This window comes from Dasypus novemcinctus, chromosome 2 (genome assembly GCF_030445035.2).
Source record: "Dasypus novemcinctus isolate mDasNov1 chromosome 2, mDasNov1.1.hap2, whole genome shotgun sequence".
In the NCBI taxonomy this organism is placed as follows: domain Eukaryota; kingdom Metazoa; phylum Chordata; class Mammalia; order Cingulata; family Dasypodidae; genus Dasypus; species Dasypus novemcinctus.
This window is the reverse complement of record NC_080674.1, coordinates 197773447-197917625: the sequence shown is the minus strand read 5'-3', so window position 1 is coordinate 197917625 and position 144179 is coordinate 197773447. Positions and strand designations below refer to the sequence as shown.

The 144179-nt window shown below is 44.4% G+C and overlaps 2 protein-coding genes across 6 annotated transcripts; one reads left to right on the top strand and one right to left on the bottom strand.

Annotated features, from left to right (window-relative positions):
- Nucleotides 1-31817: 31817 nt before the first annotated feature.
- SNAP47 (synaptosome associated protein 47) lies at nucleotides 31818-102424 on the bottom strand. 3 transcript variants are annotated; one of them, XM_071211524.1, is made up of 6 exons: nucleotides 101759-102212; nucleotides 89439-89553; nucleotides 84465-85008; nucleotides 57600-58090; nucleotides 50262-50386; nucleotides 31818-35632 (listed from the first exon to the last, which is right to left on the bottom strand). In XM_071211524.1, exons 3-6 carry the CDS (start codon nucleotides 84962-84964, stop codon nucleotides 35486-35488), a joined length of 1263 nt encoding a protein of 420 aa, XP_071067625.1. In that variant the 5' UTR covers nucleotides 84965-85008; nucleotides 89439-89553; nucleotides 101759-102212; the 3' UTR covers nucleotides 31818-35485. The 3 variants fall into 3 exon arrangements, with proteins under 3 accessions (XP_071067625.1, XP_004458155.1, XP_004458156.1); XM_004458098.5 differs by lacking the exon at nucleotides 89439-89553 and having other exon boundaries at nucleotides 101759-102424; XM_004458099.3 differs by lacking the exons at nucleotides 31818-35632; nucleotides 89439-89553 and adding an exon at nucleotides 50037-50157 and having other exon boundaries at nucleotides 101759-102047.
- JMJD4 (jumonji domain containing 4) lies at nucleotides 102251-118898 on the top strand. Of its 3 annotated transcripts, none has more exons than XR_011647276.1 (7): nucleotides 102251-102512; nucleotides 103026-103191; nucleotides 104737-104862; nucleotides 105417-105684; nucleotides 107080-107226; nucleotides 108151-110508; nucleotides 116897-118898. XR_011647276.1 is itself a non-coding variant. In XM_004458100.4 (6 exons), the coding sequence occupies exons 1-6, from the start codon at nucleotides 102251-102253 to the stop codon at nucleotides 108451-108453; spliced, it is 1272 nt and encodes a 423-aa protein (XP_004458157.2). In that variant the 3' UTR covers nucleotides 108454-112906. The 3 variants fall into 3 exon arrangements, 1 of the variants encoding a protein (XP_004458157.2); XR_011647275.1 differs by having other exon boundaries at nucleotides 108151-110564; nucleotides 116835-118898; XM_004458100.4 differs by lacking the exon at nucleotides 116897-118898 and having other exon boundaries at nucleotides 108151-112906.
- Nucleotides 118899-144179: the final 25281 nt, after the last annotated feature.

The window sequence follows — 144179 nt, the reverse complement described above, 5'->3', positions numbered from 1 at the left end:
TTAATAAAGCTTAAATCCATCCAAAGTGTACAATCAGTGGTATTCAGTGTAATGATATATTTGTGCATTCATCACTTTAATCATTCTTAGAGCACTTTCATTATTTGAATAATAATAAACAAAAACAAACAAAAACCAACCAAACAACAGAAACTCATCACCTCTCAATCTCTCTATGCTTCCCCTGCCACACACAGCTGCTATTATTTTTCCTTCTCTCTAGTATATTTGTATTTATATTTTGTAAAAACAGTCTTATATATGCAATACCATCCATACTCATGTTTTACCTGGGGTTTTACTCTCTTACAGAGTCCCATGTTACAGTTACTGTCATAACCATATAATAGTACTGCTAATTACAAACACCATGACATACTTTAACCATTTCTATTCATTTCCAAATATGTACAATCTTTTTACCAACTCTGTACAGATTAACCCTTCGTTTTCCATGCTATACCCTCCTATTTTCTGGTGACCTACATTCTAATTATTTACTCCATAAATTTACACAATATATTTAGGTCATAATAGTACAATTATATGCTATTTGTCCTTTTGTGTCTGGTTTGCTTATTCAATGTAATGTACACCAGGTTCGTCCATATTGTCATATGCTTCACAACTTCATTTCTTCTTACTACTGCATAATATTCCATCTTGTGATTATATCACAATTTGTTTATCTATTCATCCCTTGATGGACACCTGGGTTGTTTCCAACTTTTTACAATCAGGAATAATGCTGCTGTGAACATCACTGTACAGATTTCTGTTAGTGTCTCTGCACCCAGTACATTATTGCCAGGTCCCATGGCAAGTCTATATTCAACTTCTTTAGGAACTTCCCAACAGTCCTCCAAAGTAGCTATACCATTCTACATTCCCACCAACAGCGAATAAGTGTTCCTATCTCCCCACATCCTCTCCAGCATATACATTTTGAAATGTTTTAAAAGTGGCCATTCTAATAAGTGTGAAATGATATCTCATTGTAGTTTTGATTTGTATTTCCCTAATTGCTAGTGATGTTGGAAATATTTTCATGTTTCTTTGCCTTTTTTATTTCTTCTTTGGACAATTGTCTTTTCAAGTCTTTTGCCCATTTTTTAAACTGGTTAGTTCGTCTTTTTATTCTTGAATTGTATGATCTCTTTGTACATCATAGACATTAAACCCATATTGGATATCTGCTTGCCAAATATTTTCTCCCATTGAATTGTTTGCCTTTTCACCCTTTTGACAAAGTTCTTTGAGGTGTTAAAGTGTTTAATTTTGAGGAGATCCCATTTACCAACTTTTTCTTTTGTTGCTCATGCTTCAGGTATAAGGTTCAAGAAACTACTGCTTACCATAAGATCTTGAAGATGTTTTCCTACATTTTTTTTCTAGGATATTTATAGTTGTCACTTTTATATTTAGGTCCTTGATCCACTTTGAGTTAATTTTTGTATAAGGGGTAAGATATGGGTCTTCTTTCTTTTGGATATGGCTATTCAGTTTTCCCAGCAACATTTGTTGAACAGACTGTTCTGGCCCAGCTGGAAGGGCTTGACAGCCTTGTCCAAAATCACTTGACTGTAGATGTGAGGGTATACACATCTCAATTCCACTCCATTGGTCATTGTGTCTGTCTTTATGCCAGTACCGTGCTGTTTTTACCACTGTAGCTAAGGAATATGCTTTAAAGTGTGGAAGTGAGAGTCCTCCAACTTCTTTCTTCTTTTTAAATATCTTTTAGGTTGTTAGGGGTCCCTTACCCTTCCAAATAAATCTGATAATTGGCTTTTCCACTTTTGCAAGAAAGGCTGTTGGGATTTGGGGGGGGGGGGGGATTGCATTGAATCTGTAAATAAGTATGGGTAGAACTGACATCTTAACAATATTTACTCTTCCAATCCATGAACACAGAATGTTCTTCCATTTATTTGTTCTCTTTGGTTTCTCTTAGCAATGTCTTGTAGTTTTCTGAATACAGGTCCTTTATGTCCTGGTTAAGTTTATTCCTAAATATTTTATTGTTTTAGTTGCTATTACAAATGGAATTTTTTTTTCTGATTTCCTCCTCAGATTGCACAACAGTTGCATATAGAAACACTATTGATTTTTGCATATTAATCTTGTATCCCACCACTTGTTGAACTCTCCTATTAGTTCTAGTAGCATTGTTGTGGATTTTTCAGGAGTTTCTAGATATAGGATCATACCATCAGCAAATAGTGAATGTTTTCCTTCTTCCTTTCCCACTTGGGTGCCTTTTATTTCTTTATCTAGCTTAATTGCTCTAGCTAGAACCTCAAGCAAAAAATTGAATAACAATGGTGACAATGGGCATCCTTGTCTTGTTTCTGATGACAGCGCAGTGGGAAAGCTTTCAGTCTTCCACCATTGAGTACAATGTTAACTGGATATGCACTTTACCATATTGAGAAAGCTTCCTTCAATGCTTATTTTTGGAGTGTTTAAATCAAGAAAGGGTACTGTATTTTGTCAAAGGCCTTTTCTGCACCAATTGAGAGAATCACGTGATTTTCTTTTTCAATTTATCAATATAGTTTATTACACTAATTGATTTTCTTGTGTTGAACCACCCTTGCATACCTGGTATAAAACCCACCTGATCATGGTGTTTCATTCTTTTAGTGTGCTTTTGGATTCTGTTTGCAAGTATTTTGTTGAGAGTTTGGCATCTGTATTCATTAGGGATATTGGTCTGTAATTTTTTTTTGTAGCATCTTCATCTGGTTTTGGTATTATGGTGCTGTTGACTTCATAGAATGAGGTTGGGAAGCAGACCTGGCCCAGTGATTAGGGTGTCTGTCTACCACATGGGAGGTCCGCAGTTCAAACCCCGGGCCTCCTTGACCCATGTGGAGCTGGTCCATGCACAGTGCTGATGCGTGCAAGGAGTGCCCTGCCACACAGGGGTGTCTCCATGTAGGGGAGCCCCATGCAAAAGGAGTGCGTCCCGTAAGGAGAGCCCCCCCCCAGTGCGAAAGAAAGTTCAGCCTGACCAGGAATGGCGCCACACACACGGAGAGCTGATGCAGCAAGATGACGCAACAAAAAGAAACACAGATTCCCGTGCGGCTGACAACAACAGAAGTGGACAAGGAAGAACTCGCGGCAAATAGACACAGAGAGCAGACAACTGGGGGCGGGGGGGGGGGGGCGGAGGAAGGTGAGAGAAAAAAATTGAAAAAAAAAAGAATGAGGTTGGTAGCGCTCTTTCCTGTTTAATGTTTTGGAAGAGCTTAAGCAAGATTGGTATTAGTTCATCTTTGAATGATTGGTACAAATTATCTGTGAAGCCATCTGGCTTTTCATCTTTGAGAGGTTTTTGATGACTGTTCCAATCTCTTCACTTGCAATTGGTTGGTTGAGGTATTCTATTTCTTCCAGTTTCAGTGTAGGTGGTTTGTGTGTTCTAGGAATTTGTCCATCTCCTCTACATTTTTTGGCATACAGTTGTTTATAGTATCCTTTTGGGTTCTCTCTTATTTTTGTGGCATCAATGGTAATGTCCCCCCTCTCATTTTTTATTTTATTTGCATCTTCTCTCCTTTTTTCTTTGTCAGTCTAGCTAAGGGTTTGTCGATTTTGTTGATCTTCTTGAAGAACCAAATTCTGGTTTTGTTAATTCTTTCTATTGTTTTGTTGTTGTTCTCGATTTCATTTATTTCTGTTCTGATCTTTCCTATTTCTTTCAGCTTGGTTTGGGATTAGTTTGCTGTTCTTTTTCTAGTTCCTCCCAGTTTGCAGTTAGATCTTCAATTTTAGCTCTTTTCTTCTTTTTTAATGTAAGCATTGATGGCTATAAATTTCTCTTTCAGCACTGCCTTTGTAGTGTCCCAAAGGTTTTGATTCTGTGTTCTCATTTTCATTCATCTCAAGATATTTGCCAAATGCTCTTTTCTCCTTTGACCCACTGATTGTTTAAGAGTGTTTTGTTTAATCTCCATGTATTTATGAATTTTCCCTTTTCTGTCCATTATTATTTACAGCTTCCTTCCGTTATGATCAAAGAAAGTGTTTTGCATAATTTCAATCTTTTTAAATTTATTGAGACCTGTCTTGTGACCCATCATATGGTCTATCTTGGAGAAGGATCCATGGGCACTTGAAAAGAAAGTATATCCTACTGTTTTGGGGTGCAACACTCTATAGATGTTTGTTAGGTCAAGTTCATTTATCATATTATTCAACTCCTCTGTTTATTTATCCACTGTTCAGATTTTCTGGACAGTGGATAAATACTGAGAATGGTGTATTGAAGTCTCCAGCTCTTATTGACAATTATTTTTCCCTTCAGTTTTGCCAAGTGTGTGCCTCATGTATCTTGGGACACACAGGTTAGGTGCATAAATATTTAGAATAGTTATTTCTTCTTGGTGAATTGTTCCTTTTATTAACATGTAATGTATATGTCATATTTTTTTCTTTGTTTTCCTTTATTGCAACCTCCTTTTCTGTATAGTTGATGCTTAGTGATGTATCTGACTGATCCCTTTGTCATTTCTTTTTCTATACGTTTAAAAAATACTTTCTTTTATGGTTATCCTTGGGTTTATATTATATAATTTACATCTATAATCTACTAATTTGAGAAGACACCAACTTAGCTTCAAAGGCATACCATATTCTCCACTCCTATATCTGTTTCCCATCATAATGTTGTTTTTGTCCCACCTTCCACTTTGTATTTACACATCTGTTACCAGGAAATATGCCTTTTGCTTGTTCAGTTGTATTTTTTAAAAAAGATTTATTTTATTTATTTCTCTCCCCTTCCCCCCAATTGTCTGTCCTCTGCGTCCATTCACTGTGTGTTCTTTTTTAATTTGTATTTTTTATTTATTTCTCTCCCCGTCCCCCCTGCCCCCTCCCAGTTGTCTGCTCTTTGTGTCCATTCGCTGTGTATTCTTCTGTGACCGCTTGTATTCTTGTCAGCAGCACCAGGAATCTGTGTCTCTTTTTGTTGTGTCATCTTGCTGCATCAGCTCTCCATGTATGCAGCGCCACTCCTGGGCAGGCTGCACTTTTTTTTTCATGTTGGGTGGCTCTCCTTACAGGGCACACTTCTTGCATGTGGGGCTCCCCTATGTGGGGGCACCCCTGCTTGACAGGGCATTCCTTGTGTGTGTTAGCATTGTGTGTGGGCCACCTCATCACACAGGTCAGGAGGCCCTGGGTTTAAACCCTGACCTCCCATGTGGTAGGCAGATGCTCTATCCATTGAGCCAAATCTGCTTCCCTCACTGTGTTCTTCTGTGTCCACCTGCATTATCTGGTGGCACTGGGAAACTGCATCTCTTTTTTTGTTGCATCATCTTGCTGCATCAGCTCTCCGTGTGTGCGGCACCACTCCTGGGTAGGCTGCACTTTTTTTTTCATGCATGGTGGCTTTCCTTGCAGGCGCACTCTTTGCACATGGGGCACCCTTATGTGGGGGTGCCCCTGCATAGCACAGCACTCCTTGCATGCGGCAGCACTGCACAGGGGCCAGCTCACCACATGGGTCAGGAGGCCCTGGGGATATAACCCTGGACCCTCCATATGGTAGATGGAAATTCTGTCGTTGAGCCACGTCTGCTTCCCTTATTCAGTTATATTTTGATTCTTAGAGGAATTACAGAGTACATTTGTTTATTGAGGATACTGTACTATTGGGTTTTGTTGTTTACTCTTTCAGTTACCTTTATTGATGATCTTTATTTCTTCACACTACTCCAAGACACTCTCTGCAGTCTTTTCCTTTAACCTGCCAAACTGCCTTTAGTAATTCTTGTAGAGCAGGTCTTTTGTTTATGAACTCTCTGAGTATCTGTTTATCTCTGAATATTTAAATTCCTCCCTCATTTTTGAAAGACGGTGTTGCTGGATGAATTTTGCCAGGCAGCTTTTCTCTTTCAGCATCCTAAATATGTCATACACTGCTTTTCATTTCATAGTTTCTGATGAGAAGTTGGCATTTAGCCTTATTGACAGTCCCTTGTACGTGACAATTCACTCTTTGATTTCTCGTGCTGCTTTCAGAATTTTCCATCTTTAGCATTTAACATTCTGATTAGTATGTGTCTCAGAGTAGGTCTATTGGGATTTATTTTGTTTGGAGTATGTAGCATGTATTGCTCATGTATATTTATGTCTTGCATAAGCACTGGGAAATTTTTAGCCATTACTTCTTCATATATTCTTTCTGCCCTCCTTCTCTTCTCTTCTTCTTATGGAGCAAACATGATGCATATGTTTGTGGGTTTTGTGTTGTCACTCAAATCCCTGAAACACTACTCAATTTTTTCTATTCTCTATCTGTTCTTCTGACTATATTATTTTGATTGTCCTGTCTTCCTGTTCATTGATTAGTCTGCCTTTTAAAATCTGCTGTTGTATGCCTCTAGTGTATTTTTCACCTCTGCTATTCTGCCTTTCACTTCCATAATTTGTTATGTTTCTGTTTATACTTACAAATTCTCCTTTATGCTTACATCTTGTTTTCATAATATCCTTTAGTTCTTTATCCTTCATCTCCTTGAACTGATTTAAGAGATTTGTTTGAAATTCTTTGATTAGTTGTTCCAACTTCTGTGTCTCCTCTGAAGTTTTAATTTGTTCCCTTGACTGAGCCATATCCTCCTGTTCCTTAGTATGGCTTATAATTTTTTGCTGATGTCTAGGCATCTGATTATCTTGAGGAGTTAACTTTGAATGTCAGTTTCTCCATCTTTTCTTTGGTTTTATTGTTGATTGGTTTTGTGTTAAGGCTCTTTTCTGATGCTTGGTGCAACTTATCCTAGAACTTTAGAATAGCCTGTGTTTTAACTTTATAGATTTTCTCAGCTCTCCATCTGATTCTTGCCCTGGGGTATGCAGTAAAATTTTTAAGATCACAATTTTTGTGCAATTTTTTTCACCTCCAGGAAAAAGTTTCCTTTCCTCTATTTCTTCTCTGGAAATCTTGATCTTTTCTGTTTGCTTTTTTGCTGATTTTTTCTCCTCAGCTACTATGATTTTTTCAAATTCTCTCCCTCATTCAGTGTCCCCTTTTCCTTATACTTTTGAATTCTGGGACCCGTGGTGTTTTACAGCTGTTCTGTTTAATTCTCCTTTTTTTTCTGTGAAGGTTTTCTGCTTCTGGTTCCTTCCCCATTAAGGTATCCTGCCCCAGGGACCCAGATGAGGTCAATCCAGAAAGGTGAGTCACTCCAATAAAGTCCATTTTGTGTTTAGGTGGTCCAGCCAACAGAAACTGTATTGAGTGAGTGTACTTCTTGCCAATAGTTCTTCTGCAGTCTCTTTCTCTTTTTTCCCTCTGGGGTCCTTTGGTATGCGACACTTCTCAGTAGCTTGTGTTTTGCTCTAGGTCTCTGTGGACTTGGGTCCATCAGCCTGGATATGCACTGGGTTCCAACTCACTGTGTGAGTGACTCTATAGTCTACCTCCCTGGTGGGAGGGACCTGAACCTCTGGGTGACTCCCAAGCTTACAGGAACAAGTGAGGGGGAGGGGTATGGGCCAGCATGCCTGGGATAGAAATTTCCTACCCATTTTTCTTTTTCTTCAATTCAGCATTTGTGGAGTCCTTCTCCAGTCTTTACCCATACTCCAGAGTTCTAAATAAGTGGGATTTGTCCTTTTATTTGCTGATTCTTTGGGGAGACTTTTTCAGGGTATATTTTATGCCACCATGTTGATGGCATCACCTCAAGATTCTCTTTTTGTCTTTGTCTTCCAAAATTTTATTATAATTAATCTTGGTGTGGTTCACTTTGAGTTTATCCTACTTGGTGTTTGTTGAGCATGTTTAATGTTTATATTAATATCATTAATGATATTTGGAAAGTTTTTGTTATTATTCTCCAGGTATTATTTCTGCCTCATTCTCTCTCTTCTCTTTCTCAGAGAATGCATATATTGTTATACTCGATGGTATCTATTCCCATTTCTTCTTACTCTTTGTTCCTTGGGTTGGATTCTTACTGCTGCCTGATCAGATCTGCTATTGAAACCCTCCAGTGAATTTTTCACTTTAATTATTGTACTTGTCAGTTCCAGAATTTCTGTTTGGTTCCTGTTAATAATTTCTATCTCCTTATGGATATTCTCTATTTGTAAAGACATTGTTTTCCTGGTTTCCACTTGTTCTTCGTCCACTGTTTTCTTTATCCCTTTTAGCAGATTTAATATAGTTGACTTAAAGTCTTTTTTACTAAACAAGCCCAATGTGAAGGGTTCCTCAGGGACAGTTTCTATCAATTTCTTTCTTTTACCTATGACTGAGTCACATGTCTCTGCTTCTTTGTATGCTTTGTAATTTTTTTGTTGAAAACTGGACCTTTTAAATATTATAATGTAGTAATTCTGAAAATCACTTTCTCCTCCTTCCCCTTGTTGAGCACTTTAGCCATCCCTTTTTTTAGTGACTTTCCCAAATTATTTCTGAAGAGACTGCATTCCTTGTCATGTGTGTCACTGAGAAGATCTGCTCAGGTCAAGAACTCCTTCAAAACTTAGCCAAATCACCTATAACTCTGCTTTGGTTTTCAACTCCTGCTTCTGTTAAGGTCAGTGATCAGCTACAGGTACATATTTAGGGTATTCTCTGATCTTTTCTGAGTATGTGTCAGGCTCTGGGCATATGTGCTGTACTCTGTTTTCCCTGGTATATGCAGGAACCCTTATTTCCCCAAGGATTCTCCTCTTCAGCCTCTTTTTTTAAAAACAGACATTTGAGTCCATCTGCTGCTTGTCCCTGCATGTCTGTCTCTTGCCCTGAGTGCCCTAGTGTATCTTTAAATGCCTCCAACAGATGCCACCTGGGAATTTAATTGAACTGAAGAAGGCAAAACAAAGTGAAGCTTCTATACTGGTTCCTCAGGGAACTTCCAGATAGGCAAAACACACAAGTACATTTTTTTTTTTCAGAGTAATGTTCATACTGTGTCCCTCATGATTCAAACTGAGTTACAGCACTGCCATTTCTTAAGAGTAATTACTGCTACTCCCATTGTCCCATTTCTCATCCAGGAAGGCCAAGGCAGCAGGTTCCCAGTGGCCACTCTCATTTCCCTGCTCCAGTACCATCGTTCCCCTGCCTGCTCTCCAGGTAAGTAGAGGCACATGACCTCACAGGTCTCATCCCACTCCCTCAGACCAGCATTCCTGGCTCCAGTAAGACCAGATTAGATGAAGCAATACTTTGCTGCAATCATGCAAATGAATCCTCCAATGCTGTGGGAAGGAGACTGTGAAAATAGCAAAGTGCACAAAGAAAGGGTGATAACTCTGAATCCCTAGGGAAAGGCAAAGGAAGATGTTTTAGTTTCCTGGACTGCCAAAATGCAGTATGGCAGAAATGGGTTGGCTTATACAATAGGGATTTATGAGGCTGTAAGTTTAAGTTTTGAGGCTGAGAAAAATGTCCAAGTCAAGGCATCACCAGGCAATGTTTTCTCCCCAAAGACTGGCTGCTGGCAATCCTGAACTCCTCTCTCACAAGGCAAGGCATATGGTGGCATCTTTTAGTTCTCCACCTTCTTTTCCAGGATTCAAAGCTTTCAGCTTCTGGCTTCCTCTGGCTTTCTCTCTGCTCCTGTGGTTTTCTCTCTCTCTTTTTTGATGTGTTTGTCTCTCTGAATTCATCCCATTTATAAAAGACTCCAGTAAGAGGATTAAGATCCACCCTGGGTCATGCCCTACTGAAGTAATATAATCAAATGTTCTCATCTAAAACAGGTTCACACCCACAGGAATGGATTAGCTCTAAGGAAATGATTTTTCTGGAGGTCTATAAAAAGCCTCAAACTAACACAGAAGGCTTTCCAGAAATCTAATTTTCTGTCTCTCTTTCCTGGAGACTAAAAACTACCTTATGCTGCAGCAACCCCTCCCTACCATTCCCAAACACAACTTATACTTCCATACCCCTGTGTTTTTGCTGATGCCATCCCCTCAACCTGGAATCCCAATCCTCATCCCCTCACTCTACAAGTTCACCCAACCTTTGAGGTCTGTACTCAGCCCTTCTGGCCTCCCCTGGCAGGTTGAGCTTCTTGGTAGCCCAATAGCATTGAGTAGGGGACCCTAGAGTGCCCTCACCCTTGCTCTGACTTGAGGCAACTCCCTGCAAGCACCCTGAGCTCCTGGAGAACAGAAATCACATTTCTTATTTCTCTATAGTTTTTGCTATACTTGCCTAAAGTAGGTTTGCCATATGTTTGTTGATTTCTCAATACTACAAATTTTAGAATTATGCTGCTCTGGAAAGAGTGAGCAGAGTCTCTTTACTCACAGGTCTTGGAGCAGAAATTACCAGTTACCAGGACTGCCCAATGTTGGAAACAAGAATGTGGCAGATGGATTGAATTCATGGCCCCAGTTTTTCACACCTCCTCCCTGTGTCCACACCCTTGGGTGGTGACTTGCTTTGGCCAATGAGGACAGTAGGAAACTTGATGAAAACAGAAGCTTGGGAAAGTACTTGAGTGTTTCCACTTTCTCTTCCCAATCCTTACCACTGCCATGAGAATGTGTCCAGGCTAGGCATCTGAGGATGGCCATATAAGTCCGGCAGAGATCAGTCAGCCCCCTGGCTGGTGGCAGTTGCATGAGTGAACTGCCCCAGCTGAGATCAGCCAAGGCAAGCCCAGATCAGCAGAGGCTGCTAGCTGTGGAAGGGCAGCCCAGAAACCCATGTGCTAACTAGAGGCAGCCAGAAAACCTGTGGGGAGTGATAATCATTTGTACAATGGCACACAATTCGCAAAGCAATTCCACATTCATTCTGATTTGAATGAAAGGGGCAGAGTAGATGAGCTCACCTGCATTTTACAGAAGAGAGTACTTAGGGGCAGGTAGTGAAAATAAGCCTTGCTCATGATCATGCATCTTGAGTGGCTGTTTACTAACTCATTCCTGCCTGATTATTCCTTATAAATGTTTTTATCATGCCTACATTCTGGTAATAAAAGATAAGTGAACATGGTTTAATGCAAAGAGGAGCCAGACAGGGATCATACACTTGGAGACCAAGGCTTGTCCCATAATTGACTAAGAGCATGATGCCCTTGAATGAATTATTGTCTTGTCTAGACCTCATACCCTCCCCTGTGACATCAGGAAGCTCTTCACTGCAGACGACAGAACCTGTTTCTTCCACGGTCACGGTGTGCCAGGCATCCTGCTATAACGTCACTTACATTTTCTCATGCACATGGATGAGAAGGAGCCACCATGTGGAGATGGAGAAAGATCCACTTGACTTTCCCTTGAGCTTGTAAAAGCAAGTCGTATGGTTGATGAGACTGGGAAAGAATCGGGGAAGCATTACTGAGCACCACGGTGGACTGTTTAAACAAACTCGGCTGTCCTCCGAAGGTGTCGCCCTGGGGAAGTGTAACGGTGACCTGGTCCAACAGCGTGTTGTGCTAAGAAAAGTGATGAAGACGCCTTTAGGGCCAGTGGGTCCCAAGAGAGCCAGGCACAGGCGTTCGGCCCTCCTCCTCCTCTCCTGGGCCTGGGCTTCATCACCATAGGAATGAAGGGGGTCATGCACTCCCCCAAAGCCCTTCTTGCTAGGACTCCCTGAGAGTTTGTATTTGATGGTCTTACGTTATATTGCCCACCAAAGCTATCACTCCCTTCCCCTTACCACACAGTGACATTTGGTTCTTTCCAAAGCGCAAATCTGCCTTCAGGCATGGGGGACTTCATACTCTTAAGGAGATTAAAGTGTACTTCAATGCTCTAGGAGCACCTGCAGTGCACCCTGTCCTCTGAGGCACCCAGGTGCTGCCCTGGTGCACATGCCATACTCAGGACACGGCTCAGCTATGGCCCGACTCTCTGGGATCCTGCAAGTGAGCCCACACCTCTGTCCCCTGAGGCCGGCTGACACCACACCCCAGGGGGGAGGAGGTGGCAGTGCCTGGGCACGGTTGAGTTAGGATTAGGGCTTGGATTGGGCCATGTTGTTGGACGCAAAGTCTGGGCCGTTTGGGGGACCTTTCCAAATGCAGTCTGTGCTCTGGGTGGTGGGGACAAGGTATCCCCATTATTTTCTGGGTGAAGAGAGGCTGTGCTCCTTATGTGTGCTGGGAGAAGAAACAAATGGTGAAAACGGCACTCCTAGCTTTTTTTAGTCAACCAAAGGGGTGCTGATGCAAATACCAGAAATTGGTTGGTTTTTATAACGGGTATTTATTTGGGGTAGGAGCTTACAGATACCAGGCCATAAGCATAAATTACTTCCCTCACCAAAGTCTATTTCCACGTGTTGGAGCAAGATGGCTGCTGACATCTGTCAGGGTTCAGGCTTCCTGGGTTCCTCCCTTCCAAGGTCTTGCTTCTCTTTCTTCTGTGAGCTTCTTCCCTGGGGCTCCAGCTTAAGACAATCAGCAGCAAACTCCAACCTCAAAACTCCAACATTGAAACCCCTCAGCTCTGTCCTTGGCCATGCCGTGTATCTGTGAGATACCACCCGCCAAGGGGTGGGGACTCAATGCCCTAATGATGTGGCCCCATCAAAGCCCTAATCCTAACTCAATCACACCCAGGTACAGACCAGATTCCAAACATAATCCAATATCTATTTTTGGAATTCATAACCATCTCAAACTGCCACCTTACTTCTGGAACATTCTCCATCCTTTAAAGAATTTGAAGGAAAAGGTTCCAGTCTGAGGGGCCCTGATCCGGACTCTTGAAGTAGCAAGCTCTCCTCCCCACGGAGGAGCACGGGGAAGTTGCATCCGTGTAGGAATGTTTCCTGCAAGGCCCTTTCTCAGAGCCTGGGGGCAGGGCTGGGCTTGGGGCCGACTTGCCGAGTTGAGGCTGCAGGCTTCTGGCCTGGGAGAGGGGCACTCACCACACGTCAGGGCCCGTGAGGGCACATGTGAGGCGGGAGGGGCGGAGACTGGAAAGGCGGAGCAGGGCCTGGCAGGAGCAGACCTGCAGAGCTGAATTCGGATCCCACCCCAGAGGTACTGCCCCGCGGCTGCTTCCATGCGGAAGGGAAAACTGCCATGAAGCCCTGAAGTGCTCCACACGGGGTGTTCAAGTCGTTCATCAAATGCATTTGGGGAAGTGGACCTGGCCCAGTGGTTAGGGCGTCCGTCTACCACATGGGAGGTCCGCAGTTCAAACCCCGGGCCTCCTTGACCCGTGTGGAGCTGGCCCATGTGCAGTGCTGATGCGCGCAAGGAGTGCCCTGCCACACAGGGGTGTCCCCCGCATAGGGGAGCCCCACGCGCAAGGAGTGCGCCCCATAAGGAGAGCCGCCCAGCACTAAAGAAAGTGCAACCTGCCCAAGAATGGACGGAGAGCTGACACAACAAGATGACACAACAAAAAGAAACACAGATTCCCGTGTTGCTGACAACAGTACTGCTGACAACAGAAGCGGACAAAGAACACGCAGCAAATAGACACAGAGAACAGACAACTGGGGCGGGGTGGGGGAGAAGGAAGGGGAGGAAAAGGGAGAGAAATAAATATAAGAAATCTTTTTTAAAAAAATGCATTTGGGTGAAGTCCCAAGAACTCGTGGGTATTGCATTCTAGGAGCTGGGGTAGGGGGCAGATGTGATGGAAACCAGTAAACGTCCCTCTGGCGGGATGACTGGACACTCTCCCCGGCTGTTCCCTAGTTGTCCTTGTCACCTGCAGGGTCACCCAGGCTCGAGACTCCCTCCTGCTCCAGCTTTGAGGGCCAGCCCCGTGGCAGCATGTGCTGGGGAGGGCGTCTTGGCCTGCTGGGTTCAAGGCCGTGGCCGTGGCCTCCCCGTGCCTTTGCGTGTGAGCCCACGGTGCTGGGCTGGAAAGGGCCCTGCAAGTTGGTCCTAAGCAGCCCTTTGCAGATGGGAGCCGAGGCCTTGAGAGGGAGAGAAATGCCAGGGGCCCCGGCTACCCAGGCAGGACAGGCCCCTTGGCTCCCAACGCCTGCCCTGTCCCCCACGGACAGGCAGGGCAGCACAGGGCTGTCCCCAGACCAGGCAGGTGCGCCTCCGGGACTCTGCTGGAAGCAGGCTGTCGCCGGGTGGGCCACGCAGGAACACTGCCAGAGGTCTGACTTGTTCTACACGGCCTCGGCTGCGTGCCAGCACTGGTCCTGAATGGAACTCAGAGGGGCTGACGCAGATGCGGCGCGGGTGCGTCCTCCCTCCTCACCTCGCCGCACTCTCCCCCGTCGGGGTGAGGATTAAGCACATCCCCCCACCCAGGTGCTGAAGGAGCTCTCGCTGTCGCCACGCCGTGTTTTGTCAGCTTCTTCCCTCGCTCCATCCAGTGCTGCTGTTCCCACTCCAATTTCCTCTTTTCAGAGATGTTGGATGCATCCTTCAGAACCTACTCTAGATACTTCTGAAACAAGGTGCACTATATGCTGTGTGTCAGTTTGCATGTTTCTTGTCTGCCTCTCTGTACTGCCTGTGCGCCGCTGCTTCTGTGTGTGTGTCCCCCTGCGCTGCCTGTCTGTGTGTGTCTGTCTGTGTGTGCATCTGCCTGTGTGTCTGGGTCTGCGTGCCCTGCAGATCTGTGTCTCCATGTGTGTTGTGGTGTGTATGTGTGCATGTCGACCTGTACACACACACGAATCAAAGACTGCTCTGCTAGGTAGTTGAGGGTATGGCATCTGAGTTGGTGGGGGACGGAGAAGTCCCAGCTGACTTTCCCCCAATGCTTACTGGGTTTAATGGGTCCAGATTCTGGGAAAGGAGTTTATGTGGCAAAAACATGGACTACACAATAAACATTGAGCCACATAACAAATACAGGCTGCACTTAGGCCAAGATGTGAAACGGGCTAATGGTCCCCAGGGGATGCTGTTTACCACTGCCCACGTGCTGGAGAGGTAGCCGGGCACATGGACCCCTGGCACGGTCAGTGTTCTATTCACCACTGCCCACGTGCTGGAGAGGTAGCCGGGCACGTGGCCCCCTGGCACGTTCAGCGTGGACACGGCAGTTCTCCTGCGGTTTTGACACTCAAGCAGTCCCCATATCTGCAAGTCAGGTGTTTGCCTGAAACTGGCCTTGTTTTCCTCGCTGGCATTTCGAGCATGAATTTACCCCTTCCTCCCTCTCTCTAATGCGACTTTGGACGTGTCACTCCAAGGAGCAACGAAAAACACAGGTATCGGCTAGGGAGGAAAGTAAAGAGGCTTCCACCCTCTGGGATCAAGGGTTTCTGCACGATTATTACTGAAAAGGACTGTAAGGGCCAATTACTACTTACAGAAGTCGGTGTTTAACTTGTCAGCCCCGTCATTAAGATAAAAATACAATTGAAGAAACAATCCCAAAAAGAAAAGGTGGATTTCTTTTTTTTTTTTTTATTTTTTAGGAGTATCAGGGATTGGATCTGGGACCTCATACGTGGGAAGCAGAAGCTCAACCACTGAGTTACACCCACTCCCCAGAATGGGGATTTCCAACAGACTTTTAGCAACAGAACAAACGAAACCAGTGTTTTCTAAGGATGCACTTATCACTATGTGTTTCCATTTATACCATTGATAGAGACCATCAAGGAGAACAACGAGACCGTTCGAAAGGCACAAAATGTGAAAACTGAGAAATGACCATTTCATTTATTTCATTAGTTGCAAGGTAGAGAGAAAAGTCAACATTGTGTTTTTTAAGCTCACCTTGCAATATCAAAGCACATGTTAATTATACTGATCCAGAAGCTCCAGAAAAGGAAAACTTTTGTTGCAAAGCTCAGTCACAACTGCTTGCATTTCTGATTGCGGATAATAAACCATCTCTCATGCAGAAAGGCTCTTAATCCAAACACTGGTGGGAGGCGAAGCCCTTTCAAGGACCCCATTCCCAGGAGCGCCTGGGTCAGGTGAGACTGAGGACACTGGGGGGGCAGGGAAGAGGGGGTGTCTCCAGGCCCTCAGACGGCTACCAAGCCAAGAATTTCTCTTCCATGGATTGTTGACACCTGTGCCTTGTAGCACAGAGTGCCCAAAAAAGCTAGTTTTCCCCATTACCTTTTTTTTTTTTAAAGGCGGTAGCAAGGATTGGACTTGGGACATTGTACATGGGAAGCAGGCACTCAACCAGTGAGCTCCACCCACTCCCCACTCTCCCATTTCCTTTTAAGCTTGTCCATATTCCTACAGTGAGAAGCATATAATACAAATGTATATTTGTGTACCTTTTCACTTTGGTCCCCAGGAAACTCAGAGCCAAGAGCCATGCTCAACGTTTGGGTGTTCCTACCCAATTTGTGGTCTGCCTCTGCTTTTGCCAGGTGCTTAGAGTTCTCCAAGTTATATTTCAGTTTTAACTGTTCCATTTAGAGGTTTTCGTTTTAAGCCAGCATGTCCCCTCTTTGAGAGAACGTCACCATAAGCTGTTATCAGTTGGCTGGTTCACTGGTGAGCTTGACTCCTGTCAGTTAGGAGGCACACCTGGAAGCAGGTGGGTTCTGGCGACCCCAGGCAGAGGGCGGAGGCAGCGCCGCGCCCGCCCACTCTCCGAGTGGAGGTTTTCCGCCAGCGCCCTTCCCAGACCCTGGCCAGGCCGCCCTCAGAGCCACCCACGTCTAGGGCTCTGGGCCCTGGCAGAGCTCCCCCGGGTGGGGTGTGTGCGTGTGTGCGTGTGTGTGTGTGGAGGGGGTCCGGGCCAGCAGCCCTACGCTGCCTGCTGTGCAGGGGAAGGGGCAGGACGGGATGGGGGCTCCCGCAAGCCCGGGGCCGCGTTGAAGAACAAAGCCCCGCGGCCGCCCACCCGGAGGCGCGCCTGACCCTGGGGGCGGGGGCGGGCCCCGCGGTTGACCGCAGAGCGCCTCCCGCTTGAATGGGGCGCTGTTCTCCACGGGCCACCCAGGGAAACCCAGGGGTGACCCTGGACGGGAAGGGTGGGCATGCCCGGGCAGACAGGGCCCCAGACCCGCTCCCTGCGCCCTGGACGGCTGCCGGCCGCCGTCTCTCCCAGCGCCACACGCCCTGGAGGACCCCCTGCCGGGCTGGACGCCCCAGCACCACCCCCACACACCCACTTCCCCCGGCCGCCTGGGTCGTGCTTTCCCTGGACCCCCCACCCCCGGCTGCCCTGCTTCTCCACAGGAGGCAGGAAAGCCGCGGCACGGCCCCTTTCCTGCCCCTGCCGAGGCTGGGCCCTCTCCTTCGAGCCCTGGGGCCCTCTGAGGGCCGCCGGGGGTGGATCCGACAGGTCCCCTGCCCCGGGCTCCCACCCCGGGCGCGCGGGCTGGCACGGCCTGCCCTGCGGAGGAGGGCAACGTCCGGTTCCACTACGCACGGCGGGGCAGGCTCCGGAGGCACACAGGGCCTTCTGTCACTGCCCCGGGGAGGCCTGACAGCCACGCCACGGCCTGGCAACGCGCCTCCCGTCACCGCCCGGCCTCCCGTGCAGGTGCCCACGCCGCGGCCTCCTCCTGCCCGGGGGCGCACCCCGCGCTCCTTGCCGGGTGGCCGGAGGTGGCCCCTGCGGGGGGCACCGCAGCCAGAGGCCGAGCGGGAGGAGCTGGCGATGTGAAAGCTGGGAGCTGAGTCCTGCGGGGGAGGGCCGCCTGCGAAGGCGGGGAAGGTGGGCTGCGGGGGTACCCGCAGGTCCCCCTCTGTTGGTGGAGCTGCGAGGTGCTTCCTCGGAGGCCGGACCCCTGCGGCTCGTCTCGCGCAGGAACAGGCAGCGGCAGCCCTCTGCGTAAACACGGCCCTGCGCGGCGGCCTTGCTCCAGGGCGGGCCGTCTCTCTCCCCAGCTGCGATTCTCCTTTTCCACACCTTCTGTTGAAAGAAGCCAGAAAAGGGTTGGAAATGTTTAAGGACACCGAGGTGACAGAGGAGAAAAGGAAGGTCTTAGCAAACAGGTATAAAGCACAGAACAGCCCTTCGGCTCTTTTCCACTTTGGGAAAAAGCGAATCTTCCAAGAATGGTATTTTTAAGTCCAACCCACACTCCTTTTTTTCCCTTCTTCTTTATTTTCCTTTAAATGTTACATTAAAAAAATATGAGGTTCCCCCACCCCCCTCACCCCACTCCTTCCACGTCAACAACCTCTTCCGTCATCGTGGCACATTCACTGCACCTGGTGAATACATTTTGGAGCCCCGCTGCACCACATGGACAGTGGTCTATATTGTAGTCTACACTCTCCCCCAGTCCACCCAGGGGCCATGGCAGGACATTCAAGAACTCGTGGGGACCCGGCAGACCCCAGAAGAGGTGTGCGCCCCGCCTGGCCTCGGGTCTCCCCTGTGCACCTGCAGTGCCGCCCACAGGCCCCGCCCAGGAGGAAGGAGTAGGGGGCTGGGGGGCTGAGGCTGGGCCCTCATTCTGTTCTTTGCGGAGCAGGCCATTCATCACATCTCCTCCAGGACAAGTGGGGAGGGGATGGCTGTGGCACAGAGAACAGATCAGTGTGGACCCTGCCTCCCGGGCTCCCAGGTGCACCCAGGTCCCAGACCCCGCAGGCGCCCAGGCAGGCTGGCGTTGGCACAGGAGCCAGAGCATAAGAGGAAGACCACTTCTAGGTGGAGATGGAAGACTGACAGCGCCCTGGTGGACTGCGGGACAGGGGAGGTGAGGCTGGGGGAGGGGGGGAGGAGGCTCCCAGACAGGGCAGGTGTAGAGAGACGTAGCCCATCAGCTGGTGACTGTGAGAGAAGGAGATTCTAATAAGAACTGTCATGAGAAATTGGATTCCCTTGTTTGAGAAACCAAAGTAAAAGGTCTGAGCTAGTTTGATGGCTTTTGGTCAAAGGACTGTGTTTTAGCTGCTGCACCTCTCAGGCTGGACCCAGGAGATCCTGGAGTTACTAGGGTTCCTCACACGTATGGTTTTAAGAAATGTAGTTCTGGTTAGTCTGAGACCATTCTGGTTTTTTCACCCATATTAGTCAGGTTCTCTAGGGAAACAGAACCAGCATGAGATATTGGTAAATAGTGTGAGATTTTATAACATTGTCTCACGCAACCATGGGGCTGCACAAGTCCAAATTCTGCAGGGAAGGCTGCAAGCCAGAAGCTCTGATGCAGGTCCTTAATGCGATCCCAGGAGATGCTGGCTGTCTGAGGTAGAGATGGGAATTCTCTCTCTGAATGCTGAAATCACTTCCCTGTTTAAGGCTTTCATCCGATTGGATGAGATGTCATTCGTTGCTGAATGCAATCTCCTCAGTTGATCGTAGATGTAACCAGCCATCTATTCAATCAACTCACTGATGATTAAAGTCCATGAAATGCTCTTGTATTACAATTAGCCCAGTGCTTGCTTGACCGGACAACTAGGCACCATTACCTGGCTGAGTTGACATATTAGCCTAACCATTACATCATACAAAGTCCCATGTCAGGGGAACCCCACCCTGGGAAGGGAAAAGTCCAGGGGTTCGCAGATGGATATGGAAGGTTGGGAGAAAAGTAAAAAAAAAAAAAAAAATTCTCTATCATGATCCCTCAAATAGGGGTTTTCATGTCCAATGGAAGGCAGCAGCGACATCCGCTGCCTGTAACTCACTGCTGCTGCTCTGTGCCTGATCACTGCTGTGGCAACCTCGATTTGTGGTTCACCACAATGGGCCATCCATTGTTGCATCACTCTGAAACAGAAGGTTGAACGACTGTGCTAATTTTCATAATTTCCCTCTCTTTATTGACATTCTCTTTGTGTTCATCTAGTTCTCCTGATTTCCTTTAGTTTTTTGAGCATATTTAGGAACTTTTTTTTAAACAGGTCTCTGGTATGTCCCAGGTCTGATCCTCTTCATTGATGGTTTCTAATCTTTTCCTTTGCCTGGGCCCTCATATTTCTTTGAATATTTTATAATCTTTTGTTGAAACTTGTACATATTGATATTTTAAGGTATCATTGCTGGAATTTAGGCTCTGAGGCCTCTGAGCCTTAAACTTATACCCAGCTAGGGTTATGACAGAACTTTCCTTGAATGCCAGAGCTTTAAAAAAGGTGTGTGTGGGGTAAAGAAAACACCCTTCCTAGTTTTTGCAGATTGACCTTGTGTGACCCATGTGCGTGATTGCTCATCTTTAGAGCTTATCCATGCGTTGAGTTTATAGAGAACAGCTCCAGGCCAAAGCGGAGGGGCCACTCTGATCCTTTCTGCCCCTGGCCTGTCTTCCACCATGTGGATGTGGCCACAGATACCCACATCCCGTCTGCCCTAGGAGACAGTTTGCTCCTGGCCCCCCACAGTATGGTCAGGCAGGCCTTGCCCCAGGCAGCCTGATGATTTGGCTGCTCTCCCTTAGTTTCTGTAGGAGAGTTCTGTGAGCTGCCTTCTGTGTAGGGAAAGTTCTGGGACAGCAGGCCTGTGACTAGTATCCTGACTCCGTCCTTCAGGATGCTACCAGACAGACTGGGCCAGACGCCCACGCTCCCAGGACGTGCTCAAGGGTTCCTCTGTTTCCTCCAGACCAGGACCAGGACCCAACCCCAGGAGCACAGGCTGCTCTGTGCAAGTGAGTACGGGACCCGGGAGGGGCCAGCGAGGACACCAGGAGATCCTCCAGCTTTCAAGAGGCCGTTTTCTTGACTTGGCACTTGCCTTCTTACTACAGTCCTTTTACTGATTCCTGGAGCTTTGAGAAAGACATTGCTGCCCATTGTTGCTGGCTGTTCAAAGCTGCTGGAGGGGGATGGCACCGACGCTACTCGTCCTGCCATCTTGGTCGGGGTGAGCTTTGGCGTTATCCTCTTCCCAGCAGAAATTGAAACCTCTTACGTGACATTGCTGATACGGGGTGAGATTTACTTACCTGTGATATTGAGGCTTAGGTAATGAACATTTCTGGTCACTGTGTAGTTTCTTCAAAACACGTAGAAGCACTTACTGAGATATTTTGTTTTATAGAAAACAAGCCTAAGAAAAGATGTTTGAATGGTCTGCCATAAATCATATTTTCAAAGTGCAGGACAAGAAGAGCATGTTTCTTTTTAATTTGGAAATACACTAAGGAAGAGAATAGAGGAAAGGGTTATAGTAAAAGAGAACTTTACATGCTGTTTGATAGTCTTTGAAGAGGCCATAAGGAACTCAGAAAATGGTGACCTGACCACTTGAGCTGCTCTGTGTTGTTTGTAGGTTGTTACAAAAACTCATATAATGAAAAAAAAGTGTTAATTTTGGGGGAAATAAGACTGGTTCAGACTAAAAAAGAAAAAATAATAATAATAAAAAAAGACACCAAGAAATGGCAGCCAACTTAAATAGTCTTTTCTCAATTTATCTACTAAAATTGTAACTTCTTTTGGAGTCCAACTTCAACGTCACACGTTCAAACTATCTTTGTGCTCTAAGGCCATTTTCTTGAGAAAGAGAGGTTTAATGTGTGCTGGCCTCCCATGAGCTTGAATGTTTGTAAGTCACGGATATTTTAGATTTCTAGATAGCGATAGCCTACACAGTATATTTAAAGATGCAAAGGACCTGGCTGACCAACAACAGGTCTACAAAACAAGCCTGTAGACAAAAAGTGGATGGACGCTTTTGGAGAGCTGGCAACTAATCCCTAGAGGTCTAAAATTCTTAGTATTCCATGCTCAAACACTTTGGCTGAGAGGTTATTTAGCTTCATGTCATCACCTTGCACTGACACCAGAAGTCAGAGGAACGTGAGCTTGATAAGAGAAGAGCCCCAGGTCAAGGTGAATGTTAGGTCTGCGGCCACATAAAAGAAAAGAAGGCTATTGAAGGTGCCAGTATTCAAAGGTGTTTTACTGGAAAAGGAAACAGAATGAGCAAAAATATCCTACTGTATCATGGGTCAGAAAAAAACATTGTTGCTATATTTAGTGAAATATAGATACCTTTTTAATGAGTCCTATTGCATTTACTTTCTTTTAAAAAGTTGTGTATCTGTGTACCATAAGAATATACAAAATAGCCTACAAAACTGAACTATGCAATAAGGTATTAGAAAAGGATTAAAATAAATTTCTGTTTCAGAAGACAAAAAGAAACCTAAAAATATTGTACTTTTCCCATGCACATTGTTTAATTACTCCAACTATTCATTACTACACATTGCCACTGTCAACTAGTCCCGTTGTTTTGTTTAAAAAATAGCACGGACATCACAGGAAGGAAAATAATATAGAATAACATATAATTTCAATAAATAGCTATTTTGAATGTTTTGATGCTATAGTAATAACTCCCATGTGTCTATAACTATTTATTATAGTGTGATGTTTCCATCAGTGATACTGTATCCTGGGTTGGCTCTCCAAAAAATTGGTCACCCTACTTAAATATCTAAGCAAGGAGATCAGGCACGCTGAGCCATTGCTTCCGAGCCGGGCCAGGGCATGGGAAAGGCGGTTTGAAGAAGTACTTGTCTGCGGGTGTTGGTGGGGGGGGCCGGGAGGCAGGGGCAGACCCCAGCCTGGGGGCGAGAGCGTCCCTGGAGAGGGCACTGCGCCTGACGACAGAGGGCAGACCTGGAGATGGCAAGCCACGGCCCAGGTGCCCCCACCCATCCCGTCCCCACAAGCCCACCCCCCACAGACGCTAGCCCTTCACAAAACCCCCACCTTCAGGCACCCAAGCCCCCACATGCTATCGCTCAGGCCCCCAAACTGCCCCCTGTCCCACATCCCTCTGTATCGTCACCCGGGCCCTTTCACACTCCCCTCCTGTACCCCCACTCACACCCACTCCCGTCCATTCCCCAGGGGTGCTCGGCCCGCTGCCCCTCTGCCCGCATGCCCGCGGGGGGCCATGGGGGACCTGCCCCGCTCTCGAGTTCAGCTGCTCTCCCTCCACGTGCAGGGGTGCCCCCCCCCACCTCCCGCCATTGGCTGGGCCCCTGCACTGCTCCTGCCCAGGAGCCCCCCTGTCCTCCTGAGCGGCCCAGGCAGCCGGGGCGGGGCCCACACAGTGTGGGCTGGGTCGTGTTGTGTCGGGTCGCTGCTTCCAGAACACTCTGTCAAGGCTCCACCCTGTCTCCCTTCGCAAGGCCTGGCGTCCAGAGGGCGTGGGTCCTCCCCCACCCTGACACTTACCAAAGACTTCCCTCCTCAAGCCGAGATAACCTCAGCTCCCTTTTCCTTTCTCCCTCCCTCCTAAACACACTGGACTCCAGCAACGGAGCGCCCTGGGCAGGCCCCATGGTCCCCCCACCCGGCCTCCCTCTGCTCCGTCTCCACCCCCCCATCCCTTGGGCCTGGATCCCCCTCCCAGCCCAGGCCTCCGGGCCGCGCCTCTCCTGGCAGTCCCCACCCGGCCCCAGTGCCCAGGCTCGCTGTCCTTCCCAGCAGAGCGGGGCCCGGTGGGGCCCCCGTGGCCCTCGGACCCACACGCCGGGCGCGGGGTGGGCTCGGGGAAGGGCGGCCCTTCCGCCCGCAGAGCCGGCCTCCCGGTTCTGTCCTGCCCCGTCCAGATGGCGGAGCCGTGCTGAGCTGGCTCCCAATCTGCAGTGCGTTTTTATCAGACTCTGAGCACAAGCAACATAAGGTAGGAATTAAGCTTTGAAGGAGGTATCGTTTCCAAAACTAAGCAAAGATTTTGGTTTTGGAATCTTCTCCTCGGAAAGTCGTGGAAAGCCGACTCAGACGGGCGGGCTTTCTGCCGACCCTGCCGGTGACTTATTTATTTGTGTGGCCTGCGCGCTCCCCGCGATGGCATCTGGAAATCAACATCTGCCTTTGGCGGGCGTGTGCGGTCGGGTCGTGCCCGGCACGCAGTGACTTCAGCCGTACGAACGCAACGTGCCTGGCCCTCTTCCTAAAACGGCTGGGGCGGGACGAACGAGCAGTCCGTCCCTGTGGACGTGCGATTTAAAGCTGAGGCCGAGACGCTGCCCTCGCGGGGCGAGGGCCCCGAGCAGGTGCTGGACCGTCTCCTGCGGGCCGGCCTGCCTTTGTCCTCCCGCCCTCCCCACCATGCTTCTGCCGCTCCCCCAGGGCCCACGGCCTCCCTCTTCCTCGGTAGCCTCGGCCCCGCAGGTGCCCCCTCCCTCTCCCCTCCAAGATGCCCCTGAGCCGGGCTTCAGTTTAAGGGCCGTGAAAAGTAAGCTCTTCCTGCAGCAGCGCCTCTGGGAGCCCTCACCTGTGGTATCTGCGGGACAGAGCCCATGGATGCCCGAGACCCAGGTGGGGGCTGACCGCCGCCATGGCCCTGTGCTGTCCTTTGCCGGGCGCTTAGGCCTCCCCTCTGTCCCCAGCCTGGAAGCTGGCTCTGTCTCTGGGGGCTCACCCCTGGGGCTGCCGCGGGCCTGCGGAGAGCAGAGAGAGCACAGGCCCGGGCCTCTTCTCCGCCCCGAGCCCCGTGGGGGTGGCTCTGCTCCCTGCGCTCAGGTTCCTTCCCAGGAGCCGCGTCCCCCAGGCCCTGTCTGTACTTGGCTGCAGAGAGGACCAAGAAGCAGACCAGAGCGGCGGGGAGGTGCAGTACAGACACAGCCGTGGGGGCCGTTTCAGCCGCCTCGAGTCCATCTCGTTCTCCGTGTTCCCCCAGACACGGGGGCCGGGGCCCGGCTTGCCGGAAAGGCACGTGCTCAGGCGCCGCTGCCGTGCCCTGCGTCGCCAGGGTCTGTGCACAGCGCTGAACCACCTGACCGGCTGCAGGAGTCAGGCCCGCGGGATGGGGCTTTCTGTTTTTCCTTCTAGTCTTTGCTGCGTGTCATGGTGAGCGGTGTCGTCACATCGCCCAGCCGAAGCACGCCCTGCACCTGCCTCCCACCTCTGGAGCGCGCTGCCTTGGCCCCCCCCCCCCCACCAGACCCCCCTGCCCCATTCGTCCCAATGCCTCCCCTGCAGACCGAGCCCACAGACACTGGTGCTCTCTCCCCCCACCGTGCCCCGCGGTGACCCTGGGACTCCAGCCCAAGCAGGAGCTCTCTGAGGGCAGGGTCCTCTGTCATCGCTGACACCCTGCCTAAGCACTGGCCAAGAGGGAGGTTGGGCCCACAGGGTCACAGAGGTCATGAGCAGGTATCCCCAGAGACCGTCTCTACCACAGGCATCTTGTGGGCATCCGCCTGACCCCTGGGATGCCCCAGTGACGGGGAGCTCACCACTTCTGTTGGGCGACGCTCACTACGCTCAGGTTATGGGGAGCGGAAATGCTGGTGGAGCCCACTTGCCCACTGACGGGTTTACAGCTGGAGCAGAGTCTCCAGGTGCCCCTGCTCCAGGCAGGCTCAGCCCCTCACCTGAAGGAGCGGCCTGCGTGCCCTGCCCCTCCGGCCTCCACCCAGCAGTGGCTCAGGGAGGTGCCCCGCGGGCCCCGCGGATATGCAGCCCCGCGCAGCGGGCAGGGGGCTGGGGCGGGAAAGGGGCGCGGGGCCCGGGCCCAGGGGTGGAGCCTTGCCCGAGGGAGCGGCCCCCAAGCCCCCACGCCTGGCCTGAACGTCGGCGTGACCGACCCCGTGGGAGCAGTCTCGCCCCTCTGAGGAAAGAGTGCCCACTCCCCGCGCAGTCGTGCGTGCGGAGGAGGGGGCTGGGGGCAGCCCGGCCTGCGCCCCCGCGGGTGAGCCGGGCGGAGCCGGGCTGGATTCTTGGGCGCGCAGTGACCCCCTCGTCTCCACCCGTGACATCACTGCTGTAAACACCACTCGCCGCGGTACGAGCCAGCAAATTAAAAACATGCCCAACATGTGGAACAGATCACAGCGCTTCCGCGGACGGGCTGTTTGTTCTTCCCGGCTGCGTCTGACCATGCGTCAACGCAGCAAGGGGCGCCCGCCCGGCCTCCGGGGCGGCCCGCGCTGCTCCGACGTGGCGGCTCCCGCCGCTGGGAGCTCCCTGCCTCCGGCCTGCCCGGGGGCTCGGGCGCTGATTTCCTTTCGATATGGCAAGGGCCCAGCTGCTGGGTCAGCCTAGGGTGAAGAGCAGCAGAGAGAAGGGCTGGCCCCGTGGCCACCGCCCTTCACAGACAGCCTGGCTGCCGTGCTCCCATCTCCCTGAGTAGGGCCAGGGGATGGGCCCCCACGGCATCTCCACCCACCGGCCCCCGAGTCCCTGAACAAGAATGGGGAAGGCAAGTGTGCGTGACATTTATGCTCGCGTACCAGGTGGGGACACTGAGCAGGGAGGAGAGGGAGGGGGACACCCACTCCTCAGGGCCCACACGTGCCAGGCCTTTGATGGCTGGGGACACCAGACCTTCAGGAGACCCATATGTGGGAAACCCTGACGTGCCCACATTACAGATGCACAGCTGGGTGCTCAGAGCCCCACGTGGCCTTCCCAAGGTCCCCAGGCACAGCAGGCGGCCAGCACTGAGTGACAGTGTACCAGGTGGGTGAGGTGAGGGCAGGGCCAGGCTTCCCACAGAGTCCAAGTCACCCCCGTGGTTCCCAGCCCTGGTGCCCACACACTTCTCCAGCTCTCCAGTTGAACCCTCACCCAGTGCTGCACACATAATTAAGGTTCCAGGCCAGATAGGAAGGTCGACTGAATCACATGAACCCTTCAAAAGCAGAGTCTTCTGCGCCTCAAGGAGGACATCAGAGCTCTGGCGCATGTTTGCGATTCCTCGGTGTTGTTGGTTTGAAGGTGGAGGGGGCCATGTGGTGAGGAATGTGGGTGACCAGTAGGAGCGGAAAGGCTCCTGGTCAACCGCCAGCAGGGAAACGGGGGCTGGGGAACTGGATTCTGCCATCCATGAGAAGGCACTTAGAAGAGCCTCAGATGATGCCCTGATGTCCGCCTGGTGAGACCCTGAGCTCAGGGCCCAACTAAAACGTGCCTGACTCCTGATCCACAGAACCCGCGTGGTTCCAAGCTGCTGAGTCTCAGGTAATGTGCCAAGGATCAAAAGAAGACTGATGTAGGCTCTCACAAGTCCAAGCCAGTGCTGGTGGTTGGCCCCAGGAATAAATCCAGAAGACGGGTAAACGGGAGCCGGCAGGCCTGCGCTCCTGTGCGGGTGGCGAGTTTCGTTTCCTCCAGTGCTGAGGTCTTCAGGGGGTTCTGGGGTTACCTCCCCCAGAGGGGGAGGGCAGGGCCCGTGGCCTGGATGCTGGCCCCCCAAGGCCAGCACCCACGCTCTGATCCCAGCGATGTCGAGGTTCCAAATGCAGGCTCCTGAGGGAACTCCTGCCTCTCCTCCTTGTCAGTCGCCCGGGTTTAGGGCTAAGCTTCTCAGAGGGGTGGACTCTCTGGCTCACTTGCATGTTGTATAAATGCCACCATCCACGGGAATGTTGGAGGGATGGCCTCTCCAGCGCCAGCGTGACCAAGGCACCGGGCTCTTGCTTTGTCCTTGAGTTGGCCCCTGGGGGGAGGGCAGCTGTGAGGGTGGGGGGTCTGTGTAGTAGCCAAGGACAAAGCAGGGCTAAGGGACACCTGAGAAGAGAAATTAAGCTGAAGGCAAATCGAGCTTGGCTCTCAGAACCCAGAACCACTTACAATACCTCCTCGTTCCCTAGACAGGGAGCAAGGGCAGTTATCTGCTTCCCTGGAGCAAAGGGGAGAAAACCGCATGACAACTGCCAGGAACCAACCAGCTGCCCAGATTTGAGAGGTCCCATAGGCTCTGTGACCTCTTTTGTGAGAAGGGGACCCCACCGCCTTCTGTCGTGGGCTGGTGGCCCCCGAAGACATGTCCATACCCTGTTCCCAGGAGCATGGGAATGTTACGTCATTTGGAAAAAGGGTCTTTGCACACATAACGGAGGACCCTGAGATGAGATCACCCGGGATTACCCAGGTGGGCACTTAAGTGCAGTGACAAGTGTTCTCATGAGAGACAGGAAAGAAGGCAGTGTGAAGACAGAGGCAGAGCCTGGAGTGCCAAGGCCTCAAGCCAAGGGATGCCGGCAACCACCAGAAGCCGGAGGAGGCGGAGACCAGATTCACCCCAGACCCCTTGCAGGGAGCATGGCCTTGCCGACCCCTCGATGTTGGACTTCTGGCCCCAAAACTGTGAAAGGGTAAGTTTCTGTTGTTTTAAGCCACCCGGTTTGTAGTGATTTGTTATGGCAGCTGCATGAAAATAATACAGACTTTGAATCCAGGAAGTGGGGTGCTATGGTAACAAACATCTGAAAATGGGGAAGTGGCTTTGGAACTGGGTAACGGGTAAAGGCTCAAAGGATTTTGAGGCACATGATAGAATTAAGCCCCGAATGAACAGACGGGCGGTAGACTGATGTTAAAACTGGCAATAAGGGCAAAAGAAATGAGGCATGTGTTACTTGAAAACTGGAGGGAAGGAGATCCTAGTGGTGGCAGGAAACTTGGCTCAATTTTGTCCCACAGTCGCAAGGAAAGCAGAACTTGTAAGCAATGGATTTGATATCTAGCTGAGGAGATTTCCAAGCAAAGTGTTGAAGATATGACCTGGTTTCTCCTGGCTGCCTACTGTTAAATGCAAGAGGAAAGAGAGAAGCTGAGGAAAGAACTACTAAGCACAAAACAAAACAAAAAAATCCAGCACGATTCAGGAAATTCTCGGTGAATCTAGATTTGAAACCATGCAAAAATTAGGAGATTCACTGTCTGGAAACTGTGCTCTGGAGAGAAGGCCAAGGTGGGGCTGGGAGACCTTTTATTGAAAAGATGAGGTATGTAGCTTATGGGTCCATCTGCCATCTCTACGGGTGGGGTTATCCGGGAAAGGTCTGCCCCTTCGCACTGTTCACCAGGAGAGAGCTCTTTCTTTTGCAGGATCCAGATTTCAGAGTTTGGGCTTGGACATGATGCACAGGTGTGTTTTTTGTTTTGTTTCTCAGCTAGATTTGCACAAGAGCAGGGAAGGGAATAAAGCTGTATACTCTGGCGATCGCCCATCTCATCAGGAAGGCAATCTTCTTGATTCTGTTTCATTTTGTTTTTACCTCTGCAAGCCAGGCTGGTGTGCTCAGAAAACTGCCATGTAATGCAGAATTGCAGGTGCATGGCAGTCCTGAAATGCTTCCCTGTCTTTGCTGGAACTCCCAGATGATGTCCCTGTCCGTGGGTGGTCCTGGCCCTAAACCCTCCGGGCTGGGGAGCCCACTGCCCGGAGGTAGCCCCTAGCAGCTCGGGCCAGCTGCACAGTGTCCTGCAAAAGACCAGCCAACTAAGGGGAAAGGGGGCTTTGAGTGTTTCACAGGTGGCTAGTGCCTCAACAAGGAAACAATTTTAAATGAGATGAGGGGGGCAATAGTGGTAAGTTTGGATTTGGAGTCAATACCTCGGAGCTTCTGAGTTTCGTGATTGGTGCCAACCTTGACCTGGTCAGCAGCCTGACCCTCCTCCTGGGCAGCCAATCTTGTGGAGCAAGGATGGGCAACATGGGAGACTCTGGGCATGGCCCTGCCCCTCGGCAGTGTTCATCCCTCATCTGTAAAATGGGTGCAGTAGGACCCACCTCAGGCTGTCAGAACACAGCCTGACACAGGAGCACGGTGTAAGCATCTCGTTCATAAGCATGAAGCACTTCATCAGACAGGGGATGGCCAGAGTGGTGAGGGGCACAGGGCCCGAAGTTCTCCCCCGGCATGTGGGACCCACCCTCTCCTGTGGCCCCATCCAGCATTTTCCTGTGCTGCCCCAACCCTCCACCTGTGTGGCCCCGGTGCCTGCAGCACAGGCTCAGCTCCTTGAGGGAGCCTTCCCCCAGGCTCTGGGCTCGTCCTCCGACCTGCCTCAGGTATCTTCTTAATCTTCTTCCTAATTCCCAAGGGCACACCTTTGCAACGCCAAAGCCTCGTGGCTGTTACGTGACATTTGTGGCTCCCTCAGTATTCATGGTGTCACTATGTGAAAATGCACCCCAGGCCCAGTTGACGGTGTCCTGGGGGGCCTAGAATGCGCTGCCCTCCCCCCAGCAGAGGCGCTAAGGGGCCCTCTCCTCCCAAGCTGGAGGAGACAGGCCACTCACTGCACTTCCCCACCCTACAGCCAGGGTCTGCCCTACTGAAGGGTGACTTCCTCCTCTCCAGCGCCAGTTTCAGGGGCAGCTGGGACAGAGGGGCCCATTGGCTAAGTGTGAGTGACCATATGAACAGACGCTGCTGCAGGTTGAGTGGTGGGTGATTCTGTCCTGGGATGACGAGAGGCTCCTGAGCCCAGCAGTCCAGCTGTCGCCATGTGAGGGACAGAGACGTGCTCCCTGTGCTCAGCCTACTTTTCTATGCTTTTTATTCATTCCATGGAATGCCGCTCTCCATTACCCTACCCTTCCCACAGCTGGCCCGTGGGGTCACTCCACCCAGAGCAGCACGGTGGTCCTGGTGGGCCCCGAGCCCCGAGTGTGTGAGTCACATGCGTGGGCGGGCTTCTCAGGGGAAGGCTCCTGCTGGGGCAGACCTGGAAAACGGAAGGAAGAGGTGGGTGCAGTAAGGCCCCGCTCAGCTCATCAGATGCCTCCACCGACCCAGAGCGGGCAGGGAGATGGGAAGATCCAGAAGTGCCAGGGAGGCAGGCCTCCTCTGTGCCAGCCTGGGGAAGTGAAGTACAGGCCAGAGGGGCAGGACAGACCCTGCCCGCATGCGGAGGTCAGTGCACCTGTGCCTGGGGGGCTCCTGGTGGGCGAGGCAGGTCTGGCGGGCACGGGCTGGGGCCAGCTGCTCTCCAGGCGCAGAGCTGCGCATCCTCCAGGTTAGTCTGCAGCAATCCGCCCTGCCCCACGGCGCCTGCACTGCCCTCTGCTTGTCCACCTCAGCGTCCTGCTGAGGACACTGGCAAGGACAGAGGACCCTTTGGGGACCACGCAGAGTCCCCCTCACCTTCAGAAGAGCCAGAGGACCCCGCTGGCTCTGTACCCCTGGACCAACCAGGAACAATGACCTCTTCAGCAAACCCACTGCTTTTCCAGGTTTCCAAATGAGAGCCAAAGCTTGCAATATTATGTACAGCTGCAAATGTGAAAAAGGACTATAATTTGGGTTTCTTTCAGGTTTCGCCCAGATCCATAACCAGCAATTAAACTGGCAGCAGCGATGACAGAGGCAGCCCTCCTCAGATAAGGCCAGCAGTGTGGCCTCCCAAAACACCCCCACACGGCTGAAGGTGCCTGGCGGTGGCGAGTGCCAAGGCGGCAGCGAGTGCCAAGGCCACGTGGCTTACGGAATCTTATCAACCCCCAGACCAGACCAAAAGCCCCCATTCCGTCAGGTTCCTTGTGGTGTCTAAGAATGCCTCACACAACTGACGGACTTTTTTTCCTCTTTAAGAAACTTTTTGCATGTTGACTTTAGGACCCAAGATAAACATCCCTGACTGAAAGCAAAGCAGCCTCTCCCCACTTCTCTCTCCCTTCCCTTCCCTTCCCTCCCGCCTCTGCCCCATCCCATTTTCAAAAGGAAAAGAACTGCTTGTCGTTGCAGCCAGGACATCGGCCAGGAAGCAGGATGTGTGGTTTCCCCACCAAGTATCCCACCCTGGATTCAGGGAGCTGCAGCAACCGCGGGGGCAACAGGAGGATCTCAGCGGGGGGGAAGGGGGAGGTGTGACTGCCAGGTGGGGGGCCTCCAGGGCCCATGTGTCCCAGCAGTGTGCTCTGGGACAGCCATAAGCTTCAGGCCTGAGCACCACGCTGGGCAACAGTGGTGGCTTAACATGTGCAAATGCATCCCACCCCAGGCCCCAACCCAGGCCCCATCTGTTCCTGCACAGCCTTCCGTACGCCACGATGTATTTTTAGGGTTTTAAACGGTTGGGAAAATTTAAAAAGAAGAATGACATTTTGAGACACAATTATTTGAACTTCAAATTTCACAGATAATGCTGTACTGGAACAAAGCTGGACTCGTGTTACGTGTGCATGGTGGCTTTCACGCTGCAGAGATGAGTACAACGACACCAAGACTCTCGAAGACTAAGATGCCTGCCACCTGGACCTTTACAGAGAGTCTGTCACCTCTGCCCCGAACAAATGGAGGAATCTGCAGTCTTCAGTGAACTGTCAAGGCAGTTTTATTTCAATTCCGTGCTGTTTTACAGTTGCATTAGACAGGGAATTTGCATTTTGCCTGTTTTTATACACAGTGCAAACTTGGCTCTAAGCAAGCGTGCTGTGGAAACATAAAGTGCAGATACCTTCGTGGTGACAACAAAAACGAAGACAGTTCATTTCCACCAAGGACAGGTTTAGATGGCAAATTGTTTTGGGTACAAAACAAGGCATAGCAATCTGATCAGTCCCATAAACACCGTTCAGACATGAATAGCAAAAGACATGCCTTCCATCCAGAAAAAAGGCCCAAACAGCAGAGCTGACAAGCCATTTGGGACAGTCCTCCTGGGTGCACTCTTCTCACTTATCTAATCTGTGCGTCCTCTGGAATGTCCCAGCAGTCACCGCAGCCCCCCAAGCACAATCTGAGGAAGGGGCCAAGCTTGACCCCCACAACAGGGTGAGCAGCCCCCTAGCCCCTCGGTCCTTCTCACCAGGGCTCCTCTGGCAAACACCCAGCTGTGTTTGCCGGGCCACACTGGCCACCCACCACTGCAAACACACTTTCTTACAACTCCCCACCAAGACCCCTGCGCCAGAGTCTGTCCCACAGGCCGGTGCAGGCTTTGCGGTCTCATCCAATTCCTTTTCCTGCTCATCCCCTGTGCTAGCCCACCCCTTCCTCCCTTTGCAGCAAAACCAGGTGCTGCCAGGGGTCCCATGCACAGGCCTCTGCTCACTGTGGCTCTCCTTGCCTCACAGTGCCCACCCTGAAGGCCAGCTCACAGCCACCCCTAGAGGACCTGCTTGCAAATGTACCCCACAAGGCATAAGGGCTAATGCTGGGAACACGGTCCCCCTGCCTCTCTCAGGGATCCCGTCCCTCCCCTGAAGACGTGGCACATTCTCATTCTCTGCTGCCTCCTTGGCACTGCAGAGGGGCCAACACACAGCTCTGCTAACATGCACTCCACAGGTGAATGGCCCCATCTCCATTTGGGAGATTTAGGAAGTGACAGAGTTTGTTCAAAGTCAGTCCAAAAGGGATTAGGGCCAGGATTCATATCCAGTTATGACTGGGCAGCTGCTTCACTCTCTGGGGCAGTCCCAGACCAGGGCTCTGTCCACAGCAGGGAGCATCTATTCAGTGGACATGTAAGACACTGCTACCCTGGTCACCAGTCCCAGAGCTCGTGGCCGCCACACCCAGCCATCCTTGGGAGCACTGAGCAGATGCGCCATGGCTGACCCATTGGACAGTCCGCTGTACCTGAGGCAGGGGCAGCGATGGGGCTGGGGGCTGCGGTGCTTTACGGAGGTCAGCCAGGGGGTGGGTGCTGTGGGCTGGGAGACTGATCTGCCCCAGCTGCTAGTACCCCAGGTCCTTCTGGGGTCCAAGGGAAACACCAGATCTCAAAAGAGACTTGATGGCTTTTTCTAAACGCTCCCTCTAATGTCCAAGGAAAGAGACCACCAGTTTCTATCAGTTTAGTTATCTGTGGCAGAGAAAAAGGCCTTTAAGATCCCCTCCATGGATAATGCCTCTGGTGTCCAGTGTCAGAGACTGGCCATTGCCAGGTGATGGAGAGAACTGAAGCCGGGAGAGCCCCCAGGGCCAATTAAGACCGGGGGGTGGCCAGACCCCTCCCCTTTTTCAAGTGGTCTCTAGGCAGCCAGAGCCTGAGAGGCCCAGTTCTCCTGCACGCAGCAAGCTGGACACCTGGTGGCTCACTGCAAACATCCCTGAGCCCGGCTTACCTGGCCCAGGCTGGGGCCTGGGGTCAATCTCCAGGTATAAGTCCCTTTGGTAATTCTGATGTGCAGCCCTGGCTGGGTGCCTCGCTCCATCTTTTGGAACCTTGGCTGTTGCCCATGGAGCCGCTGAGAGGATCTAAACTGCTCTGGGGGCAGACCAGCTGCCTGTCCGCCTCCTCCCAGCACTAGAGCAGGAGCCCTCTTCTGCTCCACGAGGACAGGGGTCCAGACTCCTCTTCCAGACCCTGGCCGCAAGGGAGCTCCTTAAACAACACATGCTGACACCACCAGAGGACAGCGATCCGCAGCGCTGGTGCCCCTCCCCAGCATGGGAGCGTGTGAGAAGGGGCCGGGCGGGGGCTTGGCCTCAGCGACCCTCGCAGTGGCTGGGTAGCTAGCAGCTCCTGGACACTGGCGGCTCAGCACGCCACAGCAGCCCAGAGCCAACTGCTCATGCGCTTCCTTGGAATAAGGAACCTTGCAAGGACGGGCCCAACTCCTCCTTTTGGAGGAGGTTAAGAACAAACCAAATATGACAGGCAAAGACCAGGAATAAAACTGACAAACTGAAGAGAGTTTTAAAGAACCTCTCATTTACATGTGTCACTTTTGTGTCCTCTGGAGATGGCCGGCATGCCCCACGACCCGCCTGGCCCCCGCAGTAACTTTCAGAAACCATCAAGAGAACTTGGTGTGAGTGGAGTGCACAGTCACCAGTGAGGCTACGGCATGACCTCAGCCAGACCTGAGGAAAGGAGCGCCAGAATCACACCTCTGCAAGAGGGTCTCAAGGCTCTGCTGCAGACAGCTCTTCAAGAGGCTATTTTAGAGCCGTCTGAAAGTGTCCACTGAAGCAGCATGCTGAGATAAGGCCTGGGGTGGGGTCACTTTCCCACCTCTCCAACGAGCTGGGCTGTGTGCATCCTCACATCCTCGAAGCAACTCCTCAGGAAGGGAGCCGATGCTACCCTTCACCACCAGCTATAAGTAAATGAAACCAAGAGAAGAGCCAAGAGATGCTGTTAAAAAGAAATCCATCTCCAGATAGAAATGGGCAGTAGAAACAAAAACTAATACTTTTTTTAAGGTGCTTTTGGCTAAAAACTGGGCAGTAAACAACTACTTCAGGTGTTCACAAGATGTCCTACAGGTGTACTAGGTGTCTAGCTCTGCTTCAGCTAGACAATGACAATACACCTACAAAGAAAGAAGGAGACACAACGGAGCAGGCCGACGGGATCTGTGCTCCAGGCCTGTGGAGAAGAGGCGGGGGCAGGGGCAGCTCTGGCCTGGAGCGCAGGCCTGACTATGGCCCTAAAGAAGGACACGCCTGGGGCATGTGGGGGAGGGAAGAGCCAGAGATAGGCAGTCCTGTTTCTTTCAGAGAGACTTATATCTTCCTTGCAAGCTTAGCAAGAGGCAGAACAATCAAACTGCAACTTGTTTTCCAAGGACGGCCTGTCAGGCCACGGGCCAAACAGCCCTAACCGCCTCACATGAGCTCAGGACTTGCCCTGGACTTCCCCCAGTGGCCCCTGAGAGTGGCCCTGGGAGAAGGGACCTCTGTCCGGTGGCTCCATCCCCAGCTCCAGAGCGTTCCTGCCTACAGGCCAGCGTGTTCTTGGGCAAGGTTGCCCAGCCCCTTCTCCACCACAGTGTGCAGAGGCAGAGTTCTTGGAAACATTCCCCTGGGAGCTGTTCTGACTGCCAGCTATGCTACCCTACAATTCCTCATGGCACAAGTCCAGCCAGAAAGCTCTTCCTGAGGAAGGCTGTGCTGCTCCTGCAAGGCTTTGAAAAGCCTCTCCAGTCTCTCCAAATCTTCAGAGGGTCCTCTGGAGGATGGGGGGTGTGGGGGATGAGGACGACAAAGCAGAGGAGTGACTCTGCAAGCAGTCCTGTGGGTGTGTCTCCTCTAGGTCAGCTTTCTTATTCGCCGATTGTGCTTGTCGATAGTCGAGGCTGCCCGGTCAACGGAAGAGGTGATGCCATCCAGGGCTTCATCCTGCCTCTCCAGCTCTGTCTCTGTGTCCAAGGCAAGGCTCTTTAGCTTCCACAGGATCTGGGGGAGATCAAAATCGACAGGACAGGTTGCTTTCTGTTAACTGTCAAAAACGCTTAGCATCATTTTTGTAAGAAGTTTTATTTGATAATTTGAGCTTTTGCTTTTCCTGCAAATAACGAGGGGGAGGTGGGAAGCAACTGGGGAAGACATTGCCCTCCACTGGACAGGGTCAGCCGAGCCTGGGCTGAAGCAAACACCTGAGCTTGGAGCCCGGCTGCCTGACCTCGAGCAAGGTCCTCATTTCTGGTCCAGTTCTGGCCACCCCCATTTTGGGGAAACAATCATAGGCAGGAGGCTTAATCCTGCAGCCCCAAGACACGTGCCCCACCCCTACCCCCATCCAATCCTCCACTGGGAGAATGGGCTGGCAGTCCCCTGGTGGTGCTGGTGCTTCCAGCCAAGGGTTTGCTCTGTGAAGGTGGTGCCAGCACTGCTGCTGGGAACTGTCAACGTGGGGAGGGGGTCGTATACAGTGCCCTGATGTGGCACAGCCAGGAGGTAGGACGGGGGATCTGGAGCCTCACTAGTTGGGTCTGAGTTCCAGCTCTCATCAACCAACTTTTCCATGACCTGTCTGCCACCTAGCCTGAAGCTGGGAAAAACCAGGTTCAAAAAGAAAAGCAAAACCCTTGTCCATATGCTTTAAATATTTTACACACAAATACAAAAAACAAAACAAAAGCACAGGTAAGCCAAAGATTTGGAGTTGTTCACACAACCTCCCAGGCTGCACCATCCCATGGTCTCCCGAGAAAGGCTGGAGACTGGCCCCAGAAGAGCTGACCCTGGGGCTCCAGGCCGTGCCACGTCATGCCCAGGAGTCAGTCCCTGGAAAACAGGGTGGGAGGTGGGGAAAGCACCGAGGTGTCCAAGGGCTGGTGGGTTTGTGGTCGCATGACAAGGGCAAGTGTGATGCTGGCTGAGCATGCACAGGCCATAAAACCCGAGATGCAGCTGCTTGTGGACGCCTCACCGGGAGGCCACAGGGGAGGATGGCGCCCTAAGGGGGCGGAGGGGCCACTCCAGCAAGGCCCCACTGAGGAAACCAACTCATCTCAACCACAGCTCCTCACCCACGTTCCCCCACTTCCATGACTCATGCCATACTTCATTCATTTTCATTTTTTATGGTTCTGTTGAGACTGATCACATTGTTAAATGTTACTTTCACTAGGTACTTAATGAGCCTAGGTTTTAAAATTTAATATACTCAAGCTGGTAACTAAAAGGGTACATTTTAAAAGAAATCTTAATAACCAACTACTTGCAATAAATGTTAACACTCTCTTTAGGAACATTAGAGCTCATCAGTTCAGGCAAGGCACAGGCACTGTGGACTGTGAATCCCTGAGAGGAGCCCCCAATGCCACATTTACTACTCCCAGTGGATCGGAATACCCAGGCCCATGCACGTACCACGCTACGGGGGTTACAACACTGGCTGCAGGCAGACTGCGGTTATTTCAAGGGGCCCCGCATTTACCCTAGTTGTAACGCACTACAGTCTACACTGCAGAACCACCCCCACTTGGCTCTACAGTGTGATGTGACAGGATGACTGACACGTGAGAAGGCGGTGTCTCCTGGGGGCATCAGACTAAAGTTCCTGTGACAATCTTGAACAGTGCTACTGCCTGGGAAGAAGGGAGCCCCTGGAGCAAGAGCCCACTATGTTCCACCAGTTCCTTGGAAGGCATGACAGTGACTGTGCATTAGAAGACAAGTCTGACCCTCAAGTGAGAAGGACTGCCTTGCACAGGCCCAGATCCACCACCTAGTGCTGGGGGGCCTCTGGCAAGGCACCCATTATGCGTGGGCTTCTTTGCCTGGTTAGTAAGAAACAAAATAAAAGCTGGGAGGTGGCCAGGGTGGAGGGTAGGAGGATAAGACCCACTTCTTCCCAAGTGATGGTGAGGCTTAAATGAGATCATAAATGTGAACAAGCTGTGAAAACTATAAAGGGCTCTGTAAGGGTCACAGTGGCCAGCCAAGGCTCTGTGCGTTCAAGCTGAAGGAGCCTCGATCCTCGATCCTCTGGCCCTTGCCCCACCCCGTTTTGCAGGCTGGGAGAGTAAGGTCTTCAAAGATCAGAGAGCAGGTCGATGACAAGGCCAGGCTCACCCCACGTCTATGTGCAGCACTGTTCCTATTATCTCTGTTATTAGACATAAGAATAAATTATTGATTTGAGTTAACAGGCTCAGACAACAACCGTTTTTGCACCCTCTGGGAACTGGTGGAAACTCCATCAGTTGAGTCACTTAAAAAACTGGACAGAGCCCTGGAAAATATACGGTGGGGATCAGTGCGGCTCTGGAAGGGGGACGGACTGGATGACCTAATACAGTAGGTCTTTTCCATCTCTCACTTCTATGATCTCATATGGCCGATGCCCAAACAGCATAATAAAAAAGATGAGGAAGAAAAAACACCACAGTTCACCACCATGCTAAGCAGGTTCTCCCAGACCATTCCCTTCTCCTGTACTCTTCTTTTAGTGGGATTACAGGCTGGTCCACCTGGGATTTGCAAACAATGTCTCCTAGAAGAGATGCTCTGATACACACTTGGCACTTCACTGGAGCCACCTGTGCTCAGTGACCAGGCCACAGAGACCACATTACAGTCCTCCTCTGGGGTCTGCTTCCTCGTCAACCACTTTAAAACGTTACTCAAGATTACCCAAACAGAATCATCTTTCAGGACCACAAAGCTCTAAACTAAATGCTCAGTGCCTGGACTCAGGACCGGGGAGAGGGGCTTTGAGCAAGGATACCCATGGCGGGAAATGGAAGCCCCATGGTGAAGGCATGCAGGGCAGGGCAAGGCAAGGAGGTGCCCTTCTGAAAAGATCAGCAGTTTGGTGTGTTTCTGTTCTGACAATAACAGTGCATGTAGAAAACTAATAAAAGGGGGCGGATGTGGCTTAAGTGGTTGAGCTCCCACCTTTCACACGGAAGGACCCAAGTTCAGTTCCCAGTGCCTCCTGAAAAACCAGAAACGAACAACAAGCAAAACAAACTAAAAGACCAACTAAGGGAAGCCAATATGGCTTAGTGGTTGAATGCTGGCTTCCCACTTACAAGATCCTGATTTCAATCCCCAGTCCCTGGTACCTAAAAAAATAATAATAAAAAAATAATAACGGTAATAAGAGAGATGGTAAAAAAAATCCACAAGCCCAGAAATAAGCACTATTAGTAGTATCATGATCTATTTTCATCTGGCTTTTTTTTCCCATCCCTATATCAAAATACTTTCATAAAAAAAAGGCAAATTTGGGCATTGAAGTATATATAGTTTTGTTTTTGCATTTTTCAAGCCCTAGTTATCCTAAATAAAGCTACAAGTTAGGGGACCTGGATAACATGTCATAACACTGTACTAAGAATTTTGCGCATTTCTTCTCAGCCAACCCTCAGATTATGTTTTACCAATGAGGCCAAGAAAGGCTAGGCAACTTGACCATGCTCCTGAGCCCAGGGGTCCAGCTTGATCCAGCCTGGGTGGGCTCACAGCAGGGGCAGTGTTCTCAGGTTCCTCTCACTTATGGCAGAGGCCAGGACGCAGTGGCCCAGAGGGCAGGCCTCTGGGCCACTCGCAGCAACCGCACTGGGACCCTCTCCACAGACAGGCAGAGGCCCACACCTCCAAAAAAGGCTGGGTGTCAGGACCGTGCTGGCTCCCAGAGCCCTAAGTATCTCCAGCAAGATGCAGAGGTCACTTTAAATTCTCTCATGGCCACATTTTAAAAAGGAAGAAACGGCAGGTGACATTAACTTATATTTTATAAATAAAATATTAAGATATTTTATTTAACCCATATCCCCAGGATCATTTCAGTATGGACTGACCAGTACACTGCTATCTTTATTTCACCCTGCGTTTTGGAACTGGTTGGTGTGTATGGTCCACCACAGAGAGCTCGCTCGGACCTTCCAGCTCTCAGGGCCCGGCACCACATGGTGGCACACCCCACCAAGGCCACCTGAGTGATGAATCCTGCCTGCTTCTGTGTGCCAATTAACCATCCTTCTCAGAAGAGGAAGCAATGATTCTTTCAGTTCACAAGTACAAAACTACATGCCCAGGTCTCTGCTTAACAAGCACAATAGTAAGCACTATGCATACAACATATTTTATGAGCAAGACATAGCTGACGAGCCTATGAACATTCAAGTGTTTTGCTGGTACACATCCAAACAAAGGCCGGTTGGTTCCCATCAGACTTTTTGATCTGGAAAAAGTCCCATCAAGATGAAGGCATTAAAAATAGTACCCATTCCAAAAAGTCTGAGACCCCTGGTCTGTATACAAAAATCACACTTGAAATTAATACTGCAAAAATACAAGATACCCCTAGAGCTACCAGGACTACAGACAAAGAAAATTACCAAGGAGACCTTCAAACCACCAATACCTCTGCGATCTTGGTCCAGATTCTTTTTCCTTTAAGGAAGGGATTGAAGTAATTAAGTGGCATCGTGTGAATTCCATATAACATGGGATGGAAAGAATGGAGACGATGACGTCTGGCCAAACCTTAAAAAGCAGTTGTTTCTTTTGTGGCCGAGGATGACAAGCTGTCTAGTCACCATGAATACGTGCTGCCAACCTCTGGAGTATCAAGTAGCCTCTCAGCTCCAAATCAAAGATCAGGCTTTAAAGGAGCTCTTCCCCAAGTCCCTGCTACACGAATAAATAAATCCAGCAACTCACTAACAACCCCCCCCAGCCATGTTTTTACCTACGTAAGAAACTACCCTAGTTAAAGAGTTTTCTGTGTGAGGAGTCACTAACTTTTCTGAACGCTGGAGAAATGCAGGCCATTACCAGCAGGCTGTGAAAGCACACAAGCGAGGGCAGCATCTTGAGAGAAACTGTGGCAGCTTTTAGAGCTCTTGGGTTCCGAGCAGACTTGCAGCACTCCACTACAGCCAAAGTGGCCAGTTCTGCTGGGTGGCCAGGCCCAAGGGGGCAGTCCTGGATGACTCAGAGAGAAAGTGGGGAGGTACAACGCAGACAAAGGCGTTCCACAGGTAAGGCAGAGACAAAAGGGAACACTAAGTCACAGGCCCAGAGGATAAAGCAGAAGTGGTTTTCCTCAAACGAGAGGACATGAGGAGAACACGAGGAAGACATTCTGGGGTCGGCCAGCCACCTTTGTGTCGAGTCACAGCCTGGGGCAGGGAAGGACTTTCTGCTTCAACCACCACACCTAGCAGCAAGTGCCCCCCACACACAGCTGGGTTAGCAGTAGGGTGAGGTGAGAGGCATCAGAAGGGCAAAACATGAAGTATTCCAGTCGAACCATTTCTGAATTTTTATAAAAACAAAAACTAATGAAGGAAAGACGGCTTAACGGAGTAGGTCTACTCACCACACTAGCCTAGTTCTGATGGGTGCGCTGACGAAGGTCATTGAGACATGAGGTGGGACCTCGACCCGGGGTCCGCTCTTAAGCCATGCCCCCATGCCTGGCCCTGCAAAGCTGTCTGCTGCACTCACTGAAGTTGCAGCATGGGAGGAACGGGGCACACAAGTACTGAAATGGCCCGTAGCAAGAGTTGTCGCCTCAACATACACACTTAGAGAAGCAATTATTTTGCTCCACCTCCTGATAAACCTCCTGGACTTAGAGTATGCCTCTATTCATATTAAGCTGCTGAAGTGTGTTTAGTATTAGCTGGACTGTCTGCCCTGATCTTGTTATTAAGCTGACTCACTGAAAAATTGTGAATTTTCTTGCAGTGAGAAATTAGCAACCATTTAAGAACAGAGCTTGGATAAATCAAGCTGTCTACAACTCAAAATAGTTCTACCAGTTGGGGCCATTAACATGCTATAGAGAACGAAAGAGGGGAAAAACTTGGCTTTCACAGCAGTCAAAGCTCTCGAGACTACACAGAACATTCTATGCTACAATCAGTCACATTCAGCACTTGGAGACCACCCCCAAAGCTGAATTCCTTTCAGCCTCCGACGGCGACTTAAGGTTGAAGGCAAGAATGCATGGGGGGTAGGCACAGGGCTGGCCGTCCAGGGTACATCCCCGCATCACAGCAGAGACGGCGCAGCAGTGACCTGCTGAGCAGAATCCTCCCATCTGTCCACGGAATGGGCTCTGGGAGCTGTCTCAGCCATCCGAGCTGGTCAGCCCTCACGCTCAAAGTGCTGACCCACCACCACTCTATGTGGACCTGGGAGGCCTGCGACACCTGTGTGGCAGGTCAACAGAAAAGCCTGGGCACAGCAGTTACATGTAGCAACTCCCAGGGCCGTGAAGAGGGAGGCCTGGACAAGCCACTCCCCAGTCCTGGCAGGCAGACCTAACAGGAGTTTCCCACCAAGGAAACCAACATCTTAAGACAGCAATGACTCCCTGCCAAGTGACACAACCCATTTATATTCAGCACCCCAGAAGGTTCACCTCACAAGTGGGGGCGGGGGGTGTCCTCAAAACAGAGAACTGGAAATGCATTCAATTTGCAGTCTTCAAAGTGAAAGGCATAGAAAGTCAGAGCTAGAGGAGACGCGCAGGCATTAGCTGGTGCGAGGATGCTGAGCCTGCCCGAGCCAGGCACAGAGCTTCCCCCACGCAGGCCTCACCCTCACCCTGTTCTATGATGTGGAACAATAACAGAGCCTGATGCTCGAAGCACCACATGCAGCTGAGCAGAGACAGGGCTTTCAGCGACCCTTCCCCAACTGGGCTGTATGGCCTCCTCATGACACTCTTTTGTTTAATACAATTCAACAGTTTTAGTACTTGGATAAGTTCGTAAAGAGATATTTTACATGGCTATCCTATGTATTACCATCTACAAAAGACTTGAACTTGATTTAAATGACCAAGAAAAAGGAGCAACATTTAGAGGAAAGAAACAACCCTGCTCTAACTTAAGAGTTTCACACAAGCATCTGTTTTCCTCCCACTCATGTTCCAACAATCTGCAGAGCCAAGTAGCTACTCAGTGACAGATCCTCACTTAGATGTGGATGCTGTTCTGGAATTCTGTCCTCAGCATGAGATTTTGGAATTCTTTCTCTGACAGGGCTCTCTCTGTTCAAAATTTTTGGGGGGCAGCCTCAAGAGCACCAGGTGAAGGCCTGGAACACAGACACAGGATGGACCTGCATGGGCAACTGCGGTCAAGGGGGACAAGTGCCACCTCCCAGCCCCCACATAGCCCACTTCTGTCCTATGCCCTGCACACAAGGACAGACGTCCCCTCCATGCTGCCTGGTCTGCCCTAGGCCTGCACACGAAGACACACGTCCCCTCCATGCATAAAGGTCTGCCCTACTCACTACCTGTGCATGAGAACAGACGCCCCTGCATGAAGCTTAGGTCTGTTCCAAATTCTGTGCATGAGGACAGAAATGCCCCAGCCTTCCAGTGATGTGCTATGGCAGAGCGAGAGGCATCAAACTCCCTGCCGAGGTGAGACGACAATCTACAATGCCTCCAGGTACCACAATGTGTGAAGTGCTACAGTGAGCACCTGGTGGTAGGTTAAGCAGAGCACTGGGGGCACTGCCCATGGGTGCTCACTGCTGGCCCAAGTGGCCCAGTGGCACTGTTGATGCTTCACGCTGAATAATTACACAACTCAAGGCACAGTGGAAGCAGCCTTCCGGGTCTCTCTCTTCCCCTCGCCAAGCCAGAAGACACCTCCTCCCTCCCCTGCCAAAAGGCAGCACCCCTGCTGTCTGCCCACCCCACCGATCCCCCAGAGGACATGCCCAATGAGAAACCTCTACCACAAGGACTCTCAGAGGATGCAGACACCAGCTGGCACATGGTGTGTAACACAGAAAGGAAACTGAGGCAGCTCGAGGTGCCTAGTGCAACGTAGGCTGGGAGTTAGGGTAGGCTCCCACCAAGGCCAGCCACTCTTGGAGTGCCGCCCATGTAGCCCTGTCCCCATCATGCTTGATTCTAGAATAGTGCAGGCATTGGAGAGTGCTCTAACAGTACTGTTTCTGCTAAAGTAGTCAACCTGAGAAGAAATGAAGCAGAACTTCAGCAACATGAGTCTGGTATCAGAACTGCTATCCCATTTCCCAAGTGATCTACCATTTACTTACCTGAAGGCCTTAAGAGATAAAGAGCAACTCAGAGTTAGCACTTCTACCTTATAGGTATTTTGGCTGGTGAACTTATTTTTACAGAATTAAAGTAGAGGACCATTCTTCGAGGCTCCTGCTAGCATAATAATTAATCTTAAGAAAGTGAGGCCAGAGTATAAGAGTTTTTTACATTCCAATGTATTTCCAAACATCATCTAGTTCTAACTATGCTAAGAATCTAGATGTCTGCATCAGTGAATAATGTGCATTACGTATGAACACAATAAATGCTCAGGGACACCCATCCCCAGCAACAGGGGCCACAGTGAGTAGGGGCTCCAGACAACAGGCACACTCCCCAAGAGCCTGTGGGCTCCCCTCAACACCAGCGTGCTCCCTTGGTGCGCATGAGAAATCGCCAACATGCAGCACCCACGAGGCCCCGCTCCCTGCAGACAGATGGCCTTCCACCCTAGTGTGTAGCGCTGTTTGGTGCTTCCCCGCTGCACCCCCTCCCGCCCAGCACTGCGCCCACAGCTACTGCAGTCACACTGTCACCAGAGAAGGAGGAAAAGGACTTTGTAGGCTGATAAACATCTCGGTCAGCATGTTCTGACTTTTAGAGACAAATACAGGAAGCATACACACTAAGGTTGTTCAAGTTACAGAAAGTAAAAGCTGCCGCGTCACTGGAACGTTTGGTCTGTGTCACAGCCACATGGCGAGGGTCAGGTGGGGGTGACGGCTATCTTGGTAGGGAGATGGCCGTGTAATTGTCTTCTTTATACTTTTCTGTACTTTTCTAACATTTCCCTGTGGAGGGGGGGCGGGGAGGGCACATGTAAATTCACAAGCAGAAGAGACTCGTTTCCTAAACCACTGGCAAAAAATCACAAGTTCCCTTAACACCATAAAGAGCCTCTAACAATTCCAAACCACTGTTGCTTTTGTGTCCTCCCATGTGTCCCATCCCCCCAACCGAAACAGGGACCTACCTCAGGCCCACCTCTTGCCCTGTCCACACCCACACATTCTCCAGGTGCTAATAAAAGCCCCAACCCTCCTTTACAGGTGGAGCTCAGTTTGACTTGGGGGACAGACCTGGACTGGAAGGCAAGACCAGTGGTTGCCAGACCTCGTGCTGTCACTCACCAGCCAGGTGGCCTTATCTGGACTCCTGCCCAGGCAATGAGAGAGCTCAGAGGCACCCGTGTTCCAGCCAGGGGCCCTCGAGTACCCGAGGAGCCCATGTGAGCCAGCTCCTCCTGCAAAGCAGTCTGGGGTGCTGGCTCTTCCACCAATGTGTATTTCAACCCTACCTCCCAAAACACTTAGTTTATGTACTCCTAAAGAACAAGATCCTAGCTTTCTATTTATTTTGCTACATCTGCAATAGCTACAAAAAACAAGCTGCTCACCAACAAAGGAAAAAAAGCACAGGAAAGCAAAACAGGTTAACAAAAGCCTTCTACACTTTCTTGATCTTCTCCAAATCCCTGATGCCACCAAGGAGAGGGAGAATCATGTCTAAAGAGAGGTCCAAGGAGCTGCATGGGCACAAGGTGTAAGGCTGGGGTCAGGGAACACTCGTGTTAACCCACAGGGACAGAAAATCCCTAAATGAATATCCAAAATAAGGTGTGATGTTCTTCTGGAATTCAGCTTCTGTGTCACTGCAATGGTGGCTGTGTCACAGTTGGCGTCGGAATGCCCTGGAAGTCAAAGCCATTGCTTTTCAGAGCTGGAGACTGGGGCCTGAAGAGAAAGAGAAGAAAGGAAAAGAGAGAAACAAAGAAAGAAGCATGGCCATTTGGGGGCAGGGCCAGAACGAGGGCGGAGATCTCCAGTTCCCAGCCCAGGGCACGTGGTAGGGTAGACATTCATTTAAATGTCAATTCTGGAAGGACACCAGAAGTTATTAGGGCAACTTCTCGTTTTGAAGCTGCTTTTTATGGTTCAACATTTAGGAAAGACATAGGGCATGATGTCAGAAACATTTATTAATCCACTAATCTGAAGAGATACCCAAATATATGGCCTAGCTCAGTTCTAATATATGGACCAGTATATCAAAGCCATTAATAAAAAGAGCACTATAAAAATCATCACCTACCCCCCAACAAAGCAACCTTCAAGTGTGCTCTATAATTAGCAAATGAAATGAAAAGCTGAAAAAGGTTCAGAGGAAAGCACAGGGTGATAACAAAATATGAGGAGAAAAGGTTAAAATTGTTCAATTATCCCATCACTCCTCCCCAGGCCAGCTGCTCGTATGAGTTTGTACTGATTGTTATCCAAGAAACACAGATCTGCTGTCTCTCCAAATGGATAATAACTCATTGCAACTAGGGATAAATAATTTGCTGAGTCAGGCATTTACTGAACCCCTATATTTCATGCTGAAGGACATTTGTTAAATATAATTCTCTAGCATAGATTATGCATGTAAGAAATGACTGATTTTTTCTTTCCCAACTAGAAGAGGAGACAGATGAATTTAAATTAGCTTAAATTAGAGGTACCAGGGAATAGGGTTACTGAAGGGAGGTAGGTTACTGAAAAAGATGAAATGCATTCTTTATTTTCTAAAAAAAGAGAAGAAAAAGGAAATAAAAAACAGGTCAATAATTTCTTAAGATAGTTTCACATCAAACTGAACCTCATCAAAGTGGGAAATCCCAGTTAACTGCCACAGCACAGCAGGTACAGGCAGAACTCTGCTAAGCAAGGAGAGAGGGCTTAGACACAGAGACTAGTACGAGGGAAAATCTGAGTGCTCCACTTCTGAGTCGCAGAAACTGCCTGGTTGCACCCTCTCCTAGGCGAGAGGCTCCCCAACACCATCCCTAGGAGTGACATTTTTCCAATAAATTCCTTTTCTTCACAACACCCATCAACTAGCTTTCTAATTTTTCCAGTGAACTCACTGGTTTTTATTTTTGATTGAACTGAAAAAATTAATTTGGTTTTTCTTTTTAAGTTTTGGGTTGTGTGTAAGGTAGGCTAAATGCCCAATATAATCAAACAGAAAATTAAAAAGAATACCCCTGTGACCTAAAAATCTCCTGTGAATCCATACATACTGCAGTAAGCTATATGTATCCTAGTACAAACTGTATGAAAAATCTAGCAAGTGTACAGAGAAGCAAAAATTATTTCTCAGTACTATTGTTAAAAGTTCTTCAAGACTTATGCAAGCCCCAGCTTGCACTCTGGGCTTCCTGTGTGTTCTCTGGCCCGCATGTCCATGTCTGATAAGCCACTACATCTGACACGGGCTGTTTTTTTTCATCCAGTTCTTTCTCGGTTAAAAGGGGAGGCAGGATGAAGAAACACCAAACACAGGATAAGACAGGGAAATGGCCAAGACTAAGTTCTGGAGAAACTTTGTATAAAACTGAAAGGCCTGAGGGAAAAGCTGACTGCTACTTTTTTCTTTTTCATTTCCAAACCCTGTATCAAATACAAAGATTTAGTAAACAAAAGAGCAGCAGTTCTCAGGCAGGAAAAGTCTAACACATCAGACATTAGAAATTATTTGAGGGACTCTGCCAAACCCACCAGGGCGAATCAGATCCCCCAGCCCCCCTCACTGCCTGCCCTCCCACATCCAGGGACAGTCGATGGCCACAGCTACGCAGCAGACAAGCCTCACCGCAGACCACGGGAGCTCTGTGCCTGCAGCCCCAGGCCACAGCAGACTCAGCCTGGACGTGGATGGCCCCATGAAATCAGGGTGGGTCTTCCACCGACACTCCCAATTGCAACTTAAAATCACGAAGACACCTCGTTTCAGTGTAATGACTTTAATAGCATTGGCAACAAAAACCACTGCCAAATGGAGGAGAATTTTCTTGCATTTTTGTTTTCCCTAGAAATTTAACTCATTCCTCCTTATGCCTGGGATTCAGTTGCACAGCTAGAAATTTTTCTCTAAATGTGAACCGTGAGTTCTACCTCAAAAAGACAAGCTCTTGTGAAGCTAGTTTCTTCCTGCCAGGAAGGAAGACTGAGTAGTTGACTAGTATACTGCCCTGGCCATCTCCACCCCAGGCAGCCCTGCTTCTGGGAGCTCAGGGGTCACCACTTCCTTCCTGTGCGTGCTGCCTGACGCAGCTGTTCACTGCCTGGGGCAGGACACTGGCCCACTCCCTCCACCATTCCACCTTGATGCCAGGGTCCTGACTCATGGTGTCTTTTCTTCCCAGAACCCACAGGGCTCACCAAACATTCAGAGATGATAACCGTTAGGACCAACCGCACTCTTCCATGCACACTGGGATGATGGTGTCCCAAATGGCCCCCAAGGAGGCTGATTCTACTCCAGAGTATCTGTGGCCTCACCTGACCTTCCCCTCACCCTGGCTGGCCCTGGCTTTGAGGTGAAGGGCATATCATTCTTGGGAGCGAGACTAGATGTAGGCTAAAAGCAGAATTACTAAGTAAAATACTTATCTTTTCCATCAAAAAGTCTTGTTCCTATTTCAACCTAAATGCAACTGTAGGGCCCAGCAGAATCGCTCTCAACTGCAAATATCTTCATATGAAATGGGAGTGAAAGTTCTCAATTCTCATCAGCTAGAAGTCTATGGGCTTTTATAAGCTCTCAGGAGAACAGAGAAAGGAAATCTCGGCTAATTCTACCTTTATGGTACTGGGGTTCCTCAAAAACCCGAAAGCAAACAAGATCTGTACCAAGCGTGTTTTGGAATCAATGAGCCGATCAAAAGATAATCAATAACCTGTAATATTTTCGAGTTGCATCTAAAAGAAGCATTTTTATGTTCCATTATTACTAAAAGTGACTAAGAAAGACCAGGGGGAAAAAGTGATAGATGTAAATTGAAAATATTTCAACACAAAGCCAAAACATTTTCTCCCAAAAAGGAAAGGCCTGGCAAAAGTAGAATTAGCCATTAGGGAAATGCAAATCAAAACAATAATGAGATACCACTTCACACCCACAAAGATAGCTATTATTTTAAAAATGGAAAATAATAAGTGCTAGAGAAGATGTAGAGAAATCAGAACTGTAGTGCATTGTTGGTGGAACTGCAAAATGGTGCAGCCACTATAGAAAGCAAGTTGGCTGTTTTTAAAAAGTTAAATACAGAATTACCATATGGCCTAGCAATCTGTATTCTAAGAATATACCCAAAGAAAATGAACACAGGGTCTCAAACAAGTATTTGTACATCATGGTTTATAGCAGTATTATTCACAATAGCTAAGCGATAGAAACAACCCACATGTCCATCAATAAAAAACAGATAAATGGTATGTATGAACAATGGAATACTATTCAGCCATAATAAAGAATGACGTGATAAGACAAGCTGCAGCATGGAAGAGCCGTGAAAACATTATGCTCAGTGAAACAAAGCACGTTAAGGACAAACACCATGTGGCATCACTTTTAAGAGAAGACTAGAAATAGCAAATCCGCAGAGAAAGAAAGTAGCTTAGAAGTTACCAGGGGATGAGGGAGGGATGGGGAGGGGGTGTGTGCTTGTAAATATAAAAATAAAGAAGGAAAGCAAAGGCTTACGTTCAAAGCAGTTTGTGTCTAAGCAGAGAGAAGTAGTAAGATTCTAACAGCAGGTTTATAAGACCTGCAGACTTCACAGGCCTCTTGGAAGTGGGGATGCCACCAGGAAACTGAGTCTGAATCTGACCAAGCCTCTAGGTCTACCCCCAACTTCTAGGGTGCAGGATACAGAGGAACAGCTTGAACGCCACCCCAGGGCTGCAACCAGGAAAACCCGAACGGCGAGGGTTTGGCAGAAACAAAGCATACTGCAAGGGAAAAGGAAGAGGAGATGGAGGGGAACACCTCTAAATTGAAAGACACTTGAACCAACTGCAATAATGTATGGGCCTTATTAGGATCCTGACTTGAACAAATGGCTTTTTCTTAGAGCAAATGACTGGAACAATCTGAGCACTGACTTGATATTTTATGGTGCTAAGGAATTTAAAAATAATTTTTTTAAAGGCGAGGATGGTATTGGGGTTATTGGTTTTTCACAGTTCTTTTCTTTTCACAGATACATATTAAAACGTTTACACATTAAATATGATATATAGGAATTTGCTTCAAAAAATATAAAAAAAGGAAGTGAACAAAACCACTGACTGTCCAGCAGTAAATATAGGTTAACTTTCAAATTCCTGGGCAAAGACTTGTGATCCTCCTTGAAGGCCCAGTACTGCGCAGTGGAGAGGTGAGAAGACAAGCCAGTGTGCCGACTGTATGTGCAGAGAGGGCAGGGGCGGCCTTGCCAGGTGTGCTCTGTACAGGTATGCACATGTGTGCATATGCGTGTGTGCCGTGGAGCACAGACGTGGGGTGTGGTGTTGCCCTTTCCCTCCTTCAACTAGCTCATGGACTTAGGGAGCCAGCACACCAGGTGGGCATCTCAGCAGCTCCTTCCAACCGAGAGGCAAGCCTAAATAAAGGGAGAGTTTGTTCTCAGGTAGCAGAGAAGGAGCTGTCGGCAGGGTGGAGGAAGCTCTCCTGCCTGCGCTGGCTAAGCACAGTAGATGACATTACCTGTGTGAGCTCCTGGGCATCTTCCTCTGAGACCAGAGGCTCACTCTTCTGCACCTGAGCCTGTCTGCCTTCATCACTTCCTGAGGAGGCCTCTAGGTGCAAAACACGGTCCATCAGCCCAGATGCTGGAAAGGAAAGTCAAACAGTCACACACTGACATCTTCTGGAAGGCAAGAGAAATGCACCGGTGTAGGAGCATTTCACACTTTATAGAGTTAACAGGTTAATACCATCCTGGTTCTCTTTGGCCTGGTCTGTAGTCCCCTCAGCCTGCTGGGAGGTGGCTGGGGCAGGCACTGAGCCTCCGCAAAATCCCTAGCTAGTGGGAGTGGGGTCTGCCATCTGAGTTCCTTTCCAACCCTACACTGATCGGCCCAAGACTCTCAGATTGTGTAGCCCTGCAGACTCAGGGTCCAAGTCCACCACCATCTCTTGGGAGAAAGGCCCTTTTTCAAAGGGGGGGCATTTTCCTTTCTGGGAAAAGATGGAAGATGTGGGAGTCACACACTCCAACGAAAGAGATGTAAACCACATTACCAGGAAAGTGCTGGAACAGCTGCACTAGGCTACAGAAGGCTGTGGTTCCAAAGCACAGGAAACGGCACACGAGTCACAGCCAAGCAAAGTCAAATCATGAGTTGTGCTGCACTGGGGTGAGCAGGGGTAGTCAGGCATTTGCCCTGCAAGATGGGTGTTTTCCTGGCTGCCAGGCTGCCCATTAACCACGGGGCTCAGAGAACACCTGTGAACAGGGAAATCTTGCCAGGGGATGAAAGGGCAGCCTGTGATAAGGAGAGCACACAGTGCTAATCGGCACGGCTGCAGCCGCCTCACCGCACTGGGCCACCTGCCGTTTATTTAAAGAGTGGCCCTGGGCACCTTTTGGCCTAGATAAGGGCATCAATTAAAGTCTATCGTTTGCTTTTCTCCATAAAATGTCCACCTCAGATACCTGGAATTAGCCAGATTTATTTACTCGGATGTTAGAAAACAGAAAGGGCAAGAGCGCAGAGTGTGTCCTGGGCAGAGACCCAGCAGGCCGGAGTCCTCTGGTGTCAGGAGGATGAGGACCTCAGGGCAGGCAGCCTCAATGTCCTTCCTGGCTCCTGAAGGCCCTGAGACCAAAAGGTCCCACTGCCAGTTGAAATAGAGCAGCCCAGAAGCAGCTGCTAAATGCACCACCAGAGGAGAAAGGAAAGGGAAAGTCATCATGGGCAGAAGCCCTCACCAGGCCTGAAGGGTAGGAGCCAACCTGGTCTTCTCCAGGGAAAAGAATCCAGCCATCTGCACATGTGCCTGTGAATATGCTGCCATATCCTAAAATGATACCTAAGAATGAGCCCTCCCTGAGAGTGCCTGCCTGAGCCAGGGAAGGGCTGGCCCCGTCTGGGATAAAGGCAGGCAGAGGGAGAAGCAGAAGAGGTGTCTCAGTAAACTCTAAGGAGGAAAGTGATCTGGGCTCAACGGCCTGACACAGGATCCAGAACGAGTGGAGCAAGACGCAGTGGGAAGCAGACCCCTTGTCATGGCCTCTCTCCGCAGACTGTGGCCAGGCGTGCCCTCCCCATGGGCAGCTGTGTGAGAGAGCAGCCTTCATGCTCTATGGTAAATGCATGTTACACAAATCCACTGCACCCCAGGTACATCGAGGTGGTCTGAAGTAAGTGTCACAAAGCGATACTCTTAGCACGTATCATGCTAAGTTTAAGTTGTCTCAGATGTCTTCTTTTCATATTGTGTTCTTTTTACAAACATCTGGTTGCAAACAACCAAACTGATTTCATGACCTGTGTTAGCAAAATACCAATTTCTGGATAATCTTCGAAGTCCCATCCTACTCCAATATCCTAAGAGATTATCAATTAGCACAGAAACTTTCTATAAGCCCCTAAGCCAGTTTCACTTCATCTTAAATGATCTAAAAGGCCATAAATTAAAATGGGTACATGACAAACTGTCAGTAATAAGACACTGTCAGAGGGCAGGCTGGAATAGGTCACAGAACAAACAGGAAATGTTCGACTGGTTATCATCAGCTGAAGGGAGAGGCTAACTCAAGGGCATGACATTAAAACGTTATCAGTATTAAAGCGCAGGAGTGTTGCACATTAACAGGGGTTCCCCACGGCCTGCACGGAGCCAGCACTCGAGACCTCTTCTGGCCAGTCCAAATCTTGCTTTCTCACTTTGCTTCCTAGTTCTCAAAAGAACCGCATTCCCAGACACGCTGGCATCCCGTCCCCACATACAGGTCCCTCCCCCGGCACCCTAGCGCATGGGCATGTCTGGACCCCTTGCCCTCGCGCACATGCGCACCTGAATGGCCTGCTCTGTTGAGACTTTCCCAGGGCTCCAGTCAGCACCTCCTCTACCTGTGCCCTTCCAGAAGCAATAAGCTTCTCTGAGTCTGGCTTGGCAATTCATTATCTCCTTCTTACAATACCTCCTCTACTGCTGCCTGGAATCTTTTCAATTTCCACACCTTCTAATATTAACCTGCCTGGTACTGGATGGTTACTTTCCAGCCTCCTCTCAAGCTGGGGACTCTCCCACTGGTAAAGGAGCTTCCTGAGAGCAAAGTGCACATCTGATTCATATGGCACCCAGCACTGCACTTTGCAGTTGTTTTGGTTAATTTTTTTTAAGATTTATTTTTTATTTATTTCTCTCCCCTTCCCTACCCTCCCTGCCCCCAGTTGTCTGCTCTCTGTGTCCATTCGTTGGGTGTTCTTCTGAGTTCACGTATATTCTTGTCAGCGGCACTGGGAATCTGTATCTCTTTTTGTTGTGTCATCTTATGTCAGCTCTCCGTGTGTGCGGCGCCACTCCTGGGCAGGCTGCACTTTTTTTTGCGCTGGGTGGCTCTCTTTATGGGTGCACTTCATGCACGTGGGGCTCCCCTACGCAGGGGACACAGAACTCCTTGTGTGCATCGCCACTGCACATGGGCCAGCTCATCACACGGGTCAGGATGCCCTGGGTTTGAACCCTGGACTTCCCATGTGGTCGGTGGATGCTCTGTCCATTGAGCCAAATCTGCTTCCTCTCATTTTGGTTTTGACTTCAATATCTAAAGCTATATTATACAGAGTTTTTAATTTTTAATAAATGTGATTTTACCTAAAAAACCAGAAAGCCCACACTGAGCATTTTTTTCTTCCTAGATTTTAGTTTTAGAAAAACAAGCAAATATAGTATCAGGGGTTTTTTTTCCAAAACAAGCCACAGAATCACCCAGGATTCCACCTAATCCACAATGCTCCCTCCATCTTCAGTGCTCAGTTGACAGCTGTATTGGTAGGCTCAGTTACTTCAATGTTTCGGAGTACTACCGTCTGTAGCAGTTTGATACGGTTATGAATTCCAAATATAGATACTGGATTATGCTTGTAATCTGGTCTGTACCTGGGCATGCTTGAGTGATGATTAGGGTGTTGAATCACCACTCAGCAATAAAAGGCATGGCAAAGAACAGAGGTGAGGGTTTCTGATGTTAGAGTTTTGATGCTGGAGTTTGATGCTGAAGATTTAAGCTGGAGTCCCAGGAAGTAAGCCATAGAGGAAAGAGAAGCCAGCCCCAGGAAAAGAGGAACCTTGAATCCAGAGAGAAGCAAGACCCTAGAAGGGAGTAATCCAGAAAGCCTGAACCCTCACAACCGTCAGCAGTCATCTTGCTTCCACAAGTGAAAATAGACTTTGGTGAGGGAAGTAACTTGTGCTTTATGGCCTGGTATCAGTAAGCTCCTACCCCAAAGAAATAACCTTTATAAAAGCCAACCAGTTTCTGGTATTGTGCATCAGCACCACTTTGGCTAACTAATACACCATCTAATAAAAATTTCATTTGATTTAGGATAGGATGGTTCTTTTCTCTTAAAGCATCTCACCCCGTTACACACAATAAGGATTGACTGTTCAAGCTGAGAGGGAGCTTACAGATGATTTCATGTTCTAGGAATCAGGAGGTAGTAGAGATGGCATCCTGAACTGGGCACAAGCTACTCAAAAGGCAGCTTTGGGGTGAAGCCCCTTTGCACCACGCCCTGCTGCAGAAAGTCCTCAAACGTAACCTCCCAGAGAAAAGATCAGTACTGCTGCATGACAGTTTGCCTTGTGTAGGACAAGAACTCCCAACTTCCCTGCAAGCACCACCTGACCTGGAACACACAGAACTTGGGTCGAAGCCTGGCTCACATATCCTTGTCATGGGCAAGGCAAACTCTTTCTGTTCCCTGAGCCTCTGATTCCTCAACTACCAAACAGGTAATACCCACTCTACCCAGGTTTTAGGGAGCTTAAAGTGAATGCAGCTGGGGGGAGGAGGGAAGCACTTTAAGAAAAAAGAAAAATTTAAGAACATAAATACAAAAATGAAATGTCCACGCCACTTAACATAGGGGGAAGTAGGATGCAGGGGGACTTGAAATGGAAAGAGACATAGGTCTGAAAGGGCTGCAATTACAATACCTTACTTGCACACAGCTGGGATCATTGGAAGGTGGGCCAAGCAGCTTGCCCTCACCAGTACCAGGGCCACATGTACCCATTCCACAAATCTGTGTATGCTTTCTCGATACCTAGCTCTGTCCTGATGCTAGAGACAGAGCAAGAACAAGACCAGCGAAAGTCTGGCTTTTGAGATGCACACACCCCAATATGAGAGGCAGGACAACAAACACAAAGAGTATCAGAGCAAAGTGTGTGGGCCAAGAATTGCCCTAAGGGTAAGTTAGAGGGGAACAGGGCTATTAAAAGCAGGGGTCTGGGAAAGCCTCCCTGAGAGGGTGACAACAAGCAGACAATGAAGATAAAACTGTGAAAAATGCTATGCACATACTGTGACGTGGTCTTCAGCAAAACCCACGACTCCCAAGTAATCATGAGAAAAACATCAGGCAAATCCCAACGGAGGGAGAGTCTACAAATGCCTGCCCAGGACCCCTCAAAACTGTGCAGGTCATTGAAACAAGGGGTCACAGTGGAGAACTTAAGGAGACCTGATGACTAAATGTAATGTACCCCTGAATGGAATGGAAAAAAGACATCAATACAGGTTCATTAGCTGTGACAACTCTTCCATAGTGACGTAATGTGTTGACGATAGGGGAGGCAGAGTGTCAGGTACATGGCTTCACATCTTTTTCCATAAATCTAAAAGTATCCTAAAATTTTTAAAAAGTTATTTTAAAAATGTAATGTGGAAAAACAGCAGTCTGCCTTTTTTCCACCCCACTTCACCAGTAAACAAGGGCTCGCAGGTAGGAACTGGGGGCGAGGCAGCACAGGATAGCCCAGGCCCCAAGGGAGGTAATATAAACTCAGGCACGAAGGTGCTCGTATTTGAGATAATCTACTATACTCTCAAACTATTTTTTAATATGTTCGGTATAAGGCTGCAATTTTAAATCAAATAAAACTGCTCTAATTTCAGTCCAGTTTGCTCTATCTCTACTTCTTAAGAGTCAGACTTGGTGTTCAGGGAGATTTTAATTTTGAATAGTGCCATTTTAAATGATAAATCTGCATATTTATAATACTGTGAAATGTTTATTACAGAAGATGGTGGCACTGGCTATTTTTACCCTAACCAAGGCAACAAGAATAAGTTAGACTCCATACAAAGCAAAATGTTTGTTAAAAGGCAGTTAAAAGTCAGGAAGATTTCCGTTTTAAAATATCTTTGGATATATTCAAAATATGGGACATGGCACTGAGTGTTGGGATGAAAACTGAAGTTAGGGGTCTAGTGTTTTAACAGAAAATCAGAGCAGCTTACAGACAGGAAAAAAGCCCTAGAGACTTTGAGGGCAAACACTCACTTCACAGATAAGGAAGCTGAGATTCATGGGGTGAGGCTGCCTCGAGTCAACTCATCTGACTGGCCCACGGCTGGGCTGCAACTAGAAATCACCTGGGCTCTTTCCACCCGCCATCCAGTTCCCTGAATCCCTGGTCTGCATTTCCTGTGTGACAGGGAGGATGTGCACACCTTCGCCGTGGCCTCTTCTGCAACAGGGGCTGGGGCTGTGCCAGGGAGGATGTCTACATCTTTTATGTGGCCTCTGCTGTAAGGGATGGCTGGGGTGTGACAGGGAGGGCATCCATACTTTCCCCGTGGCCTCTTCTGTAATGGGGGGTGGGGCTGGGGATGGGACAGGGAGGATACCCACACTTTCCTCAGTGGCTCTTCTGTAACGGGCTGGGGATGCAACAGGAGGATGTCACACCTTTCATGTGGCCTCTTTTGTAATGGAGGGGCTGGGGGTGTGACAGGGAGGATGTCACACCTTCCCTGTGGCCTCTTCTGTAATAGGGGGCTGAGGTATGTGGGCTCTAAGCTCCTCTTCTCCATCCAGCAAGCTGAGCAGCAGCACAAGCCAGCTGAACTGCACCATCCACAAGCACTCAGTGTCTTCTGAGGTCTCCAGAACTTTATCCATCTGTATTATATGTAATACAGTAGGTCTCTGGGAAGACTTAGCTTTAAAGTGCGTTCCAATACGAATTTCTGCAAACACTCATCAAATGTTACTAGACTGCCATCTTGTGGCCATGCAATGGACAAAAATACTGAATCAAGGGGAGTATAAATTTCTGAGATGTCAAAAAAGTCATGGTTTCCACCTCTACTGTTTTGGTAGTTTCCAACTTGTAACAGAAGGAGAAGTACTGACAAAGAGGCACTGTCCTCAAATACAACAGCAAGAGTGGTGTTGAAAAATGCACTCTGAGAGCAGAGCTTGTACATGAACAATCACAATGTTTATGTTTCAAGCAAATTAGATACCATCTTGTCCATAAAATCCAGCATGTTGGCGTCTCACAAAAGCTCAAAGTGTACAGTGACATGTGCCTCTCCCAAAATAAACTGCCATACAAAGTCCATTTCAACCCTAGACTTTTCACTCAAATTTAAAATTATTCTATGGTTTTGACAGATATCCAGTAAGAAACCTGAGTGCCATCTCGTCCCAGGAGGCATTCTGCCACCCCAACCCCACTGCGGGGTTCATGCACATTGAATGTACACCCTCATATGGACACATGTAAGAGGACAGCCACTGTCACATTGCCTGTGGGAGCAAGGGCTTGGTTTCATAGCACAATTCTGCAAGGACATTAAGAATTACACAGAAAACTATGCTGTGTAGTTTCCCAAGATCCAGACACTTCAATACACTCCTGAAAGGTGGGCTGGAAACACCTATATTAAATCTAGTGGAAATGGGGTTGAGGCTTGTTAGGGTGAAGGGGGCTGGAGATCCATCTGAGCAGGCAGAGAGGGGAGACCAGCTGGCTTTCCACAGGAGAACAAGGCTTTTTTTGTCAGCCACTCACCTGCATGCCATGGTGAACAGCCCTTCTCTGCTGGAGAAGAGGTTCGAGTGCTTCTGAGCACCAAGGCATCTTCTAGCAACTCGATCTTCTTGCTGAACTGCACCTCTAAAATTCTAATAACGTCTGGCATTTTTGCAGATATCAAACGATAAGCTATGTCTGGCTTCCCAATAAATCGCTGGCGTATGCTAATTTCATAAGGTGTGTGAACCTTAATGTCATCAACATCTTCTCTTTCAAATCTGTGCAAGAGCAAAGAATTTGAGTCATGGATTTCTAATCCAGAAACAAGGACAGTGAGCTTTCCTGGTTTAACGTGAGACTCTGTTCTTTGGGAAATAACAGCAGGAATTTTAATTACCACCCCTTCTTTTCCACAAGCCTCAGAACTAGACACTGAGGCACCTTCCCTGGGCTTTGTTTCTGATGGAGTCTTCCAGGGCTTGAAACTAAAAGGCCACCAAGAAGGAGATTCCAGTTCTGTCAGCAATCTAAAAGGACAAACAAAACAGAAACGTGGGGTCAATAATTTTTTTAAATGTTTTTTAGAAAACTAATTTAACCTTTCTAAAGCACTTTACCATGTTTCTTATGTCTTTTCTACAAGCACTCCACCAAGTGGAAAGACTAAGATTATCCTGTTTTATAGAAACTGAGGTTCAGTGAAGTCAGGAAATTTGCTTAGACACATGTAACTAATCAGTAGTAAAGGCACAAAAAAAACACACATCTTCTGGCACTTCTTTCCACACTATGTTGCCTTGTAATATTAATTCAAAATAAATCAAGACCTTAATCCTTAGAGTAGCCATCTGAGAGAACTTGCTTTGCTTTGATGCAAGAAAATATGTTCTATATCTGGAACTGTTCAATATAGTCTTAGGCACAAGTGGTTACTGAGCACCTGATATGAAGCTAATGCAACTACGGAACTGAATTTTAATTTTAATATGACTAGTAGTTATTGAATTGGGCAGCACACCTCTGAACATTACTAACACAAAGAGATAGAGCTAAAAAGAACAGAAAAAGATAAAACGGAATAATAGCAAACATATGACTGGTCCAAAGGCTGCAGGAAGGGAAAAGAAGGGAACAAAAGATCAGATAGGGGAAGCAGATGTGGCTCAACCACAAGGGAGGTCCTGGGTTCAGTTTCAGGTGCCTCATGGAGAAGATGAGCAAGACAACGAGCTGGTGGGACAGTGAACTGACGAAACATGATGATGAAACAAGGAGACACAAAGAGGAAACACAATGAGACACAACAAAGCAGGGACCTGAGGTGGTGTGCTTGTCACCTTACTACCTCCCACATGGTCTCAGGTTCCGTTCCCAGTGCCTCCTAAGGAGAAGATGAGTAACCCGTGAATGGACAAAGAGCAGACAGCAAGCACAAACAACAAGGAGGGGGATAAGTAATCAAATGAAAAATAAAATCTTAAAAAAAAAAAAAAGATCAGATAGAGTAGAAAACAAATAGTAAGAAGGCTGAATTGACCCCAAAAAAAGGGAGAGACAGTCACAATTGTATGCTTTAGCATACCTCTTCCAATTACTAATAGAGGAAGAAAACAAAAATACAATACAGAAATCTTGAACAACACTATTTAACCAAATGAACTTGACTGATACTTATAGAAACATCACCCAACAACTGATGTGTACACACTCTTTGCAAATATATTCACAACTGTCACAAGAAGGATAATGACCAGTCTCAACACATTTCAAAGGTCTTTCAGAACTGTAAATATGCCATTCTTCTGCAACAAAGAAAAGAAACTGGAAATTTATAACAAAAAGATAACCAGAAAATCCTCAAATATTTGGAAATGTAAACAAACTTATTAATATTGCATTGATTAAAAAAGAAAAATCATAGGGAAAATTAGAAATTATTTTAATTGAATGCAAATGAAAACATAAGGTTTCAAAAGTGGAGGGAAATTTATAGCTCACAATGCATATATCTGAAAACCAGAAGGCTTAAAAGCAGTGCTCTGAACTTGAGAATAATTCTTGAGAAACTATTAAAAAGGAGAGGAAATTAAACGCAGAGTTTAAGAGTTTAAGGAAAAGCAGGTATCAATAAAATTGAAAAGAGGAAAAACCCAAAAGATTAACAAACCCAAAAGCCGATTCTTCAAAGCACTTTAATAAATTAATAAATCCCGAGCAGGAAATGATCAAGAAAAACAGAAAGAAAATGGAAATAACCAAGATTGGAAATGGAAAAGGGAACATCACCACAAATCCTACGACACTGAAGGGCCTATAGGGGAATATTATAATCAACATTACACCAATAAATTTAACAATGTATATGAAATGGACAAACCCTATCCTTCTGAAATTTAGGCAAGAAACATTTTTAAAGTGCAGAGTCCGATAAGGAAATTGAATCCATAATTTAAAACCTTGTCATAAAGATGTGATACATGACATAAAAGCACACAAGTAGGGTGGGAAAATGACTCAAATCCACAGAGAGAAATGAAGGGTCCTGAGGTTAAGATAAAATATTCCATAAATAATTTTTCTCCTTTCTTTTCTTAAATTCCTTAAAATACATAAGCTTACATGAAGCAATTATTCTAGTTCTATATTATTGGGTATTAGGGAAAGGGTTACTTTAATTTTCACATAATGGTGAAGCTGGAGCTGGCACTGCAGTTGGAGGAGGGAGGGAAAGGTGTTCTAGGTGCTTAGGCGCCAAGAATTTGAAAAGTGGTGCCCAAGCGAGGACAGGCAAAGCTGGGAGGGCCAATGGTGAGAAGCGAGGGCAGGGCCAACAGTGAAAACGGTGCCGAATTTGAAAAAGCTGCACCAGGAGTCACAGCAGCGCAGAGCCGACCCAGGCCACCAGAATGTAGGGAACCGGGAGCAGCGACTCAGAACTGAACGCGTGAGTTAGTTAGGCCTCTCAGAGAGGCTATAACCCCTGAAGTACCCAATCAATGGGGAAGAGGGGAGGGACCTGCGTGTTACATTTAGGGTATAAATATCATTGTTTTTTGCTGTTTGGCGTGCTGGCCATTTTATCTACGTCATGCACCCATTCTTGCAAGATTGTTAATAAAATTCTTTTCTCCTCCACAATCAGGTGAGCCTTTGTTCTCTTACAGGTGCAGCTTTCTTTTTAACATTCAGTTTATAACATATAGATATATACATGACAATAATAGCACAAAGGCAGACAGAAGGAATTAGGGTATTAATATATTAAATTAGTATTAATCTGAAGTGGATCACTAAAAGTAATGTACATATTACAATCCCTAGAGTAAAAGCTAAGAAAACTAAAGAAATAGTTAAAATATTAATAAAGGAATTTAAATTGTACACTAGAAAAAACATGTATTTAACACACACACAAAAGGTGGCAAGGGATGAAACAAAAAAGATGTGAGATGTAAACACACAAAACACTAATCAAAAAGCAGAAATTCTAAGTCTGGATAAGAAAATAAGATCGAGCTGTTTGTTTACAAGAGTCACACTTTTGATTTGATGAAACAAACAAAGGAGAGAAAAAGATAGGCCATGCAAACATTTGACCATAAGAGAACTTGAGTGGCTATACTGCTATCAAGACAAAATAGGCTTTAAGAACAAAAAAGTTACTAAAGACAAAGAGAGTAATTTAATACTGATAAAAAGTCAATGATAATGAAGGAAACCATTATCAACACATACATACCTGACAAAAGAGCTCCAAAGTACACGAAGGAAAAACTGACAGAACTGAAGGAAAAACAGACAACTCAACAGTAAAAGCTAGAGACTTCAATACCCCACTTTCAATAATGGACAGGAAAAAAAAAACAGAAAATAAGCAAAGATCCAGAACACCTAACCATATTAACCAACTCCACCCAACTGACTCCTAAAGAGCACTCCACCTAACAATGTCAGGATACAATCATCTCAAGAACAAATGGAACATTCTCCATCAGAGAATATATGTAGACTACGGGGCAGCAAACCTTTTTCTGTAAAGGAACAAGCATTGTTCCTTTGGTATAAGCATTAAGGGCCAATTGTCTCTGTTACAAATACTCAACTATGACACTGTGGTATGAAGGCGGCCATAAACAACAGGAAAAAGCAGCCAAATTTGATGGACATGGCTGTGTTCCAATAAAACTTCATTTATAAAAGCATGAGGTAGAAGGGATTTGGCATATGATAGTTTGCTGACTCCTTGGCTTGGCCCATAAAACTAGTCTCAATAAATTTTTTAAAAATTAAAAACAAAAAATAAAAAACAAGTATGGTATATTCTCTGGCCATGATGGAATAAAAATAAAATTAACTACTGTAGGAGATTTCCAAAGACTACGAATATTTGGGAATTAAACAACATATCCTAAATAACCAAAGAAGGAATCACAAGAACAATCAGAAAATGGTTTGAGTTGCAAATATCAAAATTTACAGGATACAGCTAAAGCAATATTAAGAAGGAAATATATAGCTATAGACATTTGTATTAGAAAAGAAAGATCTCAAATCAATAACAAAAGCTTCCACATTAAAAAAAAAAAAAAAGAACAAACTAAAGAAGGAAAGCAAGCAGAAAAAAGGAAATAAATGAAATGGGAAGCAGAAGCACAACAGAGGAAAATCAATGAAACTAAGAGTTAGTTTATGTGAAAAGTACAACAAAATTGACAAACCTTTAGCTAGACTGAACAAGAAAAATAACACGCAAATTACTAAAATCAATAACGAAAGCAAGACATCATTGAGCTTACAGAAATTAAAAGAATTATACGGGAAAACAGTGAAAAACTTCATGACAAAAACTTAGTCAATTAGATAAAATGGAGAGATTTCTAGAAAAACTCCCAATGCAAGAAAAGGAATACACCCATGCAGGTAAATAAACTAAATTGGTAATTAAAACTCTTCCCCACTCAAAGAATAGGCCCAGCTGTTTTTACTGAAAAATTCAGTTAAACTTTTTTTTTAAGATTTTATTTATTTGTTTGTTTGTTTGTTTGTTTATTTATTTATCTTCCCTTTCCCCCTCCCCGGTTGTCTCTTCTCTGTGTCTATTTCCTGCATCTTCTTTGTCCGCTTCTGTTGTTGTCAGCGGCACGGGAATCTGTGTTTCTTTTTGTTGCGTCATCTTGTTGTGTCAGCTCTCCATGTGTGCGGTGCCATTCCTGGGCAGGCTGCACTTTCTTTACTGCTGGGCGGCTGCCTTGTGGGGCGTACTCCTTGCGCGTTGGGCTCCCCTATGAGGGGGACACCCCTGCGTAGGGCAGCACTCCTTGCGCACATCAGCACTGCGCATGGGCCAGCTCCACACGGGTCAAGGAGGCCTGGGGTTTGAACCGCGGACCTCCCATGTGGTAGATGGATGCCCTAACCACTGGGCCAAGTCCGCTTCCCCAGTTAAACATTTAAAGAAATAATGCCAATACAAATTTTTCCAGAAAACAAAGAGGGGTCAATATTACCCTAATAGCAAAGTCAAAGACATTAAAAGAAAGAAAACTACATTCCAATATGTATCTTAAAAGAGACTCAAAAATCCTCAACAAAATTAGTACACCTAATTCAGCAACATTAAAAAAAAAAAAAGGATTTTATTTTATACTGTGACCAAGCAGGATTTATTCCAAGAATGAAAGGATGGTTTCTAATGTGAAAATACAGTAACGTACAACACCATAGTAATAAAATAAAGAAAACCACATGATCATCTCAATAAACTAAGTATTTGACAAAAGCCAATATTCATTCATGATAAAACACTAAACACAGAAGAAATAGAAGAGAACTTCCTCTACCTGAGACTAAAATCAAACTTAGTAGTGGAAGAGTGAACACTTATCCTCCCTAAGGCTGGGAACGAAGCAGGGGTGTCTGCTCTCACCACTTCTATTCAACATTGTACAGAAAGTTCTAGTCAGATCAAGCAGGCAAGAAGAGTAAATAGATGGCAACAATATTAAAAGCAAAAAAGTGAAACAGTCTTAGTTATAGAAGACATGATCCTGTAAGTAGAAAAGCATACAACTACACACACACACACACACACACACAAACTACTAGGGAAAAAAACAAACCACAAACCAAAAAACCAAGTTCAGCAATGAAGCAGGACATAAGACCAATATATAAAATCAACTGTAGGACTGACTTGCAATTCCAACAGAAGATGGAATAGATGCTCTTCTTCCTAATAACCCCATTAAGTACAGCTAAAAACCCTGGAAATTATATATGAAACAAATATATGAACAGAAAAGGGCAGGCTGGGTAGGAACCATGGGATATAAGAACTTTGGACCTAAGAAATGAGACAGTGCTAGGTTCTCTGGGTTTTCTTTCTATCAAATATATACTACTCTGAGTGGTGGTGAATGCAGAAACCTGGAAATGCCAATGAAGGCAGACAAAACCAAAATAAGAAAAGCCTGCTCTCTCTAGCCGAAAGACCTAAAGAGGAGCAGCCTATGAAGACAAAGTGTTTAAGTAATAACTGCTCTATTCCAGCCAATCCCGACTGCAGCCTTATTCCCACCCCCAGCAGCAAAAGGGGATGTCACTATCTTCACCTGCCTCTAAGGAGGGATCCTTGCCTTCAACCTGGGCAGTGTCACAGAAGGCCAACTGAGAAGCCTGACCAACATTACAGCGTGAGTGGAGGCCACGTGGCAGCAGTTAAAAGGCAGCCCTCAACCCTGCGCACTAGGGTGGTGCCAGCAGAGGCCTTGTAGGGAGCCTTTGATTCCTCTCCTTTCCAGCAGCACCCACCTAAAGCATAAAGGGGGGCCAACTGGGAAACCTGTACTTGCAGCCCCACACGGCGGTAATAAGAAAGTAGCTCCCTTCCTGCAGTGGTGCAGTGTCAGAGGAGGTCTGCTAAAACAGAAGATTTAGATAATATCCAGAGTCTCATAACAAAATATCCAAAATGGCCAGATTACAATGCAAAATCACTTGCCATACCAAGAGCCAGGAAAATATCAACTTGAATGAGAAAAGGCAATCAACAGATGCTAATACCAAGATGAAACTGATTACTTCCCAAGGATTTTAAAGTAATTCTGATTGAAACAAATGAAAGCAGTTAAAGAGAAACAGTAATTTACCTATAGGTGAGAAACAATTCACAGAATAATAGATTTTTCACCCGAAACCACAGAAGTGAGAAGGAAGTGACATACTTTTCAAATGCTAAAAGAAAAAGACTTGTCAACTCAAACCTTCTATATCCAACCAACCTAACCTCAAGAATAAGGGGGAAATCAAGATGTTCTCAAATGAAGGAAATCTGAGATAAGATGTTACCAGCAAGGCTACCCTAAAAGAATGGCTAACAGAAGTTCCTGAAAGAGAATGAAACATATAAAGCAGGAATTTGGGAATATCAGGAAGGAAGATGGAAAAATAAGAAAAGTGCTAAAGGAAAATATAAAAGACTTGCCTTCTTGAGGTTTCTAAATCATGTATGATGGCTGAAGCAAAAATAATATTAATGTGATTATCAAAGTATGTAGAAGAAATATGTAATTATCACTACACTACCTTGATTTATATGTAACTTATATAAATCAAGGAGGATAAAAAAACTTAAAGGTAAGGTTTCTACACTTCACTCAAACTGGTAAAATGTCAACACCCACAGAATGTGGTAAGTTATATAATTTAATATCTAGAGCAACCACTGAAGGATCTGTACAAAGAGATACATTCAGAAACCTTATATAAATGGAATTCTTACAATTCAAGTAAACCTTAGGAAGCTCCCCCCTCACCCAAAGAAAAAGAATCAGAGAAATGGAGAGAGAGAACAAACAAAACAAAACAAAACAAAACGAAAATAAAATGGCAGACTTAAGCTGTAACATATCAATAATTACATGGCTAAGATGGGCAAAACTCCCCCAAAATAATCTATAGACTCAATGCAATTCCTATCAAAATCCCAGCCAGCTTTTTACAGAAATTGGCCAGCTAATCCTAACATTCATATGGAAATTCAAGAGACCCAGAATAGCCAAAAGAACAAAGTTGGCAGAGTCACACTACCTAATTTCAGAATGTAGGAAACAAGACTGTGTGGTATTGGCATAAGAATAGGCATATAAATCAATGAAACAGCATTGAGAATTCAGAAAAAACACCACCTTACATTTATGGTCAATTGATTTTCAACAAGGGTACCAAGACAATTCATTGGGGGAAGAATAGGCTTTTCCAACAAATTGTGTTGAGAATACTGGATATCCACATGCATAAAAAGGAGGTTGGACCCTGACACCACACCACACACAAAAATTAATTCAAAACGGACAATAGGGGAGCAGATGTAGCTCACATGGTTGAGTATCTGCTTCCCATGTACTAGGTCCTGGGTTCAATCTCTGGTACCTCCTTAAAAAAAAAAAAAGGACCATATATCTAAATACTAAATTTAAGAGCTAAAACTATAAAGCTCTTAGAAGAAATATCTCCATGGCCTTGGCTTAGGCAGTGGTTTCTTACAATGACACCAAAATCAAGTGACAAAAGAAAAACAAAAACTGGATTTCATCAAATTTTAAATCTTTTGTGCTTTAAAGAACACCACCAACAAAGTAAACATACAACCCATGGAATGGGAGAAAATATTTGCAAATCATATCTTTGATAAGGGACTTGTATCTAGAATATATAAAGAACACATAGCTCCATGAAAAAGACAAATAATGATATAAAAATGCCAAAGAATTTGAAAAGAAGTTATACACATAGCAAATAGATACATGAAAAGATACCAGCATTAGAAATCTGGAAAATGCAAATCAAAACCACAGTGAAAAAAAGACTTCGGAGAAGATGGACTAGAAAGAAATGGACTCTCTTCTCTCCCTGAAAAATAGCTAGGGGACAGGCAGAAATGGCCTAAAATTTTTTTTCTAGGGTTTAGGAAACCAGGGGACGGCTAGACACTACCCAGAGAAAAGAGGGGCAAAGGAAAAGAACTGCAACTGCAAAACTGTGAGTTAAAAGTCCCAGCTGCAGTGAAGCAGATGTGGCTCAATCAGTTGGGCACTCCCCTACTATTATACATGGGAGGTCCATGTATAAAAAGGTTCACTTCCCAGTGCCTCCTAAAGAAAACGAGCAAGACATTGCACTGATGCCACAGGCTGACACGGCAAGCTGATGCAACAAGATGATGCAACAAAGAGACACATGAGGAAACACAATGAGAGATACAACAAGCAGAGAGTGGAGGTGGCGAGTGATTAGATGCCTCCCTCTCACATGGGATGGTCCCGGGTTCGGTTCCCAGTGCCTAAAAAGAAAACAAGGGCACAATGGACAGCCAGCCAGCAAGAATAATGAGGGGGGGTGGGGGGCAGAAATAAATAAAAAAAGCCATGCCCCTCACCCCAAATAGACACTTTTGAATTCTTGGGTCTCGGGGTTGGCGGTTACAGACAAAGGGGGTCCCAGGGATCCACTTTCCCAGGAAAGGGGAGACAAAGAAACAGAGCCTATGGCTGACTCAGCTTTACACACAAATTTGATCAGCCCATGAGCCCTTCCCGGTCAGGCAGGGTTATGCCACTGTTTACCTTGGAAGCTGGCAAGGGAATAACAAAATCCGACCCTCTCAATCTCTCTCTACTCACCTGGACTGGCTGTTGAGGATGCAAAGGGGAGTGGGATTATTTCTTACCTGGGAAAAGGGAGGTGGCTGCCAGCAAAGGTTAAGGAGAAATGCCTCTGAGAAAGTTTGAAGCACGAGGCTCTTAGCCTCAAGCAGGAACCCGTATCACATTGATCTGGTCCATACTGCAGCAAACACACCCTGACCAAGCACTGAACTGAGAGGGCTGCCAAAGAGTGCCATCTGCTGACAGACAAAAGAACTGTACATGAGGAAATTTAAAAAGTAAAAAGAATGATGATGGATAACGCCCATGCCAAGAATTAGAGAATATCAGCAACTGCAAGCAAGACAGTTCCAGCCATCTGTCCCATGGGATTTAAGCCCCTTGTCAATCAGACGCAGAGTGGGCATTACCATCCCCAAATCCTCAAGATAGAGGGACGAACAAACGTAAGGAGGGAGTGCAACTATGGACTAAAGCAGAATTATTATTCTAGCGATGTAAGAACTTGTAACATTGATATAAAGGCAGTGGTCCCAGAGGTACTGAAGGGAGGGAGATGGAAGAATAGGTATAACATGAGGCATTTCTGGGGCACTGGAATTGTTTTGAATGACACTGCAATGACAGATACAAGCCGTTATACATTTTGTCAAAACCTATAAAAATGTGCAGTGAAAGTGTAAACTATAATGTAAACTACTGACCATAGTTGGTAGCAATGCTTTCATATGTGTACATCAATTATAGCAAATGTGCCACACAAAAAAAAAAGTAAGAAAGAGAGGCTTCTTCCAGCCTTTACAGCCTCCCTTCTCCAAGGCCCTGGGAAGCTGGTCTGCTACCCATTACTGGTTCCAGGGCCCAGATTTGAGCAACTAACAGAGACAATTCTAAAGACCCAGAACAGGTTGGACCAAGAATCAAAGAACAGCAGTAACACACAGCCTCCCACACTAAAACCTTATGAAAGACAGAGAAATTGAGCACCTGAGTAAACTCACAACCCTAATTCAGGTGTCTGGACATCAAAAAATTATAAGCTATACAAAGAAAATGGAAGAAATGGCCCAAGAAAAGGAATATATTAAGATCCCAGAAGAAACACAGGATTTGAGACAACTAATCAACAAGGTACACACAAATTTCCAAAATAAATTAATGAGTTGCAAGACAATATGTCTAAAGAGATAAAGGATATCAAGAAGACATTGAACAAGCACAAACAAGAATTTGAAAACCTGAATAAAAGAGTAACAGAGCTCACGGTAATGAAAGTCATGACAAGTAAGCTCAAAAACACATTAGAGGGAAGCAGATTTGGCCCAATGGACAGGGCGTCTGCCTACCACATGGGAGGTCCAAGGTTCAAACCCAGGGCCTCCTGACCCATGTGATAAGCTGGCCCATGCACAGTGCTGATGCACAGAAGGAGTGCCAGGCCATGCAGGGGTGTCCCCCGTGTAGGGGAGCCCCACGCGCAAGGAGTGGACCCAGTAACGAGAGCCGCCCAGTGCAAAAAAAAGTGCAGCCTGCCCCGGAGTGGCGCCACACACATGGAGAGCTGATGCAGCAAGATAATGTAACAAAAAACAAGACACAGATTCTGGGTGCTGCTGACAAGAATACAAGCAGACACAGAAGAACACACAGCGAATGGACAGAGAGAGCAGACAACTGAGGGCAAGGCAGGGGGGGAAGAGAGGGAAAAAAAAAACATTAGAGGCATAAAACAGCAGACTTGAAATGACAGTAGAAAGAACAAGAGATACAGAAGATAGATAGCAGAGCTGAAATTGAAGAGAGAAAAGAACAGAGAGAGAAAAGAATAGAAAAAATAGAAGAGGAGCTCAGGAAGTTGAATGATAACATGAAATGCAACAACATATGTATCATGAGAGTTCCAGAAGGAGTGAAGAAGGCAAAAGGGGTGGAAAGAGTATTTGAGGAAATAACAGCAGAAAATTTCCCAACTCTCACAAAACAAATGAATTTACATGTCCAAGAAGCACAGCATACCCTAATCAGAATAAATGCCTACTCCAAGGTATATACTACTCAGAATGTCAAATGTCAAAGATAAAGAGAAAATTCTGAGTACAGCAAGGGAGAAGCAAACTATCACATACAAAGAATGCCCACATAGGGTAAATGAAGGTGGAATGTCCTTTCCATGACCCCAAGGCACTGAAAGGAGGACAGGTTGGTCTGGTCAACTGCTTGACCCTCATAAACAGGGAATTGGATGCAAGCATCAAAGGAACACTTGCAATAATAATGAGGAGGTTGGGGTGGAGCACAGCACAAATCACAAGGTGGCACCTCCTGGTCAGCTGCCACCAGGTTGTTTCATGAGTAATAAAGGCATGACCGATGCTGGATTCCTGTGTGATTTCTCTGGAATAGCAAATAATTTGGTCAACCTTCCTGGGCTTGACCTTCTGTGTTAAAACTGGCGTAGTCAGCAGGATATTCCAGGGCCACCTAATGGTGTAAGAGCCACAGACAGCATGGCAGTCACAGGAAATTCTGCAGGGGAAATCCTGCCCTTTATTGGGAACTCTGCAGGGAGAATCTCACCATTTATTGGGGACTCTATGGGGGAAATCCCAGGGTGGCCATATTCTTCTATGTGGATATGTTTAACCTTGTTAGTCTGCTTATGTCTAGGAAATCAGATTTGATTTGACTGGGGGGCTCCCCCATATATGCCTGCAGGGTTAGTACAGTTAGAGAAGAATTTTAAAAAGAACTTAGTACAGTTAGAGAAGATTGTAGACAATGTCTTCATCAAAAAAGAAAGAGCATCGGGCCAAGGATGCAGCCACCACTGGGCCCTTGTTAGCAGCCTTCAGAGTTTGCTCCAATGAATAACTGGCTGCTGAATTCTGTGTGTGCCAGGTAAAAGAGGAGCTCAAAATAAAGCTTAGACTAGTCTGTACCAATCAAAGAGAAAAGTACTGGTTGCTGATTTCTATTAAAAGTGTTTCCAAAAATGAGCTTGCATATTACAGGGAACACTGATTCTTGAGGAAATCTCGAAAGCAGTGAAAATCAGAGATGTGAACTGATGGAATTATACAATTGTGTAAAAGAGCCAAAGTAAGATACAGTCCCTTAGAAAAACAACTCTGTGCAACATACCACACTCCGTTGCAAGTAAAGGGCTTAACCCAACAGTGCCCGGTCACTCTGAGGACTGCCATTCCTATCCAGGGGTGTGTGAAACCCTAGAAGCAGCAGAGTGGCTCCACAGGAAAAGTGGCATCATGGCTACCAGACCTCGTGGTGCCTAGCCCAGCAGTTCCAGCTGCACTGTGCTAACTCTGAAGACTGTGCACTGGATGGAACAGTACTTCATGTGGTCCTGGGCTATGGACAAGGATATTGTTCGGACTTTTTATGAATGAAAAGCCTTTTAAGGAACAAGTAAAGGGTGATAAGGAATCACCATCAGTTGCAGGCCCCTGCTCCAGTTGAAATGTTAATAGAATACCAATGGAGGCACTGTTAAAGGGCCAGCCACACTACAGTGGGGCAGAGCCTGATGGGTTGGAGAACCCACAGGAGGATACCTAAGAAGGCTTCCCAGAAGAGGTGATTGGCTGTTGCCTAGAATATAAGTCCCAGAGAACCAGCTGGGCTTGGGAGCCTTTCAAGCAGAGGGAATGGTGTGTGCACAGACCTGAGTGGACCAGACCTGAAGGGTAATAATAATAATGTGTTGTTGCCTATGCCTCAAACTATACAAATAGGGGAAAATGAGGTTATTTGGCTGTGGTATTGACTTATGCAGCTTTGCTGGTTGAAAATCTTAAGCCCATTTAATGTTACTAAAGGAAACTCAAGAGACCTCAGAAGGTATGGTTACCCACTTAATTGTGCAATTTCACTGTTAAGCATTACTGTTCACAGATAGATGGGGAGGTAATGCAAAATGGATGTAGGATTTCTGTTTGGGAGAGATGAGAAAGTTGTATTAATGGCAGGTGGTGAGTACTGCGACCATGTATGTAGATGTGATTAATTCCACTGAATGGAAAGCTTGCAAGTGGCTGAGATGAAGAAAGACTTGTGATGCTTTACACTGTTACCATGGACTTGGGGTACACTGTATTTACGCTTTGACCACTCAGCTCCGCGAAGACTTAACGGGCAGACTGTAATGCGGAAAGAGCACTGGGGTGGAGTGTAGGGTAAATGAAGGCAGAATGTCCTTTTGTGAACCCAAGGCCCTGAAAGAAGGATGGAATGGTTTGGCCAACCACCTGACACTCATAAACAGGGACTTGGATGTAAGCATTGAAGGAACACCTGTAATGGTAATCAGACCCGGTTCGATAATTGTTAACTAGTAACCCTTGTGTCCTGCTGCTTTGTAACCTTATAAAACCCAACCCTGTATGTTAGACGTGGTGGAACACAGCACGAATCATAAGGCGGCACTTTCTGGCTGGCTGCCACAGGGTTCTGTAAGTAGGTGGAGCTTCTCCCCATCTGCTGCCACAGGGTTATGTTATGTGAATAATAAAAACATGACTGATGCTAGGTTCCCATATGGTTTCTCTGGAATATCAAATAATTTGGTCATCCTTCCCAGACTTGATCTCCTGCATTACAGCCCAGTAAGACTTAGTGCATATTTCTCATCGGAAACCATGGAGGTGAGAAGAAAGTGGTATAATACAATTAGGATACTGAAAGAAAAACTGCCAGCCAAGAATTCTTTATCCAGCAAAACTGTCCTTCATATATGAAGGTGAGTTTAAAACATTCACACACAAACAGAAACTAAGAAAGTTCATAAAAAAGAATCCACCTTTGCAGGAAATATAAAGGAAGCATTATAGCCTGAAAGAAAAAGACAGGAGAGAAAGGCTTGGAGGAGAGCATAGAACAAAGAATAGCAGAAAGGGTAAGCAAAAAGTAAAAAGACGAAAATAAGATATGACATATGAAAACCAAAGAATAAAATGCTGGAAGTAAAAAAAAAACACATTTACAGTAATATCATTGAATGTGAATGGGTTAAACTCCCCAAACAAAAGATATAGGCTGACAGAAAGAATAAAAAACATGACCCATCCATATGCTGCCTACAGGAGACTCACCTTAGACCCAGGAATACAAATCAGCTGAATGTGAAAGGTGGGAAAAGGATACTCCATGCAAACAGTAAACAAAAAAGAGCAAGGGAAGCAAGTGTAGCACAGTGGTTGAGCTCCTGCTAACCATACACAAGGTCCTGGGTTCAATCCCTGGTACCTCAAAAAAAAAAAAAAAAAAAAAAAGGCAGGTATAGCTATATGAATAACGTACAAAACAGATTTTATGCAAAAAAGTTATGAGAGATAGAGAATGTCATAACATATTAATAACAGCGACAATCCACCAGGAAGAATTAACAGTCATAAATATCTATGCACCTAGCCAGGGTACCCCAAAATATATGAGGGAAACTCTGGCAAAACTGAAGGGAGAAATAGATAATAATAATTGGTGATTTCAACATACCAATCACATAATTAAACAAAATAACTAGACAGAAGATCAACAAGGAAATAGAGAACTTGAACAAAATGAAAAATGAGCTAGACCTAACAGACAAATATAGAACACTGCACCCAAACTCAGCAGATTAGACATTCTTCTCAAGTGCCCATTAATGGAATGAAACTGGAAGTCAATAATAGACAGGAAAGAGGTAAATTTGCAAATGTGTGGAGGCCAAACAATACATTCTTAAATAATCAGTGGGTCAAAGAAGAAAATGCAAGTGAAATCAGTAAAAATATTAAGATGAATGAAAATGAGAACACAACTTAAGAAAATTTATGGGATAAAGCAAAGGGAGTCTTCAGAGGGAAATTTATAGCCCTCAACACCCTATTAAAAAGGAAGAAAGAACTAAAATCAAAGATATAACTGTGCAACTGGTCAAATGAGAAAAAGAACAGCAAACCATTCCCAAAGTAAGCAGGAGAAAAGAAATTAATAAAGATTAGAGCATAAATAAATGAAATTGAGAACCAAAAAAAACCATAAAAAACAATAGAGAAAATCAACAAAACCAAAAGCTGGATCTTTGAGATCAATAAAATGGACAAGTCCCTAGCTAGACTAACAAAGAAAAAAAGAGAGAAGATGCAAATAGTCAGAAATGAAAGGGGGGAAGTTATGACTGAACCCACAGAAATAAAAAGGATCATAAGAGGATCTTATGAGAAACCATATGCCAAAAACTAGATAACCTAGATAAAATGGAAAAATTCTTAGAAATGCACAAACAACCTACAATGGCGTTACAAGAAATACAAGAACTTAACAAATCAATCACATTTAAAGAGATTGAATTGGACATCAAAAATCTCCCAACACGGTCACAGTTGAATTCTACCAAGCATTTCAAAAAGAATTAACATCAATCCTGTTCAAACTCTTCCAAAAAACTATAGAGGAGGGAAAATTACCCAACACATTTTATGGAGCCAACATCACCCTAACACCAAAGCCAGATAAAGACACTACAAGAAAAGAAAATTACAGACCAAGCTCTCTAATGAACACAGATGCAGAAATTCTCAACAAAATACTTACAAATTGTATCCAACAGCATATTAAAAGATTCATACATTAAGACCAAGTGGGATTTATTCCTGGTATGCAAGGTATATTGCATTCCTGGTATGCTGAAGCAAGATGTTGAAGCCAATATCTGTGAGGGTTTAGTCTTTCTCTTTCCTCTTAAGGCTCCATGGGAGCTTCTTCCAATCTCAGCTGCATGCTAGAGGGCGCATTTCTTTCTGGGCTCAGCTACTCCGTTCTCTTCACAAGGTCAGCAATAAGCTATAAGCTCTCTTCCTAGGGCTGCAGAATCAAAGCTTACAAGTTCTCTCCTTTCATGTCTATGGAGCTCTCTCTATTCCTGGGTTCTTCTCCCATATATCTACTTCATTGTAAGAGCCTGTTTTATGGGCTCACCAAGGGGGCAAGACTCAACCTGCCCTAATCTTGATTTAACCAAGTAAACAACCAAGTAAAGCCTTTGAATTTAAATCAATCCAAGGGTATCATATGCAGAGAAACAGACCAGTTTACAAACATAATCAATGTCTCTTTTTGGAATTCATAAATAATGTCAAACTGCGTCAGTGGGCCAAAACAGTCTCTTCAATAAATGATGCTGGAAAAATTGGATAAACATAACAGAAAGAATGAAAAAGGACCCTTTATCTCACTCTCTATACAAGAATCAACTCAAAATGCATCAAAACCCAAGTATAAAAGCCCAAACCATGAAACTACTAGAAGAAAAAGTAGAGAAACATCTTCATCACCCTGTCATAGGTGGTGGTTTCTTGAGCCTTACACCCAAAGCATACACAAAAAAAGGAAAATTAGATAAGAGAGAAGTCCTCAAAATTAAACACTTTTGCACCTCACAGGACTTTGTCAAAAGGTGAAAAGGCAGCCGACTCAATGCAAGAAAATAATGGGAAATCCCATGTCTGATAAGGGGTTAATAACCATGATAAAGAAATGCTAAAACTCAGCAATAAAAAAGAAAAACGACCCAATTAAAAATGGGCGAAAGACTTGAACAGACCTTTGTTCAAAGAAGAAAGATAAATGGGAAAAAGACACATGAAAAAATGTTCAACATCACTAGTGATTAGGGAAATGCATATCAATACTACAATGAGATATCAATTTACACCTATCAGAATGGTGACTATTAAAAAGATAGAAAACTACAAGTGTTGGAGAGGATGTGGAGAGGCAGGAACACTTATTCACTGTTGGTGGGAATGTAGAATGGTACAGCCACTGTGGAGACTGTTTGGCAGTTCTTTTACTTAAAGAAGTTGAATACAGATTTGTCACTTAATCCAGCCATACCACTACTGGTATATACCCAGAAGAACTGAGAGCAGTGACACACAGACATCTGCACACTGATGTTCAAACCAGCATTATCCATGACTGCTAAAAGCTGGAAACAACCCAGGAGTCCATCAACCAATGAATGGATAAACAAACTGTGGTACATTCACTTGATGGAATATTATGCAGCTGTAGGAAGAAATGAAGTCATAAAGCATATGACCACATGGATGAACCCGGGGGATATTATGCTGAGTGAAGCAAGCCAGACACAGAAGGACAAATACTGTATGACTGCACTACTGGGAACTAAAATATACTGTGTAATCTCATGGAGTTACTAACTTGAATATGGGTCACCAGAAAATAAAATCAGATTAGAGAACAGAAAGCTGAGGTTTAACTTGTAAAAAGGATGTGTTAAACTTTGGAATAGAATGGAGAAGGTGGAAGCTTAACACAATGTTTGTAACTAGCAGTACTATTATGTGGGTATGAATGTGATTTAAAGGGAAAGTTTAAAGTTATGTATACTACTAAAAGGAAATCTAAAGGAAAATATAACATGAAACTGTACAGCATAGTAAAACCACATGTGGAATATGAATATAGGTAAAATTGTACATATTAGACCGTTTTTCTTTGAAGCTGAACACATGTATGTTAATACTATAAAATGTTAATAGCAGACAAAAAAATCCATTACATTAAGTGAAAGAACGCAGACACAAAGTACTACAAATTGTATGATTCCATTTACATAAAATGTAAATAAAAATCAATTTGTAAAGATGAAATTAGATTAGTGGTTTTGTAGAGCTGCCAAAGGAATGCTAAGGAGTGTGGAGTTTTTCATTTTGGAGTAATGAAATGGTTCTAAGTTTTTTTTAGATAAATGCACAGTATTGTGATTATACTAAAAACAAAATTGATTCTACACTTTGGATAGATCACAGTATGTGACTATATCTCAATAAAACTGCTTAATAAATAAATGTGTAAGAACAGCCAGAAATAGAACTATGTACAGGCAAGGGAAACATAGATTGAGAGGTTAAGAATTTTCTTGTCTGTTTATTATTATTGAAATAATGAAAATGTTTTAATAATGACTGAAGTAATGAATGCACAATTACGTGATTAAACCAGATACCATTGATTGTACGCTTTAGATGAACTGTAAGGTTTATTAATATGTACAATAAAATTGACTTGTTTAAAAAAACCCACAATGCGATATCATTTCACACTCACTAGAATGGTTATAATAAAAAAGATAGGCAATAACAATTGCTGATGAGGATATGGAAAAATGGAACCCTCAAGATGCTAGCAGGAATGTAAAATGGAAGACAACTGGCAGTTTCTCAAAATGTTAATAAACAGACTCAGCAATTCCCTTCCAGTATCTACCCAAGAGCAATGAAAACACGTCCACACAGACTTGTAGGTGGGTGTCTACAGCAGAAGTGTTCATAACAGCCACAAAGTAGAAATAATCCAAAAGTTCATCAACTGGTGAGTGGATAAACAACATGGAGCAGATCCATGGAAGTGTTCCAAAATAAAAAGTAATAAGGGGCGGCGGACTTGGCCCAGTGGTTACCAGTGGTTAGGGCGTCCGTCTACCACATGGGAGGTCAGCGGTTCAAACCCCGGGCCTCCTTGACCCGTGTGGAGCTGGCCCATGCATAGCGCTGATGCGCGCAAGGAGTGCTGTGCCACGCAGGGGTGTCCCCCGCTTAGGGGAGTCCCACACGCAAGGAGTGCGCCCCACAAGGCAGCCGCCAGCACTAAAGAAAGTGCAGCCTGCCCAGGAATGGTGCCGCACACACGGAGAGCTGACACACAAGATGACGCAACAAAACAGAAGCGGACAAAGAAGATGGAGCAAATAGACACAGAGAACAAACAACAGGGGTGGGGGGGCGGGAAGGGGAGAGAAATACATACATAAATAAATCTTAAAAAAAAAAAAGGAATAAGGTACTAATACATGTTATAACAGGGATGAACTTCAAAATCATTAGGCTAAATGAAAAAAGACAGATACATATTTAATCTCCAGAAAGACATATCTACAGAAACAAAAAGCAGATTAGTGGTGACCTGGGACTAGGACTGGGAACAGTATGACTGCAAAAGGACATTAGGGATGATACGGGAGTGATGGAAATGTAAAACTGTATTTTGGTGATGGTTAAAAAACTCTGAAAATTTCCTAAAAATCACTGAATTGTTCATTTAAATGAATGGAAAGTTTTGTGGTATGTAAAATAGAAAGCTGGTTAAAAAAAAGCTTCCGCAGACAGTAAAATTTCAGAACATCTAAGATAAAGAGAAAAACCCATTAGTCTCAAAGGAGCAGGCGCATCTCTTTAGTAACAATATATGCAAGAAGACAATGAAAAAATATTTTCAAAATGCTGAGCTAATAAATTTGGTTCAGTTGTGAAGAGCCAAATTATCACTCATGAATGCCAGTCAGATAAAGTCATTTCCTAACATAAATGTGCAATTACTACTCACAGATCCCTCAGAAAACAAAACCAGAACATTTACTAATCAAGACTGACATTCCTAAACATTCAGGCACATACAAGCAACTCAAAACCACCCACCTACACACATACAACCAAACTTCATTCTGAGACCAAAACAGGGTAAGCAACTTTTTCATTTTATTAAAAACGAAATGTAAATGAAAAAAGCAGAAAGATATACCCATATTTTTATAAATTTTCTTGTAATTAAAACTTACCATTTTAATCATTTTAAAGTATACAACAAATAGAATTACAATTACAATATTGTAGTATCATAACCACCACCCATTACCAAAATTTTTCCTTACCCCAAACAGAAACCCATTAAGCAGTAACACCTCATCTCCCTTCTATTCCCAACCCTTGGTAACTACTAATCTACTTTCTGTCTCTACAAATTCACTTTTTCTAAATATTTAATATAAGCAAAGTCATGCATTATTTGTCTTTTGTGTCTGGCTTAATTCACTGAGCATAACATTTTCGCAGTTTATCCATGTTGGAGCATATATAATGTTCCATGCCTTTTTATCTGTGAATAATATTCCACTACATGAAGATAGCATGTTTTATCCATTTATCTGCTGGACATTTGGGTTTCCATCTTTTGGCTATTGTGAATAATACTGGTGTACACAAATCTGTTTCCGTTTTCAATTCTTTTGGGTAAACGCATTGGAATGGAATTGCCAGGTCATAGGGTAGTTCTATGTTTAATGTTTTGAGGACCCATCAAAATATTCTGCACTGCAGCTGCACTATTTTCATTCCCACCAGCAAAGCACAAAGGCTCCAATTTTTCCCCACCCTCACCAACATTTATTACTTTCCAGTTTTTAAATAACAGCCATCCTAATGGGAAGGAAGTGGTATCTCATTGTGGTTTTGATTTGCTTTTCCCTAATGACTGATGATGATGAACACCTTTTCATATGCAAATCAGCGACATACATAAATTCTTTGGAAAAATGTTCATTCAAGTCCTTTGCCCATTTCATTTTTAAGTGGGTTGTCCACTTGTTGTTAAGCTATAGCAGTTCTTGATATATTCGGGGTACTAAACCTTTATCAGATATATCAGATTTACATCTATTTTTGCTCATTCTATATGTTATCTTTTCATTTTTTTGATAAAGTCCTTCGGGGCAAAACTTTGTGTATGAGGCCCAGTTTATCTATTGTTTCTTTTGTTGCTTGTGCTTTTGGGGCCATATTTAGCTCCCTTATTCATTTTGAGCTAACTTTTGTATATGGTGTGAGGTAGGGTTCCAACTCTTTCTTTTGTATGCGGATATCCAGTCTTCCCAGCACCATTTGTGGAAGAGAATATTCATTCCCTACTTGGCACCATTGTCAATGAACAATTGTGGAGATTTATTTCTGGCTTCTCAAGTCAATCCACACTGTTTTGATTACTATAGCTCTGTAGCAAGTTTTTATATCAGAAAGTATAAGTCCTCCAACATTGTTCTTTTTCAAGATTGTTTTGGCTATTTGTGACCCCTTGCAATTTCATATGAATTTAAGGATTGGCTTTTCCATTGCTGCAAAAAGGGATGCTGGAATATTGGTAGGGATTGTGCTGAAACTATAGATAGCTTTGAGTAGTACTGATACCTTACAATATTAACTCTTCCAATCCATGAACATGTGATGTCTTTCCACTTATTTAGGTTTTTAATTTTTTGTTGTTGTTTTTTAGTATTTTTTATATCAATGTTACAAAGTTACTCCATTAACACAAGATAATAACTACAGTAACAGTGAATCTGCTTTGGCCCCTTATTTTTGTTCATTCCTCAGTCTTGGGGGATTTGGGATCATGTCTACTTTGGACTCTGCTTCAGGCTGAGAAGGGACATGGATATTATGGGGCAGAAGAAAGGAACTGTTTTGCCTACAGCTGAAAGATACCCCATGTTTTTGGGATGGGACTGGTTCATCATCATCATGTTAGATGTCCAGGGCAAGCCTGAAGAACTGGAAAGCAGGAGTTGGCTGCAACTCTGCTGGGTTTCAGAGTTCAACTGGCATATGAACAATCTGAAGATCTAAGTCTCTGAGAAATACACTTAACAGGTACAGTGAAAATTATAGGTTCGAATAGAAAGAGAAAAATCATGATTATACTGGGGAAATAGATTTTCATATATTCCCAGATAGGGCCTGCTGAGAGGGTGTTAATCTCATGAGGCCATGTGGCTGTCTATGGCGTCCAAAAGTTCTTTAATTTTTTAAACAATATTTTGTAGTTTTTAGTGTACAAGTTTTTTACCTCATTGGTTAAATTTACTTCTAGATATTCTATTTTTGATACTATCATAAATGGAACTATTTTTATTTCTTCTTCAGGTTGTTCTTGCTGGTGTATAGAAACAAAACTGATATTTATCTGTTGATCTTATATCTTGTCCTCTTATTGAATTCATTTATTAGAATTAGCTTTTTTGTGTAGTTGTTAGGATTTTCTACATATGGGATCATGCCATCTGCAAAAGGAAAAAGTTTTACTTCTTCCTTTCCAATTTAGATGACTTTCTTTCTTTCTTTCTAATTGCCCTGGCTTGGACTTCCAGTGCAATGCTGAAGCGCTACAGTTAAAGCGGACATCCTAGTCTTGTTCCTGAGCTTAGGGGAAAACTCTCAGTCTTTCACCATCGAATATGATGTCAGCTATGGATTTTTTGTAAATGCCTTTTATCATGTTGAGAAAGTTCCCTTCTATTCCTAGTTTGCTGTGTATTAATTTCAACTAAAGGGTATTGGGTTTTGTCAAATGCCTTTTCTGCAACAATTGAGATGATCATGTGATTTCCTCTTTTGTTTTATTAATGTGATGTACATTGACTGATTTCTTTATGTTGAAGAATTTTTGCATCCTGGGATAGATCAGACTTGGTCACAGTGCCTATTCTTTTAATACACTTTTGGATTCAGTTTGCTAATATTCTGTTGAGGATTTTTGCATCTATATGCATAAGGTATGTCGATATATCATTTTCTTTTCTTATGATGTCTTTATCTGGCTTTGATATCAAGTTAAGGCTGACACTGCATTATAAATTAGGATGTAATAATAACTGCATAATTATTAGGAAGAGTATAAGAAATCCTGATGTTAATTCTTCTCTGAATGGTAGAATTCAACAGTGAAGCCTTCTGGTCCTGAACTTTCCTTTGTTGGGGTGTTTCGGTTTATTGATTCAATCTTGTATTATTGGTCTTAACAGATTTACCATTTCCTTTTGAGTTAGTTTCATTAATTTGCGTGTTTCTAGGATTTTGTCCATTTCATCTAGATTATCTAATTTGTTGGCAGACAACCATTCACACACAGTATTCTCTTCTAATTCTTTTATTTCTGTAAGGTCAGAAGTTATATCCCCACTTTAACTTCTAATTTTAGTTATTATATCTTCTCTCTTTTTTTGTCAGTCAAGTCAAAACTCTGTCAATTTTACTGTTCTTTTCAAAAAGCCAACTTTTGGTTTCATTCATATTCTATATATTTTTTAGCTATTTCTGGAATGGGACTGGACTATGAATCAGTATCAGGGAACCACCACTCCATGTCCTTACAATTTCACCCCCTCAAGTGATAAGACTTTACCTGTCACCCTGGCCCTTGGTGCTATTTCTCCTCTATTTATACTATGGATTTCACTTGGAATTTATCTGCAGAACTTTCCCCTAACACAGCTCTTTTTATATAAAATCACAGGAGTTTTCCAAGGCACATTTATTATATAATACCAGGTTTACAATCCAAGTCATTTTTACTTACTAAATTATAGGAATAAAAATGTCGTAACACAGCCAAAGATGAGACGGTTTGAGCTTCAACAAGGATGTTAATTACAACTGATTGAAAGCCATCAAATCTGTTAAAATCCCTGAATTCATAAGGACACTAAAAATAGTAAATGAACACTTTTTAAGGATGACAGCAAACAAATTCATTATCTTTGAACCCGTTAAACCCAGGAAAATAATCAAGCATTATGAAATTTACCACTGAAAAGACAAATAGTAGATGAGGGGAGGCATCTCAATAATCTTGTTAATAAATGAAAAGGAAATGAAAGAATGAGAATGTCACCATTGTTCAACTGCTACTGAATTAAAGAATCTGGGTGTTAAGCTTTAACAGCTGATAACATCACATAAAGAAAGACAAGCATATATTATGGCTCCTGATGGGAGAGTACAACACCCTACATACTTGCCATAAAGACTGAAATCACATTTGATCAAGGCTCCAGGCAAATTCCAATTTGCTAAAAATAGAGAACTCACCATAAGTACATAACCAGTTAAATCCAACCTGTGGGAGACTCAAAGGATCTTATTCTTCAACAGACAACTTGTAAGGAAAAGAAAAGGATGAAGGAGAAACTTTTATTTTTTATTTTATTTTTTTTAAAGTTACGTACCCCATATGAAGGGTACTCAGCATATATTTCAATTGCTATTATTTCAACACGGTCTCAAGGGGGTGAACCAATGAACGATTTTTTTTTTAAAGATTTTATTTATTTATATTTCCCCCCCTCCCCTGGTTGTCTGTTCTTGGTGTCTATTTGCTGCGTCTTGTTTCTTTGTCCGCTTCTGTTGTCATCAGCGGCACGGGAAGTGTGGGCGGTGCCATTCCTGGGCAGGCTGCTCTTTCTTTTCACGCTGGGCGGCTTTCCTCACGGGCGCACTCCTTGCGCGTGGGGCTCCCCCACGCGGGGGACACCCTTGCGTGGCACGGCACTCCTTGCGCGCATCAGCGCTGCGCATGGCCAGCTCCACACGGGTCAAGGAGGCCCGGGGTTTGAACCGCGGACCTCCCATATGGTAGACGGACGCCCTAACCACTGGGCCAAAGTCCGTTTTTCCAAGGAGAAACTTTTAGATTAAAGGATACTGAAGACAAATATTTAAAAAGGGAACAAGACTACATACAGTGTGTAGGGATATACATACAGATGATAAAACTGTAATGAAAGATAAGGATGTAAAAACTGTGAAAGAGATCACAGAGGTTATCTGAGGGTACAGGAGGTAGCTGGGATGGGGATGGGGTGAAGGGAGGGCTTCTGGGAGAGTTGACAAAGTACTATTTCTTGACCTGGGTGACAGTTACAAGAGTGTTCTAGGTAAAATAACTATTTATTTATTTATTTAGGGTTTATGTCTGTGTGTTTCTGTATTTGCATTTTATTTTACAATAAAAAAGGTTAAAAAAACACTAACGATAACTCCTCAGTCCAGGACTCATATCCCAGGAAGTCTCTCCTACCCCCCTGCTTCCATACCCCAAAAAGACAGACCTGCTTCCCCCCTCCTACCTTTGTGGCTCTGAAGACACTGTGGTACATCTGTTTGCTTACTTGCCTGACTGTCTCATTGTGTACGTCAACAATTAGAAGTTAAAGACAATACTTTATTCTCCACATGTTAGGCAACTCAATGTTTGGGAAAGTAATCAGTGACACTGTGAGCAACTACTGCCATTTGACTTTTACTACATTTTCAACTCACAACCTTCCTATAGACTAGACCATCCTCACCTCCCCCACCACGCGCGCGCGCGCGCGCACACACACACACCCTTCTAGGGAGGAAGCCTTAACTTGCACTTTCCCCAAATCAAGGAAGAGAGCCAGATTCTCCCTGTATTTCATGCTTTCACCACCATAATGATTTTCACTGTCCTCTCAAACCGAACGATCATCTGCAGTTAGCATTCCTGATTATGACATGCCACCTTCCTAGACCTGACCCTTGGCCAAGTCAAGTCACCTTCCTAGACACAGGTTTCCTCTTTTGTAAACTGAAGGTCGAGGCCAAGATCCTCTTCAAGGTCCTTCCCAACACTGAGAGTCCACGATCCTAAGCCAGTGGTCCTTCCTGGGCTCCATCAACCCTGCAGGAGCCCACCAACAGAATCCAATGAGTCCTTAAAATTGGATGGGGGAAAAACACCTTGCTATTTTCACTAACTGCTAACTGAAATGCTAAACATTTCTTGATGGAGGAAACAATTACCTTTCACTTTAAAAATATGCTATTTATGTTACCATGTCATGGATTATTATTCTTTTCAGATGAATTAACATTTTTAAATATCTCAGTTTTTTATTTCTAACATGGTGAATATTGGTAGATATAACTCACATAAACAAAAGCCTTTGTGGGTCCTCAATTTAGTGCATGGGTTCTTAACCAGGGGGTCTGTGAACTTGAATTGAAAATTCAAAAAAACATGATTCTTGTGGGGAAGTGTTGGTGTAGGTGTGATATATTTATTAAATAACATACAATACAGTGCGGACTTAGTAAAGTGTCCATGGTTTTCACCTGACTGGCAAAGGGGTCCGTGGTACAAACAAAGTTATGAAACCCTGATTTAGAGTGCAAAAGGGTCCTGAGACCAAAAGGTTTTAGAGTCACTGATACAGTGGGAAAGAAGGCAGGTTCTAGAGTCAAACTGCTTTAGCACAAACCTGCTGCCATTTCTGAGTGCATGCAACTTTGAGCAAATTACTTGACCTCTGTGCCTCAGTTTCCTCATAGGTAAAATGAAGTTAACAACACATTCTTCTTGACTTGTATGGTGATTAAATGAGGTAATCCAGTGCCTGGCACACAGTGAGTATGCAATAAATGCTATTATTATCTGTATCCTCATAGCACCTAGCTCAGACTAACTGTACATAACCAATGTTTTCAGAATGTTGAACGTGTATTAAATTTAGGATAATGGAAAAGATACTAGATTAGTAATCCCATGCTAGATATAGAATAAAGGCTATCTGCCATACCTGTCAGCCACATCCAGATCAGATTCAATCTTGTCCAGCCCTTTCATGATGTTATCAAACTGTTCGCCTTGATGATGGAGGACTTTGGCTGTATCTTCTAAACGCCTCTGGGAACATGCCATCAAGCCAGTCAGTTCCTTCCCCTTGGTCATGGGAGAGGACGATGCATGAACAGCAGCCTCTGGCTGAGAAAACAACAACTCTCTCCAAAAATGCTCGATGATGTTGAAGACGACATTCCGATTAGGCTGAAAGGAACTAAACCAGTGCTTAATATGGTTCTTTTCCAGGATAGTGATAGAACTGAAGAAAAAATGGGAAGCCTCTTTTCTGATTTCAATTATGCTAGAAAAGTGAAAGTTGACAAGAATTTCTTCTGTTTTATCAGCCATAAATTTTAGAGAAAGAGAAGTTAATGAAAGTTTTCCAGGGACCCATCGCTTCTCAAGTTCTAAATAGTAGGAGCACGGCCAGCTATGAATGCAGATTTCTCTACTCATCTGTTTCCTAGATTGGGTTGCCACCAAGGTCACAACTTCTGCCTCTAAAGGAGAGAGGACAAAATAATGGGTAGTCAAAGCTAAAAATATAATCATCAAACCTAGAACTAGAGACACTAGGAAATTAGCAAATGAGAAAATACCCTCTAACACTGCTCTGAACTCTGAGCATGCAAAAGACTCTAGAACTTGGCCTGTCCTCTTTGTGTACAGTAGTTTTCTACCTACCAAAGGCTCTCACACCACCTCTGCAACAGGCAGAGTAATGCCATCATCCCTATGGAGCAGATAAAGAGAGTAAAGGCTAAAGATAAAGAGAGGTAAAGGGTGGGATCAGAACCCAAGTTTCCTAAGTCCCAGGCTCATGCTCCTCCCCTCTAGCCAGGGTTTTCAAACAGTTAGCCCCAAATCTCCAGGTTCTTGAGGGGTTCTGCATGAGATGCCCTGCTCTGCACCAACTACAGCAACCACACACAGATTTGTGTTTTCAGCTCGACACATTTTGAAGGAAGAGTTCTGTAGCTATAGGAAATCCCTACAAACCACTGCCCCAAGCTCTAGTGCTTCTTTTCTAAGTTTTGATGGCTAACTTGTTTTCAGATCCTTCACAAACACAGTTTTGACTATGATTTTCCCTATCAATACATACCCACTACAAGTTTTTAAACTAACATTCCCCTTTTGAAAATTTTATGAATTTATTTAACTGCATAGAGAAAATAACCCTAAAGTGAAAAAACAAAATTTTCCTTTCTTCTAATCCCAATTTTATATAGCTTTATATATCTATATGGCTAAATGTGAGTACAGGTACACAAGCGTATGTGTACAATGTTTTATACATACATACACACTTAGATAGTTTATACAGTATAAGTAACGAAGATGTACTATACATATTTTAATATTTACATTTATCAACAGTTTGAAAAGTCATGAATTACAGATTTTAAATAGCCATATAGACCCTATATCTAACCCTCTGACTGTATAGATAAAGAATACAAGGTCAAAAAAGGATGAAGACCTTGTATAAGATGAAACCACAAATTTATGACATTAATAGGGCCAGACCCAGGCCAATGCTGTTGTAAGTAACGGTCAAACTGTAATATGGCATTTCTCCCACTCTTCACACACACACACACACACACACACAAACACAAAATTTAATTATGGTGATACTACAATTATAAAAATAGGAGAACAAGTAGCTAATATTATCCCTTAAAACAATGAAGAATGTGGGCTTTCCAAAGAACAGTCAGAGGCCTGAGATTCTCTGCATTCAGTCATTCTGTCAACAAGTTTGCATTCCAGATGCCATGCTAGGATACAAGTCTACAGGGAACAAGACTGACATAGTCTCTAGCTCATAAAACTTGAGTCATGTGGAATTCTATTAATTTTTTCATTGAGTTATACTATCAAGAACCTGTATTACTGTACTAGATATCAAACTAAGCACAAGGTTAGACAAGATATACAAAAAAGTGGCATCTGCACTTAAAAAGCTTGCATCAAAGTGAGATTCCTAATTATAAAAAGAACAAGTAATTTGAGAATAAGAAATGTATCACCAAATACAAAATAAGGTAATGCAAATAAAACCACAAAGCTTATAGAGGCCATTAGCTATGGTAAGAGAATGTAAAAGGGCCTCCTTTTCAAGTCTTACTTAAATTACATCAGGACCTACTTGGTCTCCTGGCCTCTGGTATTATGGTACTCTGAATCATCCACCCACTGCTACCACAATCTTCTTTCTAAAATGGGAAGAGCTCCATCTACCACTCAGCCCTCTACCTCCCTCTTGCTACAGACCTTATTATACATACTTACTGCACTCATCACACAAAAGCATAACCATTTGTTTGTTGACCGGAAACTCTCAGAGGGCAAGGGACATACTTTATTAATCATTCTAACTCAACGAATACTTTGTGGGTGAATGAATGGGATGGATACTTGTTCATGGTACTTGTTCATCTGGTACCCTGAAAGGCAAAGCTGAGGTCAATATTGCAGACTGGCATCAACCTGCTGCTTGGAGTCCTAGTGATTATAGTCTTAATTAAACACTGTATGAAAGAAACTGAAGAGATTTGGTCTCAGACAAATTAATCTCAGTGACTAGTGGAATGACATACTTAAGGGAAATTTACCAAAAACCAAGATGGTATAGAAAATAGGGCTGGGTGTTGTTTGCAGGCTATTCTCCAGGGTGTTTCTACATATTTTGTGATAACTTTAGTCCTAGACTATCTTTCCAAGAATGCACTGCAAAAATCTTTGGAGCTAGAGATGGTATCTCTTTCAATCACTGGCTGCATGGAGAAAATGGGGGAAATGATTAGACAGTAATGTAGAGAGAACTTAGGAGGTTGTTACAATGAGAGATGAGGGTAGCCTGAGATAGGAGTAGCAACCGGAATAGAAAAAAAGGTGGTGGATTTCAAAGCTTTTTAGAATTAGTATAGACAGGATCTGTTGATTGAATAGATGTGAAGGATAAGGGGGAAAGATGACTCAGAGTAACAAGTGGGGTTACTGATCAGGTTAGAGTACAATGGAGAGAGGGTTATAGGGCAAATGTGTTTCCTGACCAGGATAATAACGATATTATCTACTGTGGGAGTAAAGATTAGACAGGCTTGCTAGCACCTCCCTTAGGGATTCCCTAAATTTGGGGTTCCTCAGATGTGACACAGACCCTTCTGTGTACGTGGCATCCACCTCTAGATTACTCCCATGGAACTTAGAGGCCAAGGAGAACTGATGCAAACATGAAGCCTGCTACGCCATGAGTAATAAAATCCTTTGTCTCTGGTCCAGGAGTTTTGTGTCTTCTGCAGCATCTATGAAACTGCAGAAGGCTAGTAAAATCTAAAACCCTTCATAGTTCCTGACAATGATGTATACTACAGTCATTCTGCTTTAAGGTGCAGATTCTTCGCACTAGAATTTTTCTCTCTAATGAGTCTAAATGTTTAAGAAACAAAATCCACATACCTATATCAATTCACAATACTCTAGGATGTTTCCATTTGATGCAAGAGGATATCAAATCTTTCCCTTTATTTTCTTAACCAAGTTTTAATTCACTTTAAAAATAAACATGTGAAAAGTTCAAAGATAGAAGTCAGAATGGTGGTAATATTTGGGGAGAAGGGCAGGAACCAAAAGAGGACCTCTGTAGCACCAGTAATGTTCTATTTCTTGCCCTGTGTATGGTTACACAGGTGTATTCATTTTGTGATAACACAAAATCTGTGCATTTTCTGTAGGTATGATTTGCTTATTTTCCTGTATGTAAGAGTTCAATTAAAGGTTTATTCTTTTAAACTAGATTAAAAAGTAAAATTAAATGCACATATAAGAGGTGTACTAAAACTAAATTTCAATTGGATTATTACAATTTCAAAAAACATTTGAAACCACTCACCGCCTTGGGCAAAACGTGACTAGAAGACTACCACCACCACACAGATCTCACACAGACAACATCAGATATTTCCAGTCAGAGCCAACATATACTTGCATTAAGCTAAATGTCTTTAGCAATAGCCCATGCAACTCTGATTAGGAAAACACACACACACTCAAACAACTCCAGACTCACAAGCTGAGTCTTGACTCAACAAATACTTAAGAAGTAGGGTGTTGTGCTGCCAGATATAAAATTGAGACAGCTTCCACCTTCAAGAGACCCAGGAACAGAGGAGAAAAACATTCTAAATGCAAAACTATAAGGGTAAGACATACTGTATATTCTTAGAGTACAGAACTAGCATAGTACTTTAGCTAAACCTTCTTCCTTTACATAATAATTGTTTGCATAACTGGATCATCTACTACTGGACTCCAAGCTTTCTGATGTCCACTCTCATATTCTGATTCATCTTTGAAACCCCAAAATCACTAAGTATAGTACTTTGGAATAAGAAGTGCTCCACAGATCTTTGTTGACCAAAAAAATCACAGAATAGACCAGAAGCCAAGGCCTAGAGCACAGTTCTTTGCAAATGAGAAAAATGAAATTCAGAGATTTAAGAACTTACCCAGAGTTAATAAATCTCTCCTCTAATAGTAGCACACTGTGTACAATTTTATTTAACTGTTTTGAAAGTTTTCTTCAACCAATTATGTAAGTTTCTGAACTGTAAGGGCAGACACACTGAGTATTATATAAATTTGCAAAGGATGAACCATGTAAATTATCTAAAGAAAGAAAAATGCAACCAAGCCTAGAATTTGAGTTAAATATTCGATAAGGTTAGATCTTTACGTACTTCTTAGCACCACTCATGCTCCCCCACCCCACAAAAAAAGGAGCACTTAGAAATGCTGATAAACACTAGTTTTAATTCTAAAGAAGAACCTCTGTATTTCGACAATTTCATCATCAGATAGCACCACATCCTCAAAGGGGACAAAGCACTACAGAATCATAGAGAAATCTAATCTAACTCACCATTTTGTTGATGAAAGAGCACAGCACAATCATGTGAGAAACTTGCTAGAAGCCCCCGTCACCTAGGCTAATATCCTCTCTCCTACATGCATCACCCAAATATTTTGCACAGCACCTATGTTAAGAAAGTAATAGTTTTAAGAGCTGGATATTCAATATATATAATGCACAGTTTAGGCACCAGAGGAGAAAAATGTGAGGAGACAGACACATTTATAGATAAGCAACAGACTACATTTAAGTGTCCACAGTTACTGTCTCACCTTAGAATGTGACCTTATTTGGTAAAAGGGTCATTTCAGATGGAATTAGTTAAATTAACATGGAACCATACTAGAGCAGGGTGGGCCCAGAGCCATGACTGGTAACCTTATAAGAAAGGGGAGGAGATAGACACAGAGGTGAACACCACTTGATGAGGCAAAGACTGAAGTGCGAGCCGAGGAACGCCAAGGACTGCGGGCCACCCCCGAAGCCAGGAAAGAGGCCAGGAACAAATTCTTCCCTCCCGACTTCAGAGGCAGCATGGCCCTTCTGACACCTTGACTTCACACTTCTTGCCTCTAAAACTGAGAGACAATAAATAACTGTTGTTTTAACTTAGTATATTCTTATGCAGCCCTAAGAAACCAAGATAGCATTATTACACCCAGGTTACGGACAAGAACAGTGAGGCTTAAGGTGGCTAGAAACTTGCCGAAAAAGACAGGAATCCAAGCAAGGTCCAATAAGAGTATCTCCTTAGCCAGAACAAATGAATGCCAGACCAAGGTGGGGTCTCAAAGTTAAAAACAAACCAGTCAGAAGGTGCCATGAGCAATATGGCAGAGTACGAAGCTCTAAATATTGATCCTCCCCACAGAAATATTGAAAAATGAGCAGAAACTGTCAGAAACTACTTTCACAGACCTCTGGAAAACAAAGGTTTATACAACGAGGCAAACACAGAATCAAGAAAAAGGCAAGTAAAATAAGAAGGCTGTGTGGCATTTCCACTTGCCCTGGCCCTACCCTACCCCTAATCCAGCTTAGCAGCACTGTACGGGAGAGCCAGCAGCCAGTGTTCCTGTGTGTCTAGAGGGAGAAGAGAGCGGCTGATTCACAAAGTGTGTATCTATGTCTGTTCAATCTGTCTGGTGTCTCCCCGAACCCAAGGCACTCCACTGACGCAAGACACTGTTTCACCTAGTCTGGGACTAAGCCAGAGATGTAGCAGACATTCCTGAAAGAACACTGTGAGGAAGGGGTCAAACTGCAGTCTCCTAATGCAAAAGATTATTTCTGACACCTACAAGTGAGCACCTGGGCCCCAGGAAGAAAAGCTGTAGAAAGAATTTCTTAGGGAAATTCAGACATGCAGGAGACTTTGTGTAGGAATTCTTGAAAACCTAGCACATGCCCAGGACAAGATGCATACTTAGAAAGCCTTGAAAAGACCCTAAGTGTTCAATTTGGGCTGATCAGTGCAAGCAGGGCTAAGCATTGAAGGAAAACCTTTGCATGGAAGCAATGTGCAAAGATGAGGAAATAGGTTGTTTGAACTCCTGGCATTCACATCACATCTGATAAGAAAACAGTATTTGCAAAGAAAAATAGTTTGGAAAACCACTAAGCAAATAGAATACCGTGGCTAAAAAAAAAAAAAAACACCAAAAACACAACAATTAACAGCAACAATAAAAACAGCAAGCATAGGAAAGGGAGAGAATCTGGTTTCCAGAGTTAACACATTATAATACTGAAAGAGTCCAGATTTCAACAAAAAATCACAAAGCATACAAAGAAACAGGAACGGATGGCCTGCTCAAAGAAGCAAAATAAAGTGACAGAAACAATCCCTGAGGAAGCACATGCATTGGAATTATCAAAGATACTAAGTCAATTCTCCTCAACAGGCATAATGAACTAAGAAAAAACATGGACAAAGAACTAAAGGAAATTTTAAAAGGATACACTAACAAAAGGAGTATTTCAATAAGGAGACAGAGAATTTTCAAAGGAACCCAGCAGAAATTCTGGAGCTTAAAAGTATAATAACCAAAATAAAAATATCACTAGAGGAATTCAACAGCAGATCTGAACAGGCAGAAGAAAGAATCAGCAAACTTGTGGACAGGATATTGAAATTATCAATATGAGGAATAGGGAAACGGACTTTGGCCCAGTGGTTAGGGCGTCTGTCTACCACATGGGAGGCCCGCGGTTCAAGCCCCGGGCCTCCTTGACCCGTGTGGAGCTGGCCCATGCGCAGTGCTGATGCGCGCAAGGAGTGCCGTGCCACACAGGGGTGTCCCCCGCGTAGGGGAGCCCCACGCGCAAGGAGTGCACCCATAAGGAGAGCCGCCCAGCGCGAAGGAGGGAGCAGCCTGCCGAGGAATGGCGCCGCCCACACTTCCCGTGCCGCTGATGACAACAGAAGCGGACAAAGAAACAAGACGCAGCAAAAAGACACAGAAAACAGACAACCGGGGGAGGGGAGGGGAATTAAATAAATAAAAATAAATCTTTAAAAAAAAAAAAAATATGAGGAATAGGAAAAAAAGAAAAATGAGCAGAACCTAAGGGACCTATGAGACACTATGAAGTGTACCAAATATACACTATGGGAGTCCCAGAAGAGAAAGAGAAATAGGCAGAGAAGAATATATAGAACAACAAATAATGACCATTAACTTCCTAAATTTGACAAAAGACATGAATATATACATACAAAAGGCTCAAGGAACTCCAAATAGGATAACCTCAAAGAGATCCAGTATGAAGCACCATCACAGACAAGCTATCAAATACCAAACACAAAGAATGGATGCTAAAAGAGCAAAATTTTTAAAAGCAACTGCTAACATATAATGGATCATCAGTAAGATTAACAATCAATTTTTCACCAGAAACCATGAAGGCCAGAAAACAGAAGGATGACATATTTTAAATGCTCAAAGACAAAACAAAAACTGGAAAAAACCTGTCAAACAAGCAATTTCATATCTGGCAAAAAGTCACTTTAAATATGTGGGAGAAATAAAACATTCAAGACCAACAAAAGCTAAGGGTGTTCATTACCACTAGACTTGTCCTACAAGAAATGGTAAATAGGACTAAAGGAAATAATACTAGACTAACCCAAAGCCTTTGAAGAAGTAAAGATCCACAATAAAGGTTACTACATGGGTAAATATTTATGCCAATACTATTGTATTTTTGGTTTTAACTCAACTTTTTATTTCTTAGGTAATACAAAATACAAATGCATAAAAGTGACCATAAGTCTATGTTACTTGACACAAAGTGCGCAGAGGTAATTTGTGACAACATAAAGAAGGGTATAAAAGTATAGAATGAGAGATTATATATGCTGTTGAAGTTATAACGGTATCAATTCAAACAAGACTGCTATAGATGTAGAATATTAACTGTAATTCCCATGACAACCACAAAGAAAGTATCTAAAAAATATAGAAAAGGAAAATGAGAATGGAATCAACATGGATTACTACAAACGATCAACTAAACACAAAAGAAGGTAGAAATGAGAGAAATGAAAGACTAAAAGTGTATAACATGTACAAAAAAACAAACAGGAAATGGGAGAAGTCCTGCCTTAACAGTAATCACTTTAAATGTAAATGCATTAAAGTCTTCAATCAAAAGGCAGAAAATAGACAGAATAGATAAAAAAGAATGATGCAATAATATGTTGTTTACAAGAGGCTCATCTTAGGTCCAAAGACACAAACAGGTTGAAAATGAAAGGATAGAAAAACATATTCCATGCAAGAAATAACCAAAAAAGAGCTGGGGTAGCAATACTGATATCAGACAAAATAGACATTCAGTCAAAAACTGTTGCAAAAGATAAAGAAAAAGAGTCAATTCATCAAGAAGATAGAACAATGTAAACATTATTGACCTAAACAAAGCACCAAAACACAGGAGGAAAACATTGTCATAATTGAAGGGTGAAATACAGTTCTACAACAATAGTTGGAGATTTCAATACCCCACCTTCAATAATGCATAGAATATCTAGAAAGAAGATTCATAAGGAAAGAAACACTATAAACCAGCTAGACCCAACAGACATATAGAAAGAACACTCCACCAAAAAGGGTAGAATACACATTCTTTCCAACTGCACATGGATCATCCTCAGGACATACCAAATATGTTAGGTCATAAAGCAAGTCTCAGTAAATTTTAAGAAAATTAAATTATATAAAGAGTCTTCTCTGACCACAATGAATGAAGCTGGAAATCAAGAGCAGAAGGAAAACTGGAAAATTCACAAATACATGGAAAACAACACACTCTTAAACAACCAGAGGATGAAAGAAAAACCACAAGGGGAATTAGAAAACATAGAGAGATGAATGTAATGAAAACATGACAGATCAAAATCTATGGGATGTAGTGAAGGCAGTGCTCAGAAGGAAATTTATAGCACTAACCCTCAACATCAGAAAAGGAGAATGATCTCAAAACCATCATCTAATTTCATATCTTAAGGAAGTAGAAAAGAAGAGTAAGCTGAATCTCAAAGTCAACAGAAGGAAATAATCAAGATTAGAGTAGATAAATGAAACAGAGAATAGAAAAACAACTGGAAAAAAAATCAATGCAACTAAAAGTTGGTTCTTTAAAAAAATGGATAAAATTCACAAACCATGAGTTAGACTGACAAAGAAGAAAAAGACGTAAGACATAAATAAATCAGATATGAAAGGAGAGATATTATTAGTGATCTTACAGAAATAAAAATCATTTAAGAGAATACCATGGACAATTGTACACAAATAACATAAACCATCTAGATGAAATGACCACATTGCTAGAAAGCCACAAATTACCTAATCTGACTAAAGAAGAAACAGAAAATCTCAACAGACATATAACAAGCAAAGAAAGTGAATGATTCATCAGAAACCTCCTAGTAAAGGCAAGTTTGCTAAGGACCAGGTGGCTTCACTGGTGAATTCTTTCAAACATTCAGAGAAGAATTAACACCAATTCTTCTCAAATTCTGTCAGAAAAAATCTAAGATGAGATAACATTTCCCAACTTATGAGGTCATCCTTACCCTGATACCAAAACCATATAAAGACATCACAAGGAAAGAAAATTACAGATCAGTTTCACTTACAAGTATAGATGCAAAAATCCTCAACAAAATACTAGCAAACTGAATCCAACATCATATTAAAATAATTACACTCAACCAAGTGGGATTTATCCAAAATATGCAAGAGTGATTCAACACAAGAAAATCAACTAATGTAATACACCACAATAATAAAATTAAAAGTTAAAAACTGCATGATCATCTCAACTGAGAAAAGCATATGACAAAATCCAACACCCTTTCATGATAAAAACTATCAGGAAACTAGGAATAGAAAGCACTTTTTCAACATGATAAAGGGCATTTAAGAAAAAAAACACTGCCAAAATTATTACTCAATGGTGAAAGACTGAACACTTTTCCCAAAGATCAGGAACAAGACAATGTTGTCTGCTTTCACCACAGTAATAGTAAAAGTTCTAGCAAGAGCAATTAGGCACGAAAAAAAAAACAAGGTATCCACATTGGAAAGGAAGAAGTAAAAAGTGTGTGGACAACATCATCTTATATATAGAAGATGCAAAAGGAAGTCACAAGAAACTATTAGAGCTAATAAATGAATTCAGCAAAGGCACAGGATACAATATCAACACACAAAGATCAGTTGAGTTTCTACACACCAGCAATGAACAATCTGAATTTGGAAATTAAGAAAAATAATTTTATTTACAATAGCATCAAAAAGAACAAATATTCTGGGAATAAATTTAGCCAAGGGAGGCGACTGACTTATATACTGAAAATTACAAATCACTGCTAAAAGAAGTGGAAAAAAGACCTAAATAAATGGCAAGATATCCCATCTACATGGATTGGGAGACTTAACATTGTTAAGATGTCAATCTATTCAAAACAATCTACAGATTCAAGCCAATCTCTATCAAAATTCCAGCAGCTTTTTGCAGAAATGGAAAAGCCAATCCTTAAATTCACATGGAATGGCAAGGAACCTCTAAAAGTCAAAAAAAAATGTTGAAAAAGAAGAATATATATGTAGGTCCCACACTTCCCAATTTCAAAACTTCCTACAAAGCTAGAGGCATCAAAACAGTATGGTTCTGGCATAAGAATAGAGACCAATGGAATAGAACTGAAAGTTCAGAAATAAGCCCATATATCCATAGCTAATTAGTTTTTAAGTGGGTGACAAGACAATTTAATGAAGGAAGAATAATCCTTTAAACAAATGGTGCTGGGAGAACTGGATTTCCACATGAAAAAGAATGAAGATGGTTTCCTACCTCTCATCTTATACAAAAATTAACTCAATATGGATCAATGACCTAAATATAAGATGTAAAACCACAAAACTCAGAAGAAAACAAGAAAATCCTTACGACATTGCATTTGGCAATGAATTCTTAGATAACGTGACACCAAAAGCAAGAGCAACTAAAGAAAAAAGTAGGTAAACTGGACTTCATCAAAATTAAGAACATTTTTACATTAAAAAACATTACAAAGAAAGTGAAATGGCAGCCTACAGAAGGGAAGGAAAATTATAAGTCATGTATCTAAGAGAGGTAAATACCCAGAAAAGGACTCCTACAACTCAAAAACAACAAAAAGACAAACAGCGCAATCTAAAATGGCCAAAGGACATTTCTCCAAAGAAGTTACTGAAATTGCCATTAAACATATAAATGATGCTCAACATCATTAACCATTAGGAAAATGCAAATCAAAACTACAATGAGATACCACTTTACACCCACTAGGATGGTTATTACTGAAAATATTGAAAATAAATGTTGGTAAAGACAGAGAAATTAGAAGCTTCACACATTGTTGATGAGAATATAAAATGGTACAGCTGCTATGGAAAACAGTTGACAGTTCCTCAAAAAGTTAAACACAGAATTACCATATAACCCTGCAATTTTACTTTTATGTATACACCCATAAGAACTGGAAACAGGGACTCAAACAGATCCTTGTACAGCAGCATCATTCACAGCAACCAAAAGGTGGAAACAACCCAAGTATCCATCAACAGATGGATGGATAAACAAAATATGGCATATACATAAAATGGAATGTTATTCAGCCACTAAAAAGGGAAGTGCTAATACATGCTACAAAATGGTAAGCCCTGAATTTATCACACAGAATAAAATAAGCCAGACATGAACAGACAAATACTGCATGATTCCACTTACACGGAATATCTAGAATAAGCAAAGTCAAGAAGATGGAAATTTCATTAGAGGTTACCAGGGGTTGCAGATAGGAAGGAATAGTGAGTTATTGCTTACTGGGTACAGTTTCTGTATGGACGGTGAAAAAGTTTAGGTAATGGATACTGGTGATGGTAGCCCAATATTGTGAACATAATTAATACCACTGAACCGCATACTTAAATATAGTAAAATGATAACTTTGTTAGTTCCTACTTGACATTTCTATAAACCTACAATGGTATGTAAGAAACCAGAGTGAACTTTAAGACAAAATTTATCTTAACTGAATCTTTCCCAAATGACAACACTCACTTGAGCACTCTACATTGGCATCTGTAGCAAAACAAAACAAAACAAAACAGAAGCACAGCTGAACTCAGCCCTTCCTTATTCTAAGACAAGGAAAGAAGTTTGGTATGTGACAACCAATATATCTATCCTAAGCCTAGTGACCACTGGTGAGGTCACCATCAAGCAATGTGCTCATTCTGCTAGTGCTATTTCACTGCCACTGCTATGTCACCAGACAGCTATTTGGACACTGAATAATAGAAAAGGTAACTATTTCACAGAATGATGAAAGGACTAACCACATCAAACTTAAACACTATTTTCAAAGTGTTTAATGATACCACTGTGTTTTCAAAGTCTAAGACAGACTTGAAGGTGAGGCGAGGAACCTCAGGCTTCAATCACTCCCATGTGGCAGCATTTTTTATCTCTAAGAGCAGCTTTGCTCCTGGTCCTAACAGTTGACCGCCATCCAGTCACACTGAATTAACTGTGGTGGCCTATAACCCCAACCTACTCATAAACAACCTCCCACCCCCCGAGATTCAGTTTCCTGGTGGTAGAAATCCATATCTTGTTCACGGCTTTATCCCATTACTTTGAGAGCTTGATATAGCATTGAAATTGACTTTAAATTAACAGTATTAATTTATTCCATTGGTCTCTATCCTTATGCTGACCCTGAGCTAGCACTCTTGAGCATGCACTATGGGGAGGTATTCCATGAGGCATGAGTGAAATTATTATGCACAAATTTCCAGAGAATTATTGAGTATTAATCATCTGGCATCACAGCATCAGAGGAAGAATGCTGTAGTGCCAACTCCAGCTCTGCCAAAAACTTTATAGCTCTGGAAAACTTACATCACCTTCTGGCCCTCTGTTTCTCCACCTTTAAATTGACTAAACATTCTAAGAACAAGGCCAGCTTGAAAATACTCTAAAATTTCAAAAGTAAGAAAAAGAAAAAAGATAAGAGAAAGGAAAATTAGGAGAACAAACAAAACACTTGTCACTATTGGGACAAAGAATAATAAGAATGAGAAATGTATTCAAGTTTCAGAAGTACCCAGGAAAAAATACATGGAAACACATGGCCACAACTATTCCCACTACAAATTTCCATGGCACCTTTCCCAACAAATCAAAGTAAGCAAAAATTAAGTGGAAGGGAAAAATGAGAAAAACATTTCCATAATGCTTTAGATATATAATAAGCCCAAACTAGTAAAGACCCCACCCCATGCCCTGCTTCCCTAAGTAACTCTCAGCTGAGGACCTTTACTCAGGTTTCACTGAAGGGAGCCTCTCACTCTCTGCACCCCCACTCCCCCACTGACACACCTGCCACATTTGTCCCTGGACATCCTGCCTTGCCTCCTGTCCCCAGTACAGGGGAAGCATTGCACTGTTCCTTTAGAAGGCTAGCTTTCCTTTTTTGTGCTCTTGATCCCAGCCCCTCTCACTCCAGCATCTCTCCTAGATCAATGATGGGTAAATTGTTCCTGTGAAGGGTTAGACAGTAAATATTTTAGGCTTGTGGGCCATACAGTCTCTCTTACAACCAATGGCAATGTGAAAGCAGCCATAGACAGTGCAAAAACAAATGAGTATAGCCATGATCCAAAAAAACATCATTATCTAAAGCAGGTGATAGGCTGCATTTGACCCACAGACTACAGTTTGCTGGTCCCTGATTCTAGACCATCTCATCAGTTTGCAAACATGCTCTAAGATCTCCACTGAACAAATATACAAACAAAAGCATTCTCCTTACCACACACACTTGTCCAGCTACTGCTCCATTCCTCTGCTACCCTTCATGGAAGAGTCCTCTGAAGAGACACTCACTGCTCTCCTGTCCTCTCCTCCCATCTACCACCCAACCACCTCCGGGGGCTCATGCTCCACTACCCATTGACACTGCTCTGGTCAAGGTCACCAGGAACGTCCAGCTGGCCAGACCCGATGCCCACCTCTGTCTTAACTTCTATGCAGTTACCAAGCTCCTGGAGTCCTTCCTTTTGTGACTACTACCACCTGGAGCCCACATCCACCAGTGAAAAGACTAGAAGCCCTCCACTGACCCAGCGAAATGAGAACTGAATTAAGGAGGTGAGATCCTGGCAAGGCATTCCATGAATGCCTGATGCTAACTAACCAAAGAAGTGAGGCTCAAGGGGAAGGAGTCTGTGATCACATGGGATGCCTCAATAATATACTGCAAGTTGTATAATAGATCTCTTTCAGCATTTCCATCAGACATGTGTCCTTTGAGTGAGTCTCAATATCAAGTAAACACCCTATTTTTAGTTAATTTCCAAAGTAAGAGAGTAAGCAACACTTTACACACCTTCCAATAACTCCTGACCAAAGGAGGCTTAGATTCAGAACAGTGGTAGTAGTGTCTCCTCAGCAGCCTTTTCGCTTTTTCCATTACCTTCATCTCCTCTCCCTCATACCCCTCTTTCCACTCCCTCATACACTACCATTTTCAACCTAGGAGGTTGAAATACATTTTGGGGGTGTTTTATTGCAACAGCATGGCCTTGTCACATGACATGCTCTGTTAAGCACCTTCATTCTAACGTTTCAGAGAGGAGGGTGAAGATTTTACATCATTTTTCTTGAGTTTCTCACAAAGTGCTCACTTTTAAACTTGCCTCCTGTTTTCTTTCTGGCTCTTCTTGCGGTATGCATCATTGGGATGTCACAAGCTCTAGGCAGTTGTTCTGAACCAACAGTTTCTGATTCAGCAGGTCTGGTGGGATTCCAGAATGTACATTTCTAACGAGTCCCCAAGTCATGCAGGTGCTGCTGGGTTCAGACACCACACTCTAAGAACCAATGCTTTTGGGTATTCCTGCCCCAGCTTAGCTTTTCACTACTTGTCAGATAGTTAATGAATTTCTCATAGCCTCATCAGGGCACTAGTCATAATACTTCCTATACTATGGGGCCACCTTGTGGGAGAAGCACAAACTATCTGGCCGAGAGTAAAGGCTCAAGAAATGAGAACCCCATCTCTTACTCTGAGTTTCTGGCTCAGCTTTCCCCCAACAGTCTTGGAGAGCATGCATGTAGACCTGCTGGTCCCAAACCTCTCCTTCTTAGGAAACTAAATCTCAACCAGGGCTTTAGAACTCAAGGAATCCTGAAATTTTTCCCAGGCAATGTCTACTGAATTTAATATTTCCCCCTTGAGCCACACTTTGAACCATGCTTCCCAAATCTTCAGGCAATTACAGAACACTGCTTCCCACACCATCCCCATTTGCCTCCTGTGATCTGCATTCATCTCAGGTGAAATTAAATAATTAAGGAAAATCTGGCCAATGCATGGAAAGATGCTGACAGTTTAATTTAAAAAGAAGTTAAGAAAATCAAACACGTATGGCTATATAAAATAGTGTGCATGTAAGCAGGGAGGAAGAGCAAGTGACAGAGAGGAAAATAAGTAAATAAATAAATACACGCTGGGAAGGATCCTACACCTTGGCCACACAAGTGATATGTGGCAGATTGAGAAGGGATCATAGCCCATACAGACCAACACAATCCCTGTACTCGGCTCCACTTGCTGCAAACACCTCTCCACCACTTGTCCCCATCTCTCCTGGTTCTTGGCTCCCACTTGAGACCCCTCCTCTACCTGGCCTTAGACTCTCCAAAAATTCGCTTTCCTCAAAGTCCTCCCTCACAACTCCTTTCTCCATCTTTCCTCTCTCTGATTCTCCCTGTTCTACTTCTGGGTAAACTTCACATCTCCTAGAAAGAGTCCTCCCTCCAACAGGGCCCTGAACCCCATCATCCCTGGGAACCTCCCTAGTCCCACTGGTAAGGGTAAATAAAACGAAATGTACTTTGTATAAAAAGAAGGCAACCGCCCCTCCCCTCCCTTCAGGGCTCCTCCTTAAAAAATAATAGGCTCTCATTTTGCTCAGGAATTAGATAAGCCTAGTCTCCACATTTTATGTAATAAAGGTCACAGGCTTTCTGACCTTTGGAACTGTAAACCCCTCCCTCCAAAATTAACCCAAAATTAACTTCTCTCCAGGTGAACAGGAGACTGTTAAAGAGGCATCTATTTTTCTCTCAAGAAGATAAGAGAGATTTTAATTATTCTTTCATTTACTTTATAAAACGTGTGACATTCTGCCCAGACTCTGGACTCTCTTGTAAACTGCCTACAGAAAGGTAATTTGTTAGGCTTACACAGTAAATATTTTCTTTCCTTCCATATTGGTGTGGATAGGTCTGTGTAGGCTGAATTTTTGTTTTTCCCATGTTGAGACACTGACATGTAGCCATCACCACCCCCGACCCCACTCAAGATGCCCCTGCCCCCGCAAACTTCAGGCCCACTGGTGCGTGCAATCTCAGATCTCAGCCCTCACGCCCCCCACACTTTCATTTCAGTCCCTCTCACAACCCCAGCAGCCCGCCAAAGTCCGCCCCCCCCCCCCGAGCCCCCAGGTCCCCTAGCATCTCCTCCAGGTCCCCACCGTCCCCCGAGGTCCTCAACATCCCCTCCAGATACCCACCATTCCCTAGGAGCCCACCTTTGGCCCTTCTGCTTCTTCCTCAGCCCAGCCCTCATGCCCCACTTTCACCAACCTCTGGGACCTGGGGGAGAGGGTCGCCGTGGCAACCGAGGCAGGACGGACCGCGTGGGGGGAGGGCCGAAAGGGTTTGGAGCAGAGGCCTAGAGGCGGGCTGGCGACACTGCTTACCTGAGGCGCTGAGTGAGGAGCGAAGATAGTGAGACTCGGGACCGACAGTATTAGACCTACTCAGACCCCTCAGCGCCCTTTCGGAGTCGTCTGGAAAGAAGCGCTCAGCGTAGCTAGAGAGCCTGTGCCTGGCGACGGCGGGCGTGGGGAAACGGTAGCGCGCATGCGCATGCGTCCTGGCCCGGTGCGTTGTAGGCATGGGGTCCGGCGGGAACGCCGTGTACACCGGCACTTGGTTCCGTTCCACTGCGCGCTCTTGTGCTCTGCACTCTCCGTTGCCGCCGGCACCCACACCCTCTGCGCCGGAAGGGAAATCCTTAGCAATTGTTAACTTTTCCGCCCAGCGGTGTACAGTAAAGAGGCCCGTACCTCGTCTGGCTCCGTTTTGCGGCCCGGGCCGCGGGCCGCCTCGCCCCCTAGCGCCGTTGAGGGCGGCGACCACCACCCCTTTTGCGCAGACGCGAAGCGGGGGACCCAGCTTAAGGCCGGGGTATGGACCGGGAGACGCGCGTGTTCGCGGAGACGCATTTCCGTGGCCTCCGCGGGCGTCTTCCGGGCGGAGCCTCTGGGAATCCGGATCACGCCGACTTCATCGAGAAACCAGACTTCTCCTACGCCGATTTCTTCAAAGGCTACCTGCTGCCCAATCTGCCCTGCGTTTTCTCCAGCGCCTTCACTGAGGGCTGGGGCAGCAGGAAGCACTGGGTGACACCCAGCGGGAAGCCCAATTTCGATTATTTGCTCCAGAACTATGGTAAGGACAGATCTGAAGGGCTTGAGGATCGTGGGCGGGCTGTTCTCCTTACCAAGGGGGGAACGTGTGGATGTCCTGCAGCAGGGACACTCAAAGCAAGCTCGAGAACAGCATTAAAGCCCGTATTCTCCGTCTCCCGTGCCTCCTCAGAGTCCCTTCAGCCAAGGTTAGATTGCAGAAGGCTGCAAAGGAGGGGAGCCAGTGAGGATTTGGGCGAGGGCAAACCATGAGTGGCTCCGAAGAAGACTTCATCTGTTGACAGTGTTGGCAGTGAATCGGAGGGCCACTGGCTGCAGACGGGTAGTTAAGGGAGAGGCCAGACCAGGGTCAGTAAGGATGGATAGGCGTGGATGGCTCAGAAGTCACCTTGGGAGCAGATGTAGCTCAGTAGCTGAGCACCTGCTTCCCGTTTACGAGGTCCTGGGTTCAATCCCAGGTACCTCCTAAAAATGAAAAAAGTCACCTCCTACGTGTGCAAAGCAGAAAAAACTGCACCTGTCCCTCTTGTTTCAGGAGACATGGTTGTACCCGTTGCAAACTGCGGAGTCCAGGAATACAACTCCCACCCCAAGGAACATATGCCTCTCAGAGACTACATTAGCTACTGGAAAGAATACATCCAGGAGAGCTACTCCTCTCCAAGGGGCTGTCTTTACCTCAAAGACTGGCACCTATGCAGGTAAAGGGGCTTTGAGTGTCAGTTGTGGTAGAGTGGACTTCCTAGAACTGAGGGAACCCTGAGGCCTTTCTGAGTGAGGTGGGTGCATCCAAAGGAACTCATCTCTTAGTCAATGTGAAAAAGCCAGCTCCTCCCCAGCAAGGGTGGAAGCCACATTCTTTCTATACAGTCACATTTCACAGTGCATACAGGTGTTGACCATTATGAGGAACACGTGCTTTGTGCAGGTGTAGGTGGCACTTGTGGTCAGATACATACTTCTTCTATCTTGTGTTTGCCCACAGTCGTCCTGGACTGCCTCTGCTCTACCCTCTGTATCTAACTGACAGTTCCAGCTTTAGCCACTTTCCTTCCAGATGCCCTTGAAACCTGCCTCCCCTTTTCATCCTCACTTCTTCAAGTCAGGCTCTGTCCTCTCTGCTTGGTTGCTGCAGGGGTTTCCTAACTGACAGTTGTCTCAAATATTCTCCCTCCCTGTTGAGGCTCTCTAAGGTTGTCAGAATGATTTTTCTAGCACAGCTGTGTCCCACCCTGTGTTTGAAATCCTCAACACTGATGAGACTAAAGGAAACTCCTTAATATAGTATTATCAGTCTTTCGAGGTCTTTCCCCACCTACCACATGCTCTATCCACCAGGTGAGTTCCCACTGATCTCTCAAGGTCCTGCTCATGTGATGCTCACTCTGACAAATGCATATCCCTCAGGCTGAGTGGTCTCCCCAGCATGGCCCTGACCCCTGCCCAGCAGTCCCACTCTCCATGAGAATCCTCAGGTTTTAGTATGTTTCCCTCTCCTATGGTTGTGCTTTTCATGAGCAGAGGCTATCATGGTCATTTTTAGACCCCACTCCCTGCCATAGGGCCTGCATGTCATAGGTGCTCCATGCTTAGCAAATGTGTGAACAAGTGAATTCTTATTTTACCAATGTGGAAACTAAGGCTCAGAAACTCAAAACAAGAATAGAGGTCAGGCCCTTGTGATTCCCAAGAAAATCCAGGAGTACATGAAAAACAACTGGCACCTGGCACCCCAGCGCATAGCGTGCCCCAGAACTCTCTGCCACCCATTTGCACTGTGACCCAGCTACAACCACACACTGTTGCCTGCCATCAGAGAACTTGCGTTCTAGTAGCAGAGATGGGCACATATGCCTAAATACTATCGTGCACTGTGGATTCAGGTTTCAAATATACTATGAGTGGTTTTTTGGTATATGTTTGTTCCAAATACTCTGAGACATACTTAGAGTAGAAAATCATTCATTGTATGTTCTAAATTCAGTTTTGACCAGTTGTCTTGTATTTTTACCTGGCAATCCTAAAAAATAAAAAGGACAGAAGAAGCCTGAGATGAGGCAGTCAGGAGAGGCCATAGAAGAGGTAATATCTGAGCAGGATTTTTAAGGATAACTAGGAGTTTGCCAAGTACACAAAGGGAACAGCATGGTGTTGTGGGGTGGTTTCATGCTACCAGGGCTCTCTCCTCGCACTGCTGTTGGCCAAGAGTTCCATATCAGCCCATCCATGTGTGGTTCTTTCTAAAGGGCCTCCTCAGCAGAGGACGTGTACACGCTGCCTGTGTACTTCTCGTCAGACTGGCTGAATGAGTACTGGGATGCCCTCGACGTGGATGACTACCGGTTTGTCTACATGGGGCCCGCAGGCACCTGGTAAAGCTGGCCTCCACCCCGCCTCAGAGCTTGTTGCACCCGCCGCGCAATCCAGGGGCTGTGGACCTGCCCTTCCCCCTCCTGACTGCCTCTCCACTTCCACTATCTTCCTGCTCTCCGCCCAGCTCCCTTCTCCTGAACCTGCCCTACTGATGTCTCAGGCCTTGCCCAGAACCTCTTGAAGGTTCCCATTAGCAAGGCCTGAGGCTCGGGCTGCAAAGCTTAGCATTCCCAGGCCCTTCTGATCTAACCTAGCCCATTTTCCCTCCTTTCTCCTGTTGTTCCAACCAGAGCCTGTATAGGTTCTGCAGGACATTCTAGCAGACAGGGCAGGAGGTGTGGACCACCTACCTGACCTGTAGACCAAGGTCCTAAGGAGAAGAGGGTCTCCTTAGCCTGGGTGTTAGAGCTGGGGGACCCCTTGTCCTATGTGGCCATCCTCCTTTACTGGTGAGGCCTTGGGGATGCTCTAAACCCAGAGATAAACCTGCCCTGCAGAAACAAAGCACATGCCCCACCCCGTCGAAGGCATGAACCAGGAGCTCTCATCCCAGGTCGCCGTTCCATGCTGACATCTTCCGCTCCTTCAGCTGGTCTGTGAATGTCTGTGGGAAGAAAAAATGGCTCCTCTTCCCACCAGGGCAAGAAGCAGCCCTGAGGGATCGCCATGGTAGCCTGCCATTTGACGTAACCTCTCCTGCGCTCCTGGACACCCGCCTGTACCCCACGCGCGCGTGCTGCGGCCCTCCCCTGGAGATCACACAGGAGGCCGGCGAGATGGTGTTCGTGCCTAGCGGCTGGCACCACCAGGTCCACAACCTGGTAAGGTGGGGCCTCCCTCCCTCCTCTCCCCTCCGGAGCACCCTGGGGCCCTGTTTTAGTTTGCCAAAGAGCTCCTGAAAAGCATTGGCTTTTATAAAGGGGATTTATTTGGGGTAAAAGCTTACAGTTCCAAAGCCGTGAAATGTCCACATGGAGGCATCAGCAGAGGAGCTTTCTCACCCAAGTCAGCTACTGCTGATCCTAGCATTTTCACCACGTGGTGAAGCCAGATGGCTGCCTGTCTCTGAGGAGGTCTCTGCCTTCCCTTCCACAGTCGACTGTCTCAGGGAGCTCAGCTGGGAGCAGCCAGGCAGAGGGCTTGTCTCTTATCTGGCCTCCTCTGTCTCTATCTCTGGTCGTCAGCTCCTTGAGCCTCTCAGGGGGCTTCCCTCTTTACAGCTCAGCTGTGGGTGAAACCTCTCTCACAGGGCAGCGTCAAAATGGCAACTCCCTTTACCCGTGTCTGAGGGAGTCTTTCTCTATGTCTTCATTTATATCAGACCTAGCAAGGGGGCAAGGACTTAACCTGAGTCATACCTCACTGATATAGTCCAGTCAAAAGCCCTAAAGCAGTATTATAAAGTAATCTAATCAAAGGCCCGAATTTAACGCAATCAAAGGGTCTTACACCCAGAGGAATACATTAGTTTACAAACATAATCTTTCTTTTTTGGGATTCATAAAACAATCTCAAACTGCTACAGGGCCCATCCACCTGGCACATGGGCCTGCGCCATCAGAATGTGACAGAAAGCCCTGCCAAAGGCCTGGCCACAGCCCGATCCAGGGCCCCTATGTCTCCCCACTTGACCTTTGGAGCTTCCAGTCCACCCATCCCTGTCCCTCTGTCTTTCAAGCCCCTCCCTGTCCTTCAGTTTCTTCCCTAGACGCCTTCCCTGGGCCTCCCTCAGTGCTGCCGGCCGACTGTGCAGTGGGCAGGCCATCTAGGGGAGCTTGCAGCTGGGTCCAGAGCCTGGGTATGGGGCGGGCCAGGCCCACAGGCAAGGGAAAGCCCCATGGCCCTCAGAAGGACCTTTGGTGCCTTCATAAGCATCTCTGAGGGCCTCCCAGCCACTCCATTCCACACCCTCCACATCTCTTCCCTGGGGCAGCAGTGGGCGAGGGGCTCCCAGCACCCCCAGGCTGGGCCCAGACCCCTGGGACACCCTCAGGCCCTCTGTGGACCGGGTATGGACTCAGATCACTTGCCCCTGTACCCTCTCCTCTGCCAAGCAAGGACAGATAGTCTGGGTTGTCTTTTGGGGAGCAGAGAGGCCACCTTCCCAGGTGTGTTTCAGACCATCCCCCCCTGGGAAGCTTGGTCAGTGCTCACAGATGGGGGGGTCAGTCCCTGCCTCAGGCATCGTGGAGCCTTTCCATGCCTTGCCCCTGCAGGAGGACACCATCTCCATCAACCACAACTGGGTCAACGGCTGTAACCTGGCTGCCATGTGGTGCTTCCTGCAGCAGGAGCTCCAGGCTGTGCAGCATGAGATTCATGAGTGGAGAGACACCATGCCAGACTGGGACCACCACTGCCAGGTATGAATGGCCGAAGCTGGCCCCTGGGCTTGGGGGAGGGAAGCCTGCTTTCCCCTGCTCTGGAGGTTTTGGCCAGGCCGGACTCTGTTTCCCTGGGATCTTGAGTGTGGACTCCAACCTGGGGTTCCAGTCCCTTCGCAGTACAACCTTTCCTGTGTCAGCTTTGTCCAGAGTACAGTAGCGAGCCATGTACTCAAGAACAGCAGGTAACAGGCCCCAGCCTGTGACTGGGTAACACACTGAGCTATGTCCACCAGCAGCCGGCTCCAACCTGGAGTGTCATGGGGACTGCAGGTCACCTTGGGGGATGGGGAAGAGGCCTGGGGCCAGGGCTGCAAAGGGGGTGTGGGGGTTGGAGAGGACTGGCCAGGGCCAGGACTGGAGTCTGGGGCGGGAGGTGGGGGCTCTCTCCAGGCTAGGGCTGCAGTCAGGGTGGTGGGTCCCAAGCGTAGGAGGGGTGTGTCACTGGGCTCAGGGCCACAGACTGGGCTGGTAGTGGCACTTCACCAGGGCTTGGACTGCAGCCTGGGAGGAAGAGGTAGTCGCCAGGCCTGGGTTTTAGTCTCGGCCTGGGTGGTCACCAGGCAGTGTCTCCTTTCCAGGTGCAACCACTAGGGTCTGAGCGGCACTTGTGGGCTGCAGCCATGGCTGCACTCTGGGGGGTGAGTCAGGACCGGGCTGTGCTCTGCTATAGGAAAGCATACCAGGGTTGCCTTGTTAGGGCGGTGGTCTCCTGGCTGCCTTGCTCAGACACACATAGCCACCGTGAGGCAACGTCGCTGCCTGGGCGTCTCTATGTTCCTTGTCCCCATGTGTTATTCCTTGGGTTTGGCCTGTGTCTTAGGGTGCTTTGCAGCAGGGTCTTGTCCACAGCCATCAGAAACTCAGCAGTAGTAGTCAGTGAACACATCTTCTCTGGCCCAGGTGATCATGAAGTCCTGTTCAGGGATCAACTACGAAGAATTTTACCACTTTCTCAAGATAATCACTGAAAGGAGGCTTCTCACCCTGGCAAACGAGGTGGACGCTGGGAAGCTCGAGGGTGCCAGTGGGGCAGGGCTGGGCCCCCAGCAGGCCGCTTTTGACATCAGCCGCATTGCCAAGGTGCTGGCCTTGGTGATTGCTGACCCCGACTTCCAGAGAGTGGACACCAGTGCATTCTCACCACAACCCGCAGACCTCCTACAGCAGCTGGAGGAGGCCATCACTGCCTCAGCTTCTTTGTAGTCCCAGTTGGGAGGACTTGGGGTGCCGCATGCCTGGACATACGAGCCAACTACCTCAGCCTCCTCCAGGCACTAGCATGCAAGGCGGGGTTCCCATGTGGTTCGTGGGGGGTCGCATGGTCCTGTGGGCTGTCACATCTCTTGGGGGTTCCATTCAGACTAGTGAGGGTCTCCCACGATCCTGGGAATGTTTGACCTGGTCCTGCTATCCCTTGGCCTATTTTTTTGGAGTCTTTGAACAACAGCCAGGCCCTGAGGCGCCCTACCTGTAGTTCTGTTTGCTTTTTCTTAAGTGAAGCCTGGCCCTGACTGAGAACTGATTCTGGGAGAATGTGCATGTGAGAATTTGTTAAATCTGACTTGTAGTGAGAGCCCCTTGTTCCTGAAGGAAGATGGGGTATGGACTGCCTGTGGGGCAGAGGCAGGCCCAAGGATTTCCATACTGGCTTGGAGGCCCCATTCTCACCTGTCCTCACTTGTTAAGGGGAAAACAGCTAGGTGAGAGCAGTTGGAGAGGATTAAAATGACACTGGCACTCACCTAGCAGAGTCACGGAGCATCGCCAGTCCTGGATCAGTGGGAATGTCTGTTACAACCTGCGTTTCCTCACTTACCAGTTCAAGCCCCTTCCAAGGACCCTTGTGGGGAAGCCACAACTTCCTGCAAAACTCAAGGTTCAGTTGGTCAGGTTCAGTGAAAGCAGCCAGAGAAGGCCCCACTGCTCCCACTGGAGTCTACAAGTGCATGGGTGTCTGCCCACCCACTGCCACCCCTCACCGTCTTTGTGGCTCATCGACCTCCACTGAGGCTTCGTGGACCCCAGAAAAGCCTTTCCTTAGAGCTAATCCATTCCTGTGTGTGTAAACCTGCTGTAGGTGGGACCTTTTGATCAAAGCACTTCAGTTAAGGGTCTTTGATTATAATGTGTGACCTAGGGTGGGTCTTAATCCTCTTACTGGAGTCCTTTATAAACAGAGGAATAAAAAGCTACAGATAGAGAAAAGAGCCACAGAGGTAGAAAGGAAGCCAGAAGCTGAGAGAGAAGGATCCAGGAGGCAGAAGCTGAAATCAGCAGAACACAGGAGCTGAGAGGAAGACACTTTCGCCAGAAGCTGAAAGCAGTGAGTCTTGGAAGAAAGGGGAGAGATGAGCAGATGCTGCTGTGTGCCTGATTGCCCACAGCTTCAGCTAGGGGAGAAAGCATCTCTTGATGACACCTTGATTTGGACATCTTCACAGCCTCAGACCTGTAAGTTTATAAGTTAAATCCGCATTGTGAAAGTCACCCTATTTCTGGTATATTGCTTGGCAGCTTTAGCAAACTAAAACAGATGGGATTCTCAGGTCCCTCCCCACTCCCGCCCCCACCCCCACGCCTTCCCACACATGCGAAGGTTGGGACGCCTGCAACCTACTGACTTCTGATCTGGGTCAGTGGGGTGGGTGAAGTGTTAGGGCAGGGGCAGGCCCAGCCCCCAGCCCCACTTGTCCTCTGGGGATCCCACTGCAACTTCACTGCACCTCTGCATTCATCTCCCATTGGGGCCAATTTTTCAATACAGAGAGGGGAAACGGAGACTTGAGAAAAGACTACAATCTGCATCTCTGTCCCACACTAGAACCACTCCGTTATTTAAATGAAGCTCTCTCCTACCGTAGGTATCTCGGCTCCCACTGGCCTCTACCCATCCTGGCAAGGTCCTGAGTGAGGTATTTACTTGGTTAGGACCCAGGCCCTGCTGCATGCACTGTCCCCCACTCAGACCCACAGGCATCAGAGGGGTATCCCTGATAAGCTGCCGGACCTGCTGGCAGCAGATCAGACAAGGCAAAGCATGGGGGTTGTTCCTCTCCATCTTGCTATTACTACATGTCTCTGGCCCCATCCAACTTCTGACCCTTGTCTGCTCACTCACTCAGCAGTGGTTGTTGCATAGTTACTGTTCTCTTCAACAAGAAAATATTTTTACTCTCATTGTGCAATTAAAATGCCACTCTGGGGCAGCCGACTTGGCCCAGTGGTTAGGGCATCCATCTACCACATGGGAGGGCCACGGTTCAAACCCCGGGCCTCCTTGACCCGTGTGGAGCTGGCCCATGCACAGTGCTGATGCACGCAAGGAGTGCCCTACCATGCAGGAGTGTCCCCCACGTAGGGGAGCCCCACGTGCAAGGAGTGCGCCCCATGAGGAGAGCCGCCCAGCGCAAAAGAAAGTGCAGCCTGCCCAGGAATGGCACCGCACACATGGAGAGCTGACACAACAAGATGACACAACAAAAAGAAACACAGGTTCCCATGCCGCTGACAACAACAGAAGCAGACAAAGAAGACACAGCAGTAGACACAGAGACATAGCAAATAGACACAGAGAACAGACAACTGGGGTGGGGAGGGGGGGAAGGGCAGAGAAATAAAATTTTAAAAAATGCCACTCTGAATACAAATTGCACAACATCCAAATTCCAATCCTAGCATAAGGCCTCTGCCATTCAACAATCATTCTTTGCACACACAGCTGGTGTGATTCAACCACAATTTTTGCATACTCACTGTATGCTGTTTGTATTAGGGTTCTCTAGGGAAACAGAACTAATAGGTATCTGTAAATAGTATGAGGTTTTATAAAATATCTCATGCAACCATGGGAACACACAAGTTCAAAATCTAGGGCAAGCTGCAAGCCAAGGACCAATGAAGGTCCTTGATGTGTTCCCCAGGAGAAGCTGTTTGTCTGAAGGAGAGAAAGGAATTCTCTCTGAATACTAAAATCACGCTTTTAAGGTCTTCAACTATTGAATGAGATGTCACTCATTGCTGAAGGGAAGCTCCTCAGTTGATTGTAGATGTAGCCAGTCATCTACACAATCAACTTACTGATGATTAAAGTCCATGAAATGCCCTTGTATTACAACTAGCCCAGTTCTTGCTTGACCAGACAACTGGGCACCATTATCTGGCTGAGTTGACTCATGAACCTAACCATCACACTCTTCAACAATCTCTTGGAACATCCACCAAAGCCAAGTTAACAACTCTTTCCACATTCTGCTCTATCCAACTTCCACTCAAACAGCCATTTTGTGCCATTCAGCAGTCACTCCTCGCACACTCATGGTGGAAATGAACAAGCACTCTTTGCATACTTGGGCCAATTCATTGTTTCTTGCACATTAATTTTACACCCTCCAAAATCCACTCCTTGTACACCCTCTTTAAACCATTCAGCAAGCTCTTTCATACTCACTGTGTGTGATTCAACAATTCTTGGCACTCATTCTGTACTACCTAATAGTCATTCTATAAATACCAACTAGATGCCACTCAAAAAACATTCCCTGCACACACACACTGTGTGCTGTTCAAGTATCATTCTTCATACACTTACTCAATCACCACACTTCGCAAACTCTTTCTACATCATCTTGCTTTCACACTTGAAATATACACCCCAACATTCGACAGTTACTTCTTGCACAATCACTCTGTATAATTAAATGAATTTCTATATCCACATTGTGTGATCAAACTATACTTTTTACGCATTTATTGTGAGGAGTTGCATGACCATTCTTTGCATAATCATTCTGTACAATTCCCAGTATTTGCACACACTCCAAAATCACTCTATGCAGTCCACTGTCTGGTCCATAAATACTCTTGATACAATCATTCTGCTACATACTAGCACCCTGACTATGTTCTGGTAGACATTTATCTTCACAGTAATTCTGTGTGTTAAACATTCAGTCTTTGCACACAATTCTGTACCATTCAATTTTAATGCATACACACTCTGCCTTGTGGCAGTCATTCATTGCATACCCACTTTATGCTGTTCAACAATTGCTACTTGCATTTTGTCTGATTCAATAGCTTCTCTGCACAATCAGCGTGCACCATCCAACTTCCATTCTTTGTATACACTCTCTCAGCATCATTTAACCATCTCTCCATCCGCACTTCCTTAGATATTTAAAAGTGGTTATTTTTTACAAACTCATTGGTGCAATCAAAAAACACTTTAGGGGAAGTGGATTTGGCTCAACGAATAGAGCGTCCGCCTACCACATGGGAGGTCCAGGGTTCAAACCCAGGGCCTCCTGACCCATGTGATGAGCTGACCCACATGCAGCGCTGATGTGCACAAGGAGTGTTGTGCCATGCAGGAGTGTCCCCTGTGTAGGGGAGCCCCACATGCAAGGAGTGCACCCCGTAAGGAAAGCTGCCCAGTGCGAAAAAAGCACAGCCTGCCCAGGAGTGGTCCACACAGGAAGAGCTAACGCAGCAAGATGATGCAACAGAAAGAGACATAGATTCCTGGTGCCGCTGACAAGAATTCAGGCAGACACAGAAGAACACACAACATGGACACAGGGAGCAGACAACGGTGGTGGGGGGGATGTGAGGGGGGTGGCAGGGAAGGGGAGAGAAATAAAAAATCTTAAAATAAAAACTTTATGCACACTCATCTTTTCCTCCTCCTCCACTGCTTGCTAACCCAATCTGTGCTCCTCAGCAGTCATTCTTTACTGACTTACTTGGTGCAATGCAACAACCACTATATGCATATTCATTCTGCTGTAGCCAATTTTCCATCTCTTGCACACTCATTTTGTATTACAGAACAACCAGTCTTCACGCTCAGTGTGAGATATAGCACCTATTATATGCAGCTCCTGCTCTATTCAATACAGTATCCTTGCACACTTACTGTGTGCTACTCTGTAGTGACTGGACACACTCCATGTAATTCAACAAATACTTTTTTAAATGATTTTTTAAAAACATTTTTAATTTTATTTTTTCCTTCCCCTCCCCCTCCCCTGCCCTTGTTTTTGCTGTCTGTGTCCATTCACTGTGTGCTCTGTATCTATTTCTCTTTTTGTCTTCTCTAGGATTCACCAGGATTCAATCCTGGGAACCTCTAATGTGGAGAGAGTTTCCCTGTCAATTGTGCCGCCTCAGTTCCAGGTCTCTGCAGTGCTTCACCTTGACTCTGGCCTTCATCTTTCTTTTGTTGTGTCATCATCTTGCTGCATGACTCACTTGCACAGGCACTGCCTCACTGCAGGCACTCGGCTTGCTGCGTGGGCACTTGACCTGCCATACAGGCACTGGCTCACCATGCAGGCACTCATGCGGGCATTCAGCTTGCCACTCAGGCACCCACGTGGACACTGGCTCACCAGGCAGGCACTCACATGGGCACTCGGTTTGCCACGCGGGCACTCAGCTCATCACGCAGGCACTCAGCTCACCACACAGGCACTCGTGTGGACACTCAACTCTGCACAGGCATCCACGAGGGCATTCAGCTCACTGTGCAGGCACTCAGCTCACCACACAGGCACTGGCTCCCTACACAGGCACGCTTTCTCTTTTTCACCAGGAGACCCCAGAGATCAAACCCGGGTCCTCCGATTTGATAGATGGAGGTCTTATCACTTGAGCCACATCCACTTCCCCAACAAATACTTTTTGTATAATTCTGTACCACTCAATTTCCATTCTTTGCATGGGCACACAGTGCAATTAAACAACTTCCACATTGACAATCACTGTGTACTACTTAAGAATGGTTATTTTGGGGAAGCAGATGTGGCTCAAGTGATAGAGCTTCCGCCTACTATATGGGAGGACCTGGGTTCGATCCGTAGGGCCTCCTGGTGAAAAAGAATAAGAGAAAGTGTGCCCGCACAGCAAACCAATGTCCACTTGGTGAGCCAGTGCCCATGCGAGTGCCCACATGGTGAACGAGTGCCTGTGCAAATGAGTCCTGCAGCAAGATGATGACACATCAAGAGAAAGACAAGGGGAGAGTCAAGGTAAAGTGCAACAAAATCCAGGAAGTAAGGTAGTGCAATTGACAGGGAACCTCTCTGCACATCAGAAGTCCCCAGGATCAAATCCTGGTGAATCCTAGAGGAGAGAAAATGAGAAGACAACACAGACAGCAAAAACAGCAGGGCAGGAGGGGGGGGGGGGGGAATAAATCTTTAAAAAAAATGGTTATTTTGAACACACTGACTTTGTAGTTCAGCAACTACTCCATGCACACTTATTAACATCCTTCCAATTTCCATTCCTTGCTCACCCACTCTGCTATTCACAATCAGTCATTGCATGCTCACCATGTGGTTTCTCTAACTAGCATTGGAAAAGCTGCTGTTATTGATTCAGGAACCAGTGTTGGCACACACATTTTTCACCATCCAAATTCCACTGCTTTCACTCCCACTATTTGGTATTCAGCTTTAATTTTTGCACAGTCACACTATGTTATTTTTAAAAAACACTCTTGAAACTCACTGTGTCAAGTGCTTTTGGCAAACTTGTTCTACTCTTCTGCACAATCCTAACTTCCAGTTCATGCACACCAACTCTATGCAATTCACATTTTGTGTTGTGTGTGGTGTTCAGCGCCTCACCCTGGAGGGTAACCAGGTCTGGCCAGCCCATGAGGCCATGAGATGGTACCCTAGGCCAGGCCATGGCGTTGTGTAGGTTCCCTTCACTGGGAGAATGTCTCAGATGTTTTATAAGTCTCACTCTAGTGGTCAAGACTGGCTCCAATTGGAAAAGAAAGAGTGGTACCCAGGCTATCTTGTAGCCGTGGGAAGTTCCCCTCTGAGGAGGGAGTGGGCTCAAGTAAAACAGAGTCTGGGAAGATAGCCTGGGTGGCCCACCATCCCTATATGGGGCCAGTCATGGAAACCACCTCCTAAAAGTGTTTCTTGGTCTCTCTCCAGTGGTGGAGATCAAAATGGCCCTGCATGGGAAGCCCAAGGAGTATACCTCAGGCCTGGTCGCCATCCCAGTTATTGGATACAGCTCCCAAGAATATTTCCAAGTCCCCTTCTGGAAAGGGGACACTGGTCTTGGACAGCTAGAAAGGGTACCCCTGACCCAGCAGCTATCCTGTGTTGCCACTAGGTCTGCCTCCTGAAATTTTTAAAAATCTTGCCTGGTTAGGGTATGACTGTACTGACCAAACAGCTCCATAGGCAGGGAATGGAGGTACCTGGGGCCACCTGCAGCCCCTGAGGGCCCAGTTGTGGGATGCATCTCCCCAAAATGATTTCCTCACCCCTACTGTGGAGGGACACAGAGCTGGGCCATTTCAGAATGCATGGGAAGGTCATACTCCTGACAGCTGCAGGTCCTTGTTCACCCAATTGACAGATGCCTTTTCTTAACAACTTTCTAAGCTCCCTCTGGTGGGAGGAAAGGCACATACATCCAGAGAGGCCCAGGGAGCTGTCCCCAGCCTGGCTGCATCCCTGAAATTTTTCCAAGTCTTCATGGACCCTCATCACCAGATGCATCTCTTAAAAATTTTTCTTATCCTCCTTCCTGATGAGGAAATCATCCCGGGCCATCCAGAGAGGCCCAGATAGGGTGCCTTGGGCCACTTTTAGTATGTGCCTCCCAAATATTTGCCTACATCCTCATGGGAACTCGTTGCAGTTCACAGTTAACAGTTGTGACTTATTTCACTCAACATAATGCCTTCAAGATTCATCACATGTATCAGGACTTCATTCCTTTTTATGGCTTCCATTTCATGTATACACCACATTATGTTTAGCCATTCATTCAACTGTTGATGGACACTCTGGTTGCTTCCATCTTCTGGCAATTGGGAATAATGCCACTATGAACACTCATGTGCAAAAATATATTCGAGTGCCTGCTTTCAATTCTTTTGGTTATATACCTAGTAGTGGTGCTGCTGGGTCATATGGTAATTCTATACATAACTTCCTGAGGAAACCCTGAACTATTTTTCACAATGGCTGCACCACTTTACATTGCCACCACCAATGCATGAGTGTTCCTATTTCTCCACATCCTTTCCAACATTTGTAATTTTCTGATTTTCAAATAGTAACCATTCTAGTGGGTGTGAAATGTTATCTCACTGTGGTTTTGGTTTCCATTTCCCCTATGGCTAATGATATTGAGCATCTTTTCACATGGTTTTTGGCCATTCATATATCTCTTTTGAAAAGATGTCTATTCAGATTTTTTGCCCACTCTTAAATTGGGCTGTTTGTCTTTTTGTTAAGTTGAAGGATTTCTTTATTTCTTTTGGATCTTTTTTTTTAAGATTTATTTTTTTTACTCTATTTTTCTCCCCTCCCCCCATTGTCTGCTCTCTGTATCCATTCGCTGCATGTTTTTCTTTGTCTGCTTCTGTTGTTGTCAGCGGCACGGGAATCTGTTTTTTCCTTTTTGTTGCATCATCTGTGTCAGCTCTCCGTGTGTGTGCGGCGCCATTCCTGGGTAGGCTGCACTTTCTTTCGCACTGGACGGCTCTCCTTATGGGGCACACTCCTTGCGCGTGGGACTCCCTATGCGGGGACACCCCTACGTGGCAGGGCACTCCTTCCACACATCAGCACTGCACATGGCCAGCTCCACATGGGTCAAGGAGGCCCAGGGTTTGAACTGTGGGCCTCCCATGTGGTAGACGGACACCCTATCCACTAAGCCAAGTCCGCTTCCCTCTTTTGGATCTTAATCCTTTATCAGATATGTGGCTTCCAAATATTTTCTCCTATTTTGTAGGTTGAGCTTTTATTTTCATAATGAAATCCCACTGAAGCACAAAAGATTTTAATTTTGATGAGGTTCCTTTTATCTATTTTCTCTTTTGTTTCTTGGCTTTGGATATAAAGTCTAATAAACCATTCCCTAACACAAGGTCCTGAAGATGCTTCCCTACATTTTCTTCTAGGAGTTTGATAGTTCTGGCTCTTATATTTAGGTCTTTGATCCATTTTGAGTAGATTTTTGTATGTGGTATGAGATAGGGGTTTTCTTTCTTTTGCAAATGGAGATCCAGTTTTCCTTACACCATTTGTTGAAGAGACTATTCTTTCCAAACTGAGTGCTCTTTGTCCCCTTGTCAAAAATCAGTTGGGAAACTTCCAGGAAGATGGCAGACTAGAAAGACATGGGACTCTCTTCTCCAGAAAAATAGCTAGAGAACAGTTTGAAACAGCCTGGAAATAGATCTTCTAGGGTTTAGGACACCAGACAAAGCCTGGACACCACCCAGAGGAGAGAGGGACAAAGGAGGAGAAACAGGACAGAACTGTGAGTTGAAAGCAGCAACTGCTGCTGCCAGCACCCTCCCCCACACTAAAAACACCTTAGAATACTCAGGCCTCTGAGCCTGTGACTACAGACAAAGAGGACTCCAGGGATCCACCACCCAAGGAAAAGGAAGAGAGAGGGACAAAGGCTAAGGCTGACTCAGCTTCTGACTCAAAAATTTGGTCTGCTGTTTCCCACCAGCCCTTCCAGTCCAGGTGTCACCATGTGGTGGTTTACCCTGAGAGCTGGCACAGGACTGGAGAAATCCAACTCTTGCAATCTCCCTCTCTTCTAGCCTGGACTGATACACCACCCCAGGAAAGGGGAGAGTGAGGGACACACCTAAGGAAGGCTGATTCAGCTTTTGACCCACCAAGTTGGTCTGCTGTCTCCCATGAACACTTCCAGGCCTAGTGGGGCTGTGCCATTGTTTGTGTTGGGAGCTGGCAAGGGGCTAAAGATACACAATCCTCCCAATCTCCTTCTCTATTAACAGAACTCAGAGGGGAATGGAAATGTCTCCTACCTGGGAAAGGGGAGGGGGCTGTCTGAGGAGGCTGGAGAACTGTCTGACAGAAAGTTTGAATTACAAGGTTCTTAACCTCTAGGAAGACAGCTCTGCCACACTGATCCAGTCTCTGTCACTACAAATACACTCCAACCAAGCAATGAAATGAGAGCTGCCAAAGAATGCCATCTGCTGGCAGACCAAGGAGGTGCACATGAGAAAATTAAAATTAACTAAGGCTGTTTCCAGCCTTTATAGCCTCCCTCCCCAAGGCCCTATAGGAAGTGGGTCTGCAGCCATTACTGTGTTCAGAGCCCAGTTTTGAGCAACTAGGAGGGACAATTCTAACAATCCAGGTCGATCCAAGAATCAAAGAGCAACAATAACAGCCTCCCACCACTAAATCCCTATAAAAGAGAAAGAAATTGATGATCTGAGTAAACTACATCCTAATCAGATGCCTAGATAGCAGCAAAAAATTACAAGCCATACTAAGAAAATGGAAGACATGGCCCAAGAGGAGGAATATATCCAAAGCCCAGAAGAGATATAGGATTTGAGAGAACTAATTAGTGAGATGCACACATATTTCAAAAATCAAATTAATGAGTTGAAAGACAATATGGCTAAAGAAATAAATGACATCAAGAAAACATTGAGTGAGTGCAAAGAAGAATTTGAAATACTGAACAGAAAAGTAACAGAACTCATGGGAATGAAAGACATAGGTGAGATTAAAAAAAACACATTAGAGTCATATAACAACAGACTAGAGATAATAGAAGAAAGAACACATGATGTAGAAGACAAAACAGCTGAAATTGAAAAGAGAAAAGAATGGAAAAATTGAGCAGGGGCTCAGAGAGGTGAGTGATAACATGAAATGCAAAACATACATGTCATGGGAGTTCCAGAAGGAGAAGAGAAGGGAAATGGGGAAGAAAGAGTATTTGAGGAAATACTCTCATGAAGGAAATGAACTTACATGTCCAAGAAGCACACCACAACCTAATCAGAATAAATCTGAATGACTGACTCCAAGACACATACTACTCAGAATATCAAATAACAAAGGTAAAGAGAAAACTCTCAGAGCAGCAAGGGAGAAGCAAACCATCACATACAAGGATGCCCAGTAAGACTTAGCATAGATTTCTCTTCAGAAACCATGGAGGTGAGTAGACAGTGGTATACAATTAGGACACTGAAAGGAAAAAACTGCCAGCTGAGAATTCTTTATCCTGCAAATGTTGTCTTTCAAATATGAAGGTGAGTATAAAATATTCACAAACAGAAACTAAGATAGTTTGCAAAAAAAGAATCCACCTTTGCAAGAAATATTGAAGGAAGCCTTAGAACCTGAAAGAAAAAAACAGGAGAGAGAGGCCTGGAGGAGAGTATAGAAGAATAGCAGACAGGATAACCAAAAGAGGAAAAAGACATATGTATGATATGACATATGAAAACTGAAGAATAAAATGGTGGAAGTAAATAACATTTACAGTAATATCATTGAATGTGACTGAATTAAACTCCCCAATCAAAAGATACAGGCTGACAGAATGGATTTTAAAAAAAATGAGACATCCATATGATGCTCATCTTAGAAACTCATCTTAAACCCAAGGATATAAACTGACTGAAGGTGAAAATTTGGAAAAAGACACTCCACACAAATAGTAACCAAAAAAAGAGCAGGGGTAGCTACACTAATATTGGACAAAATAGACTTTAAGTGCAAAAAAGTTATGAGATACAGAAAGCCATTATGCATTAATAAAAGGGACAATCCACCAGGAAGATATAGCAGTCATAAATATCTATGCACCTGAGCAGGGTGGCCCAAAATACATGAGACAATCTCTAGCAAAAATGAAGGGAGAAATAGACATCTCTACAATAATCGTTGGAGCCTTCAACACGCAACTCACATCATTAGATAGAACAACTAGACAGAAGATCAACAAGGAAACTCAGAACTTGAACAATATGATAAATGAGCTAGACTATACAGACTTATACAGAACATCCAAACTCAGTGGGTTATACATTCTTCTCAGGTGCCCATGGATTTTTCTCCAGGATAGACCACATGTTACAGCATAATGCAGCTCTCAATAATTATAAAAAGATTGAAATTTTACAAAGCACTTTCTCAGATTATTATGGAATGAAACTGGAAATCAATAGGAAAAAGGTAAATTCACAAATGTATGGAGGCTGAACAACATACTCCTAAATAATCAGTGGGTCAAAGAAGAAACTGCAAGTGTAATCAGTAAATATATTGAGATAAATGAACATGAGACTGTAACTTGTCAAAACTTATATGACATGGCGAAGGCAATCTTGAGAGGGAAATTTATAGACCTAAATGCCTATATTAAAAAAGAAGAAAGAGTTAAATTCAAAGATTTGACTGAACAACTACAGAAACTAGAAAAAGAACAGCAAGCCATAAAGCAAACAAAAGGAAAGAAATAATAAATATTACAGCAGAAATAAAAAAATTGAGAACAACAACAACAAATTTTTTTAAAATAGAGAAAAATTTTAAAACCAGAAGCTGGTACTTTGAGAAGATCAATAAAATTGACAAACTCCTAGCTAGACTAACAAAGAAAAAAAGAGAAGATGCAATACAATGAGAAATGAAAGAGGGGAAGTTACAATTGACCCCACAGAAATAAAAAGGATTATAAGTGGATATTATGAGGGAAGCGGACCTGGCCCAATGGATAGGGTGTCTGCCTACAACATGGGAGGTCTGCGGTTCAAACCCCGGGCCTCCTTGACCTGTGTGGAGCTGGCCCATGCACAGTGCTGATGCGCGCAAGGAGTGCCCTGCCACGCAGGGGTGTCCCTGCATAGGGAAACCCCACGCGCAAGGAGTGCACCCCATAAGGAGAGCTGCCCAACGCAAAAGAAAGTGCAGCCTGCCCAAGAATGGCACCGCACACACAGCTGACACAACAAGATGACGCAACAAAAAGAAACACAGATTCCCGGTGCTGCTGATAAGGATAGAAGCAGTCACAGAAGAATGCACAGTGAGTGGACACAGAGAGCAGACAACTGAGGGGGTCGGGAAGGGGAGGAAGAGAAATAAATAAGAGGATATAATGAGAAACTGTATACCAACAATCTAGACAACCTAGATGAAATGGACAAATTCCTAGAAATGCACAAACAACCTACACTGACAGTACAAGAAATACAAGAAATTAACAAATCAACCACATTTAAAGAGATTGACTCCATCATAAAAAATCTCTCAGCAAAGATAAATCCATGACCAGATGGCTTCACAGGTGTGTTCTACCAAGCATTCCAAAAAGAATCAACACCTATCCTGTTTAAACTCTTCCAGAAAATTGAAGAGGAGGGAAACTTACTCAACACATTTTATGAGACCATCATCACCCTAATACCAAGGTCAGATAAAAATACTGCAAGAAAAGAAATTTACAGACCAATCTCTCTAATGAACATAGATGCAAGAATTCTCAACAAAATACTTACAAATAAAATCTAACAGCTTAGCAAAAGACTTATACATCAACCAAATGGGATTTATTCCAAGTATGCTAGGGTGTTTCAACATAAGAAAATCAGTCAACGTACTACACCACATTAACAAATTGAAGGAAAAAAACACAGGATCATCTCAATTGATGCAGAAAAGGCATTCACCAATATCCATCACTTTTTTAAAGAAGCATTTCAAAAGAAAGCAATAGAAGGAAAATTCCTCAATATGATAAAAGGCACACATGAAAAACCCACAACGAGCATCATTCTCAATGTAGAAAGGTTGAAAGCTTTCCCTTTAAGATCGAGAACAAGACAAGGATGCCCACTGTCACCATTGTCATTTCAATATTGTACTAGAAGTTTTAGCTAGGGCAATTAGACAAGGGGAAAAAAAATTACAGGCATCCATACAGGAAAAGAGAAAGTAAAACTCTCACTGTTTGTGGATGACATGGCCCGGTATTTAGAAATTTCTGAAATATCCATGACAAAACTACTTGAGCTAATAAATGAGTTCAGCAAAGTGTCAGGATACAAGATCAACATGCAAAACTCAGTAATGTTTTTGTGCACTACTACTGAACAACTGAGGAGGAAATCAGGTTAAAATTCCATTTACATTAGAAACAAAAAGACTCAAATACCTAGAATTAATTTAACCAAATAAAGTACAGGACATATATGCAGAAAACTACAAAACAATGCTAAAGAAATCAGTGAAGACCTAAACAAACAGAAAGGCATTCCATGCTTATGGATTGGAAAACTAAATATTGCAATGATGTCAATCCTACCCAAACTGATTTACAGATTCAATGCAATACCAAATTTCCAACAGTCTACTTTACAGAATTAGGAAAGGAAATTACCAAATCATTTGAAAGAGAAAGTGCACCTGAGTATCCAAAAGCATTCCAAAAAAGAAGAGTGACATGGGAGGAATTTCACTGCCTGACTTTGAAACATTTTACAAAGGTACAGTGGTCAAAACATCATGGTATGGGCATAAAGGTTGACACATAGACCAGTGGAATAGAATTAAGAATCCAGAAATAAACCCTCATCTATAAGGTCAACTGGTTTTTGACAAAACTACCAATTCTGTGTTTATGGGACAAAACAATGGTGCTAGGAGAACTGGATATCTATAACCAAAAGATTTAAAGAGGATCTCTATCTCACTCTCTATACAAAAATCAACTCAAGATGGTTCAAAGACCTAAATATAAAAGCCAGGACCATAAAATTACTAGAAGAAAATGTAGGGAAATTTTTTCAAGACCCTGTAGTATGTGGCAGTTTCTTGGACCTTACATTGAAAGTGCATGCAACAACAAAAAAATAGATAAATGGGACCCCCTCAGAATTAAACACTTTTGCATCTCAAAGGACTTTGTTTAAAAGGCGAAAATGGGAGAAAATGTTTGGATCGCATATCTGATAAGGGTTTAAATTCCAGGATATATAAAGAAATGTTACAACTCAACGATAAAAAGACAAATGACCTGATTAAAAATGGGGAAAAGACTTGAATAGACATTTGTCCAAAGAAGAAATACAAATGAAACCACACATGAAAAATGCTCGACATCACTAATGATTAAGGAAAAGCAAATCAGCAAATCAGAAGTACGAGATATCATTTCACACCTATCAGAATGGCCACTATTAAAAAGACAGAGAACTATAAGTGTTGGAGAGGATGTGAAGATATAGGAAAACTTATTCACTGTTAGTGGGAATGTGGAATAATACAGCCAAGGCAGTTCCTAAAGAGGTTGAATATAGATTTGCCACGTGACCCTGCAATACCATGCTGGGTAAATACCCAGAAGAACTGCGAGCAGTAACATGAACAAACATCTGCACACTGATGTTCATAGTGACATTATTCGTGACTGCCAGAATTTGGAAACAACCCACATATCCATCAACCGATAAATGGATAAACTGTGATGTATTCACACAATGGAATATTAAGCAGTTGTAAAAAGAAATGAAGTTGTAAAGCATACGACAACATGGATAAATCCGGAGGACAGTATGTTGAGCAAAGCAAGTCAGACACAAGGGCAAATACTGTATGCCTGCATTACTATGAACCAAATATTATGTGTAAACATATTGTATGATTTTTAAAAATTTATATGTATCCAGTACATTTAATTGAGAAATGTATGTTTTTATTAAACTGTTTTCTTTTTCTTTTTAAATTATTGTTTTTATTTTCAATTATTAAATGTACAAAATAAAGTTTAAGATAATCAGTTGGCCATATTTGTGAGGATTAATTTCTGAGCTCAGAATTCAATTGTATTGTTCTATATGTTTTTCCTTGTGCTAGTACCATGCTGTATTGATTACTGTGGCTTTGTAATAAGTTTTAAAATAAGAAAGTGTGAGTCCTTCAATTTCATTGTTCTTTTTCATGTTGGCTTTAGCTATTAAGGCTAAATTTGATGATTTGCAGTTCCATTTCTTTGGTTGCTTGTGCTTTTGCTGTCATATCTAAGAAACCATGTCTTAGAGATTTATACCTGTATTAATTCCTAAAAGCTTTATAATTTTTTCTCTTACATTTACGTCTTTGATCTTTTTTTAGTTAATTTTTGTATAAGATATGAATTGGTGTCATAATTTATTATTTGCATGTAGACATCATGTTGTCCCAGCACTATTTGTTGAAAAGGTTATTCTTTCCCCATTGAATGCTCTTGATATCTTTATTGAAAACAAATTTATCATAGATAAATTTTCTGGACTCTCAATTCTATTCCATTGGTCTATATGTCTATCCATATGCCAATATCATACAGTCTTGGTTAATGTAGCTTTGTATTAAGTTTTTTTTATTAAAGATTATTTCTCTCCCCTTCCGCGCCCCCCCCAGTTGTCTGTTCTCTGTGTCCATTCTTTTTGTGTTCTTCTGTGTCCACTTGTATTCTTGTCAGTGGCATCCAGAACCTGTGTCTCTTTTTGTTGCATCATCTTGCTGTGTCAGCTCTCCGTATGAGGCGCCACTCCTGGGCAGGCTGCACTTTTTTCATGCTGGGCGGCTTTCCTTATAGGGTGCACTCCTTGTGCGTGGGGCTTCCCTACATGGGCCGCACTCCTGCATGGCACGGCACTCCTTGTGTGCATCAGCACTGCACATGGGCCAGCTCACCACATGGGTCAGGAGGCCCTGGGTTTGAACCTTGGACCTCCCATGTGGTAGGTGGATGACCTATCCATTGGGCCAAATCCACTTCCCTGTATTAAGTTTTGAAATTATGATGTGCGAGTTCTTCCCACTTTGTTCTTTATCAATATTGTCTTGGCTATTTGGGGGCCCCTTGCATTTCCATGTGAATTTTAGGCTCAGCTTGTCTATTTCTACAAAAAATCCAGCTGGGCTTTTGATAGGAGTTGCATTGAATCTATATGTAAATTTGGAAATTATTACCATCTTAACAATATTGTCTTCCAATCCATGAACGTGGGATGCCATTCCATATATTTGGTCTTTCTTAATTTCTTTAAGCAATGTTTTATAGTTTTCAGCGTATAGTTGTTTTTGTTGGTTAAATTAATTCCTAATTCTTTTATTCCTTTTTTTTTTTTGAGGTACTGGAGACCTCATAAGTAGGAAGCTGGCACTCAACCACTGAGCCAATTGGCTACCCTGAGTTGTTTTTTTGCATTTCTTTGCTTTTTGTTTGTATTTTTAGGAGACACTGGGACCTCCCATGTGGGAAGTAGGAGCTCAACAGCTTGAGCCACATCTGCTCCCTGTTTTATTCTTTTATTTTTTTATATTCTATTCCTTTATTTTTATTTAAGATTTTTTCTTTTTTTAATAAAACTTTTAAAAATTAATAGATCACATAGAACATTACATTAAAAAACATGAGGTTCCCAAATAACCCACAACCCACTCTCCCACCCCCATCATTTTTGTAAACTGTATTTTTGAAGATACATACATCACAAAAAAGGTTACATTATAAAAAACATGAGGTTCCCATATACCCCCATCCCCCCACCCCACTCCTCCCACACCAACAATCTCCCCCATCTTTGTGGCACACTCATCACCCTCAGTGAACACATTCTGTAGCACTGCTGCACCATGTGGATAATAGTTTACTCTGTAGTTCACACTCTCCCCCAGTACATTCAGTGGGTTATGGCAGGATATATAATGTCCAACATCTGACCCTGCAATATCATTTTGATGCTATTGTGAATGGAATTGTTTTCTTAATTTCATTTTAGAATTGCTAGTGTGTGGAAATTCAACTGAATTTTGTATATTGCAAACTTTGAGGAACTCTTTTAGTGGTGCTAATATGTGTGTGTGAGTGTGGATTCTTTATAGTTTTGTAGATAATACTGTATCATCTGCTAATAGAAATAGTTTTATTTCTTCCTTTCCAATCTGTATGCCTTTTATCTATTTTTCTTTTTTTTTTAAAGATTTATTTATTTCTCTCCCCTTCCCCCCCCCCCCACCCTGGTTGTCTGTTCTCTGTGTCTATTTGCTTCATCTTCGTTGTCCACTTCTGTTGTTGTCAGCAGCACGGAAATCTGTGTTTCTTTGTTGTTGTTGTTGTTGTTGTGTCCTCTTGCTGTGTCATCTCTCCGTGTGTGGGTGCCATTCCTGGGCAGGCTGCACTTTCTTTTGCACTGGGTGGCTCTCCTTATAGGGCACACTCCTTGCACATGGGGCTCCTCTACGCGGGGGACACCCCTGCGTGGCATGGCACTCCTTGCGTGCATCAGCACTGCGCGTGAGCCAGCTCCACACGGGTCGAGGAGGCCCAGGGTTTGAACCACAGACCTCCCATGTGGTAGATGGACGCCCTAACCACTGGGCCAAGTCCACCGCCTTTTATCTATTTTTCTTGCCTAATTCTCTTAGTACAATGTTGGCTAAAAGTTGGGAATGGACATTCTTATCTCATTCCTGATCTTTCAGTCTCATTATTATGTATGATGATAGCTGTGGGATTATTGTAGATGTGGTGATGGTTAATTTCATGTGTCAGCTTGGCTAAGTTATGGTGTCCAGTTGTTTGGTCTAGCAAGCACTGGCCTGATTGTTACTGTGAGGGTATTTCATAGATGGATTTTAAATTATTAGTCAGTTGATTGTATCTGTGACTGATTACATCTACAATCAAAAAAGAAGTTTTCCTTCAGCAATGAGAGGAGTCTTCTCATCCAATGTGAGGGTTAAGCTAATGTGTCAACTCAGCCAGGTAATTGTGCCGGACAAGCAAGCACTGGGCTAATTGTAATACAAGGACATTTATGGACTTTGGTCACCCATGAGTTTACTACATAGATAACTGATTACATCTACATCAATGAGGATGATTGCTGTCCACAGTGAGTAATGCTTTATCCAATCAGTTGAATACCTTAAAAAGGGAAGTGATTTCAGCATTCAGAGAAAATTTCCCAGCTCATCTTTAGATAGCCAAAGTCTCCCAGAAACTCATCAGGGACCTTCATTGGACTTTCATCAGAGCCCCTGATTTGCAACCTGCCTTTGGAACCTGGACTTGTGCATCCCCATGTTCACATGAGAGACTCTTATAAAATCTCTCACCTTTGACAGATGTCTCATGTTGATTCTGTTTCCCTGTAGAACCCTGACTAATACATAGGCCTTAAAGAGAGAACTGAGCATTTCAGCAGTCAGAAAGAAGAATTTTTATCTCTACTTCAGCCAGTCTGTTTCTCCTGGGGAATCCAATCTCACCTTAATCAAATTTTCAGCTTGTGGCCTGCTGTATAAAATTCAGACTTGCTAACACCCACTGTGTAAGACTATGATAAATTCCTATAATAAATCTTTTCATTTACACACACATACACTGTTCTGTTTCTCTGGAGAATCCTGACCAATATAAATGCATTTTATCAGGTTGAGGCAATTACCTTCTACTTCCTAATTTGTTGAGTCTGTTTATCATGAAATGGTTTTGAATTTTGTCTAATACTTTTTCTACATCTTATTTATTGATCATGTGAGTTTTTCCTTTATTGCCTTTATAATTAATATGGTGTTCTACATTGATTTTTGCATGTTGAAGATCTTCGCATTCCTGCAATAAATCCTAATTGGTCATGGTGCATAATCCTTTTAATATGCTATGGATTTGGGTTACTATTATTTTTTGAGGATTTTTAGATCTATATTCATAAGGGATATTGGTCTGTAGTTTTCCCTATTACATGTTTGCCTGGCTTTGGTTATTAGTGCAATACCTCCCTCAGAATGAGTTAGGAAGTGTTTCAGGGATTTTGACTGGTGAAGCCATATTGTCCTGGGATTTTCTTTGTTGGGAGTTTTTAGATTATATACTTAATCACCTTACTTACTATAGGTTTATTCAGATTATCTATTTCTTGGCAGTTTTGGTAGCTTTTGTGTTTCCATGTATTTTAACATTCATCTAGGATATCTAATTTGTTGGCATGAAGTTGTCTATAGTATTTCCTTATAATCCTATTTTTTTTTGTACAGTTGATTGTAATGTCCCTTTTTTGTTGTTGTTACATCATCTTACTACATCAGCTCTCCACATGGGCAAGTACTCTTGCATGGGCCAGCACCTCCTGCACAGGACAGCACTCCACACAGTCCAGCACACTGTAAGTCAGCACTCCATATGGGCCAACTCTCTGCTTGGGCCAGCTCACAATGTAGGCCCACCTGCCTTCACTAGGAGGCCCTGGAAATCAAACCCTGGACCTCCTATATGGTAGGTGAGAACCCAATCAATTGAGCCACATCCGCTTCCCTGTAATGTTCCCTTTTATTCCAGATTTTAATAATTTCAGTATTGTCTCTTTTATTCTTGGTCATTCTAGTGAAATACATGTCAATTCATAAAAGGGATGGCAAAGAAGATGAACAAGACAGCAAAACTGATGTGATGGACTGGTGCAGTGAGCTGACACAACAAGATGATGCAACAAGGGGACACAATGAGAGACACAACAAGCAGAGAGCAGATGTGGCTCAAGCAATTGGGCACCTCCCTCCCATGTGGGAGGTCCCAGGTTGGTTCCTGGTACATCCTAAAAAGAAGATGAGAGACACAAAGAGCATACAATGAACAGACACAGAGAGCAGGCAGCAAGTGCAAATAAGGGAGGAATAAATAAATAAAATATATCTCTTTTTTAAAAAGTCAATCTGTATTCATGAGCACAGAATTATACCTGTGGATCATCTCTTTGTAAATATGTGGATGATGTTCTTTTTTATTCTGAGGTACCTGTTAAATGTCTGTGTTTTAGTGTGTGCATTATGGACAGAATGTTTCTGCTGTGAAACCTGAGTTTGGAAGTATGGGGTTCATGTTCTCATTCTTCTTACAGAATGGTTAACCTCTGTTTATAAAGGAAAGTGCATGTGTTCAGGAACATAGGGTTAACACTCAGATATAATTTGTTTAGGATGTTGTATTAGTCAGCCAAAGGGGTGCTGATGCAAAATACCAGAAATTGGTTGGTTTTTATAAAGGGTATTTATTTGAGGTAGGAACTTACAGATACCAGGCCATAAAGCTTAAGTTACTTCCCTCACCAAAGTCTATTTTCATGTTTTGGAGCTAGATACCTGCCAAAGTCTGTGAGGGTTCAGGCTTCCTGGGTTCCTCTCTTCCCAGGCCTTGCTTCTTTCCAGGCTTAGTGTTCCACTCTTCCTGGGGCTCCAGCTTAAATCTTCAGCATCAAACTCCAACATCAAAACTCCAACATCAAAAAACCCTCCACTCTGTCCTTTGCCATGCCTTTTATCTGTGAGTCCACACCCCTTGGTACCCTACAGGCACAAGAGATTTACATTATTACTTAATCAAGCAAATCTCTGGATCCAATATAATCTAATATGCCCAGAAGAAAAGATCAGTTTACAAACATAATCCAATATTTCTTTTTGGAATTCATCAATAATATCAAACTGCTACACTCTACCCTCTGAATGCCAAAAATACATTATAATATTTTTAAAAACCCTTAAATCAGTTACAATGCAAGTATTAAATCATATCACAATCAATTTAAAGAGTACACTTGTCTTGGGGCAAAGTCTTGTCTGCTATAGACCTCTGAAACTTACAAAACAATTCATCTGCTTACAATACATAAATGGACAGACAAAGGATAAACATTTTCATTACAATAAGGAGAAATTGGGAGGGAAACATGAGTCACAGTTTCTCTATAGTTCAGTAGACCTGCAGGGAATCCTCTGTTCGATTTCAAAGTCTGGGAGTCATTCCTAAGAAGATGGTTTCTTCTCCTTGGGGCTATATGGGGACTCACCCTTTCCATTGGCTTGCCCAATGGCCATTTTCTTGGTTCTGCCCTCCTCAAGCATCTGAGTGTCAACCAAGCTCCAGATCTCTCCCTCCAATAGTGTTGGGGTGATTGCCACACCTTACCCAATCTTTGTGTTACAGTCTTAACCCCCCCTAGTACAGTGATGTGAAGACAACATTCCCCCTAACCTTTGGCATACAGGCTCAACCCTCTCAGACTTGTGGGGTGCTGACCTTAACCACTCTAATCCTTAGGGAGTGTGCGCCACCCTCCCTGTACCCTGGGGCAGCAAAACTCTCCCAGAACATCGGACAGGAATATCCACCCTCTTCAACTGCTGGGGCAAACTCCCTCTCTATACACACGGGTGGGGTTCCTCTCTTGGCCCAAGGTGATGTCCTAATCTCAGATTGCAGCTTCCATGGTTTTCCTCTTACAACTGTTTCTCCTTCAATCTCTTCTTTCCATGTTCTTTTTTTTTTTAAGGTTTATTTTTTATTTATTTCTCTCACCACCACCACCACCCCCGCCCCCCATCCAATTATCTGCTCTCTGTGTCCATTCGCTGTGTGTTCTTCTGTGTCTGCTTATATTCTTGTCAGCAGCACTGGGAAACTGTCTCTTTTTTGTTTCATCATCTTGCTGTGTCAGCTCTCCGTGTGTGCGGCGCCACTCCTGGGCAGGCTGCACTTTTTTCACGTGAAGTAGCTCTCCTTATGGGGTGCACTTCTTGTGCATAGGGCTCCCTACATGGGGGACACCCTTGTGTGGCATAGCACTCTTTGAACCCATCAGCACTGTGCATTGGCTAGCTCACCACATAGGTCAGGAGGCCCTGAGATTGAATCCTGGACCTCCCATGTGGTAGGCAGATGCTCTATCAGTTGAGCCAAATCTGCTTCCCTCCATGTTCTTTTTATTCCAGGCTGACAGTGGTTTTGTTCATACAGCTCTCTCAAAAAACTTGTTGATTTAGCATCCAGGAAGCAGGGGTCCAAGCCATCAGACAATAAGACTTTCCACAAGTCTTTCCTAGATAACTGCATTTCAATCTTGATTTACCAGTTCCAAATTTAGTTAAGTTCTCCAATGGGACACTTTCATCTGGGAGCTTGATTTTCAGAAGCTTGGAATTTCCAGAATCAATTTCTGTTTTCTTTATGCCCAACAGTTCAGTCCTCAGCATATCTCTTTTGCCTAGCATTTTGCTATAAGCTGCAAGCAGAAGTTTTCTCAGGGTTTACTTTGGAAATTTCTTCAGCTAAATGCCCAGGCTCACCATTTTTAAATTCTGCCTTCCATAAAACACCAGGAGTTAACCTTGCTAACTTCTATGTAACCTTAGAACACAGATCGCCTTTCCTCTAGTTTTCAATATTTTCATCATTTATTTCTAAGTCATCATAAAAAGTTTCTTCAGCATCAATCTAATAATTATTTCCTTCTAAGGCCTTATAACAAATAACTTTAGGCTCCATATTGCTACTAACAGTCTCTGCAAAGCAATTAGGCCTTTTCCAACAAGCATCTCACAATTCCTCCAAAAAGTACCCCTTATCCATTTATAAAACTCTTCCAGCATTTTGGTAATTACAAAAGCATTTCCCCACTCTTTGGTACCAAATTCTGTATCAGTCAGCCAAAGGGTTGCTGATGCAAAATACCAGAAATTGGTTGGTTTTTATAAAGCATATTTATTTGGGGTAGGAGCTTACAGATACCAGGCCATAAAGCTTAAGTTACTTCCCTCACCAAAGTCTATTTTCATGTATTGGAGCTAGATACCTGCCAAAGTCTGTGAGGGTTCAGGCTTCCTGGGTTTCTCTCTTCCCAGGCCTTGCTTCTTTCTAGGCCTAGGGTTCCTCTCTTCCCGGGACTCTAGCTTAAGGCTTCAGCATCAAACTCCAACATCAAAGCTCCAACATCAAAAACCCCCAACTCTGTCCTTTGCTATGTCTTTTATCTATGAGTCACCACTCACCAAAGGGTGGGGATTCAATGCCCTACAGGCACAAGAGGCTTACACGATTACTTAATCAAGCAAATCTCTGAATCCAAAATAATCTAATATGCCCAGAGGAAAAGATCTGTTTACAAACATAATCCAGTATTTCATTTTGGAATTCATCAATAATATTAAACTGCTACAGATGTGCTTGTCATGTTCTTCCTGCTGCAAGAATTATTTAATCTTTCTTTTTAAAATGAAGTTATATGTGTATGTTCATAGCATAGTGTTATCTTAGAGAGAATGTGTTTGGAGAAACATGGCTCATGGTTTTCATTTTCTCTGAGGACTGGCTATCTATGTTTAAAAAATTAAATGAGTTCATTCATGAGCAGTGTTTTATCTCTATGAAATATGCATTTGGTAATGAGTGGTTCATGTCTTTCATTCTTCTGTGAGAGTACTTTAATCTCTTCAACAAAGTTAAGCACATCATTCATGACATTGTGTAAACTCCTCAGACATAAGGTCTTTAGTAGTTTGGAGTTCATGCTCTGCAAATGGTTTAATCATTATGTAAAACTTTTAATAGGTGTGTTTATGCCCGTAGTGTTATCTTTGAGAAACAATGGGTTTAGAATGGTTTGGTTGATGTTATTCATTTTCTGAGAGAACTGTTAGTATTTTCATTAACAAACATAAGTGCATGCCTTGAGTAGATTTTTTTTTTTAAAGATTTATTTATTTATTTAATTCCCCTCCCCTCCCCTGGTTGTCTGTTTTCTGTGTCTTTTTGCTGCGTCTTGTTTTCTTTTGTCCGCTTCTGTTGTCGTCAGCAGCACGGGAAGTGTGGGCGGCGCCATTCCTCGGCAGGCTGCTCCCTCCTTCGCGCTGGGCGGCTCTCCTTATGGGTGCACTCCTTGCGCGTGGGGCTCCCCTACGCAGGGGACACCCCTGTGTAGCACGGCACTCCTTGCGCGCATTAGCACTGCACATGGGCCAGCTCCACACGGATCAAGGAGGCCCGGGGCTTGAACCGCGGACCTCCCATGTGGTAGACAGATGCCCTAACCACTGGGCCAAAGTCCGTTTCCCTGCCTTGAGTAGATTTTTATCCCTGGGAAGTGTGTTTGGCAGTGTGTGGTCCATAATATCACTTTTTGTGAATGTTGATTAATAACTTTTTAACCATGTTAAGTTCAGGCATTCATGACCATACATTATCTTTCATAAACATGTTTGGAAGTGTGTGTTGCATTCTTCATTCTTCCATGAGAACTGTTTAATATCTGTATTTACAGTGTTAAGTGTGTGCATTCATGAGCATAGTGTTGTATCTGTGAAACAAGTGTTTGAAGGTGTGTAGTTTATGTTCTCCATTCTTCTGTGAGAACTGTTTATTCTCATGTTTAGAGTGAAAGGTGTTTGAGTTCAGGAACATATTTGATAACTGTGAAAAATGTGTTAGGATTTATTTTCATGTTCTTTATTTTTCTATGAGAACTGTTTAAACAGTTTTGACTGAAGGGTGGTAAACAGTTTTGACCACCTGTGTTCATAATTTTAGGGTTTGTCTGTGAAAAAATTTTTGCAGTTGTGTTTTGCAAATTCTTCATTTATATGTGAGAATGGTTTAGCCATTGGTTTACAATGACAAAAGGGAGAGTTCAGGACCAGTGTTTTATCTGTGAAACACTATGTTTAGCTCTCTGTGCAAGGATTATACAATCTCTAGCAACAAATGTTGAAATGTTATGTTTAACAATGCTACTGGCAAAAATGCATAGGTACAGTATTATTTCTGAAACACTATGTTACTAATTCTAATCCTAGCTGTAAGCCTATCCCTATCCCTAACCTTAACTCTAAGTTTTATCCTAACCCTAATGCTAACCATAACTTCTACCCTAAGCTACCATAACACTATTATTAAAATTTACCCTACTCTAACTCTGTGACCATTCCTAAAGCTGTCCAATCCTTCTCCTTGCCCTAACCCTCTGCCAAACTTCTAACCCATATTCTAAGCCTAGCTGTAACCCTAAAAAAAACTCTAAACCAAAACCTAACCTTATACATAACTATAAACTAACTCTAAGAATAAGCATAAATTTAACCCTAACACTTATATTAACCCTAACATTAATCTGAACCATAACACAAATGCTAACCCTAACCTGAACATTAAATTGTATGATAAACTTAAAAATAGCCCTAATCCTAAAATAACACTAACACTAACCCTATAGTTAACCATACCTTAACCTGCACTCTTACAATAAATAAATCCCCATGCTAAACTTAAAAAAAGTAACCCTAACCCTAAACTTACCTTAACCTTAACCTCAAAACTAACCCTAACACCAGTGCTAAACCCAAACTGTATCCTAACCCTAACCTTAATGCTATCCCAACCTTGAACATAACTGTACCCTAAAGTCTAACCCTAATGCTAACCCTAAACCCAATAATATCAACCCTAACCCTAACCATTATGGTAAACTTAACCCTAATAACCATAATATAATCCTAAACCTAGCCCTACCCCTAACACTACCCCTAATCCTAACTCTAATTCTACCAATATCCCTATCCGTACCCTATCCACTAACCTAAACCTCACCCTGCCCCTAACACACCCTAAACCAAAACCTGAACCCTAACTCTAGCCATCCTCACCCTATCCCTAACCCTTTCACTTACACTAACCATAAGCCTATCACTATTCCTTACCCTAACCCTAAAATTAACTCTAATCCTAATCTTAATCATACCCCTAAACTTAACCCTAACTATATCCCCAAACCAAGCCCTAAAGGGAATCTCAACCCAAACCCAAACTCTGTCTCTCTAACTGTAACCTTATGTCCACCTGAATCCTTAACCTTAACCATTACCCTAACCTTAACCATAACCTAAACCCTAATAAAAACCTTAACTGGATCCCTAATCTAACCCTAAAAATAACCCTAACTCCCAAAATTAACCCTTAACATGACCTTGCCCTAATGCTAATTCTAAACCTAATCCTCACAATAATTCTAACACTAACTCTAATGTAATATGTAGGCTTACCTTAACACTCACACTAATTCTAAACTGAGCCATCTCTCAAATCCTAACCCTAACCCTAACACTAACCCTAAGCTTAACCCTAACTCTAACCCTGAACCTACCCTAAACCCAAAAACAAACCCTAATCCTATCCCAAACCCTAATCCTACACAGAAAATTAACTCTAACCTATCCCTACACCTAACAATAACACTAAACTTAAACCTAACACTAATCCTAGTCCTAACACTAAACTTAACTTTAATCCTAACACTAATCCTACCCATAGCCTAAAATGTAAATTTAATCCTAAAACTAAACATTAATCTAACACTATTTGTATTAGTCAACCAAAGGGATGCTGATGCAAAATACCAGAAATTGGTTGGTTTTATAAAGAACATTTATTTGGGGTAGGAGCTTGCAGATACCAGGCCATAAAGCATAAGTTACTTCCTTCACCAAAGCCTATTTGGAGCAAGATGGCTGCTGATGTATGTGAGGGTTTAAGCTTCCCGGGTTCCTCCATTCCTGGGGCTTGCTTTTCTCTGGGTTCAAGGTTCCTTTCTTCCTTGGGCTGGCTTCTCTTTCCTCCATGAGCTTACTTCCTGGTACTCCAGCTTAAGTCTTCAGCATCAAATTCCAACATCAAAACTCCAACATCAGGAAGCGGACTTGGCCCAGTGGATAGGGCATCTGTCTACCACATGGGAGGTCCACAGTTCAAACCCCAGGCCTCCTTAACCTGTGTGGAGCTGGCCCATGTGCACTGCTGATGCACGCAAGGAGTGCTGTGCCATGCAAGGGTGTCCTCCACGTACGGGAGCCCCACACACAAGGAGTGCATCCCGAAAGGAGAGCTGTCCAGCGCAAAAGAAAGTGCAGCCTGCTCAAGAATGGTGCCATACACATGGAGAGCTGACACAGCAAGATGATGCAACAAAAAGAAACACAGATTCCCGGTGCCACTGAGAAGGATAGAAGTGGTCACAGAAGAACACACAGTGAGTGGACACAGAGGACAGACAACTGGGGGGGGGGGGAGGAAAGGAGAGAGAAATAAATAAAATAAATCTTTAAAAAACAAAACAAAACAAAAAAACCTCCAACATCAAAAACCATCAACTCTGTTCTTTGCCATGCCTTTTATCTGTGAATCCCCACCCACCAAGGGGTGGGGACTCAGTGCCCTAATCATAACTAAATCATGCCCAGGTACAGATCAGATTACAAACATGATCCAATATGTATTTTTGGAATTCATAACCATATCAAACTGCTACACTCCACCCTCTGAATTTCAAAAAGACATTACAATATTTGAAAAACCTTAAATCAGTAATAATGCAAGTACTAAATCATATCACAATCAATTTAAAGAAATACAGTTTGTCTTGGGGCAAAGTTCTGTCTGCTATAGACCTCTGAAATTTAAAAAACAATTTATCCGTTTCCAATACACAAATGGACAAAAGATCAACACTTTCATTACAATAAGGAGAAATTGGGAGAGAAACATGAGTCATGGGCCCTCTACAGTTCAGTAAACCTGCAGGTCATCCTCCATTTGATTTCAGTCTTAGAGTCATTCTTAAGATTATGGTTTCTTTTCCTTGGAGCCATCTTGAGACCCACCCTTTCCACAGTCTTGCCCAACTGCCATTTTCTTAGTTCTGCCCTAATCAAGCATCTGGGTGTCAACCAAGCTCCAGACCTCTCCCTCCAAGAGTGTTGGAGTAATTGCCACACCTTACCCAATCTTTGGGTTAGAGTATTTTTTAAATTTTTTAAAATTAAAGTTAATAGATCACAAGGAATTTGGGTTAGAGTCTTTAACTCCCCTAGTATAGTGATCTGAAGACAACATTCCCCCTAACCTTTGGCATACAAGCTCAACCCTCTCAAAGCAAGGAGTTGACCACCTGGCCTTTCCTAACCTTTGGAGGACAGGACCACCCCTCTCTATACCCTGGGGCAGCAAAATTCTCCCAGAATATCTGGTGTGAATATCCACCCTCTTCAACAGCTGGGGCATACTCACCCTCTCTGTACGCATGGGTGGGGTTCCTCTCTTGGCTCAAGGTGATGTCCTAATTCTACATTTCAGCTTCCATTGTTTTCCTCTTAAAGCTGTTTCTCCTTCAATCTCTCCTTTCCATGTCCTTTTTATTCCAGGCTGACAGTGGTTTTGTTCATACAGGTCTCTCAAAGAGTCTGTTGGTTTAGCATGCAGGAAGTAGGGGTCCAAGCTATCAGGCAATAAGACTTTCCACAAGTCTTTCCAACATAACTGCATCTGCCATCTGATTTACAAGTTCCATGTTTAGTTAAGTCCTCCAATGGGGCACTTTCATCTGGGAGCCTAATTTCCAGAGGCTTGGAATTTTCAGAATTGGTTGCTTTTCAGAATCAGTTGCCCAACAATTCAGTTCTCAGGTTATCTCGCTTGTCTAGCATTTTGCTATAAGCTGCAAACAGACGTCAAGCTGCATTCTCTGGGTTTACTTTGGAAATTTCTTCAGCTAAATACCCAGGCTCGCCATTTTCAAATTCTGCCTTCCATAAAACACCAGGAGTTAACCTTGCTAAGTTCTCTGCAACTTTAAAACAAGGATCGCCTTTCCTCCAGTTTCCAATAATAGTTTCATCATTTACTTCTAAGGCATTATAAAAAGTCTCTTTAGCATACATATTGCTATCAACAGTCTCTTCAAAGTGTTCTAGGCCTTTTCCATCAAGCTTCTCACAATTCCTCCAAAAAATACCCCTCTCCCATTTTATTAAACCATTCCAGCATTTTGGTAATTGCAAAAGCACATCCCCATTCCTCACTACCAAATTCTGTATCAGTCAGCCAAAGGGGTGCTGATGCAAAATACCAGAAATTGGTTGGTTTTTATAAAGGGTATTTATTTGAGGTAGGAACTTACAGATACCAGGCCATAAAGCATAGGTTACTTCCCTCACCAAAGTCTATTTTCATGTTTTGGAGCTAGATACCTGCCAAAGTCTGTGAGGGTTCAGGCTTCCTGGGTTCCTCTCTTCCCAGGCCTTGCTTCTTTCCAGGCTTAGTGTTCCACTCTTCCTGGGACTCCAGCTTAAATCTTCAGCATCAAACTCCAACATCAAAACTCCAACATCAAAAACCCTCAACTCTGTTCTTTGCCATGACTTTTATCTGTGAATCCCCACCCACCAAGGGATGGGGACTCAACTCCCTAATCATAACTAAATCATTCCCAGGTACAGAACAGATTACAGACATGATCCAACATCTATTTTTGGAACTCATAACCATATCAAACTGCTACACTGTTCTAAACTTAAGCCTAACCCTAAACTTAACCATAACCCTAATGCTAACACTAAAAGGAATCAAACCCAAAACCAAACTCTTCTCCAATGCTGACCCAAGCCCTACAAACCCCACACCTAAAATTAAACTTAATTCTTAATCTAATCATAATCTCCCCCTAAACCCTAACTCCTAATCCAAATAACAATCCTGAAACTAACATTAACCCTAACCATAACCTAACCCTAAACTTAATCCTAACCCTATTGGGAAAAAATTACAGTAAACCTACCTTAAACCCTAACTCTAACCTGACAATAATCATAAGCCTAAACTTAACTCTAATTCTAACCTTAGCCCTAACCTAAAGCTACCTTAAACAAAACCCTACAATTAACCCAAAATTAAATATAACCCTAACATTAACTTTGAACCATACTCTTACCCTAACCCTAAAATTTATCCTAACTCTAACCCTGTCTCTAACTCTAAGCCCAACCCTAACACTAAATCTAAACTTAACCCTGACAATAACCATAACCCTAATCCTAAACCTCAGAATAATCCAAACCCTAACACTTAACCTAACACTGAAGCCAATCCTGAAACTGAACACAAATCTAAACCTCAGTTCTGACCATGTCTATAAATCTGACCCTAAAAATAAACCTAATCTTAACCCAAATCCAAACCTTTACAACAAACCTAATCATACCCCTGACTTTATTCCTGACATGAACCCTAATCCTAATCCTAACCCTAACACTAACCCTAATTAGAATCTTAACCATAATCCTAATCCAAATGCTGACCATAATAATAACCCTGTATTAGTCTGCCAAATGAGTGCTGATGCAAAGTACCAGAAATCTGTTAGCTTTTATAAAGGGTGTTTATTTGGGGGTAAAAGCTCACAGTTACAAGGTTCTAAAGAGTCCAACTCAGGGTTGATTTCTCACCAAAGTCAGTTGCCACATGTTGAAGTAAGATGGCCACTTATGTCTGCCTGGTCTCTCCTTCCCAGTCTTCCTCTTAGACTCCATTGGCCCAGCTTCTTCCTGATGTCAGCTTTAGCCTGGCATAGGGCTTGTCTCTCAGGGTTTCCTGTGTCAGTCTCAACTCTCTTAGATGAATGACTCATCTCTCCTCAGGACTTTAACTATTTGAGTCTTCTCCTTTATGTCACATGGTAAAGTTTGCTCATTTTCTCATGTGCCTTCTCGAGTGTCCCTTTATATCAGCCCACCAAGGAAGCAAGGAAGCAACCTGAGTCATGTCTTCCTGACATTGTCAAATCAAAAGCCTTAAATTGATTTTTATCAAGTACACATAAAACTTTGAATTTAATACAGTCAAAGGGTATGACACCCAGAGGAACAGATTAGTTTGCAAACCTAATCTTTCTCTTTTGGGGATTCATAAATAATCTCAAACTGCCATGCACTACCCTCTGAATCCCCAAAAGACATTACAATATTCCAAAAAAACTTGAATTCTTTCAGTAGCAATGCTAGGAACAAAATCACATCACAATCAGTTATAGGAATACATTTTGTCTTGGGGCAAAGCCCCTCTGCCTGTAGCCCTGTGAAACTCACAAAAGAAGTTATCTGCTTCCAATATACAAAAGGGCAGACATAGGATAAACATTTGCATTACCACAAGGAGAATTTGGGAGATAAACCTGTGCCACAGGTCCCCAACAGTTCCAAGAAACTGCAGGGCATCCTCTAGTAGATTTCAAAGCCTGAAAGTCATTCTTAAGATGCTGGTTCCTTCTTCTCCTTAGGGCCTTATGCAGGCCAACCCTTTCCACAGGCTTTTCCAGTGGCAATCTTCTTGGTTCCACCTTCAAGCTTCTGGGTAGTGAACAAGCTCCAGACCTCACCCTCAAAGAACATTGGGGTGATGGCCACATTTTCCCCTATCTCTGGGGTAGAGTCTTAACCCCCTTAGTACAATGAGATGGCAGCAACATTCTCCCTAATCTCTGGCATACAGGCCCAACCTCCTCAAAAAAGTGAGGTGGCAAACCTGACCTTCCCTAATCTATAGGGAACAGGCCCATCCCCTTCAGAGAAATCAGGTGGTAACATCATGCTCCCCAACCTATGGTTAACAGGCTCATCCCCTTCAGAGAAGTTGGGTGGCAACCTAACTCTCCCCAACCACTGGGGAATGTGCTCTGCCTTCTCTATAGTTAGAACCAGCAAAACTCTCCCTGAACAGTGGGCTAGAACATCCACCCTCTTCAATTGCTGGGGCAAACTCATCCTTTCCATAGACATGGGTGAGGTCCCTCTCTTGGCCCAAAGAGATATCTTAATTCCAGACCTCAGCTTCCATGGTTTTCCTCTTAGAGCCTTTTCCTCTTCCATTTTCCCCCTCACTGTCTCTTTTAGTCCAGGCTGACAGTGGTTTTGATCATGCAGCTCTTGCAAAAAGCTCATTGGTTTTGCATGTAGGAAGCAGGGGTCCATCAGAAAGAAACCCTTTTCACAAATCCCTCCTGGATTTCTTCATTTTCAATTCTGGCTTACAAGTTCCAAGTTTAGCTAATTCCTCAAATAGGGTACTGTCATCTGGGGGCTTGATTTCCAGAAGCTTGGAATTTCTGGAATCAGTCTGTGATTTCTTTGTGCCCAGCAATTCAGTTCTCAACTTATCTCTTTTCTCTAGCATTTTGCTATAAGCTGCAAGGAGAAGCCAGGCCACATTCTCCAAGTTTACTTTGGAAATCTCTTCAGCTAAATGTCCAGGCTCACCATTTTCAAATTCTTCCTTTCACATAACATCAGGAGTCAATCTTGCTAAGTTCTCTGCAACTTTAAAACATGGATTGCCTTTCTTCCAATTTTCAATAATAGTTTCATATTTCCTTCTAAGGCCTTATCAGAAATAACTTTGGGCTCCATATTCCTAACAACAGTCTCTTAAAAGCAATCTAGGCCTTTTCCATTAAGCATCTCCACAATTCCTCCAAAAAAAAAAATACCCCATACCCATTTATAAAACTGTTACAGCATTTTTGGCAATTGCATCAGTTTGTTCCCTACATTCAGTACCAAACTCTGTGTTAATCTGCCAAAGGGGTGCCAATGCAAAGTACCAGAAATCTGTTGGTTTTTATAAAGGGTATTTATTTGGGGTAAAATTGTATAGTGACAAGGCTGTAAAGAGTCCAGCTCAAGGTTGCTTTCTCACCAAAGTTATTTGCCATGTGTGATGATGGTTAGGCTATTGTGTCAACTCGGCCCAGTTGTTTGATCAAGCGAGCACTGGGCTAACTGTAATACAAGGGCATTTATGGACTTTAGTTACCATTGACTTTACTGCAGTGATAAATCATAGATAGCTGGTTATAATTCCATCAATCAGGGAAATTGCCATCAGCAAATAAAAGATGCTTAACCCAATTAGTTGAATCCCATAAAAGGGGAAGTGATTCCAGCATTGAAAGAGAATTTCCCAGCTAGTCTTTGGATAGCCAACATCTCCCAGAACTCGTCAAGATCTTCATTGGACATTCATCAGAGCCCCTGATTGCAGCCTGCCTACAGAACCTGGACTTGTGCATCCCCATGGCTGCATGAGAGACTCTGATAAATCTCTTACTATCATCAGATATGCCTTGTTGACTCTGTTTCTAGAGAACCCTAATACACCATGTGTTGAAGCAAAATGGTCACTGATATCTGCTTCCAGTCCTCTTCCTACTGGTCAGGGCTTGTCTCTCAGGACTTCCTATATCTCAGCTATCTTCACAAGGTCAGCCATAAACTATCAGGTGAATGGCTCATCTCTCTTCCTGCAGCAACAGGATAAAAAATAACAAAGTTTTCTCCTTTTACATGTGTCTTCTTGAGTAAGTGTCCATTTATATAGGCCCACCAAGGGGGCAGGGTCTCATCCTGAGCCATGCCTTACTGATGTGGCTGAATAAAAAACCCTAATCTTAACAGGTAATTTAATCAAGGACCCTTTAACTAAATCTATATAACCAAAGGGTATCATATCCAGAATAGATTAGTTTACAAACATAATTTTTCTCCTTTGGGAATTCATAAATAATCTCAAACTGCCAAAACCCTAAACCTAAACCTAACACTAATTACAGCAAAAACCCTAAATTTAATTATAAACTTAACCCAGACCCGAATTCTAACACAAAAATAACCATACCCTGTTTTAATTTCCTAGGCCACTCAAGCAAATACCATGCAATGGGTTGGTTTAAATAATGGGAATTTACTAGCTCATGGTTTTGAGGCTATAAGGAAGTCCAAATCAAGTCAACATAAAGGAGATGCTTTCTTACCAAAGATTGGCATTCTGGGGCTGGCTGCCAGTGACCCTTTGTACTTGACAATGCACATGGCAGCTGCACTGTTCTCTTCCAGGTTCCATTGAATTTCAGCTTCTTGCTATCTATGGATTTCTCTCTCTCTCTGAATTTCATTCTACTTATAAAGGACTCCTGTAATAGGATTAAGATCCATCCTGATTGAGGTCGGCCAGACCTTAACTGAAGTAACCTCATCAAAATTTCCTACTTAAGATGGGTTCCCACCTGCAGGAATGGATTAACTTTAAGATTGTGTTGTCTGGTGTACATACAGCTCCAAACCACCACAGTAATCTAAGCCTACTGATAACCTTTAGACTAATCTTAACACATACCTAATGCTATAACTAAACATAAACCTATAACTAATCTTTAAACCTTACTCTAGCATTGTTAGGGATTGACTCATATCCCCAACAAAAGGCATGTTCAGGTTCCCAATCTCTGGTCCTACGAGTGTGAGCCCATTTATAAGTAGGACCTTGAAGACGCTAACAGTTAAGGAGTGCCCAAACTAAATGAAGGTGGACCTTGATCCAATATATGTAAAGTCCTTATAAGCAAAGGACAGAAAGAGAAGTCATGGGAAGAGCAAGAAGCCAGAAGACAATGGAACCCAGAAGAGAAAGAAGGCATCACTATGTGCACTGCCATGTCAGAGAAAAGTCAAGGACCAAAGTCATCTGTAGTCAAAGATCAGTCTTTGGAGAGAAAGCATCATCCTGCAAGTGCCTCAATTTTGGACTTCTCCTGACCTCAAAACTGTGAGCCAATAAATTCCAGTTAAGCCAATGCACTGTATGGTATTTGTTTAAGCAGCTGTGAAACAAAAACAAACTCTATCTCTAACCTTTTCCCTATGCCTAAACATAACCCCATTACTATGCATAGCCCTTACCCCAACTGTAACCCTAAATCTCACACTAAACATTAACTTTCCCCTTTCTCTAACCCTAAATTAACACTAACCTTAACACAAACCTAACCCTAATTCTAACTCTAACCACAACCCTAACTTAACCTTAACCCTAGCACTTAACATTGTTGATGGCTTGTGTGCCAACTTGGCCAGGTAATGGTATCCAGTTTTTTGGTCAAGCAGCACTGGCCTAATTGTTACTGTGAGGACATTTTGTGGACTTAAATCATTAGTTAGTTGATTGCATCTATGGCTGATTGTATCTATAATCAACTGAGAAGGTTGCCTTCCACAATGAGAGAAATCTCATCCAATCAGTTGAAGTTCTTAAAAGAAGTGATGATTTTATCAGTCAGAAGAGAGAATTCCCATCTGTACTTCAGCTGGCCAGCTTCTCTGGGAGGATTCTTTGAAAACCTTCATTTGAGTTCCCAGCTTGCAGCCTGTCATATGGAATTATGATTTGTGCATCTCACAGTTGTGTGAGGCAATTTTGTAAAATCCCATAATATTTACAGATATATCCTTTGGTGCCTATTCCCTAAAGAACCCTGGCTAATATACTATTACTTTAAGCTTGCCCTGATATTAACCCTAACCCTAACCTACCAAATCCAACCCTGAAAACTAAAGTGTAACCAGAAAAATTACTCTAACCCTAACCCTTACCTTAAATCCATCCCTAACCATAACCTTAAC

Coding starts and splice junctions, on each gene's coding strand:
- SNAP47 (XM_004458098.5), bottom strand. CDS start 101,957: ATGCCTACAACGCACCGGGCCAGGACGCATGCGCATGCGCGCTACCGT. Junction 85,009..101,758: donor CTCCTCACTCAGCGCCTCAG/GTAAGCAGTGTC, acceptor TCTCTCCTTTAG/AGGCAGAAGTTGTGACCTTG. Junction 58,091..84,464: donor GATCTGGATGTGGCTGACAG/GTATGGCAGATA, acceptor TTGTCCTTTTAG/ATTGCTGACAGAACTGGAAT.
- JMJD4 (XM_004458100.4), top strand. CDS start 102,251: ATGGACCGGGAGACGCGCGTGTTCGCGGAGACGCATTTCCGTGGCCTC. Junction 102,513..103,025: donor TTATTTGCTCCAGAACTATG/GTAAGGACAGAT, acceptor CTCTTGTTTCAG/GAGACATGGTTGTACCCGTT. Junction 104,863..105,416: donor ATGGGGCCCGCAGGCACCTG/GTAAAGCTGGCC, acceptor CTCTCATCCCAG/GTCGCCGTTCCATGCTGACA.